General features: G+C 38.1%; 1 protein-coding gene across 1 annotated transcript; it reads left to right on the top strand.

The window, feature by feature from the left end:
• The first annotated feature begins 20612 nt into the window (after positions 1 to 20612).
• PLCL2 (phospholipase C like 2) lies at positions 20613 to 121471 on the top strand. Its single transcript, XM_059818628.1, has 6 exons — positions 20613 to 20694; positions 75351 to 77837; positions 80721 to 80924; positions 98077 to 98152; positions 112066 to 112175; positions 120975 to 121471. The coding sequence occupies exons 2-6, from the start codon at positions 75402 to 75404 to the stop codon at positions 121152 to 121154; spliced, it is 3006 nt and encodes a 1001-aa protein (XP_059674611.1). The 5' UTR covers positions 20613 to 20694; positions 75351 to 75401; the 3' UTR covers positions 121155 to 121471.
• The last annotated feature ends 425 nt before the right edge of the window (positions 121472 to 121896 follow it).

Below are 121896 nucleotides of genomic sequence, written 5' to 3' on the forward strand. Positions count from 1 at the left end.
TTTTCCCCAATATAGAAATCTAGATTATAACCAGTAGCTGAAAAATTGCCAATCTGTTCATGTGACTGCAGTGTTCAAACCAACTCCTCTATCAATCCGCTAGGAAAAGACATTAATCTATAAGGAAAGTTCTCAATGTTTTTAAGCTTTCTCTGTGCCCCAGTGCCTGCTCAAATACCCTGTTTCTCCTTCTCCCTGGTGTTCAGTGCTATGGACAGGAGTGAACGATATCCGAAGTTTCCTCTCTGGACCTGAAAAAGGAGTAGAGAACCTGTGTAAGTGCAGGAGGAGTAGAGATGGACAGTGGACAAGATAGGATGATGAAGCTGATGATAATTATATTACAGGCTACAGGTACTAAAGCTGGGAGAAACGAGTATGAACTGTAGAAGGACTGGTATGTATGGTTGGAGCTGTCACCATAAGAGACAGTTTGAGTCCAAGATAAAGTGTGTCAGTGTGAATTGTGAGGCACGGTAATTAATGTCAGGCTGAAAGGGCCAGAGTAATTTATGGGACTGAGAAGATACAGGGTTGAGAAGTGTACAATTAATTAATGTTGAGATGGTAGGCATGCGGAAACCTCTGATTGAGAATGAGGGATCCAGAATTAGCCATTTGGAATTTAGGGAAAAAATGAGCCTTTTGTGCGACCAGACAGAAGTCTGTGCAAATATATGTAATTTATGTGAGTTGTAGGATATTTGTGATTGCTGCAAAATGTTGCCTGTTTTGAAATGCTAATGGCATCTTGCATCACTGGGCCAAATTCTGCTTCAGTTACACTAGTGTACTGACAAATTCACCAGGGCTGCTGAGACAAGAGAGGAAAATGTAAGCAATTGACATGTTAATTTCTGAAGTCATGTTGAATAGCAGTCATTGACAGCATGTTAAAAACATCCACACTGTAGTTATTAAATCAGTGTTTATTCTAAGCTACAGAAAACTTGTGAAAAATCCTGATGTTTGACTCTGAAATTGCATACACTCATTTCTTACTGATACAGAACTAAAGATGCCCATAAAGTTACTGCAGACTTATATTGATAAAGGGGAACTATTGTCTACAGAACCATATTATGCAAAATCAAATGCAAAGGAAATTTTGACTCTATTTAATAACCTGCAGGTAAATCAGAAGGATATTTGAATCCCTACTACATGAATGTAAATGGAAAGAGGAACTATTTACAGTTGAAAAGAGATGCATCCATACTTTCCCATGTCAAAACTAGCACTGCCCACTATCTCTAGGACCTTGTGTGGCAGCATATCTAGCAAACCTGTGGTGGGTTGACCTTGGCTGGATGCCAGGTGCCCACCAAGCTGCTCTATCACTCCCCTCCTCAGCAGGACAAGGAGGGAGAAAATAAGATGGAAAAAAACTCGTGAGTCAAGATGACGGCAGTTTAATACAGCAAAAGCAAAGACCGTGTGTGGAAGCAAAGGAAAACAAAAGATTTATTCTCTATTTGCCTTCAGGAGGTGATGGCCAGCCACTTCCCAGGAAGCAGGGCTTCAGTACGTGTAGCGGTTGCTTTGGAAGGCAAATGTTGTAATAACGAATGCCTCCCCCCCGCCTTTCTCTTAGCTTTTATTGCTGAGCAGATGTCATATGGTATGGAATATCCCTTAGGTCAGTTTGGGTCAGCTGTCCTGGCTATGTCCCCTCCCAAGATCTTGCCCACCTCCAGCCCACTGGTGAGGGGGGACTGTTGGAGAGGCAGCCTTGATGCTGTGTGAGCACTGCTCAACAGTAGCCAAAACACTGGTGTGTTACCAACACCTTTCTAGGTACCAATGCAAAGCACAGCACTATAAGGGCTGCTATGGGGAAAATGAGCTCCATCTCAGCCAGACCCAATACAAAACCCTACTGCAGAAAACAGAAAGCACAGTGGTGCTGGATGGGGCAATGGCAGCAGCGCTCCAAGGCCTGCTTGCTGCTGCTCTCAAACCTATCAGGGAGGATCTGTCTAGGACCTGTCTTCTAGGGCAGCATATGGTTTGCTAAACGTTTTTGCAACTGTAGGATGGCACACATCCAGGTGGCTTTCATTCCCTGCCAGAATTTTAAAAAATGTTAACAATGTTTACACTTTTCAGTTTTGACAGTCTCTAAAAATTGCCTATTTAAACCTTCTCTCCCTCTCTGACAACACAAGATCCAGCTCCTCCTTCAGATGCAAAGTGCCACAGGGCTTACTCAGTTCTCACCGCAGGGCTCGGAGGAGAGAAATCCTGTCGACAGTGCTGCTCCTCCTCTGCCACACCAGTGGAGCCTTGGTCAGTGCTGCAGCTCCTTGGGCTTGGGGCATGCGAGTGCCTGTGCCCGTGTCACCTACAACCGAGAAATGGGAACATTTCTGCACTCAACAAATCCAGCGCCTCAAATCTGTTTGTGGGTGTGGCAGCTTGCACAACAGAGAGATTGGGATTTTAACAGCTGGGGAGCTTTTGTATGGGACAGCCTTCCATTTTTTAAAAAAGGGGTGATTGTTTTTAGAAGGAGATCTATCAATAATATAGGTGTGCAAGAGACACATGCTTGCTTGACCAGGGTGTGAGTTTTGATAGTCAACTCTCTTTAAAGATAAGGAACTGCCCCTCATTACTATGTCAGGCACTTTCCTCTCATCTCCTCTGAATAAACACATCTCTACTGTCAGAATGATGAAGTCTGCTTTGTACGATGTGGGGCGGACTAATGAAAGCCATGGAAAGTACCTCCCTCACTACGTTTAGAAAAGGAAGATAATGAGACTTCTGGGAGATGCTGCTAGCGGAATACTACAGCACACCAGGGGATGTTTAAATGAAATGTAAAGACCTGTATTTTTTGCAAGGTTAAGGACGGAGACCATAGCCAGAATGTTTTGTTTCCAAATGGACATCTGGCAAATATTGATCTACAATTGTTTTTAGCGTGGTATGGAAAGTACAGGTTGTGACATGAGCAGTCAATAGTTTTTTAGACGATTGATCCTTACAGTGGCTATTGATTGGTTTTTACGCACTAGCACAATCTATTTTTTCATTTAGCTTAGCTTAAAATAATTGGATTGCAAGTTGTGTGACTGTGTATGTGGAAAGGGACTCAATATGCAAATACTGTTTCTCATCATTGGCAATGTATAAAAAATAAATACTAATTTTTAAGTCTTTTTTTCTTCCCTGTTATTTAGTAAGACTACTCAAATATTATAACTTGGATATGATAAAAAGTGAAGTTGGCTTCAGGGGTGTCCAGATGCCACCATCTCCCCTCTGCTGCCTGACTTGAACTTTTTCCTCAAAAAAATTTTACTTCTATGAATAAAGCCAACTGTTAGAATGAACACATAAGGGATCTAGCTGATTTCTGTAGACACATCGTTTTTGCACTCCCTCTCATCCCATCTGATTTAATTGTTTGCTTTCTTCTGCAGAGAAAATATGGTGTTGCCTACCACTTGCGGATTTTATATAAGGTTCAGTAAGTAGTCTTGAGCGTACTGGATTTTATGAATTGTAAAATAAGCTGATGATATTTTTCATTCAGTTAAAAGAAGCTGTACATGGGGAAGTACTGTCATACAAGAAATGGCAGTAAACTACAAGCCAGGCCATGCCTTGAGGTGTTAGTTCTTGTGATTGCTATTTATATTTCAGTGTAGACTGGAGTCTTTCTTTTGACCAAGGCATAATATTCCCGCTACAGGCAATAGCCAGCTAATGCTCCAGCCATTCTGTAAACAAGTTGATCCAGCGTTTGCATTTGGTCCCTCCTGCAAGAGCTAGAAACAGAACTGACGTGTTTATTTTACATACTTAATGCTCATCTATGCTGACTTTTGGAGTAAATAAAGTGTCAAATGTATGCATTGAGCAATGCTATTATTTATGTTATCTAGACAAACTGAGAATGCATCATTATGCTGTACTGCACTTCCCAGATCCAAGAAAGCGAACCACTAATCTTTCAGCTATTATCTAGCAAGTAGTTGTATACCACTTCTACATCAACAGGAGTAGGGAATGGAACTATTTTTTTCAGGTGTCATATATATCCTGATGCACTGTCTGTCCTGAAGGTCATGATTCAAATTGTTCTGGGAACTGTATTTTATCTAGGCTGAAAACATTAATCACTTACAGTTTTACATCTAAAATAAAGCAAACAAAAAAAGTCTAAGAGAAGCGTAACAAAAATGAAAGCTACCCTTATAATTTAAATAAAAATGTCTTATAAAATGATGCAATTTGACCACTGCAGAGTTCTGAGATTTCACCCTTGACATTGTTTTAAGATAAATTAGTGTAACACACCTGTGAGGACTATTCGCTGATATTGTGGGTTTTTTTGAGACTGAGCTTGCATACCTTTTCAGTAATTAAGAATTAGGGATTAAGAATTCAGTACACTGCATATTTTGGTGGGATTGCATGGGATATTTGTTTATAATTAAAGATTTCTCTTTTGGTTTGGGAGTGACAAAACTGCAAAAGCCTGCAGTTTCTTATCTGTGTTACATAAAGGTGAATTTGACTTACAGTATGAAATCTGAAACTGCATCACAACTACATAAAAGGATCTGGGGTTACTTTGGTCAAGACCTAGAATCAGACCTTTCTTGAATGCAGCTCAATTCCAGATGAAGGCCTGCAAACCATTGCTCCCTCCCAATGATAATTTGGGTTAAGAGAAGGTGTGTAGTTAGATTAGATTGGATTTGGGCCCATTAATAACTGGTACCAAAAGCAAAGATTTTCTGGCAAACTGCTGAACTTTCTTGACTGTTTTACTGACATCAAACAAAACAGGAAAAAAGAGCTTTGTCATACAGATAGCATTTTAGTCTTTAGGACACTGAAAAGTACTTTAACTTGCTGTCTGTAGCTGCTTCATTAGTTTTGCCTTGATTGTAAGATAAGGGCTTATGCAAGTGGCTGTAGAACCTAAAAGGCTGTTAATTGTCTGAAACAACAACTGAAGCAGCTTTCTTCTGCAGTGTGGTCTCTTTTAGCGTTATAAATTCACTTTGGATGGGAGTTCCTCTATTAGAGAAGAGGTTTTTTTTCCAATCTCTGCATTTCTATGAAGAAAGAAATCAGCACTTTAAGCATTTAAATGTCTTCTGGGCAGTAGCTATTTATCACACAAGACAGTATTTCAGGACATCTTTATTTTCTTTGAGAAGCTCTGCAAAAATACAGTATAATGTCAGTTATTGCTGGATATGCATGCAGAGCAATATTGTTCTGTTGCCTGGTAACCACTGAGAGGGAGGCACTTTGGAAACACTGATAGAAAAAGAGAAAGAGAAAGCTTAACCGCACACACTTGAGTAGAAGACTTATAAAACTGGTATTTGTTCCAGGTGGGTTTGAAGAGGAGTTTGGGTCAAGGTTCTCATAGGATTTTGTGAGGTTTTTTCTCATTAAAAAACCCAGCAGGTTTTTTTTCTTGTGTTCGAATTTAATGACTAGGCTTATTTTTTCAAGCCATGTTTAAAATTTGCATACTTTGGAATGAGGAATGTTCCTTTTTCTTAATAGACGTTCTTGAATACTTTCCGAAGGTGTGTTCTCCTTAGAATAGTGCACTGATAGTGTTGTAACAAAATAAATATGCAGAAGTGTTTTGAACTGATATTCTCTTCACAACTCTGAACGATCACGAGTGTATTTTCAAAGCCAAAATGCTCTGACAGTTCCAGGATTACTGAAGTGCTAGGTATTGTCAAAAAAAAATGATTAACAAACAATAGATTTGCTGAGTCAAACAAACAAACACGAAAGTAAAACAGAAAATATTTTCGCTGGAACTCCATCTGGCCATAGCTTCCTGTTTTACATGCAACAGAAAGCGTAAAATTAAGGGAGAAGAGATTAGTTCATAAGAACCAGTTTAACCTTTGGTCAAGCTCAGACAAAGTGCTTGTGAGGATTTTAACTGTCTGGGTTAACGTGGTGTTCTCAGACACCTCCCTGACTTCCTCCTTCTGACCAGTGTCAGAGGCAGACGGTCATTTTTGCGTGGTCTTTCTTACCGTAGAGCGAGCAGGAAGTGCTGAACACCTCCGAGGGAGTTTACTGCTGCAAAAGTTACAACATTGTTTTGAGAAGTTAAAAAGGTTGTGGAGCCCAAGTGCGATTTGAGATGGTCTTTGAATTTCAGGGTGTTAATTTGAATGGAACTGAATGCAACTTTTATTTTTTCAGGCAGTTAGTTAAACTCAGAAGCTTTGTAAACCTTGTTGGTTTTACCTGTGGAGTAATATTTTACTTCATGCCGAACCTTGGTACACTATGAAGAAGGAGTGACGCATCTTTAGGTGTTGATCACTCCACTGATTATTGTGTCCTGGAAAAATTAAGGTCAGAGATCAACTCCTCTGTAGTAACGTTCTGTGGCATTCAGCTAGTAGCAGAGAGTTCATGTGCAGGATGGAGAATGCATGAAGAAGATGATACCCTTTAAATCAGTGCGTTAGCTTTTCACTTTTCCTCTTCCAGAACAACTTGACTATCATAAAAATATATAAGTACACAAGCACTGGAAAATTCTTAATTAGGATCTCCTTGATTAATATTTCCTGTTTACTTATATAGGTAAGTATTTCCTTCTAAGAGAAGGAATTTTGCTCTGATGGAAAGCCTTGGAATTTTTGCTAAAATCATTCATCTAAGTTATTTGATGAAAGTCTGAAGGAAGCTGAAAGATGCGCACTGTTGTTCTGACTCCATGATCGTGTTACTTGTTAACAAATTAATTCCTCCTAGTACAGTGGTTCACTGAGCTCTTAAAGCCTTGCACCCGGTACGTCACAGCAGAAACAAGCAGTGTCAGAGAGGTCTGTAAGGGCCAGACATGGCTGGACTTTCCTATCAGGCCTCATAAAAGCTGTATCCTCTTTCCCTTGTGTGCTTGGTACCTCAAAGAAAGAACTGGTAAGTGACCACAAAACCTCATTCGTTGTGAATTTCTGTTAATGATGCTACACAGGAAAAATACATCAGCAATGAGGGCAGAGCGCCATTCAGTTACTGTAGAGGAAGAATAAAAACTAAACCTGAGCTATGTCTCACATCACTGAATAATAGAGTTGCTGGATTACAGCATTCAGCTACCACACTGCAATACTAGCTTATGATTAGACAGGGAACATAGTGCTGAGGTAACGTGATGTTCATTTTCCATCAAAAATGCTAGCAAGTTTGGGATCTGGTCATTTGCCTTGTTTTAAAAAAAGCTCTCTCACAAAGATACAGGAACTAGCACTGCTGCAAATGTTTGCCAGAGAGCAAACTAGGGGTGACAGAGACTTAGCCATGCTCAGTGGGGCAGGTTTGAGGTCAAACTCAGACCCTAGTATGCCCTATCCTTTCAATCTCAACACCCCACAACACTGCAGAAATACACAATGACAATTAGAAATACCTTGTACTTATTGGAAGTAATTACATATCTTTTTCATGGGGTTGGACTGAAATTTGATACAGTAATTGTTCACTGAGTATAAACTCGCATATTTCAAATAATTTGGAAGGCAATTATTGCATAAAGCATGTGTGCTTTATGTATGTGTATCATCTCATGAAGGGTTCAATCATTCAAAGTGCTGAATAATCTGTGTCCATCAAACAAAATATTTAAGGACAGGTTTAGCTTTACACAAATAAGTAGTCCAATTGACCTCACTAAGGCCACTCATCTACTTAAATGTCAACATGTATCTAAGTGCTTTCTTGGACTAGGGCCAGAACATTATGTCTTTTGCAAGACAAGGCCCTAAGAAGACCTGTTGTGAATGGCTGTAGCCTGCAGAGTCCCGGAAAGGTGAAGCAAAATAAAAAAGGACAGTATCAAATTATAACACAGTTGTTTCTTTATTTAAGGAATGTAGTTTACCATTAATGATTGGCATTAATGCAGAGAAGACTATTACTGTATAAAGCCAGCAATACTAGGGAATGGAAGGGAAACATCATTAGGTATTTGAAACATGGAATAGGCCAGGAAAGCAGAGGGACTTTGAGATCATTATTATCTTGTTAGTGACTCAGAGTTACGGGTTTCTTTGGCATTCGTTTTGCAGTGGGGGACTATTTTGTGCATCACTGCTTCTGGAGTCCCAGCTCCGTTGCTGGAGGGGTCATATAAAAATGAATATAGCTTAAAAATTGACTTGCCTGAAGGATGCAGTACACCCTTTCCCTCCTGACCCTTAGCTCTCTGAAGGGTCCTAAGTCCATGAATTGCAGTCCACGAAGGTTCAGTGTAACTGATTGCTCTTGGCCACATTAAAAAATGGAAAAATCTAAATACAAGTGATCCTCTCTCTATATTGATCAAAGTGAATATAACGTGAGCCCAAGCATGTCACTATGAATCAAATAGAATTCCCTTCAGGGTAGCAAATGTAGCTGAGGTGTGGTGGGTTAACCCTGGCTGGACACCAGGTACCCACCAAAGTTCTATCACTCCCCCTCCTCAGCTGGACGGGGAAGAGTGATAGTCTTGTAACACATGGGATCACAAGTCCTGCCAGCAAACCTGCTCCAGCGTGGGCTCCTCTCTCCATGGGGCCACAGGTCCTGCCAGGGCACACCCACCTGCTCCGGCGTGGGGTCCTCTGAGGGCTGCAGGTGGATATCTGCTCCACCGTGGACCTCCATGGGCTGGCGGGGGACAGCCTGCCTCACCATGGTCTTCACCACGGGCTGCAGGGGAATCTCTGCTCCGGCGCCTGGAGCACCTCCTCCCCCTCCTTCTTCACTGACCTTGGTGTCAGCAGAGTTATTTCTCTCACATATTCTCACTCCTCTCTTCTCCGGCTGCTGTTGTGCAGTTGTTTTTCCTCCTTCTTAAATATGTTATCCCAGAGGCGCTACCACTATCGCTGACTGGCTCGGCCTTGGCCAGCGGTGGGTCCGTCTTGGAGCCGGCTGGCATTGGCTCTGTCAGACATAGGGGAAGCTTCTAGCAGCTTCTCGCAGAAGCCAGTTTTGTAGCCCCCCTGCTACCAAAACCTTGCCACACAAGCCCAATACATGCAGCCTTGCAGGTCATACCTTAAGTTGGTGCAGCCAACCTAACTTCGTGCTCATGTATGTAGATAAAGAGTCTTTAATTTATGTGTTGAATTTCTCAACTGCTGTCTTTTGACAAGAAAAAAAAATCCTGTATGTAGTTCTTTTTAGTTGACAACATGATAAAGACTACCCTGAGAGCCCTAGGTTACAGAACAAAAATACAGATATTCGGATAGTTTTGGTAAGTTTTCATTAAGTCATAGCTCACAAGATGTAAAATATGTAATGTCAAGCTGCTGCCCAGCACTTTTTGCTTCTCTGGGAATAACTGTCCTGATTGTATTATACCAACTTTTTGCCAGTCTGACAACCAAGGAACCCATATATCAACTTATTTAGCACTACTCCTTTAGGCTAAGGTAAGGCAGAAAGGAGGCTAAGGCTCATTATAGTCTGCATTTGAAAGAAAAGCAGCTCCATATGTAGAATAGTATGTTTTAATACTTGGTGGATTTGTAATGTTCCAACTGTTGTATTAAAGTGTAAAATCAAGATGGAAGCTTTGCTTTGCCTGGCAGATATGTCAGAGAAATTTGTGCTAGTGAACTGAAAGGTCAGTCTTTAACTACAAAGAAAAGAAAGAATTACTATGCAGTTTGTCTATCGTACATTACTCCTGTTTAAATTTAAAAATATACTAGACAATTTCAGGAAAACTAGTTCACATATAATGAAAGCATCTTAATGCCTTAGGGTAAATAATTTTTTGCTGAATTAAATTTTAATTCCCACTGGATTTGTAAGTAATTCACGTGTTAAAATCTTAAGTTGATTCCAAAACCCAGAAATACAAATAAAGTACCCATTTATGGAACATACTGTTTTTCTGGCCAATTTGCTCTTTTCCTTGGGCAAATCATGGTTACATTTATAAACAGTATTTGTGAGGTGTTTCCCATGCTTGGTACTGGGGAACAGTGCTGTATATTGTTCTTTAGCTTTATTTGATCCTTCCACATAGTTCATCTTGCTGGGGGAATCTATTTCATTTGCTTCATGTAACTTCATCTATTTTTTTCCAGAGCACAGCTTTGTATTTTATTGAGAAAAACAAAGGATACTCACCACAGAATGTGGAAACAAAGAAAATAGTTGTGAACGTGTGTGTGTGTGTGTGCATAATCGGAATCCAGAGACCATGCTGATAAACAACATGAAACAAAGCATTATTAATAATTCAACAAGCTAAATTAAAAAAAAAAAGATAAAGAAATGGTGTTTTTCCAGCTGAACGATATTTAAACATTTTAAGTGGTACCTCCTCAGTCAGAAGTAATGACTGAAATCAGCAGAATTGAAAGTTCTGAGATAATTGGTCAGAAAAAGAGCTGAACTTAGTTCTAAAGAGTTGGGATAAACACACCTGCATTTCTAAATGCCCAGGGAGCCTTTGTGAGGCTTTAAAAGATATGAAGTTAAGTAAGTAAATCAGTCCCTGAATTTAGTTGCCTATCTTATGTTAAAATGCTGCTCTTAATGAAGATTAATCAAGATAATTTTCCTTTCATTGACACCATCACCCTTTGCACCTGTACAGAATCATTTATGTAAAATGGCTGGTATTATACTGCTCTTACTTGAGACTTCAAATAAGATTAAAGTGTATGAGGTGCCTTAAAATAATTAAAACAAATGAAAATACAAAAATGTAGACTGGTAGAAATCAGTGAAGCCCATTGATACACACTGGCAGATCCTTTGGGCGCATGCAGTGCTTCAGTTCTTCATTGCTCTTTGTCGTAAGTTCCTTCTAGCTACACACATATGCACCAGAAGACATTTTTCCAAAGAAGAAAGATGAACAAGTCCTTAGAAAGAGGGTCAGGAATTTTGGAGGTCCTGGATCCATTTTCAACTGTTAGACATTTTCTAAATTACCCAGAGAATGTCTATGTGGTCTTTTGCAAGCAGATGCAAGATCATACTGTTTGCGTTCCAAGCTGGATGGCTATGTGACAGCTCTGGACTGGATGATGCCATATATTTATACAATGTTAGCAGCAGTGAGCTTTGATCTTGACTGGGGGTTTTAGTCTTTTCTGTGATGCAGATACAAATAACACTAATTAAAAAAATATTAAGATCAGTAATCTGATCTTATTCACCATAGATATGCAAACTCATGTTCTGTTTCTTGCTTAGGAAGAACTTAGGAAGAGGGGGGAAAGGAATTTTGAATGGAGCAAACCCCCAACATCCCCTTTCCCCAGAGTGTGACTTTATTAAGTACTGAAATGACTAATGTCAAATAGTCCAGAAGCATGCATTTAGGCCTCAGCTGCTTCTGCGGGACAAAATGCATATGGAACATATCAATGTTAGAATGTAGACTGAAAGAGAAAATCCTTTCTTCAGCCTGTGTCTGTTACTTCCTCATTGTATCTGAACGTAAGGAGCTCTTACATTTGTAATCATTTCACGAGATTGATCTAGTTTTCTTCTTCCCCTGTACAGTCATAACCCTTGACAGCTAAGTTAAGTGCTTTGAGTTTTTATTATAATATTATATCTCAAGACATTCCTTGCCATAATATATTTTTCTTCTGTCTGATCAACCTTTTTTATTTCCTTCTGTCCTCCCCTGTCTTCAACTCTGTTTTCCAATTCCAGTGGCTAACAATTCTTACTCCCTTTCTCCTACCATAGCTTTCCATTTACAATTCCTTGACTTTATCTCCCCCTCCAATTTTGACTCGCCCTTTACCTCACAGTTTACTCTTTTCTTTTTCCCTGTCACTACATTAGTGCTATGGAATATGATGACAGTAATCCTGAAACTTGTTATAAGCAAATGTTAATAGTTTTTACCATTATGTCCTTTTGTCTTTCTCTGCTGTCCCTTTTCATTAATTTTCTTCATTCATTCTCTTCTCCTATATACTATTTTCCTAACTTTTCTGGGGTTTCTTCCTTTTGTCCTTGGGTGGTGACTTAGGAATGCTCAGAGAATTGAACTTGGTTGTAGATTCTTATCTTGGATGGAGGAGGAAGCAATTTGTACAATGAGTTCAAGAAGAGTGAAATGTATAGATCCCTAACAGAAAGGAGGAGCTGAATGGGAGAATGAAGGATGGAAGGATTTTTTCTGTACAAAAAGGATTTAGAGGAGTGCCAGCTGGAACAACTTTGTTTTCCCAGCCTCCTGATACATGCAGGCAAAAAGGTGAGAGAACTAGAAATACTTCAAGTACTGTTTAGACTTACCACTGTCCCACTAGAGATTACCCCTCCTGGTGACTCTTCTTCCAGAAGTACATTGCCATAGCAAAGAACAGAAGTGGGGATTTTCCCTTCTGTTTTTTGGCAGAAGAAAAGTGGTGCTTTCCCCTTACTTAAGCTGCTGTTTACTCAGAAAATGAAGTTGCCATATTTTAACAGTGATGTTTTGTGTATATATATATGTTTATCTGAAAATAAAGAGAATATAGGATAAGCTGCATTAACAGTCAGGACCTTGGTTTTCATTGATGGTTTATGCAAAATAGAAATGTTTCAGAGAAATTAAGAAGAGTATTTTCTGCCGACTGCACTCCTATCAGTTTGTGGTAATGGTACAATAGATGCTTAGTTAAGGTCTTCTGACCAGATGTTTCAACCATAAAGCTATTTCTAGTGAAGAAATTTTGAATATACATGTGAAAGCATCTATAAATACTGTAACTTATTAGCATTTTTAGAGCTAAAAATAAAGAAAACAAATATGACTGTTGATTTGTTCTTCAGAAGTTGAAAGATTAGGTAATAAATTAAATGGTGGAATTGACTTCTGTTAAGACTTGTGCTGGTTAGTGCAACATACCCAAGCCTACCATCCCTATGGGACAGGAGCCAATGTTAATTTTACATATGTGAACAATATGAAAGAAATTAATGGCATTAAGGAACTGCATTACAAGCTTTAGTACAGGATACAATCTCACTGGCTGCTGTGATGCAGTCTACCAGTCTCCATGTCAAACAGCATGAAAAACTATGTTCCACCATGTGTTAGTAACCTTTTTAAAAATGGTTTCAAATAACTTGTGCTGTGTGATTTTTCTCAAATGACTAAAAGGAAATGTATTTGTGTCTTGGGGTATGACGAGTTTAATGAACTCCTGTTCTCCCTCCACCTCTTCTGTGGGCATATACTGAGAATACCATATGATTTCTTCTAATTCAGAAAAGTTACTAGGCTAAAGTGAATAATGTGGATTTTGACTGCCATTCATTAAAAAGAACTTAACTGCTCTTTTATATGTACCTTTTCCTCTTTCTGTCCTGTGTCCTAAGCTTTCTAACAAGAGAAACTGACACAAGCATTTAGTTAACTGTTTATCAGCAGAAGTGTGTATGTGTTAACTTTCTTATTATGTCTTCAAAGTGAAGACATAACACACTGCAATTCCTACTAAGCATGTGTAGACCCAGTGTTTACCCTCATGGACATGATAAAATGAAGACAATTTTAGAAGGAACTCGGCTGACAAAACTCAACCTATTTTATTTACTTACTCTCCTATAATGGAAGAGATGAAATTTTCCTGAAAGCAGTGAAAGTGTTTAATATTCCGCTATGAAGAGAATTGGCAAAGCATATCATCCTGAAATTACAAACTAAAAGCTTTATGTTTTTTCTGTATGAGAATTTAATGAAAGATGTTGATCGGTATTAATACTTCGGTTAGTTTGCAAGAGGAAAGTTCAGGTTTGAAGAAGTTATAAAAGCTCATTATGGGCTATTTTATTTGCATGCTCCTGTAATAATAGAGTTAGATGCTTCAGATTACAAAAATAGATGACTTTTGAAATGCCTTATGTCCCAGAAGTCAAATGCCTCTGTATCTATCCAATAGTTACTAAAAAATGTAAGGAGGGACAAAATGAAATCCAATCCTTTGCAGAATTCTGGCCCTCAGCCCATTTTGTAACTCTGTAACTTTTCCTCAGAGAGCAGAGTACAACACCAGGAGATGGCAAACACTGTTCATGTGCTCTTTTTCATGATGCATCAGAAACACTTCAAGAGCAGGTTTGTTGTTGCAGTCTCTCTGGTAAAACATTATGTGCCTCAGCTGAAATGCGCATGATGCAAGTCTTACCCACTGTCTCTGCCCTTCCTAGTAGAAGAAAATACAAATTTTGCTCCATAGAAACCTTACCCAATCTAACCTCAAATATTATTGGTACAAAATAAGTTTTTCCAAACTGTGATACTAAAATCAAACAAAAAAGATTGGATTTTCTGCCTTTTCAAGAGTGGCAAACAAACAACATGCTATTAGAATATGATAAAATCTCATTTCCAGTTAAGATAACTTCAGGAACCTCCACAGAGTTACTCAGAATTAGTGCCTAGGTCAAGACTTTCAAAAGAGACTTAACTTCTAGTTTGCAAACTGAAGCCTTAAGGGAGCCTGATTTCCAGAAAGTCCTTCATGTCTGCTCTTTTAACTCTCCATTAAAGTGTCTAGTCCACTATTTTAAAAGGCAGGGAATACTGTTGTTTGGTTTTGAAAAATCTTGACCTTTTTTTAAACATATAAACAAAGAAAGAGTCTCATTTTCAAAGCAATGTGATTTAAAGCTACATTACAACCAACTAATCCCACAGCGTGATAGTCTTAGACAGGTTAGAGTAGAACTTTTGAATGATCTTGATTTGGAAAAACACTCCTTCCGGATTCAATAGACTGTAGGGGAAGAGTTGACTTACCGTTAATCCTCAACCATCAAATTTAGTAGGCTGATAGCAAAACTAATTGGCATGATAGGTAGGATAGAGAGTAAACATTCCTTAGGCTGCAATTAATAGGCTAAAATGGTTGATCTGCTTGATAAAAAAAATCCTCATAGTTACTGCTAGTATAATGAACTTTCCAAAATTATAAGCATAATTAATTTCAGGCACACAATGTTAACAAATGCTTTCCAGTAAACAAATCTGTCAATTTAGCCTATGCTTGCCTACCTACAATTTTGCTGTCTTTAGTGCACACCCGTTCATATTCCCCCACTTGTACTGTCTGCTCTTTTTATGTGCCTACGACACACCTGCACTTTACAGATGTTGTATACAATAATGCATTATTTATAGATAAACTTTGCTTTGGATTAATTATGAATTAGATTCCAACTGTAATGGGACTGCTTAAACATGGATACTTAATTATAAACAAGTATAATAAACAAGTATGTGCAAGACTGTGACCTCAACAATCAAGTCAGGCAATTTAAAAAATTATCACTGGAATTGTAGAGATACTTATAAAAAGGAAAAAAAAAATATTCCAAGCAGAGATGTCAGAAAAGCAACATTTAAACAAGATAATTGCTAATTAAAGTTTTTCATGTTTGGAATAAAAAAGTATTTAGGATATTACTAATAATCTGGTATTTGGCTTATTTAAATACTGCTCATTTAGTCACTGGTTAGGGGTTTAAACATAGCCTGTTTCTTGGCAGGTTTCTACTGTCACACTGTTTGAGTTAGAAAAGTTCAATGGGTAATACTAGCTTAACTGTGGAACTCTGATATTTAATAGGATTTTATGAAAATAGCTAATATGTGCACATGACAGCAAGTTCTCACAGTTAAATATTGTCACAGAGGTGTCTTTTGATTCCATTATAATCCTTATTTCATTTAACAATTAAACAAATAGACCCTGCTGAGGCCACTATTGAATAATGATAACGAGAAAGTTTCTTCACCTCATGATCTTCAAAAAGAGGTAAAGAAAGTATATGGTTTATGTTAGTGTAACATGAACTACTTCGGAAACCTGAGCTCACTGGGATAAACAAGGTCTCTATAGAGTAGCCCAATCTTGGTGGCTATTTCTGGGACTTTGGTTCATCAGAAATGCTTCATTTTGTATATGGAGTATTTTTCAACTTAATGCATTCAAAATGCATCTGAATAAACACTTTGGTAATGTAAGGAAATTCTGTAAAACAGAATGTGGCAATAATAAAAATCAGTGAATGGTCATCAGAAGAAATCTCAGATTCAGAGAAACAATTATTTGCTACCCCCATATTTCTAGCACAACCCTTCTAGTTTAGTGACTGGTACCATGTTTTTATCAGTAATTAAATTTCAGTAATTAGAATAAGCATAATGTTGGTACTATTACTTGACTTGTAGGCATGTGTCCTCAAGATGAGGTTCAGAAATTTTACCAGTTCCTTTGTATTAAATCATCACTTTTATAGCCAAAAGTCTGGCAATGTCTGCAGGTCTTGATATCACTCATTACAGAACCACCAAGGCTGAAGTTAAATGATTTCTTTTTCAGGGGTGTTATCTTGTTTCTATACAGGTTGGACAGATAGGCAGAGTTGAAAATGGAGGGTTTTTTTCTTCTTTTTTCTCTGAGACAGGACTGATCAAATTTTGCTAAAGGCCTTAAAACTGGTGTTTTAGTATGTGCATCTTAAGTAGCAACATGACAGAAAGCACACATCATCTTCCTCTCCAGTTCACTGGCAATGCTCTGTGACAAATGCTTCTAATAACATTTAGTACCTGTTCCATGTAAATCCCATCCTCTAGAAGAAACAGTGATGATCCTAACAACAAAGCATCTCCTGTAGGGATAGTTTGTGATGTGCATATCTGCAGATACAATACTGAACGTTCCTTTAACATTGAAATCTGCCTTTTCCTACTCAGATCGCACAGCAAGATGTTCAGGCAAGAGATATTCAGGTAAGGGAAAATGGTAAAATCACTGTATCTCCCGTTAATGAAAAACACAAACTTTGGCTATTTCAAATCTTAAGTTTAATATTAGTGTCCCTCAGTGTTTACAACCTAAATCCTGCAAATGTCCAGGTTTTCATTTAAACTTAAGCATTGTTAACAGTTTGATTAAAATTAGGACCATATATATGAGTGATGTAGCAGTGTCATCTTCTGAACTTCCCTGACCCACTAGAAATGATACTGAATAAGTAATATCCTCCAAATAGGTTCATACTTTCCTCCAAGCCAGATCATACTTCATGGTCCCTTTTTCCTACGGCGATGAACACCATTGTCCAGACTTGCAGGCAGAATATTACCTGCAAGTCATGGACCAGAGATTAATGATTTATTACATGTAATCACCATGCACCTGAAGCAGATTTATTCCATGGGAGTGGCGTGCCACTTCCATGACCCAAAAACAAGTGGGTTCCTGTATCTTAGTTACTAGACCTCTGACCTCAGGGGTGAGTTGTTTGGTCCTTTCCTTGCTACCAAGACAATTATTCAATAACATCCATGAGCAGATTACTGCTAAACTCAGTCACATTCCCACTTGTGCTCCATCTTCTTTCTGGCCCAGTGTCTCTTGGTTTCCCTTCTATAGTGTGGCACAGCTTCCTGAGGAAAACGCTCTCACCAGAAGCAGTCTGTAAGTTGGCGGCTGTCTAATGGTGGTGAGGACACAGATGTGAATCCCTTCAGGAAAAGAGGGGATTGAAATAAGGGCTCTCACACTCCAGGTGGTCTAACCACTAAACACGAACAGAAGGCGGCATCACCCCTGCGGCTCTCAGTGTTTCGGAGGAGTAAGCTGCCCCTTGGTGTTCCGAAGGAGAAGATGGAGGTGCCTTCCCTTTGGAGGCAGCTCAAGGCTCTGAGCCACCAACAGATGAAGGCACTCCTCTGCAGTCTGTGGCAAGGCCCTGGAGCCGAGGGACGGGATTGAAAATGTGCTCTTCACGCCAGTGTTTCCACCGTGTGACTCTGCACATGCACACCGATGGAGGGGTATTTATGCTGCCGTATTCTAGGTATCTACGATAGGTGTCTGATCTCTGGTGCCAAAGCTCCAGACACAGCCAGCGATCTCCAGAGGGCAACTGGGGGAACCTAAATTAAAAGCGTAGCGCTTTTGTTCGGCTATGATCCAAGTCTAGCTCCTGCATTAAGCACTTCAGCCAAATGCCAAAGGTCAGATGGTGTGGGCCGTCTTAGGTGTCTCTTCCCTCAGTGTGACTCTTTGCACTCCTATTTCTCCGATTCCTAATCTTGCCCGTGCTCTCAGTGTAGCACCTCCCCGTCTGACTCAACTTCTGAATTTCAAGCACAGGGCCAAGTGCCTCAACTGCAGCGTCTCCCTTTGTTCAACTTAATCGTGAAATATCAAGCTCTTGCAATACGCAGGCGTGTCAAGAGGTAAAAATAAACGTGCGGCTCTTTGAATTATTCCTCAAGCCACTCGTTTACCTCATAGCAAACGTAAACAAGTATGTATGGGGTCGGTGAGGGCACACGGGCCGCGCTTGCTTTGCTGTGGAAACACATCTTAGGGTAACCATCAGGTTGCAGTTTTCATTAAGCTTTTAATATTCCAGCACTCCGTCACTTTCTGTCCTTTATTAATTAATGAATCTAATTGGACCCGTCAGCTCCCGCCCGCCGTGAGCTCCGTAGAAGCCCCGGCGCAGGGCGAGGCCATCTCCCCGGCGGCGGCCGGCAGCCGCGGTCACCTCACGGCGCGCGGGAACGACCGTTGGGCCGCCGCCCCCCCGCCCTTCCTGCGTGCCCTGGCGACCGTCGCCCCGCGCCCCGGCCGGCGCAGCCCGCCTGATAGGCACGGGAGCGGCGGCCGGGCAGGGCGGGTGAAGGGCGCGGGGCCCCGACGGGAGGGGTGGGAAGGGCTCACGGCGCGTCGGGAGCCGCCGTCCGGCGCAAGCAGCGCTGCGCCGACCCCGGGGGGGAGAGAGGAGCAGACAGCGGAGGATGCGACCGGGCGCGGGAGCGGGGCGGCGAGGAGGGGGCTTTTCTGCGTCAGGCTGGGGCGTCCGCGCCGGGAGGGAGCGCGTGGAGGAATCCGCCGAGATAGCCCCGGGGCGAGGGAAGAGGCGGCCGCCGCCGGGGCGGGCGGGCGGGCGGGCGCGGGTCCTGCCCTCCGGCGGAGCGCCGCCGAGCTGCCGGAGGGGGGTGCTGGCGGCGGGGCCGCCCAATCGGCGCGCGGCCGGCCCCTGTGATTGGCAGTGGCGGGCGGCGCGGGGAGCGAGCCCGGCGCGCTCGCTCTGCCTTCCCCGGAGAGTTTCCTAGCGGGGGCAGCCGGGGCGGCCTCTCCCCTCGGCGCTGCCGGCATTTCCCCCCTCGGGGCTGTTGCCGAGCATTGAGCCGGGGGAAGCGGCGGCAGCAGCAGAGAGCGAGGGAAGCAACCACATGAATCAGTTTCTCTCTGTATCCGGCTCCGGGCAGAGGCGGCGACCATAGCGGGGAGGAGGGGAGAGGGGGAAAAAGCGGCTACTGCAGCAGCAGCGGCGGCAGCAGGCGGGCTCCCCGTGCCACCTGGCCGCCGAGGTGGGTAGCGGGGGCGCAGCGTGCGGGAGGAGGGCGGCTACGGGGTGGAGGCACCGCGGGTGCCGGCTCGGGAGGGTGGGCGGGCTGGGGGAGCTGCCGCCCGGGCCGCGGCCGTAGCCGCTCTGAGGCGGCTGGATGTCGGCAGGCAGCGGGGAGAGGAGAAAAGTTGCCGATGGCGCCTGGGAGGGTGCCCCGCGGGGCGGCGGCGGCGTTGCTCGTGTTCCGCCGCTTCTCGCCGTCGCGCGTGGCCGGAGAGGGGCCGCGGCGGGTCGTCCCCGCGGTGCGTGGGACGGGCTTTCCCCCGGGCTGGGGCCGGAGGGTTTGGGGTGTGTTGTTCTTCAAGTTCTCTTTTCGCTCCCGCTTCGTTGCGCTGCGATTGTGGGTTTCACCCTAAGGGTGAAAATACCGCCATCAACGTCTCTCTTCTTTTCCTGGTTGAGCAGCCCGAACAGCGCAGTTCCTCCAGTCCCCTCAAACCTCTCCCCCCCACCCCCGTCGCGGGCAGCGGTCGGGGCGGGCCGGCCCCTCTCCCCTGCGGCGGGGCTGCGCTCCGGCTGCGCTCGGTTCCCGCGCGGCGCTGCCGCCGCCCTGCGCGGCCCCCCGCGGCGCTGCGCGGCCCCAGACCCGCCGGGTCGCGCGTGTGCCTTGCCTGGCGCCGCGCGGAGACCCTCCCCTCCCGCGCGCGTGTGTGTAGGGGAGCGCGCTGTGGTGTAACGCTCCCCCGCCCGCCGCCGCCTCGTGTGAGGGCAGGCTGTCACGTTTCGTTTCTTTTCCTTCCCCAGGTGCTGAAGGACCGGTGCTCGCCGAGACGCAACGGAGACGTTTGTCCTCCCTCCTGGAGCTACGCGGCCTCAGCTGCCAAATGTGTGGAGGGGAGAGACTTTCGCTCAAAATCCCCCGATCGTAAATATACAGAAAGCGGAAGAAGAGCCACCGCCGAGCAGCTGCAGGAGGAGGGGAGGGGGACAGCAATATTGTTTCTGCCGTAGTCAGGGAGGCTGATGGCGGAGTTTGGCAGCGGCGGCGGCACCGGCGGCGGGGGGCTCCCTTCCTCCCCGGGGCCGGTCCAGGGGAAGGTGGCCTTCAAGGCAGGAGATGGGGAAGGAGGAGGCGGCGGAGGTGGCGGCGGCGGGAGATCCCGCTTTGACAGTGCAGGCAGCCGGGTCTCCAACGGGGACTGTGCCCTCGCGGGAGCCGGCGAGGAGCCGGGATCAGCTCCTCCTGCAAGCCCGGAGAGCAGCAACAGAGAGAAAGGATTTTCCAGCAGCCAACAACGAGAAGGCAAGACCGGCATCCCCCGGAGGAGCAGCATAATTAAGGTAAGAGCACTTGCTCCTCCCCATCGGGGGTCTTGGCTCTTTCTCTGTGACAGAGAGAGGGAGATGTGGGCAGTAGATTGGCTCACAGAGCCTTGCCTCTAGATGGAAGGATAGACGGCTTTTTTCTGTTCCCCCCCCACCCCCCTGTAGTGAGGGGACTTGATTTTTCCCTTGTCAGAAGTGGACAACAATGAGAGGATGGCTTAATACACATCCATGCTTGGGGGTTGGGGGAGGTGTCATGTTTTGCGGTTTATTAAAACAGAAGGCTCTAACTCCTTTTGGAGAAGGTGGGAGAAAGTAGCTGGCTTGTCAAAAGACAACATGGGCACCCACCTGGCAGGGAAGGACATGGATTACACAGGATCCTTGTTATTTGGGATGCACTTGTGCAGAGCAATTTTGTGGCTCCATTGGCTTGTGTGTGTGACAGGCACAGAGCAGGTGATGAGAGGTTCGGGATCTCATTGGGCTGGGGGTGGGAGAAGGTAGAATAGGGAGCATTCTTCTTTGTAAAAGTGACAGCTCGTTTAATGGTAGGCTGTGTTGTACTTAACCTGTAGAAACATCTTTATTTATACTTAGCTTTGCATATTCTCAATGCTAATGTTTCAGCTTGAAAAGTAGGGGAAGCATCAATGGTAGAATGTAGATCAGTGGAAAAAGGAATGGGACTGTTTTTTTAATACAATTATTTATATAAATGCAGTAGTTCTTTTTTCTTAAATCCACGGTTCCTGGGAGATGACACTTTGTCTTGAATTAGCTTTCCCAATTCCAGTGAAAAGCCTGAGAGAACATAGAGAAATTACTCCATTGGTATAATGGCTGTACTAGCTGTAAAATAAAGTGCAACTTCAAGTACTTAAGAACTGAGTTTAATCAAGACCAGCTAGATCAAAATCAAGCTGGATTTGTTGTCTTGTTAGGTATTTATATGCCTCCAAAATCAGCATATGAAGTTCTGTTGGCTGGATGATAGAAGAACGTGTGTGGAAATTCGAGACTAGGAGCATATCTCAAGTTGTGTTACCGTCTCCTGGACCTTGCTATAAAAAACAAGGGGAGAGCAAGGGCAGTCAGCAGTGGAACACATTTGACAGCCTGCACCCACCCTTCCTGTTCAAGCAGTGGTGCTGGGCGTGTACGTTTTTCGTGTGTGCGTATGTGTGTGTGTATTAACGAAATGACAACAATAGACAAGGGGCAACTGAGCTTGGTGTTGGAGTAACTTAATACTTACTGGATTTGCCAGTGATTTTTTTACAGGTCTGATGTTTCCTAACACTGTTTTGTTTCTTCTGTGGTAGCCCAGGAAAGGTACTAGTGTTGTTTGCAGTGTGTATCATGCCATCGTACTATACTACTTTGTAGTGTATGATTTGATTATACAGCAACCTTCTGCCTCTCTGGGGACCAAACAAGGATACAATACCTAGGGATTCGTGATATATTAAGACCAAGAAGCATGAGATAAGGAAATATGTTTGGATTACATTTCATGAATGCTTAAGTCAAGGTTCTTGGTTTCTACAGAAATGATAGCACTTTGTAATATAAAATTATTCAGCTTTCTGGTATTATTACTGATGAATACCATTTTGCAAATGTGAACAGTAATCTGTTTAGCTGCCAAGAACTGATTACTACAACTTTGTGCTACCATTTGAATAATTATGACATGAGTGGAAAAATCTGATGACACTACATTTTTAAAATTATGTGGTCCATATTTATTTTAGATATGACTGTTTTAATACTTCTGGGAAAAATCACTTGTCTTCATATATACTGAATATTCTTCTGCGTGCTTAGTTCAGCAGTTCACGGGTAGTTTCAATCTGGTTGCGTAGGTGCCTAGTTTTCACTATGAAACCTTTTGGAAAATCTGGCATGAGTAATAAACCTTAAGATGCTCCTTGTTGTCTGCTCTTGCACAGCAAAAGTCTGTAAAACAGTGGAAAAAGTAAAATGAAATCTATTTTTGGAAAATGTTCCTGAAGTAACTTATATCAATGATGTGTAACTGCTCTTAAAGAATATATGGAGTAACCTCAGGAAACAGGTCTGTCCCATGCAGATTTGGATATCATACCTTCATGCAAAACACAACATTGTTAATTGATCTGTAAAATTCACATTTATGGAATATCTAATACTTTGAATGTTTTGCCTGCCGATGACTATGTAGGCTTTTGAGTCACAAACAGAAAATTGACATTTGAATAATAGTCCTAGCTGGGATTAAATTCTTTAGAACTGCATGTTTGTGCGTGAAAATCAGGAGCACAGAATTGTATTTTATTTTGGTTTTAGTCTGTGCTTCCATTGGTTGTCTATTTTCATAACTCTTCTCAGAGCAGTTGTTGCCTTTTTTTCCTTTCCTTTCTTACTTGTAGTCTCTGTTCTTTCTCTTTTTTCACTGGTTCCATATCTTTTTCTTTCTATTTTTATTTTGTGCACCTGCATAATTTTGACTTTTTCTTTCTTGGTTGGTACAAGAGGATATGCTCTTGGAAGCTGAAGTGTCATTTAGGATGATGACAGGTGGTAGGGCCACTGCTACTGGGAAAACTAATGCAATCTTCATACCATGGTAGTTTACTTGGCCTTTCACTCTCGTATATAAGCTGCATTTATGCTGAAAGTGTTAAAGATTGTACCCTTCATTTGTAGCAATTTTTATGGAATACCCTATTTCATTGCTTACCTTTACTGAACCGCACTTGAGGGCTAGGGACCGCATGCCTGTGTTTGTAGAGACTTTTCCACTTTCTATTTCTTACTTTCCATATTTGTGAGATTCTGATTTTTCAGAGGTGATAGTGATGACACACTGTGCATTCATGGGATTTAGGCTCTTCAGATGCCTGATTTCTGAACTAATTTATGTACCACTTATTTGTATGTAGTGGGTTTTTTTGGTCACTGTTTTGTTTTTCCGTAATATTTTCCTTGGTGCACCTAGCTATGATTTCTTAGAACGTAATTTCCTACAGTTCCTGTAATATTCTGTAAAATGAATTTACAGTGAGTCCATCTTGCAGTTCAAAGTGGATTTAAGCATCCTGTGAACTTCTTCTCTTAGTTACTCTGACAACTGACAGTGGGGTTTCTTTATTTTTGTGTGAGGTTCCTCTGTGTCTTTCTTAAAGAGTCTTTGAGGTGGTAGGAGTTTGAAAATCTTTAAGATGGCAAATGACTTGAGGTGTGTATGTTTCCTCAGAGCGGCTTGCTTCCAGGGGTCTCCAGTAAACACTTACGGAACCTCACAGTTTGTCAAAACTATAGACCTAGACAGAAAGAGATCCAGCGGGATAAATATGTCTTTATTAGGAGAGATGTTACACTAATAAAATGAGAAGAGATACACTTGGGAGAGGCTGCAGTTGTTTAGGAAGACAACAAAGAGAAATAAATGGAGAAAGGTGGCTTGGCAATCTGTGAGCAGGAGTGTTCCTATCAATATGTGTCTGGAAGCGAAGTCAAGGTGTTTTTTTTTTTTTAATATAGTAATACTGATCTCAGTGTCAATAAATTTCTTGGCTTAAACAAAATTGTATCTCCCTTTTTTATTCTGGGTGTAAACTCAAGTTTTCGTTTTGTAAAGTCATGCACTTGCTGAGCATTGGCAACTCCTAAGTTCCAAAGTCTGTGAGAAGACAGGAACCAAATTTAGCAGGTAGATATTCTAGGGTATCATTTTCAGCAGAGCTTTGCTTTTGAAACTAAACATTCTTATATCTGTGTCTTTCTGTGACTGCAGAGTTCTACAGCATATGTATCAAGATCTTCTTTTTTCTTACTAAAATGCCAGCACAAGTTACGATCTCGTTCAATCTGCTGTGATCTCTAGTTCGCACTGTACACCTGTTTGTATCAGGTGTACAAAATATGAAATGTGGAGAATGTTACGCAGTATTTTCTGCCACTGTGATTGTTTTAAAGGCTTTAATAAAGCCTTTTGCTTTCATGGTAAATTCTAAAGTAATATTTTCAGCAGATCTAGGTTCTGTGCAGTCGTAAATTAACCTTAGTTACAATGGCATGTTAGCAAGTCTTCATGGAGACCCAGGAGTAGATCATACACATTCAGCTTCCATCTAAAAGGATATAGAGGAGTCAGGTTGCTGGAATCAGTTTGAAGTATATGAAATTACCTGATTTTCAGTCATGTTTAATATTTCGAAAGAAACCTGTGTAATGACGTTGTTGAGATCCCTTTTATATATATATATATATACACACACACACACACACACACACACACACACGCATTTATGCCCAAGTAGCTTTGCAATGTGCTAGACATTTTCAAGTAAACTTGATTGAGCAGTCACAGGCTCAAAGGTGCTAAGGCTCTTAAGTTCAAAGAAAACACCGTATAGAGGAAAGAAGGAAAATACTATCATGTGCCTTCTTTCTCCACGCCCTTTCCCCTTGGAAACAAAACGCTACAGTATGAGCTGAATTCGTCCTAGTTACAGAAGATCCATGTGGAAGAAAGATGTGAATGTCCCAAGAATAGAAGATATTTTGCTCAGACCACACGTGCTAATTGACACCGTAATTGCCACCACATAAAAAGCATGTATTTAGGAAACAGGTCTGTGGTAGTTAAGCTACTCCTACATCTTACCTTGGGCAGGCTTTCAACTAGACAGCCAAAACATAGGTTTTTCTGAGGAGCTGTTTCTGGATTTGTTTTTGTTTCATAGTTTCTTCTTGTTGATTTATTGTAGATCTTTCGCATCTCTTTGGTTTGTCAGATAGTATGAGAGATCTGAATGGGTAACTGCAGCTCCATAAATCCTGGAGCTTTCTTTTAGAGGATACTTTCTGTTTGATTTGCTGGGCTCTCAGCTAGACTATGGAAGGTTACCAGCACCTGCCAGTATTTGTATTCCTTCTTCATCCTCTACTACTTATTGTGTACTGTCTTCCTAATTTTTAAAAATACAATCTATATTTTAAAACAATACTTAACACCATATGGTAGCTTTTCCTAAATCATATTTTCTGTCATACAAAAGTTGTATACCTTAGGTATTTGCATATAGTATCGTATATATACATTATACGTATATATCAGGCAGTTTACTACTTGTTAACAGTGACACTGGACTGAGATATGTCACAGCCACTGAGTGGGTATGTTGTACATGACATTTGGTGTATATTTTTATTTGCATTAGTACTTTCTATAGACCGCAGTAATCAAAACTTTTTTGGTTATATGTAATACAATAAAAAAAAAAAAGGCGTTTGTGAAAATGTATACATGAGGATACTCACTTTACCCATGTTCAGCATGTAATTTAGTTAGCTTATGTAGTACAGCCTATGAAGAGAACTTTTTTTTTCCAAAAGATGACTTTGAGCGGGAGCTTAATTTCGATGAATTTAGCTTGTCTGACTTCTCTTCTGGAAGAGCTTATCTGTCTATTTCTGTTGACTGAGTACAGAGCTTGGCTAGTGTGAATAACAGCAACTCCTTCACCCCCTCCACGCCCAAATCCTTAGAATATCCACAAAACATGTTCAGTCTGTTCAGTGGTGAAAAATCAATTAATGGAATTTAAAAATCATTATGAATACCTGATGAGATTTTTTTATGTCTATTACCAGGCCTGACCAAAGATATGACTGTTAGTTTAGACTTTTTTTAAACTAGGAATTAAAGCAGTCGTCTCCTACCCATGGCTCACAGATAATAATACATTGCTCCCATGATTTGATTACATTAATGGAAGATTAAAAAATTTAAACTGAGACTGACAGGGCAAGTTAATTGCATAGTTGCCCAGCCTTTGCTGGTCCATGGGTGATATTGATGCCAATCTTTGTATTATTCCCACTGACTCTATTAAAAAAACCCCTTAAATAAAATTTGCTGATTGTCTATCTTTAAGGGCCAAAATAAGTTAAAACATGTATTATGATACTAGTACATTGATTCTAAAATATTTATCTTTGCACACAAATTTGGGATTTTGTTCAAAATTCAGAAATCCAAATATAAATAGACTAGCAGATAGATTTTGGGGGAAGAAAAGTGTGTAATAATTCATGTTTAACATACATGGAGAAGCGGAAAACATGATAAAAAGCCGCAGCAGCATGTGTGTATTGAAGAATGTTTAAAAATAGGGCTGGAAGAGACCTCAAGAGGTCAGTCTACTCTGCTCCACTGCTCTGCTACAGGATCAACTGTTAATAAATGTCAGTATGATGCTCTTTGTCTTTTAATCACCTTTTGTTTGTGATCCTTCTATGCAGAACTGCTGGCTGATTATTCCTCTTTGTATATGGGCAGAAACAATCATCTGCACAGAGTTTAAAAGCTTGTACTTGTCCTATTGACTGCATTCTAATTATTTCAGATCATATCTTCAATTTGTCAGGTTCTTTCTGATTTTAACTTAACTGCTAATGTGCATGCAGCTCTTCTATCTTCAGGTGAACAGCTGGTTTTAACTATGCTCTCATTTCCATCATACAATGATACATGGTTTTTTTGCTAAATGATTGTAGTTTATGGGTTTTAAATATAAGTTCAAATTCTATACTCCATGGTTAAAGAAAAAATCAGTTATTTTTACTCTTTACCGCTTGCAAACTGGGCAATAAATATAATGGTGCAGAATCTAGTTCAGAAATATAATTTATGAGAAAATATCTTTCCTTCTAAATATATTAAAATTAAGTAAGTACAAATTTAGAATATACTTACTAGATTGTAGCGCTGGCATAAAAAAAGCTGTTTTGAAAGGGGCTGGTTTGTTTGTCTTTAAGGAGAGTAAGTAGCAAGTGTCATCTTTCCCTGTTCTGCTGTTGTGTTTCTAAAGACTATCATTACTGTTGTACAGTCGATTTTCATATCTGGCATGCCTTTTAAACATGGGGTAGTGCCATCACTGTACTTACTTTTCCCTGTTGTAGATTATGTATGGAGCGACCCTTTGGAAGGATATGTTGCCCATCCTCTTGACTGTAGTACATCTCTTAATTTCTACTTAACTAGTTACTTTTCAAGAAGTGTCAGTATAGACTCATCTGTCCCTTGCTTCTGAAGAGTGCCTGAGTTCACCCACCTCTTGCCTTCTAGTCCTTGACCTCGCAAAACAACAATGTTCAAGAGATTGAAGAGTGCAATATAGCATGTGACTGGAAATCAGCAGTACTGAGGCTCACAGTGTTAACTGGAGCAGCCTTGGGAAAGTTAAATAGATGTAATTAATTTCTGCCTCTCCTGGTATTTCTTTTAATGTCATTTGACCCTTTGGGATAAGTAATAAAATATCCCTGAGTACTTCAGATTGGATACTGTGTTCAGGGATCTTTTCGGACACCGACCTTTTATGTTCTGGAAGTTGTAGTACATAGTTCATAAGCGCAGGGAGGCAGGAAGTGCCTTTAAGCAAACAAACAAAGAAACCCTTTTCCAGAAGAGGGGCTGAAAGTTTTATAAAATGAAAAAGATAAAATACAGGATATAAAGCTGGATTTCCAACTTTACTGTAAAAATATTTACTTTTATTAAAGAAACTTATTTGTGAGTTTTATTTTGGTATAAGAAATAGGTACCTTACAGATATGTAGCGGATAATTGATATTATGCATAGTAGTGTCATGACTGTCCTAATACCTTTGCTAAAATTGCTGAAAATGGTTTGCTATTTCCTCTAAATTATGAGATAATCAGTATTGCAGAAGAAAAATATTTGCCGCTGTTTCGTTAGAAAGCACTTCCACAGAATTTTCGAGTTATGTTTATGGTTGAGCTTCTGTGATTATAACTTCTCTTTCTTTCCCTATTTTCTTTTCTTTTCTTTTTTTTTGTCCTTTTTTCTTATCAGCTTTATTTTGCCTTCACTAAAAAAGGCAGAGCATTATAAGGTTCTGTGTGTGCTTTGATGTGTTGACATCCATGTATGTGAACATATCCCCATCCTTTACCGCCCTTTTTTGTGCAGGATAGGAGAGGAAGAATAATTGTGAAATTCTGCAGCAGCAAACCAGCCTATGTGGTTTTTGTTTCATGAAGCACCTCTTATGATGGAAAATCCCAGATGCTTTATGTATTTCATTAGCTAGTTCCTGATGACAAAAGTGTTTGACATTGACTGTCAACAGTTTACTCTAACCACATTCCTTAAAATAAAGTGTAAATGACTGTTTATCTAAATAAAAAAAAATACTTAATTTCATTGCTTAATTCTTTATATTATCGAAGTGTAATTTGGACTAAAAGGACAGGAATTCAGCTCACTTTCAAAACTTTTGTTTAGATTGTTTTCTTCCTACAAGTTATTTTTGGTGTTTTTAGGATAGGCATTTGTTTATTGAGTTTAGGTAACTCCTGTAAACGGTACAGGAACAATTTAAAAAAAAGGCAAGAGAGCAACTTTCATTTTTTATACTCTGCCATGCTTTTTCCTTTAGTAAATTAGCAGAATGAATATCTTTCATGTATATATTGTAGAAAAAGTTAGTTTCTGAGTTGCTGAAGTGATACTTACATTCATTGCCATATTTATATATTTACAAATACATATATTTTCCCTACATAGGCAGGAAATAGTAATAGTTGGAAATAAATCACTTCAGGAAATAGCTTGAATCAACTGAAACGTATTTTGCCATTTACAGAGAATGGTGAATAAATAAATTTTTTTTAGATACGCTGATCGCAGATCGTTGCAAAAGTCTGAATCCGAGTGTTAAAGACTAATATTTATGTGAAATGAGAACGTATTTAGTCATGGCACGTTACTACCACATAGTGGAGAAAGCTAGAGCAGACATAAGTAGTTTGAGTTTGGATAATGTGTATTTCTTGCTTTCGAAGAACCCCCAAGAGCATTTCATGGCTTACTGGATGTACTTTATTTGTTAAACTCCAACTTTCCTTTATTTTGTCTTTGTTCCCAGTTGTAGTAGTTGCAGTGGTGCTCCTCACAAGCATTGTTTGAGGTTGACACTTTTCAGCTTTATTTGTTCCACATCTTAAGTAACGTGTACCACATGCCTCACGCTTTGTCCTTCTTCAGCGAATGGCCAGCCTGATTGGGAATCTGCTCTGAGGGTGGTGTTATAGTGTGAAGGCAGTGAGTGCTTTTAGTTGTGAGTGTCACCTTTTGATATTTTGTAGATTTAGATGTAAGGCTGTGGAAGAAGTCGTAACGTTGGTCTTCTACTATCCTGCTTGGCGTGGTTCCGGTTTGTGTCACCTTGTCTATTGTGTCACCCTATTTGTTCGTCCCTCCCCTTTGGTCTCTCCCCATCCTTCCCACAGCTTGGCTTTTCTGCTTCAGCAGCAGAGAGACCACAGGCTGGCCACACTCTGCTTTTCTTCTTTAACAGCTAGTTGAGATCCTTCTATTCCCAGCAAAGTGCTAGAGCAGAGCAGAGCTCTCTGTGTGGTGCGCGCAATACTGCGATAGTTCATGTCTGCTTGTGAATCCCCAAAAAGGAGTGACAGAAGGAGACTACAGGTTCCAGTGCAAGGCTGTTGACCTTCACAGTGGGTTTAAGTCCCACAGGGTTTGAGGCCTGAAGCTACGATCAAGGCTGACTGCACAGCCTACATCTACAGACAGTGGATGCATCTGTTTCCCCCAGTCTTTGAAAGTTGCCAGCCCTTGTGAATTTAAGAAGGGCTGCCCTGAGTCAGACCGAAAGTCCATTTGGCTCATTAGCTTGCCTCCAACAGCAACCGCTATGAGACTGAAGAACAGAAAAAGCCTCCTTTCCTGACATCTGCTCCCAGCCTTAAGTGATTTGGAGCTAAGACATTTTTGTGTTTAATAATCCTTATGGTCTTTTTTCCCCATTAATTGTCAAAGGCCAGTTTGACTTTTGTAAGCTTTTCACCACTGTAACGTCTTGTGGCAGTTTCTTAACTACATGTTGTGTGAAGCAGTCCTTTTCTGCACGGTTTTGCCTGGCAGCTACTTACTTCTTTACCTGATAACCCCCGGTTCTGATGTTAGAATGAATAACAAACAATTGTTTTGTACTCACTTTCTGTCTTCCACAAATGAGTTGAAAGGTGTTAATCACATTTGCTTTATGTAATCTTTTTTTTCCAGTCTAAAGAATCTTAATGTATTTAGTTGTTCCACCTGTTGAAGCTTTTCTGTGCTTTTTTCATTCTGGTGCCCTTTCATGTATTTTTTTCCTTCCATTTTATTAATTTTTTGCAGTGCGTGACTAAAATGGTATTCCAAATGTGTGCCAGACAAATGTGTAAATCCACTATGGCATACTGACGGTTTAGCAATATTGTGATACTAAGTTGGACTGTAATTTATTTATTTTTAGTGTTGTCATCATCAAAGATTTAAATGGTATCACTGTCACTAATTGGCAATGGGAAAGTGCTGTTAAAACCTTTTAATAAATATTTAAAACCTCTTTGAAGAACTGTGTAAGGATGTCTGTGCTGGTGATGATGCTTGTGCTGGAAGTGGCTGGCATTAACATCTTTGCAGGATCCTGAAGTTTTGTTAGAAATCTTTTAAAACATTATAAAGTCTTTTTACGGTACTGGTGACACAAAACATTGCTAGAAGCCAGATGTGTTAATCAGCAATGTTTTGTGTCACCAGATGCAAATGTTACGTTGTTTGCCCAGTAACAGAAGAATGGATGTCCTAGATTTTTGGATATTGAGGTTCTTGCTCAGCGCTCATGTTAATGGATTATTTTAGCCAATCTTTTATTTCTTTTGCTCTTATAATGTGTGAGGCTCTTCGGGACACCTCTGTCAGAGTTCAGAAGAGCCAAGAAGGCATTTCTAGTCTTTAGGAAACTCACACAGTAAGACAATGAGATCAGATAGCTTCCTGAAAACAGAAGAACATCTAATGTTTCACTTCAGAGAAGAATTTGTCTGAGGATTAAAAAGGCTATTAAATGGTTACAGTAAGCAATGAAGGATAAAAATAACTAGAAGTTTTTAGGTCCCACGAGATTGATACAACAGCATTATCTTGGAAGGAAATCCCAACACTTCGTCACTTGAGCTGTTGAAAATAGAAATGGTGTGAGGTGTCTGTTAGGATGCACTCCTGAGTTTTTCTTAGGGTTATCTCCTTTTTTTTTTTCCCTCCATCATTTTATTTATTTATTTTTTTCTTTCTCCTTTGAGGAGGGAAATTGCTTTGTTTTCTTTTTCCCTTCTTCAGAACTTCCTTGCTACTGAAAAGGGGAGTAATCCCTATTGGTCTGTTCCTTCTCAGTTGGGCTTCTGTGTTGAGGCAGGAGAAGACAGATTTGTTATTCCTGAATTCCCGAGGATTCCTGAATCCTTATGCTTTTTTGTATCCACTTTGTGACAAAGTCCAGTGCCTGACTCATAATTTCTGAGCATCACTGTCAGCAACATTATGTAATTTTTAAGTTTCAAAACTTCAGATAATTCTACTGCTTGTTTTAAAATGTCTGATTATGTGTTATTTTTCTTCCGTTTGAAAGTGACACATACTCAGTGGGAGTAACAGGAATAGAACATGACATGGATTTACATTGGTTTACATGTGGAAATTAATATTTCTGTCCATAAATATTGAACTTAACTTCCCATAGTAGTAGTTTAGGAGTTCCTGCCTCGCCAGGAGAAAATTTACCTTTTTTGTCCTGGCAATTGCTGATGAATTTTTATATTAACCAGAAATCATAACTCAAATACATATTTTCAGTGTGGTCAGCTGCAGCAAATGTATTTTTTTTTCTTCCACATCTAATCCCAGATTCAACTCTGTCTTTAGTGGGTGTATAAAATGTACTATATTCATTTGGCGGGGGCGGGGGAGGTAAGGCGGATAAAAAAGAGCCTTGTGATTAAGGCTTTGGCCTCTAAAAAATGATTTGCAAGATTAACCACTTGCTACAGAAACTTGAATTAATTTTATTTTTAAAAAAATTAGATTTTAATGTTTAGATGTATAGTACAGTCTGCAAACAATCCCTGCATGTATTGTAAATATTCTGAAGTGAATAATTAATTACTGAATTTATTTCAGGTCTTTCTCACTTTTTCTGGTGAATTTAGTAAAATTACACTATGGAATACCATCAACTAAATGCATATTTTGCCAAGAAAACATACCACCTTGTGATTTAATGTGGTGCCTAATTGTCTACCATGAAATATGTTTTATAGTGATTCGGTAGATGCTCAGAGTACTTTACTAAATGGTACTTGTGACGGAGGTGATAGAGAAATAAGAATTTTCTGATGTGTTCTGTTAAAATACAGCATGGCTGTTAAATGTTTAAAAAGTTTTTGTATAAAACAAATACAAGTGAAATTATTTAGTATATAAAGCAGAAACGCAGAGAAACATTTTTTTTTTTTCTGTTTGGTTCAGAACCTTACTCCTATTTGCCATGTCACTATATTTTGCGAGAGTCAAAATTAGTCATAGTGAAAGCTACTCCTTACTTTTTTTTTGCTTACTATTTAAAATATTTAGAATACAGTTCTGTATTCTAGAAATGCACACCTCATAACCCTTCCTTATTTTAAATGTCTGATCTGCACCACTTACAATGGTTGACGGGAATAAGTCGTGGGTTTCTACTGCAAGCTTCTGTTTGCTGCTTTGACCATAAGTCAGGTGGGCTCTTGTGTTTGTATACTTCTCTATTCCAGGATTTTTCAAAAACATAATGCAGAGTGAACTCTTGGACCATTGATTTAAAAATCTTACATAGTTGTTAACAATGCATTTGTATGAACCTTCCTCTTTTTACTTGCCTAGAAGACATTACTAACAAACCTCTGGACGTCCTTGCAGGACAATGTAAACAGTATTGGCCTTGCATTGATCAGCTTATTATGCAGTTTAAAGCCCTTTGTAACCTTCCCTATCCTTGAATTCTGATTTTATTCAGGATAAAAACCCTATTATTGAATATTCCTGTCCATGAAGTTGACTTACAGTAAGTCCTCCTGATAAGCAGGCTTATAAGCATAGGAGTAATTTCTTCAGCCTTATCCTTGAACTTTTTGGGGCTCCCCAGCTGAATTTTCTTCCTTTGTTGATTCCCCAGTTGCTTTAGACAGTGCATACTCTTTTGCTTACTTCAGTTGTCCTTTTCTTTGGTTTAACTAATGAAACCCTTTGAGATAAAGTGTATGAAGTACGTGTTTTGCATTCCTGTTATGTTTACCTACAGTGCTGTCTAGCCTTGACATTCAAAAATCACAAGTCAAGTCCTCAAACTGATTTTCTTTAAAAATCTTAAGACATGAAAATTAATATATTGGTTTCCTTTTAGTGGTCCTTTGACTTAATCCATTCTGCATGTGCACTATATTTTCCAATTTTTGGCATAGGAATGTGTGAATACATATAAAATTTAAGTTAATTTGGAGATTCTGAGGTATAAGTATCCATAAGGACTTTAAGAAAACTCCAAGTATCATGAAATGTGCCATACCATTTGGAAGACCATTTGATTATTATACAGACAGCTATTATGTCAGACAGATGACAGTAGATAGCAGAATGTAATAGTGATTAACCATTTTACTTTTTATCAATTTACATACTTGGTCCTACTATTTTGTTTCTTTGTTTAATTTTTTTTTTATTAGCAAGATGCAAATACGTATTTTAAGTAGTTTGAAACTCTTTTTTGTAGCAAAGATTTCATGAGTTTTGTAGTCAATTGTCTAATGTTTAATTATGTTTAGGAAGAATGTTAACTGTTCTTTAAATTGATCCTATATTTAAACTATCTGTTTCAGCAATTTGAGAGCAATTACCATGTATTTCTGAATTGTGTTAGAATAGAGGCCCTGCAAGCTTTATCCGCATACTGTGGTGATAACAGGAACCAGATGCTCACAAACTTCTGTTTAGCTGACTATTTATGAAAATTTCTCTAGAGGAAAAGAAATTAGGATAAACAGTGCTACAAAATTCTCAAAACTTACAACCAGTTACAGAAATCTGAGGAGGTGAAGTATACCAGTTAACAAAAGAAGTTCTGATAGTTAAAAATTCTTAAAATGCTGTTCTTGACAGGCCAAACTTTGGAAAAAAGGGTGAGGCCTCAATTCAAAGCTGTTAATTTGTTACACTAGAAAGAGAAAAAAAATAGTTCTGTATTAGTTCAGGCCAACAACTTGGCAGGAATTTAAATCTGAGTCCAAGGTTTCTGAAACCAGAGGCTTGAGAATGTTAGCAGGTTTTAGGGCTGGTAATGAAGGGGAAATAGAGTGATTTCACAGATAGCTAAGATATAAATCATAGTCACAATGTTTAAAGGAGTTACTTTAAAAATGTAGAATTACATACGGTAGCAAACAGAAAGAGGTGTGTTAAGCGTTGGTGTTGTATATGTTCCTTGTTGCTAAGTACTAGGGTAGTTTTTGAGAGCTGGTAAAAAAAATAATGGCTTTTTGGTCGTGGGTCAGGATGAGTTTTATGCCAAGAACAATGTGACTGAATGAGGCAAAATATTTTTGAGTCCTTTACCTACAACTTTGGTAGCTCATAAATGATTTCAGCACGGTATAGCATTGAGGAAAGCTACACTTACTAGTACTTTGTGGTGGTTTTTTTTTTTTTTTTTTGTCTTTCTGGGATGCCAGTTAATTTCTTGCTGGAAAGTGTCTTGGGAGATCTTATTGTGAGAGGCAGTTGTTGAGCAGCAGCAGAAGCCCTCAGTGACTTGTCAAATCATCTTCTCTCAGCATTACAGTGTATGAAATTAATGCAACATTTCTTAAACCTCCTTCTGGAAATACAGTTCTTTTTACGATGGTTCTTACAAGAAATCTTGTAAGATTTCTTTCTTAATATATACGGAATAAAATTTTGTGTGTAATAAATTTTTCTTTTGTGTCTACCCTGCTTTTAATGAAAGTCATGGTCATTCCAGGGAGGAAGCTGCGTTTTCTCCCCAGTGTTCCAGTGGGAAAACAAACAGGACTGCCATTCTTGCACCTGCTGCATTGAGGAAAGGGAGAGAGGCAACACTTTAGAGAAAATAAAACATGTTTGGACTTCTGTCTTACGTTGCACTACTGCTCAGGAGTAAGAAACGTTCTCATCCAACTATGTTTATGTAAATGATAGAGGAGAATTCTCTTCATTATGTCTCTGGTCATTCTGTGTATACGCTAGCTGCAGTTCTGTGAGGCAGAAACTACGGTGCTTGAAACTTCCTCATTTCCACCCCTGTTGTTTTTGTAGCTTGCCAAACTCGTTATTTGTTTTAAATCGGCATTGAAAAGCCATTTCTCCTTGCCTCCAGGAAATCTTTGTTTTAATGTAATTTGTTACTGTAAAACATGATAAGAAATGTACTAAAACTGTAGGAGACTTCGAATCAAAAACTGTTTCTGAAAAATGTACTTATCTCACATTTTACATTTTCTTTCAGTATTCACAATAACTCATTGGGAGAAGGTGACACCTGCTTGAATTTTATAGTCCTGTTTTGTTTACATGTAAGAATTTAAAAAAAAAAAAGTCTGGTCTTAAGCTGTAACTTCAACCATGTCATGCTAGGGCCAGTGCAGCCATCACCGCTGCCTTTGCCTCCTAGGCTGCTTTGCCCATGAGCTGTTGACTGCAGTCAAGGCTGCCAGCCTGGGGAAGCTGGGTGAAAGCTGCAGCAAAGCAGCTTTGTGAAGCCAAGCATCCAGCTGTGCGGCCTCATCACCTCTGCGGAGTTTGAGAGGCCTCAGGGAGATGCCCAGGTGCTGTAACAGCCCCTCAAGCTCTGCAGAGCTTGGGAGCAAGGGCAGCATCCCCCATTGTCTCAGAAACCTCAGCATGGAGGAAGGAGGAGACAGGCAGTGAAGCCCTGGTCTGTGCTTTGACTTTAATAATAAAAAAGTCCGCTGCGTTTGCCTCCGCCCCCTCCCTTTTTTGCAGAGAGAACTGCAAGGATGAGAGAAATATGTATCACTATCCCTGAATATTGACCTGGTATTTCTCAGTGACCTATTTATTGCTCAAGGGTTTTCTGAGTCGGAGGTGGTATTCTCATGTTTAGTATCTACATTTAAAGAACAGGTTTTGCTCCCATTATTTTTCAAAGTTTCTTTTTGAACCCTATACACTTCAGCATTTGTAGCACATGCTGCGACTCAGAGTTCTATATCTTGAATGTGTTTGTAAGGAAGAGGTACTGTCTCTGCTTTATTTTGAATCTGCCACCTGCTAGTTTAATTTGATGTCTCCTTAATTCTTTTTATAGGGTGAGATGGTGAGCAATCATTCCTTATTCATGTTCTTTATTTCATTGTTTAATTTATATTCTGGTGTCAGATTTGCTCTCATATAAAGTAGTCATGTATAACTTAAAAGATTTCTTCAGATCTCGCAGTCGTATTTTGAACATAACAGCTGTCCAGTCTACTCGGGAAGAATTGAAGTCTTTTATTAATAACCAGCCTCTTTTTCCTCAGTATGTGAAAGTATCTTGGCCACACCTGGACTCTCAATGCATAGGGATCTTGTGATATGTGTTGACAGTTTATCTGATTTAACTGTAAGCCACCTTTCACCTATAGCAGAACTCTTCCACGCTAACAGCTTATTCTGACTTCATGAACTTGTGTGCTGGTAGTAATTTCCCACTGATAGTCTTTGTTACACTGAGTTTCTGAGACATCTGTCACATCAACATCCTCATTTAAAGTTCAGCATTCCTGTTTCTCCATCTTGTTTGTCTGCATTGTTTAAATGTCTCTGTTTTATCCTCATTCACTATTGAAGTGTAGTCACTTTCTATCTTCTCTCTTATTTGAGTATACAGTGTTACTGTGATTTCACAAAGGATTCATCATCTTAAACTGTCTGCTATTCAATCCTCAATGGCTTTTCTCAGCTATTAAAATTTAAAAGGTCACAGAAAAGTATTGAATTAAGTTGCTGACACTGTTCCCTTTCGGTTTAGATGAAGCCTTCTTCCAGTACATGCCCACTCATGTTTTGGCAAATCTGCTTGGAATTATTTTTCCCAGAATTAGCCTCTCTAGGGAGATACAAGCTTTATAGTCTTTCATTTATTCTCCTTCCCTTCCATTCACCTCTTTTACCCATATAAAAAACAAAAGCCTTCTTAGTTCTGAAAATGATTGGAATGATTTGATGACTTCTGCGTGTAGGAGAGAGGGGGATTATTTTCTTCATTCTTGATGCCTTTTTCTCTTTTCAAGGAGTTCAAGCTGGCCTTTTGTTAACAGAAATTGCTTGCTGCTTGAATCCATTAACAAAGTTCTTGCATTGAACTTAAGATACCTGTGGCTATCTCATGGTGGGTGCTGGAATTACTTCTTCATGCTCAGCAGGAGGGGGAAAATGTGGTGTGTATGAGAGATGAAAATGAGCAAAAAACCTGTTTCATGATTGTCCATAGTGTTTAGTAATATACTGATGGGAATTGATAAAATCCAGTTGATCTGGAAGGTCCTTAGCAGGTCAATTGGAATTATTTGTAACTGGAGAATATTCTGCAGACGTGAAAATGACATTTCTCAGTGTTCTTCCCTAAAAGCTGAGGCTGCAAGAGAGGATTTCTTCTGCAGCTCCTTATTAGTATTCAAGCCTAATTGCTGCCATGTTTTTATTACTGATTGAAAGAAAGTAAGATAAAAGCTATTTGTATTATTTCCATGCTTTTTTTAAAATTTTTTTTTTAAATTGTAGATCCAAGTTAGAACATAGAATTAAATGCAAACCCCAAAAACTTAAGAAAGATGACCTTGTAAATCTGGTTGCTTAGAATGGCAGGATCTCTGCCTGGAGGATACACAGGAATTGTAGTTTTGCTTACAAGTGAGAATTTTTTGGTTACTTTTGGTACTAGTTGGAGGCTTTGAACTCCCATCTCTGTCAAGACCTTTGGGAGAAATCTGGACTGGTTAGACTAAACAAATGGCAGTTTCTGGGGTACTGAGAAAAAGTTTGGAAACACTTTGGCAACACAGCTGTTGAACAACGTGGTGAAATGACTCTTTCTAACTTAATCTAAAATTATTTCTGTGACTTAGAGAAGTGTATACAGGTTTAGTATCAAAGTAATGAGACTACAATGCCAGAAGAAATTGAATTGGTAAGTTTTCTTAGCCAGAAATTTACCCATTTTATTGCTTGCTCTGCAGCACTTTTCTTGGCTATTTTTTCTCTGTATTTATGGGGTTTTTTTTCCCCTCCATATATTGGTCTTTTAAATACAACAAGGATGGTGTTATTAATCCCAAGAAGGTGCTACTTGAGATGCTACTTCTGATTATCCTTTTATCAGAAAATAGGGCTGGTAAGGATCTTGAAGTTACCATGTGTAGTGAGTTGACCTTGGCCAGCAGCCAAGCACCCACACAGCCGCTCACTCACCCTCCCCTCCCACAGCCAGAGGAGAGAGTAGGAACAGCAAAAGCAAGAAAACTCATGGTTCAAGATAAAGACAGTTTAATAAGTGAAAGAAAGGAAAGAAAAACAAGTGATGCAAAGGAAATCACTCACTACAAGCAGACCAATGACCAGCAAGTCTCCGAGCAACAGCAGCCTTGGAAGACAAACCCTCCCCTTCTGCTGCCTGAGTTTTATTGCTGAGCACAATGATATACAGTATAGAATATCCCTTTGACCAGTTTCGGTCATTTGTCCTGGCTGTATCCCCTGCTAGCTTCTTGTCCACTCCTAGCCTATTTGCTGGAGTGGGGCCAGAGTGAGGCAAAATAAGAGCCTTAACACTGTGCAAAGATTATCCAGCAGCAGCCAAAACATTGGTGTGTTATCCACACCGTTTTAGTCACAAATCCAGACCACAGCTCCATACAGGCTGTTAGGAAGAAAGGTAAGTCCATCCCAGCCAGACAGTGGTTTTTCCATGTCCCAGAGTGGAACCATCAGAGTAATACACTTCTCCCAAATAAACTCGTATGTGTATGGTTTGGAGTTTCTCTGTGTATGTATTTTGGTTTGGTACACTGATGTCTTTTAAATAAGCCACTTGTGGTTTGGTGTTGATGAATGTAGGGAATAGGATAGATTTCTGATCAGAAAACTTGCATACAGCTAGTATGGCTTTGAAAAGTGATTGCCTTTAAATGCTTAACAGCTTTTTAGAGTACTTAATTTTGTAAGTATTACATACATTAATTAAAAATTTTGGCTCAATCTGGGATAGAGATTGAATCATTGCAAAGCTGGTGCAGCATGCAGGCCATCAAGGCTGGCTTTACAACTACTCTGTCTTCAGATTTCCCTGGCTGCCACTAATACCAGTTTCTCTCTCTTCTGCAATCACACATGCCTCTTCCCGTCATTTTGCCAGTTGAGAATAGAGTGGTGTTAATAAAAGATCTTAAGGCTATCGTGTATTTTCAGGCTTAACAAGAAAAAAAGACAGACTCTGGTCATTTAGAAAAGGGTGACAATTCAGTCTTCTCAGTGCCAGAGAGCCAAAATCTTCATGAGTTTTTCAAAGTACAAAGTTTAATTTTAGTAACAGGGAGAGACTTTGATCAATTCTAATTTTCATCTCACAATCTACCCAGTGCATCAAACTTCCTTATAATTTCAGTAATTGTATGTCAGTTTTTAGGAATGATCTAGTACATGTAGGTCAAAAAGTCTGATAAGATAATAATATTTTAATAATATTTTAAAACAATTGCTCCTGAAGTGTCAAAAAATTGTCTCAAATTCAAAGAGAAAGTGCTGTGGCTTGCAATCTACAGTACTCACATATTTGGGAAAAGGAAGTTTGTCTTTGACATAAAAACTGTTACACAGAAACTGTAGAGAAGTTACTATAGTTATTGTTCCATTGTTCAGACTGCTTTATTGCCTCTATTATACAGGTGAGTAGCTTAGCAGGAGTTATTTTGAGAAATAGATCCTAGATTTTGTATCACCTGTTCTTCTTCTTTTTCCGTGTGTAGGTATTTAGAACAGGACCTTAAATTAACTGCCCTTGAAAACCCTTGTGTTTTTTTATTTGTCTAAAATTTTGGTTTAGATGGTTGACTTAATGTAACTTACAGGTAAAACTTAAAGTTATTATCTTTGTATAAACAAAATCAAAGATTCTGGTTCTTCTAGTTCCTCAGTGTATGTGGGGTTTTTAAAAAGTAATGTTTTAAATGCTTACAGAAAATGCAAAGCTTGACTTGAAGTGTTTTCCTGTAACTAACTACATTGGTACAAGTAGTTGCAATTTTGTATGTGAATGGTTTTGAATTAAATGAGAGATACACCAAGTGCTAAATTAGCATTAATTAAATTGGCATACATCTATTACTACTTTCTGTAGCCATCAGAATATTGCCAGCTAAAGTGCTCTTTGGTTGATATGTGAACATATATTGTACATTCTCAGACTAATGTTTCTTTGAATATTTTACAAAACAAGGCAGTGTTAATTTTGCTTCTGTATTGTTACAGAGCTCAGTATGTGAGTGCCCTTAATATGTTAGGCTGTTCTTGTGGTTTTATGCAACACAAATGGAGGAATTCGAAAGAAAGCCCTTTTGTGATAGAAGAACTTGCACATTGGTTTACCATGGAGTGTACTAGCCTTGCATACAGCAGAACAGGCTAGCAAACTGGTCATCAGAAGGCTTGAGAAACAGACAGCCGGGAAGGCAGCTGTAGACGGAACTGTTACTGCTGGAAAAATACATTCCTGAGCTTGGCATCTGGGACTGCCACTGCCAAAAATATCTGTGGATGGCCTGTACTGAAACACATTAGGGAGAAAAGGTTAAAAAGAAGCACAGTATTAATACCATAAGCAGGAGGAAGCAGTGCCAAGATAGTGTTGGGTTTATTCTCTGGCCAGTTTTATTTCTCGCTGCAGTATGGTAGAAGGCCAAAGTGTAAGTTGCAGACCATGTTTCATTCACACCGTATAGAAGTTGCAGAGAAGGGATTGCTGTGCAAACATCCACTATCAAACAAGTTTTGGTCAACTGTTACTGAAATGCCAAATAGTTGGGTTTTTTGTTTGTGCATTGTTAGGGAAAGTTTATTAGCCGTATTAAAGCCATTAATCCTACTAAACCTGATATGTTCAAACAGGAGTGAGAAACTGCTCATTTTAAGATTTAGGAATAGAAGAGTACTAGAATTGTTAATGCTGGAACAAGGATGTTATGCTATTAAAAACAATTGTTTGAAGTGGGTATTTTTATCTGGTTTTTTTGTTGGCAGTCTTACACTCCTTAGTCGTAATTCAACATATAAAACTTGCCAAAGTTAAATAGAATGTGGGAAGAACACACTTGTTCTTAATTAGCATCCATTTAGAAGTTGAGGAATAGTGGTGGGGAAAAAAGACACTGCAGAACTTAGTATTTTTGCTAGATTCTAGTATGTATATCTGTTACTGTGTTCTTAGTCTTTGAAATATAAAATAGTTTAGTTTTTTAAAAATGTTTTAAAGCTTAAGAAGAAGATAATGTTTAATAGATAAAGATAGAAAGGAAATGTGAGATGTCATAGAATGTTAAAGAGCCAACTGGAATTTTTTTGGTGCAGTGCTGAAACAAAGAAGCCAAACCGTACCAATATCGCACTTTGCACCCACTAAAGTAGAAGTAAGCAGCTGTTACATAGCTCAGTGTTAAACACAATAGTGCAAGGGTCATACCAGTAAAAGCAAAAAATTAACTTCCCGTGTTGTGTTGGAGAATTTTTGCACATGCTGTTCTCAAATTAAGACCTGACCTGAAAGGTAATGTCTGCTGATTCTAAGTAATGAGATAATTGTCATGCTTTTCTGCATTGCCTCCACAGATGTGACTCTGAGTAGCTGGCTTCCCCCTCCACCTCCTTTATTAAACTTACCTATGGAAGGAAACTTTTATCTAGATTTTGTGGTCAACTGAACAGCATTGCTTTCTTGACTTGAAGTCAGAAACAATAAGAAAATTGCAGATGAGTTTCAGTACTTTGATTTCAAAGAAAATGGCATGAGCAAAACCATCTCTCTGACTTGCAGGAGTATATTGTTATTGCAGGAGTATATAGTTTGAAGACATTTGAAATTAAAAATGTAAATTTTCCTTTTCATTTGAACTTTTATCAGACTGCTTGTAATATTAAGGCAGGACCAGTATGTTAATGAAACACAGTAAAATAATAGAAAAATCACTCAATCTTGAAGATTAATAGGTGATTCTTGAGTTGCTAGGATATAATTAATAAAAATAAAATACCAGAAATACACAAATGGAATGACCACTTTCGGAATATTTTTGTAAAAAGATTTGTACTCTTATAGCGATAGTAGCAGGCCATGGTAGCCATGTGAGTGCCCTAATACTGCCTGTTCTTCGTCACAGTATAAAAAAACCTTTGAAAGGAGTAAAATAAAAAATGCAGTTTTCTTTAGTTGCAGAATTACTCCGCTAACATGCACATGTTCAGGACTACTGATTATTAATGAAGACTTATTCCAAGGAGTAAGCATGAAAGTAGTTCTATATTGCCATTTATAAACGTGCCTGCGCAGCACCATTCTAAGGCTCATGCATTTGCCTTGTAAGGGACTTGTGTGCTGGGGAGGGGGTATTGTATTATCTCTGCTCTATGAACATAGTTTCTAGAGATTGAGTTTCATTCCACTGTTGTGGTTTTTTCAGTGAAAAGTGGCCCAAAGGTTAGGTTAGTTACTATGTGATGCATTGCTGAGAAGTCACTGCTTCTTCCCTTTCTTCCCCTCTTTTCCTTGTGAAGACTTCTTCAGGCTGCCTTTGCCTTTTCTTCCAGTTCCATGATCACCCAGGTCAAGCAGAACTGCTTTTCCCATCTTCATCAACTTGCACAAAAGCCAGTCTTAATTTCTTAAAAAAAATGAACATACAAAATGAATATGGCTTTTGTCGTCTTCTTCACCAGTGCTGTTTGTTTTCCTCTGCTTGCCCTCATCATGCTACTTGCTGTAGTGATACAATACCTTCTTGCTTCCCTCGCTTCTCCATGCATAATTTTCCTTTTATTTTATTTATGACTTCCCTAGGTTCTACCACTCCAAGTGGGGTACCCTTAAGCACTCTTTCCTCTCTGATGATAAATGCTATCTTTATTCTCTCTGGGAAGTTCATTCTGTGTGCCCTGTCAGCAATGAAAGGGAGTATACCTCTACATGATTTGATACTGGACGATCTGGTAGCTCAATGTATGATAAAATTCCTGATCTTGAATGACACCTTCAACCTTATTGTTAGCAGTTTATAGAGTGCAGAACAAAACCTGTGGAATTTTGATACATTTTTTGTAAACTCTGGGACTGACAGTTTCTAATAACTGTATTTAGGTGCCTCCCCTAACTGTGCATCTAGGCCCTATCACAGCATACTACAGTAATTGTTTAACTGACATAGTTTTGCAGCCACTTCTGTTTAAACTTTGGAGGACAGTGTAGAGGTTATGTCTCTTCCTACTGCTGGCCTTCAGGAATTAGCCAAATGTGTGCAAACATTTGTAATCTCTCGCCAAGAGCAGAATAAATTTGCTGAGATAATTCTGTAGTCGGTATGCTTGCAGTAGCTGTTAGTATTTGCTTAGATTTTATAGCATGGCAGCTAGAAATGTGAGTATGTAACTAACAGAAATTAGTTATTTACAAAGCAGCAGCTTGTACCAGTTGTAAATAATGATAGGCACAGAATGCAGCACTAACATTAGCAGCTTGTTTTTGTAATATGTTTATGTAAGTATACTATCTAGATTTTATAATTTAGTGAAGCTTAAAAAATATTTATATTGGCCCTACTGACATCCCAGTTTTCTTGTGTTTATTTCAGTGTATATATGGTTAAAACAAAACTGCAAATACAATTTGAAAATACTCTTGCTGAATTAAACTCTATAATGGATAAGGCAGTGTTTTGAAAGCTACTCCTGCTATTCATATAGAATATCCTCCTTCACTGGGGACCTTGTAAGTGGAGAATTCTAGTGTTATATATTACAAGCTATTAGTAATAAGGACATGAATTTGACAAGGTAATATACCGTGTAATGATGGAAAAATGGGTAGGAAATTGACTTTCAAGTTCCCAAGTATGAAAGAATGAATGTAAATCAGTGTTGCCCATTGTTATTAAGGTCTGTAATAGAAAACTTTCAAATCAATACAGATACTTAAATAGTTTAATTAAAAATCAGAACTTGAAAATTATTTTTGAACTGGTGTTAACGTTTTAAGGTATATCAGGATATGTCTAACCATATACACCATATTGCGACAGATTCTCAGTAAAATGTGAGGTTCAGGCACATTCCTCATTGCTTTACTAAGAAGCAGCAGGATTTTTTCCGTTTGTTCGATTGTCAGTAGTCTCAGGAAATAATTTCTTCCTCTCCTGACCAAAGCAATTCCACGTTTGGCATGGAAAATCATCTGTATTGTCCCAATATCTCAAAGTCTTGCACACCCTTTGATACATAGTACTTTTTTGTCTATCAGATCATTAGGATCTATATCACTAAAGCATGTAATTGTTTTCACGCATTGATTGTGGGTGCTGCCCTTATATCAGTATAGATAGGTAGTGTAATACTGAAAGTGGAATCTGTGAACTACTGATTACGTAATAAGCATTATGACTTCAACTACTTCTATTTATTTGAGTACTTGCCTGTATTTGCTGCTGATGCAATCAGAAGTTTCAGAATAGCTAAATCTGTTGACATTATATGTAGTCAAGTATGGGTTGGGAGAAGAGATCTCTGAAAAAGTTATAGGAATTAATTACTATTGCAGATGTTATAAAAATTACTATAAAATACATGGAAGTTAAAAGTGTGAAATTAGGGTTCACGGTTTCTAAAGTATTTTGGAAGTATTCTGAAGTATTTAAGGTGATTCTGAAGTATGGATAGATATTGCATTCTGCTGCAGCCATCAAATCCTGTCTGAGTGAATTTTTTGCAAATGTAAACATATACCAAAAGATGAGGCTGCATTTTTTTATGTTTCAAGAAATACAATTCCTGGTCAACAAGAAATCTTGATGCCAATGTTGTTCTGAGTTGGTAAAGTTTTATGACCTCATATAAGAGAAGTTGAAAATAAAGTTCCTTTTTGGCCTTACAGCCGAGGAAATCCCAGAACTTGGAACTTGTTGCCAGCAGAAGTAATGACAACTGTTGACTTTGCCACATTCAGGAAGTAATTAAAAATAACTTTTTTCCTAGACTTTCAAAACATTTGCAAATTCATTTTAAAGGGAAGAAATAAGTATTAATTTTTTATATTTGGAAAGTAAAGTTGAGAGAGCATTTCATAGTGTTGTGATGCAAGTATTGGTTTAAGGTTTTATTTTTTGCAAGCATTGGACACTTACAAAGATTCTATACATTCGTATGTGCACAGGAATAGATAGAAATTAATAGAAAACACGTAAAAGCTGTAGTCAATATAATGACTGTTATTAGCTGACAAGAATCCAGTGTTTGGAGTCAGCTTCCCTCCACCCCCAACAAAGATTAAAGCCGGGAGTAATAATGCTTCATTATTTGTTAAGGGACTCATGCTGAATTGTTACTGAAGATGTCTGGAAACAAACCAGAACATGTAATTGCTTTTAATATATCTCATTACCTATCAACAGTGATCAAACCTCAGATGTACCATTTTCTGCCTTGAATAAGTAGCACTAGCTCTTAAATGCATTGAGCTAATTTATCCTACAAACCAAATCAGGTCATTAGTTTTCAATATTTTTATTCTTAGCTGACTACAATTCTGTAAAACTCAAAATATACCCATAATAGCAGTAGTAAGACAAAACATGCTTTTAAAACTGCATTTGTGAATTAGAAAGTCTAGTGTAAAATTGCAATTGCACAAGCTTTTAAATGAGTCCGACATTTTTCAAAACTGCATTAACTTCATCATAAAAATACACCACTCCAAAAATATGAGATGTAAGCCATCGCAGCATAATATCTTTCTGAGTATCTTTCTTTTCCAGAGAAACTTCTGATATTCCATGATCAGTTCTACAGCCCAAGGGGATTGGGATATGCTTTATTTATAGGAAGATACACCCTGAGGATATTCTGGGGTTGATGAGAGATTTCTGATTACCATCTGCTGCAACTACTCAAGTTTCAGAGTGGATTAACTATGTATACTGAGACCGTAAGATCCTAAATCCAGCTGTAGGCTGTTTATCAGTAGTAGTAGACTATGTAAAATCTCCCTGGGTAGAATGTCTGGGCTCTTGTCTGCAGCAAAAGAAACCTGGCACTTGGAAGTCACAGTGTTAATGAAACAGTTTCTCAGTCAAACCACAGATTTTTGCTTCTTAAATGCAACTTGGAGAAGATGAAATTGGAAACTTAATCTCTTGGGTCTAAAGGTGAGACAGTGGCCAAAACTGCTTTGTAGGAGTTTGGCAAATCTGTCTAAAAAAGCTGAAGATGAAGGTAGAACATACTTTTGTTTGAAATTCTAAATCTGAGACATGATTCAATGCAGATCTTAAGATTCTTGAACACTTCTGTGCATCTTTCTGGTTAGGACCACAAGGTGTTACATGGGTAGCAGAAAAAAATAGGTTTTATGATAACAGCTGTAAAGTTTGATACATATCTTTAAAAGTCTGAGAACTTCTGCTAAGCCCCATTCTTGAAGAGGCAGCTCTATAGGTAGCTATAGATATTCCAATTGGTTGATGAGTTATGCTGAGCAGCTTAATTTTGCCCACTTTTTCTAATGAGAAATACTAATTTGAGTCTCCCTTCATCTCACACCAATTTTTAGGAGAACTGCTGGAATAAAATTACGTTAACAGGTGTCTGTCTCCTTTCTCAAATTTCATTAAGATAGGCTAATACATTTAAAAGCTATGGGTAGGGGACTGTAAGAGGGAAAGACCGACAACTAGGTGAACATTGAAAGTATTTACATAATCTATGTGTTCTTAGAGAAAGTTAGTTTAAAAATATAGACGTACCTGTTTCTGAAGGAAGAAACTTAATTACATCAGTAAGGATAAACCCCCTCTTTTTTTAGAAGAATGCCAAGACCCTACGTAACTTTTGTTGCGCTTCAGTTATCAGTCTGTCATAATTTTCCTGCTTGGCAACCGTCATACACTCTTCTGTGGGTATTTGGGTTTTTTTTAGGGAGGCTTTTTGCTATTGATGTTTGATAGCAACGTAACCCTGGTATTAGTGAAGCCCTACAGTCTTTTCCTGAACTGTAGTACAGAATTGTAGCCTAACTAAAGTAGTTTCTTACTTGAACAGATTTTGTCTTCCTGCAATCTGCTGTGTCCTTACTAACTCCTGATGCCTGGTTACTGTGTTAGTTGAACCCTACAGCCTGAAAAAGGAGCAGGGAAGCTTCTTAATCTGTTCTTAAAACAGCTGCAACAGGAAAGGGAATAAACTGTGCTTAAACTCTTTTTGGCCCAGTGTTTTTCCAAGCTAATTTTAGTAAACATGTTTTGTAAAGGCTGTAAAATTAAAATACATGTTCTGAGAGCTGTCTCTTTTTTTTTTTTACTTTTTATTTCAGTGGTTGATTAATTAACGTTTGTGGTATGATCAATGGCCTTGTGAGTGGTAGTTAGAGGCTCGTGTGGTTGAGGACTTGGCAAATACTTTAAATGAAAAATGCTAGTTTTTGCAAAATGAGTGGTAATCTTTCTGGCAAGCTAAAGTAGCATTAGCAGAGGAAGAAACACATTTTTTCTGTTGACTAAAAAACTTGCTTTCTAACTTCATGTTATCACTGAATTAATAAAAAATTTTTTTCACTCTTTCTTGTCCTCTTAGTTGCCTAGGAGCGATTGGCTTACAATATTGGAAAGTACAGAATGGTAGAATTTCACAAATCAGACAGTACTGTGTTCAGGAAATGATGGATAATTTTGGCTTCTTCTGTCATGATTATTGTTGTTGGGATGCATACTTCTTTACTATGAAGATTTTTATAGTCCTTGCAAGGAAAAAAGCCACCCATGAAATAACTTGTACATATTAAGGTAAATTTCCTACAAATCTATATGAGGAAGACCATGGATACTGTGAACAATAGGATCACCAGTTAAATTCTAAAAATGGCCAGAACAAGCTAGTTCTAGTGTAATTGTAATGCTATTGAGTCAAATTTTGCTTAGTTGCACTGCACTGAAAATCCAGAATGCTTGATTTTAGTGTTTGATTTGAAAGCAGATCAACAAGGAGAATCTGGATGCTATTCTGCAGCTAGTAGAGAATGGTTAAGCAAGGAAATGGTTTCTGTATAAATGTCATCAATTTCAGAACAAAAAGTTCTTATTCAAAAATTGTTACAGATTTTTAAAAATAATTTTTTAACTCCAGTTTTTGCCTGGAATTTTTTTATAATGTTGTTTCATGTGCTTTGCAGTAACTCCTAGAAGACCTCAGGCAGGGTTTCATTTTGCAAATTGCTAGCACTTAGCTAAGAAATGTAGTTGAAGACAAATAATATATGCGATAAGAAGAGAGGAGTAGATCATTAAGTCTGATTCATATCTAAAAATGTGGTAATATATTTGATTATAAGTGCAACCTCTATTATTTGCCTTGTAGCTGGTATTTTTTTTCACATGTAATCATTCTTATGAAAGGAACCCTTTCTTACTCCACTGTAGTTTCTGCTTGTTTGTGGATGTTGACTTTACAGGATTAGAGTCAGTTGCAAAGATGGGTTGCAGAGCAGAGATGATCTTGAAATCAAGTAATTTTGTCATTGTCTGTTTTGTGTGAACTGGATAAGCTTACTTTTAATCATCACTAATTTTCCTTTTTTGCCTGTTTTTACAGACAAAGTTCTTTCAGGCTAAACCTATAGAGTCATGTGGTAAGCAAGTTGACATACAGAATTCAAAAACTATCTGTATCACAGAAGTTCCAGATCAGTCACTTACATACGAGTCTGTGTATATGCTATGGCTGTCTAAATGCAAACACTTCTAGAAGATGTCAGAAAACAATTGTGATTCTGAAGTAGATGGATCAAAATATCTCTCCCTCTTCCCAGTCAGAATATGTAGCTAATACCCTTCAAAATGTTTGTTCCAAAAGTACAGGACAATCCTTTGGGAATAATCTGCTACTCACTTTATAGTAATTGAATATATCTACAGATATTTACCTTGAAATGTGAGGAGCTAGCAGTTTTGGGGGGGACTTTCAAAACTTAGAGAATGTTGGGAATGTCATTTTATGCAACAACAAAGGAGTTTCTGCATCCAGTCTGTAGCTATTATCACTTGACTGTATATTTGGAAGTGAGGAAATGCCTGGAAAAGTTTTCTGACTCTTAACTCCCATGTATTAGTAAGAACAATATTGTGTATCTTCATTATTATAAAATGTAGAGGATGTATTGTGCAGATGTAAAGATGTAGAGAATATATTGGGGAATACTTTGAGACCAATCTAAATAAACATTTACAATTCCATTTTCTTTTTCATTCCTTTTCAGTATATTTTACTGAGCCTTCAGAATGAATACCAACTATTCTTTTTTCTTTCCCATTTGTCTGGTGCTCCTATATTATATGCATCATTTGGGTCTCAGATGTTGTAGGCGAACCTTGTAATTCAAATAACATTTTTCATTGGAAGGAAAATGACTATGTTTCTAGAAATTCTTGTAAACTGTTTTTCACAGAGCTTATATCTATAAATTTTTGAATGCACTCAATCTGCCCATAATCTACAGATCAGGGTAATTCTTGCTAATTGTAAAGCACTGAAAAATCAGCTTGAAGTGTGTTTTGATTAAGTTTTGAAAGCCTGTTGCTCTAAAATCAGGACACTACTACACATGACAAATTTTATGCAAACACTCTATAAAATTCTGATGCAATCATATTTGTATCATTAATGCTAATGAGAAGAAAGCACATAGTACAGGAGACACGTAATACAGGTAGCAATATTTGGCAGCATGCAGTGCCTTGTTCTTCTTTTCAAAGTAGAAACTATGTGAGACTGGGAGATGGCTATTCCCCATCCCCTTTTATTTTTTTTGTGTTTGTGTGTTTACATGTACACACCCAGAACCCCCTAAATTTCTCTCCTCTCCCAGGTAGAAGCATTGCTGTTTCATTACACTCTTTCATTAATTTAGCATAGAGCATGGTGTGCTATGCTTGAGACTCATGGCTTGGTCCCACTGTAAAAACATGTCCTTTTCTCTTTCAGAAATTTGAACCTGTACTGTGAAGTGGTTTTAACTCTAATAAATATGATGTGAATAAGAGATTATTTTAATATTGAAAATAAAAAGTATAAGAAAGCCAGAGGAGTTTGTCCTTTTTTTTTTTTTAACTTTTAAAAGGCATATTACTTTTTTTTTGGATGAATGGAAAAACTTCAAGAGAGTCTTCACTCTATTTTATATCAGTTTTTAATTTTTTTTTTTACTATGAGTTATTGGAGAATGTAACGATCATTCTTTCCCCTGCTACCACTGTGCTGAAGAGAAGTAGGGTCAGCTATTTTGAAAGTGGTTCCAGAGCTGTGCTTTCTTCTGTCTGAAGTCCTGAGCTCAGAGAATGGTGCCAAAACTCTTATTGATCATCTCAATGTGTTTTGTTGAAAGTTTTTATAAATAAAAGAACTCCACTGGATTTTTCTAGTGGACTGATGGCATCTGCTACAAATGATCATTTTTTTTTGTACTACAGGCTTGCTCAGCTAGTCTCCTTCTAAAAACCAGACATGATAAGGAGGAGATACTGTTCTATATTGCTGATATAAAATCTTAGCAAAAGGCTTATAAACTAAACTAAGTATAAAGCTGTGATTCTTTCAGAGACTAGTGCAAATTAGTTTGAAATGTAAGAGTGGCTATAGAGAAGTAAACAAATCAGAAAGTTCTGTGTGGCTGTGTGACTTACTGTATAAGCACTAAAATATTTTTGATAAATGAGAAAACACCCTGGGTTTTACTGTGTTTTCTCCAAGTCTGTAGTCTTTTCTCTCCTATAAAAGCTATTACTTGTTTTTTATACAGCCAGTAAGAGACTGATATTTTGTATGTGCTTCCTGTCTGGAGTGCTCAGACAATGGAAAAATAATTTGATTTTAAGGTTCTAGGATGATTTTTTTTTTTAAGAGGCAAATAGATAGTTGGAATGTGTTTCTCATATAATGTGTTTTCCCTTTAATGATTGGGAGATCCACACAGATGTCACCTCCTTCCTTACTTGGGGGAAAAAAAAAAAAGCTGAAAGATAATAATGTGTGCAATAAACTAGTTGCCTTGATACCAGAGTTTAATCCAAAGATTCCCAGTTGTATTTATAAAAGTTAGATTATAATTACATGAGAAGATAATTTTTCCAGCCAAGTTTCCTGAGGAAGTGAGTTACTGCATCTGCCTACCACTAGCTAATTTCTACTAAATAAGATTAAAGGATAGAGGTTTCGGACATAATTTAGTTTTTCTAAATTTCATGAACATTTACAGCTGGGTGGAGGAAAGAGACACTGTTTATTCTTCATTACAGTAACTCAGGGAAAGTGCAGTCACTATCTGTTCACTTAGTGTAGTGACTTCCTGAGCAGGCAACAGGTCTGTATTGCCCAGCTTTTCAGCACAGGTGTCCTTTCAAATGAGCTACAACACATGCTGTCTCTTAGCTGTCCTGCAATGTAAGTGGAGTGCAAGAGGAAAGGATGATGATTCACACAAAGTAAGTAGGAGCTTGCTGGGGTTGGGAGGGAACCATAAAAGATGGGAAGAGGTAGGGTAGAGGAGTGTGTGTGACTGGGAAGTTCAGGGATGCGATCAAAAACGAGACTTATAGCAGTTGTGGAATCTGGCAATGTGAGAGGATGTGGCTTCAGGCTGTGTTCAGATGTGTTGAGGTTGAGAATGATTTGCTCCCCGTGTTCCTCTCTGTCAGTTTTGTTAAGAGGAATTCTCTCTGAAGCACCCTTCTGAACTTGGGCTGTCTTCTAGTGCTGCAACAGCTGTATTGGCTCGATGCAGTGCAGTGGGCTGCATTCATGCATAGCACATGCTATTTTAACATAAATTGGAGTCTCTTGAAACATCTGTAATTTACAGTAGCTGACGGTGACCTCAGAGGTTGCCCCGATAACTGGTGTCCCAGGAGCTTCTGTAAATATTCCCGAAAAGTGGCCCAAAGTCTACATGCCAATGCAAGAAGTCTAAAAATGTGGAATAATTATGTCTATATTTAAACGTGGTTATATCAAGGTGGTTTTAGTAGCAGTCTCACCCGAACATAAAAACAAGAAAAATCTTTAAGATAGCATGCATTTTGAAATTTTTATGTGGGTCGAAAATTCGTAAAAAGACATCAGTGAGCACTCTCCCAAATTATGAGCCATTATTTGATGACACCTTCTACTTTTACCATAATGACATAATGAACAAATAAAGTTCATTTAGTAAGAATTATTTTTAAGTCATTAGAAGAATTGCTTCTGACTCTCCATGACATGAAGGAAAGAAGTGTGGATCAAGGTCCTTTCACACTGTTGGCCTCTAGACAAAAAAGCCAGGAGGATACAATATTTTAACTAGGAGACGAAAATGATACTGCTGTAGGTGTTTTTTTTTTTAACAGCTTCAGTAGAAAACAGTTACGTGATGGTGGGATGTTCAACTGAACAAGTGTCTCCATGTCTTAATTCTCCAGAATTCAAGTACATTCTATAGTGGTCAAATTAATAAAATTAATGAATTCATTTATTAATTTTAATTCATTAATAAAATTGGGGTTTTCTCCTGTGGAAAATCCATATGAATTAGTATTGCTGGTTGAATGTTTGATAGTTTAGCAGAGTTTTGGTAAATATAACTCCTAATAAAGGAATAATGAAGTCACTTTTTATTGTAAGTATTAATTTCCTTTTTTTCCCCTCCCTCTTAGTCATAAACCCTGAGCAGGAAGTAGCTTAGTAGTGTTGGCACCTTGCCTTTGTTTTATGCCGTTCAGAGGAAGAACGAGTTTTATTACCACTAGCTTTTAGTTGGAAGATGCATAGTATTGCCTAAGTCATAGAATGCCTATTCTCTCATAGTTACCTTAGCTTCTGAAATGCTTTTTCTTTTGTTTTGTGGATTTCCATGACCAGCTATAAATAGAAATTGTAGAAAGCAATCCAGTTTATTCCATTTAAGTGGGACTTGTGAATCCAATCCTTATTTAAATCTTGACATGTGGTGCATATTTAAATTTAGTAGCTGTACAGCTTGGTTTCAAAACATACCTCAATGGAATTTTCATAGTAAAACAAGAATTTAGACCAGTGTCATGAAGACTTCCTGATTCTGCTGTAATTTCACTAAAAGAAGAAAATCAGAAATGTATACACCAGTGACATTGGATGGTGAATACTATCATTGAACAAGAATATATTAAAATCTCAAAAGGTGTAACAGCATATGCAATTGCTGTGGTTGTGTATTTTGTAGTAAAGTGAGAGTGGTCCATTCCTGAAGGAAATGCTGATTTATTCTTCAAAGGGAATCAAAGTGATATTCCTTAAACTAGTTTGTGGTTACAGAAGCAGTTTATCTAAATACTATCTTTAAAGAAAAAAAGATTACCAGGTGAATGTTATGACCACATGAAGCAAGCTTCAGAAGGTCATAGATTCTATAAATACTGGCCTGCTGTGGCAACATACAAATAAACCAAAGAAAAACATATGTAGAAGTACTACTCATCTCTGTTGCTATGTATTAGGGAGGTGACTGAGAGGTAAAGAATACATGATCGAGCCCCTTGTCTTTTATGCTCCTGAATCTTAGTTTTATCTTTATATTCTTCATGTTCTTTATCACTCTTTATCTGATGATGGCAAATGAGCCTTTCCATTTTCCTCAGACTTTGGACCACATCTGTAACATTTAAAGTCAGTTAAAACAAATCAGTGTCACACAGTGAGTCAGAGTTGCAGTCTGAATTTGAAACATTTTCCTGAAACTTGTTAGAGTCTTTGGATGAAAAGCATCCAAAAGATTTGCTGTTGTTTACCCTTCAGGTTCAGCTGTTCAGTTTGTTTGTGGAACCAGCCAAGGGCAGATGTTTGTGTAGTCTCATCAGTAGCACTCGTTGCCATCCAGTTATTAATTTTTTGTGACTTCTCCACATGCTGCAGGATTCAGAGCTGTGAGAAGTCTGTCAGTTTTTCTTGAGGAGTCTTGTATTGCTAATGTGTATGTTGTTCAGTTGTGTCCATGACAAAAGGATGTGTATGGCAGACTTGCTGTTCATAAAGTTATGTATATACCTAGAGTCTGGTTTTGGATATAGTAATTTACTTTTAATCTCAAGCAGAATTTCAGTCCTATTACCATACAGCATGGAATTTTATGAAAGTTGCCTGTGTAAACATTTCTTTTTAGCTGCCAATGTCTTATAAATCAGTGAATAATATACTTGCATGCATCCATAAAACATACCTATTTTCTCTGCATAACATTTTTTCAATCTGGCATATGGGAACAAAACTAGAATCATAATTTTGTAGCTGTGATACATTCACAGAAAAGTGCAGTGAACAGCTAAATGGAGTAGAAAATTTTGGATATGTTTTCATGCATCTTGAAATATAATACTGGTGTTATGATGTTGCTTCAACAATTATTAATTCATTAGGAACTGAACAAGGATTACAGTCCTGTAAGATTTCCCTGAGGTTGAAGATGCTCTCATTAACATAGGAAATGATGATGATGTTGGCCTGTTCATTTTGGGGTGCCTGACTACTAGCATCTCCTTAAAGGAGTGACTGATTTTTGCTACAGGTCAGGAAATTAGATCACTTAAAAAGGTTTGGTGGAAATAGCTGAAAGTTGAGCTCCAAAAAGCTGCTCCAGAAAGTTTGGGGCTATGTACTAATGACCCCCAGAGTTACCTAGTAGTGTTGTAGGAGGTAAAGCGTCTAACTGTGCTGTTGCTTTGAGTTACCTTTCATGTATTAGAAATGATACAGAAACTCCGAGAAAACCATACACTGTAAGTCATAAATCTTGAAAAGCACAGAAGTTATTATCTTGAGGTTTTTCAGAATGTTTATAATTACCATTAACAAGCTAAACAGTAAACTCTGGTGCGTGTAATACTGTTTTGAAGGATTTTCAGCACTGCTTCTATCAGTGCTTTCTCATTAAACAGTGGGTAGGCTATGTGCTCAAATGGTATCTTTTCTCTCTAGTTTACAGAACATAGAAAGATGTGTGAATCAACTGATCATTGGCCGGGCCCAAAGAGTTGTGGTGAATGGAGTTAAATCCAGTTGGTGGCCAGTCACAAGTGGTGATCCCCAGGGCTCGGTACTGGGGCCAGATCTGTTTAATATCTTTATCAATGATCTGGACGAAGGGATCAAGTGCACCCTCAGCAAGTTTACAGACAACACTAAGTTGGGTGGGAGTGTTGATCTGCTCGAGGGTAGGAAGGCTCTGTAGAGGGATCTGGACAGGCTGGATCGATGGGCCCAGGCCAATTGTGTGAGGTTCAACAAGGCCGAGTGCCGGGTCCTGCACTTTAGCCACAACAACCCCATGCAACGCCACAGGCTTGGGGAAGAGCATCTGGAAAGCTGCCTCGTGGAAAAGGACCTGGGGGTGTTGGTTGACAGCCGGCTGAGTATAAGCCAGCAGTGTGCCCAGGTGGCCAAGAAGGCCAATGGCATCCTGGCCTGTATCAGAAACAGTGTGGCCAGCAGGAGCAGGGAGGTGATCATGCCTCTGTACTCGGCGCTGGTGAGGCCGCACCTCGAATCTTGTGTTCAGTTTTGGGCCCCTTACTACAAGAAAGACATTGAGGTGCTGGAGCGTGTCCAGAGAAGAGCAACAAAGCTGGTGAGGGGTCTAGAGCACAAGTCCTATGAGGAGCAGCTGAGGGAACTGGGGTTGTTTAGTTTGGAGAAGAGGAGGCTGAGGGGAGACCTTATCGCTCTCTACAATTCCCTGAAAGGGGGTTGCAGAGAGGTGTGTGTTGGTCTCTTCTCCCAAGTGACTAGTGACAGGACTAGAGGAAATGGCCTCAAGTTGCGCCAGGGGAGGTTCAGGCTGGATATTAGGAAAAATTTCTTGGCAGAAAGGGTTGTCAGGCATTGGAACAGGCTGCCTGTGGTTGAGTCAGCATCGCTGGAGGTATTTAAAGGACATGTAGATGTGGCACTTACGGATATAGTTTAGTGGCAGACTTAGCAGTGTTAGGTTTATGGTTGGACTCGAGGATCTTATACATCTTTTCCAACCTAAATGATTCCGTGATTCTATGATACTATGATTTTAGGATTAATGTATATAATTGTGTATGCAGTTTTGTTAGAACAAAATGCATTATAAATCTTGGTGTCCTGTAAAGATATGCTATAAAACAAAACTCTGTGTTAGCTGCATAAATATTGTGAAGATAAAGAAATTTCTAACACTGTTTATTAGTCAAACTAATAGAGCCATAGCCAGTTGCTTTCTCAACATTCTTTCCTAAAAGCACGGCAGTAATTGATACGCTAGAGAGAGAAGCAGTTTTCCCTATAAGAATTAATGTAATGGAAGGGGGGCTGTCTTTCCATCCCCCACGCTCTATATACTGTCCTTGAAATTGTGAAGATTTTTTTAAGCCTTACTGAGTTTGATATATTCAGCTGCTTCATCTCTGAGGCTGATAATGGTTAGTGGAACAGGCTATTAAATACTAAGCAAAGGAGTTCCTAACAATGGACAAAGAAGCCATGGACAGCATTGTCACTTTGTTCGTTGAGAACACCAGTCACTGCTAAATTATACTGAAATTATCATAGGTTGCAGCCAATATGAACCCTCTGCATAATGAATTTTCATTCCATTTACTTCACTGAGCACACTACCTTTAGGAGCAAAGCTCCTGAAATGGATTGCGTTTAAAACAAGCAAATGCATAGAAATAGTTCTAACTTGTGATAAAAATCATCAATAGTATATGTATCACTACTCTGTTAACTTTTCCTTTTCCTCTTGACAGTCCTTTAGTTATTTTTGTCCTTTAAGGCATCTATCAGTGAAACAGGAAGATGTTCATACTTTGCCGAGAAGGACCTTGGGGTCCTGGTGGATGAGAAGCTGACCATGAGCACCTTTGCAGCAAGAAAGGCCAACAGTTTCCTGGGCTGCATTAGGAAGAGTGTTGCCAGCAGGTCAAGGGAGGTGATTCTTCCCCTTTACTCAGTACTGGTGAGGCCACATCTGGAGCAGTTAGTCTAATTTGGGTCTCTCCAGTACAAGAAAGATACGGACTACCTGAAGCAAGCCCACCGCAGGGCCACAAAGAGGGTTAAGGGACTGGACCATCTTTCATATGAGGAGAGGCTGAGAGAGGTGGGACTGTTCAGCCTGGAGCAGAGAAGGCTCAGGGGAATCTTATCAATGTGTATGAATACCTGGTAGGAGGGAATGAAGAAGAGGGAGTCAGACTCTTCTCAGTAGAGCTCACTGACAGGGCAAGAGGCAGTAAGCACGTATTAAAAACCCAGGAAGTTCTATTTGAACACAAGAAGATGTTTTTACTGTGTGGGTGGTCAAACAATGGAAGAGGTTGCCCAGAAAGGTTGTGGAATCTCCATCTTTGGAGATATTCAGCATCCAACTGGACATGGTCCTGGGCAATCTGCTCTATCTGACCCTGTTGAGCAGGGGGGCTGGACTACATGATCTTAAGAGATCCCTTCTAACCTAAACATTTCTGTGCATCTGTGTCAGGATTGGGCTTTAGTAATACGGAAGTTAAAGTTTGTTATGAGTCAGTACACAAAAGGCTTTTCTGAACCTTGTGTGGATGCTATTGTCATAAATATGCTAACATTGACTACAGTTTGGGTTTTTTCTGCATTTGCCACATGTACGTAGTTCTATCCAGCCAATTTGGTGTGATTTTATCTAACCAGTGGTCACTGTTTCTTCATTTTTCTGAGTCAGAGACAGTCAGTAGATTTTCTCATCTGTGTGCTTTACAGTGTTATCATTCCTTAGTTTACAGGTGTAATATCTGCACTGAAGACTGGATAGAAAAGGTCTGCAAATACAGAACAGGTGTTGCTGAAGTTGTCCTCTTAATTTATCAATTACTAAGTGTTCTTGGTATATTTGAGGCAAAAATTATGAAGGGTTATTTATGCATATGTAATGAGTTCTCCAATCACTATTAACCTTTTAACAGGTGTGCACTATTAAGTTATATTAGCTAGCAGCTAAGAGTAAATATGATTCTACATATCATGAGGTTATTTACTTGGGTGTGGGAAGATAAGCAACCTATGTGATTGTTAATGGGAAAGTAAGTGTTACCAATTGGTTTGTCCAGGTTACAGAATTCTGACCAATTTATTACACTCAAACTCTCCTTATGAGTGAAAGGAGATACACCTTAAGGGAAAGGCAACAATTTATTGCCAGTCTACCTAAAATATTAGCAGTCTAATGAAAGAATTCTTATTAGTCCACTTATGATAGTAACACAGTTCAAATTATGTATGGTTAGAGTCCTTACACGCACAGTTTCTAGTATATACCCCTTTCTTTAACGTTATGGTCAGACTTCCATTGCCCCTATAGATGGATGCTACAGTCAATGGTTTCATTTGGAGACGAGGCCAAGTGTCAAAGCAAGTTTTCATTGTCAGCCTTGAGTTGTCCTGTCAGCAAGCTGTCCTTTTTCAGGAACAGTATGATGTTGGTGTTTTGGTTTTGGTTTTTTTTTCTTCCCTTTTCACCCTGGGGTCTTCTTGGGATCATTTTAATGTGTTTTTTAACATGTTCAACATCTTGCTCTTACCTAATCGTTTCAGGTTTTCTACATATGTTCACATTTGTTCTTTTTTGCCTTAGAAGTGTTCTTACCCACTTTTCAAGGTTGCATTCCTTTGGCTAACAGTAATGGATGGACTGTTAAATCCTTTGGTGTCCGGTATCATCCTGTGTGTGTACTTTCAAGGCCCCTGCTGTCTTCCCAGCTCTGTGCTCTATGCTGTGGTTTTATTCTGGGGTCACGGACTGTTTATTCTACACAGGACATCTACTCCTTATCACTGTCTGTGAACTACAGAAATATATAGTGTTACATTGTGCAATTGACCAAAATCTAAAACAAAGCAGGTAATAACCACCTGGTCATTAGATCATTGATATTACAACTAGACAAGCTAAAACAAAGCTCCAGGCAGGCCAAGACAAATCCAGACAAAACCCAACATGCCTCAGGCTTTTGGTGTTATTTTCGCACAAAGCCCATAGCCCTTCAGTAGCAGTGTCTACAGAAGAATACTTCAGTTAACCTCTTATGAAGCTCTGATCTCCCCTGAGAAAGTAAGTCAGTTGAGATGAGGGTAATCTGTACTGCGTTAACACAAAGAACTCATTTCTGAAATCTTACAGTTTAATTCAGATGGTCTAATACAGACAAAAGACTGTCTTCATAAAAGGAAGTTTCGTGACTCTCTTGTGTGCATCCACCCCTTGTTAGTACCTGCTAAGGCCAGTGGGATGGGTGGTTTTGTTCAGATGCAATTTACAGCTGTCATGGTAGAAAAAGAAGGTGAATAGTACAGGGCTGATTTTAAGCACTTCAGGCAATACATGAATTTCCTACGTTGAAAGAAACACCTGTTTACCACAGTAGGGATTTTGACACAGGTTAAGATCTGTTCTGAAACCTTTCCTGTTCTCTCTCAAAATTGCCGGTAACTTCTGTGGGAAGACAGCAGGCCATGCTCAGATGAGATAAGCCTCTCTGTGGTTTCTTGCCTAGAGGAGATAAGGAATATTAGTCTGTGTAGTAGCAGGCAGGGAGTGTTGTCTTTGAAGAGGCAGGTACTCTACACCTGCCCTTTTTGAAGCAGGGTTTGATTGGTAATGTTACACAACAAGCTTTTGTTTTTCTTATCGAGCCCATGGGAGTTCTTGGCAATGCCATAATGTCTGCTGAGGAAATCTGAGTGAGAGGCAGTCAAGAGAGGTAGTTCAGATGTTTAGATCTGAGCATTGTATATCCATTTCATTTATGTGAAGCCAGAATGAAAAAAATGAAGGGGAAAAATTGTTCTTTGGGCTAAAATTTTACTCATCTCTGGGAGACAGGACATTGTGGAAAGTGGCAGGATCTTTTCTCTGCTTTGGACCCAGTTGTGTCTGCCACCAGGTTAATGACATGTGATCTCCAGTAGGATTGTGTCTTCTTGGTTGACTTGGGGGTCCAAGGAGGTCTGAAGTCTTCATCTATGCTTTCTTTCTAATCTGAATTTTATTGATTCTTTTTTTCTTCCTGGCTTCCTGATTTTAGAAACCTTGTGGAACCTAGTCGTCTTTAGATCTCCTCTTTTGTCAGATTTAGTTGAAATCAAGAAATAAATTCTAAAGTTAGGAGGAGGGGTACGTAGAGGCACACATAGACGATGTGATCCCTAGGATTATTTTCCTAGGAAACCATCTAAGACATAATATATGGTTCATTGGTAGCCCTGGAAACAGCCTCCTTCTATCTCAATCACTTTTATCATCATGAAGCTTACTCTGCCATGATTTCCTTATAAATCTGTAGCTTGCTTTTAAGAAACAGTTTTTATTGTAACTAAATGCCATTGTGAAAAGTGTGCAAATACTGTGGTAGGGAAAAGAGTAAAAGGTTCTATGTTAACTGGGATATTTCTGCTGTATTTGAGTGCAGACCATTTAACAGGTTTCTGAAGTTTGAGCTCTTTATTGTTCTGGAAATAATATTGTGCTGGATGGGACCTGCAGGAGATGAAGGGTATTTAAGTGAAGGGTATTTATTATAAATTACTGAGCCCAAAATGAATCCTTTACAAAGTAATGCGTACAACTGCAACCGTTCTTAAAAATGCTTCAGTAAATAATCGGCTGCAGTAGGCTGGGATCAAGTTGTTGTTGATTTTCCAAATTTGTAAAATTTGTGCACTTTTCTATTATAAAGTTAGTTTGTTTCCTATTACTACAAGTTCAGATAGGTAACTTATTATACTTTGTTAAATGATTGAAATAGAGTTGCAGCATAGAGCAAGTTACTGAAATAAAGTTTCAACATGTATTGAACGAGAAGTTACCATCAACAGTGAAATAGTTATACCACTTATTGTTTGTTCTTTCCTTCTAAACTATACTGACAGTTAAAATCCAGTGATACAGAAAAATTGGCCAGCAACAAGTTACTACAGATATGAATAGACAGTTCAGTTAATATTGCCAGAATGCTTTTGCTGTATTCAGTTAACTTCGTACCTCAGAGAATTGGTTGATTTATAGCATTTTCAATTACAGTGTGACTATTTTTAGTTCAGAATTCAAAGTAGATAATAGATGATGAATTCTATATTCAAATATATAAATATGCAAGATGCAGTATTAAAATAATTCAATTTTGTTAACTTTTCAATTAACCATTGCATCAAATTAATTCAGCAGATTATTTTCCCTTACATGTATTCTTTCTAGTCTGTTTTAGTACAGAAATCTAAACCTTCTAAAGCAGCATGCTACTAATGGTGCATCTGCTTCCTCTCAGTTTTTACACTTCCCTTTGGCTCTTCTGTCATTTCAGACGTAAGTTCTGTTGAGTCTAACAGGGCAAGTCATGTTGCAGCATGAATTTACCAAAATGTGCCGAAATCCAGGTAAAGTTGGTTAAAGATGTGCTTTTAAAATGTTTTACATACAATTTATTTTTAAAGCAAAAAAAAAAAAAAGGCAAAAGTTTTTAATATTAATGTCAGTCCTTTTCATTGTTTTTTTATCTAATAATATCTTTGGCTGTGTAAGAAGTTAGATTTTCTATTTTAGTCTGTGTATTAGTTAAACTATTCTGAGAGTTGTTTAATATATGCAATGTAGTTCCTTCAGGTTTTTATTATAGCACTTGAATGCTTGCCTTTATTCTCGGGGTTCAAATGTAAGTATTAATACTGAAGGCTTGTCTGCTTTTGATTAGATTTATTGGTATAGGTGACATGAGGGGCAGCTCTATTTTTAGGGACTACACAGATTCTAACAGCAGGCTTCTTTTGCCGGTGTAATTTAACTACTGAGAGGAGTAAGCTAGGGAACCAAAAGATGCATTTGCAGATATAACTGTGTCCATTCTAGTACTTTTCTGGTACACTGGTGTCATTTACAGCTGGGATTTTCTTTACGTTCCTGTCCACTGTATAGGCAAACTTTCAAATATAATCTAAATATACTCTCTACCACATACTGATTACACTGTCTGCATACACTTTATGTACAAAAGTGGTTACTGTGATTTATTTTCAGTTCTGATTAACAGTGTTAGGAAAAGAAAACATTTTTTACACAAACATTTCCATATTGAAGATGAATGTTTAAATAATTCTGAAATAGTGAAATATGAAATATTGAAATATTAAAATGTGTTAAATCAGTAATTATAACAAAATAGAAAATAAACAGTTGAATGTAGGAAGCTGGGAGAGTGAGGAGGATGACTGTAATGGAACAGTTCTAGTTTCTCTCTCTCTCTGCTATATCGAACAAGAACAAAACTTCTCCTCCTCGTGAACTCATTTAATCACTGTGAGGTTACATTGTGGGTGGTTATAAGGTTGAGATAAGGAAAATGAATATAGTTTCTAAGTATTATCTAAACATTTCTTCAGTCTTTTCTTGACCACCCAAGGCATGATCGTTTTTTCCCATTGGTTTAGGCAGATGGGCCTTTGTGGTGAGACACTGACCTGATTTCAAAGGACAGGGATATCACTCTGTGCTGTGAGCAGAATCAGTGGACGCCTTTGGTTTCAGAGTGAGCAGACAGTAATTCAATTTGAAGTAAACGGATGAGAAAATTGTGTTGCTTCCATGATTGGTTTTAGTTTTTAGATGTCGTTTGAGTTAATTTTTGTGCTCTACAATGGGACTTCTCGAGTATTTGTGATGTATAAGATATTCAGAAAGCTGCGACAGTGCATTGAGCTATGGTACATGAATATTTTAATCAAACAGTGATGATGTTTCCCTAGTATGTCTTAGTGACTTAAAAAAAATTAGTCCTATTTTCCTAGTTATTATCTTATCCTCCACAGAACACAATTACAGTGTTACCATATTTTCATTATTGCCCATACCAAGTGTTAAATACAATAAGCTCTGAAAATTAAAAGTAGGATTCTTTTTACCTGTCATATTATACTGAAGTTTGAGTGCATACTGGATCCGTAGCTCTCCTCCACATCTAGAAGAATTGTAAACTTTATCTTAAGATATTTGAAATTCTTGCATACTTTCTTACCACCGCAAGTGCTAGAATTCTAATCTATATTGAGAATTTGTGTTAAGATCATCAGCTGCTTTCTAAGATGCTGCTTTTGTAGATGGGATTTCAGAAATTGTCTTCAGTGTATTTGCTCTTGACTCTTGCATCCTTTTAAGTGCTTGAAACTGTAATGTCCTCTAGGGATGCTTATTCAGTATTCCTTACAAGGTTAACTTGTAGCAAACAATCAAAATAGACACCTTTAAAAAAGTAAAAGCCTGGAGAAAACTGCTATACCTGGTAATTTTTATTTGTTTAATTGTAATTGCTTGGTAAAACATACAGAAGATTTACTAGGTTTGATTTGTCAAAGCTATGAAGATTTATATAAATCTAAAATCTAAAGCGCGTATGCCTTGCTTATTGGCTTAGGATAAACAAATACTTTACACTATTTGATTTTTGTAGTCTCTCTTCATGTCTTTCTGTTACAGGCATCTTGTATTAAATATTTATAGTTCACTGCTCTTTTCTAAGTGCTTGTAACTGTTATGAATAATTAAAGAACAGAGTTAAGGGGGAAGAAGGGCATTGATGTACCAGCATTCAGAATGAGAATTTCCTATAATTGTTAGACAACTGTAAATTACATACATCTGAAAATCAACAAGGAAAACATATCAGAAGCAGCAGTATGTGGTTAGCAAAGTTTCTTGGGTTCACGACTTCTCTGCCTGTGTGATCGCTGAGTGATGATAACCTAATAAATATTTTTTGTCTAATTCATAAGAATTGTCCTCCTTAAAAATAAACAATTAATTATAACTGTTTAATTATCATTGCCGTATAAGTAATGAAGCTGAAGTAGCAACTCAAAAGAAGAATTTGCAAGATAATCTTTGTTTAGCAAGTAGTATATTTTAAAAAGTTCCAACTTTTGTACTTAATACTGAATTATGTACATGAACTCTTCATGGCATTGAGGAGTTAATATTGGTAATGGTCACTCTCCTACTTGACAAAAAGTAACTTACCTCAAACCACAAATGCAGAACAATTCAGCTTGTGAAGTTCCATCTCTTTCTTTAGAGTTACCTTATGAAGTTTGCTAGTCCAATTGCTATTAGTCAAGAAGCAGATCTGAAGACATCATTTATCAGTGACTAGAATGAAGGAAATCAGTTGATGAATAGAGAGCTGCAAGGCAGAGGTAATGGCAGTTGTTAGAATAAAAAAAAAAATCTACATTTTATTCCTCTTAAGCCTGAACGTTTTACTTGGATAAAATAACCTTTAGGTAATAATTTTACTTCTGTGTTGTTCCTGGAAAACACTTAGTGACAGGAAAGGACACAAAAAGACGCCAGGAACTTGCCAAGAAAGCAGATGACATTTGGATTGAAATTTGGACAAAATACATGAATTGGCAGGTGGAAATGAACATTTTGCTACATCAGAGAAAGTGAAATTGTGTGATTTAGTCATAACCTCATGCTGAGAGGTTGGGTGGGATGACCTGTATGGATGTGTGAAAAAGTCAGTCCTTTAAATTGTGTAACACATCCATGGTCAATCTGCTGCTCATTTTTTGTGAGCAAGAGTTGTTTGACAGTTAAGGGACTATTATGTAGACTACTTACCACAGTAGAGGAGAGACAATGTACTTTTCTGAGTAAATTAGTCATTTATAACAAGCACAATTATTTTCATTTGTTGGCTGCATTTGCAGCATTGAAAAATATGAATCTTGCCTGCATGGAGTAAGGTGTCCTTTTTCATATTGTTGGTTTTTTAGTATTTAAATTTCTCTAACTTCACTTGCATCATGGAGTACGTACCTGTGATGGCACCCTAAGATGCACGCTCTACAAGCTTGTTTTTGTCAGGTGGCTTGTCCTTTTGTCTCACTTAGCTCTGGGTGGCATGCAGAACATAGGAATGTAGATATTCATAAAATGAAACTTAATACAGTTAATTGCAGAAGGGCTTATGCACCCCCACTCTCACTGAAAGTAACTTCCCTCTTGGCATTGAAAATGTGCTTCAGCATGATCCCTCAGAATGATTCCTTACTAGTCTTCTGCAATTCTACCATTTTAAATTATACAAAAGTGAGAAGTATACCATGTACATACAAATACATACGGTTACGTTACTGTTAATAATTAGAACTTAAGTTCTTCAGAAGTAGTTTAATTTGCTAGGAGAGCTGTAGAGTTAGGTTCGTGAACTGATTCTCAAAGGTAACAATTGAGAGGCTGGCACATCAGCAGTTTCCCTGTTTTGTGAACAGAGGACTGCCGCCTCCATCTTCATCTTTCAAAACACCTTCAGTGAGTCTTGCTTTTTTTTGCAACATTGTCAAATATTTGAAAGCCTCATTTAATTCTACTTTGCTTGTTTGGAAGTAATGTAGAAACAGCAGTCTTTGACTTACGATCAACACGTTGTGTTTGTACAAATCTGCACAGAAATTGCCTGGTGGGTTGTGAATCAGATAGGACAGTGTCTGGGCCTGCTAGGTAGGAAAGTTGGTAAAAAAACAAAGAAACCTCAAACAAAACAAAACCAGTCCTTATGTCTGTGGGACACTGGCAAAGCTGCTGGGAAGGCTTTACCAACAGGAGTGGGAAAGGGTAGGGAGGCTTGAGCCAGTGCTCACACTCACCTCTTGCTGGTCCTGCTGTTGGCTTCTCTTTCCTCTCTGATGCTGAAGAGGAGCAGCACAGGGAGAGGTGAAGCAGCTTTCTGCAGAGCCTGTGCTGCATCTGAAATGACAAAAATTTTAAACATGGTTATTGTGTTATCTTTAGAAGTCACCCACATGCAGTATTTCTGCTTTAAACTGTGAAGCCTGACAGCTGTGTTACGGAAGTTACTTATTTTGCCAATTCAGTCAAATTGTTGTTTATGCCTGAAATGAGAAAAGGAAAAATGCTGTGCTTTCTACCAGTGGAACTGACTTGCAGCTATGAATACTTGAAAAAATACGAGATTCATCTTCAAAATGATTGCTGTAGTAGTCTGCATATTAAATCTTGTTGATAGGTCTTGATTAAAATGTTCGTAAAAGTGTATCTTAGCTATAATATTTGGGCATTTAAAACATTATCAAAGAACTGAAAATGAAAATGCTCAGAGTTTCAGTAGTTGCACAAGAAAGAGCATCTTGCTGGTTTTAAGGATGACAGCGAAGACTCAGGGGCTTCTTCACTCCTGAGCCGTACTGAAACCTGTTGAGCCAACTTGCTCATTAGAATCCTCCAGTGTCATCTCCTGCAGTGTCAGCTTTGTCATCTTCAGTTATTCTTCAAGCTGAAAGCATATATAACTATTATTCCTTTTTCTGGTCATTGATGTCTGAAAAAATAAATGCTTATAATAAACATGTGTTTCTCTATAGTAGTTAAAAAGGTCTGTTTGTCATAGTTCAGATACAACGTCTTAGTACATGATAAATTAGGAGTCTAAAATACTTTCTACTTACTTATCTAGGTTTAGTAGCCTTTTCACACCATTAAGTAATTTTTAACAACTTTCTGTCAATGCAGTTTCCTCAGTTTAAGACCCAACAGTACATAGTAGCTGCTGGTTTTCATAAATAATTATTGTAGTTTATATGAATTTGGTTAAAATATTGCTTGTTTGGATCTGAAATATACTTGTTTTGCTTTTATTGAGTTTGTGAAAACCGGATACCTCTTTTGCTCTATTGGAAATGCAGCCCAGAAGCCTGAGTTGTAACTGACTCAATAAAATTAAAAAGTTAGATGTTCATGCCAAGCATAACTCAGGCTTTGGCTCTCTCAGTGCTCACAGCAGTCTGGGCAGTTTCCTTAGATGCTTCTTACTTATTTCCTTTTGAGATTAATCTTTTCTTTTCCCCTTTCCCCCTCTCATCTGCACTGTAAATTAACCCCTGAAACCAGATGCTCCCTTATTTTAATATCATAAATATGGAGATGTACTTACATATGAAAGAATGCTTCAGTGGTGTTTGAATGTAGTTTTTAGTACTGTATTTTAATATTCAGATACAACATTATCAAGTTCTGTCATTATGTGTAATGTTTTATAAACATAACCGCATTTCCCTGAGAGACAGTAGTTGCTGCTACAAGGCAAACATACCTGGCAGCATGAAACTGCAGAATGCAGAAGTCTTATTTACTATAGCTGATTTTTTTCAATTTAGGTCAAAATCAAACAGAATGTAAGTAGTTAACAATTCCTTTATTTTCAGCAGACTAAGCTATGTCAGATTGCTTGCTTTCTTTTGAAAAACACATGGATTTGTGTGCTGAATTAATATAGTGAAATACCACTTGGATTTAATACTTTGTTTTAAAAAACCTGGTTAATTGATCCTCAAGAGATCAGACATACATTTTGCCACTAGATACAAGAAGAGATGGCTGAACTATTTTGGTATGTAGCCTCTTAGGTTAAAATTCTGAGGCTCAGAATTTAAACTTCACAGCACCAGTTGAGGAAAACCAGGAGTGCTCAGTGTAATCGCTGTTCTGTCATTTAACTGAAGAACATTTTCTAAGCAAGCTGTCTTTTTTAGTTCTCGTAGTAGAACTTAACTAACATGACTTGCAAACACTAACGGAATGTAATACAGCATTTTGAGACACAAACTGTGTTTGTGCTGCTTTAGCAAGTTTTAGCATTGGAGTTAGGACATTCTCTTACCTTGCTCAGTTTGCATCAGCTTTAAGAATCGAGCGAGAGGGAGCAAGTGGCAGAATGCCTGTGGATGTCTTGGTCTTGGGCGTCTTGGTGGAAGAAGCGTCTGCCTCGTAGCAGAAGTTCATGGAAAGCTCTCTTGTGACATACTGTGAGAGCATTTGAACTTTGAAGAACCTAAGAATAGTTTAGACAGCAACACAAAAAATATATTAAAAAAACATGTTTCTTTACTCCTGGTAAACTGATCAAATGACTAAATAAGCTCTTCTATAAGAAGTTTTACAAAGAAAGCCTTAGTCTAGACTTCATTTGCAAAACCATATCCTGTTATTTCTCTGCTCCTCGCAGTTACAGTCTTTCACTGAGTTAAATTGTCTGCTCTAAAAGCAACAAGGACAATACAGGCTACCATTTTTCTCTGCTCTTTCTAATAGGTACTGTAGTAGTGATCTCTCTCATGTAATATAAATTTCTGGTGTCCTGTTTTCTTGAAGTGAGGCAGAACAAAAGGAGCCAAAGGAGCCCTGAGAACCTCGCTTCTGTTATTTCATGGTGTTGGTAGTTCTTTTTTACACCTTGCCTTTATGTTGAGTGTGTTTATGAAATTGTTGACGTACATTCTGTGAGGTGTGGACCAAGATGAGAGATTTTGTGTTCCATAATGATAAAGTTCTCTTGTTAGGTCATCTAGGATCTCATTTCAATAGAACAGTTTCAAGTTCTTTGATTTTAACTGAATTAATTTCTTGATAAAAGTGAGTGATTCTGTTCTTTCCTCCCATTTTTAATCAATTCCCTGTTTCTAGTGGTTATTTTGAGCCAGGTCTGATACTTCTGATCACATAGCAAATTGTTTCAGCTCACTAAAATTGGAGAAAACTAATTCAGCAAAAAAGGAATTTTTTGTTTCCTGAGGTGGTGAGGTGAATTCACTTACTGTGTGTCAGACAGGTGCTCATGTGGACCTGGGGAGCTGGGGTGGGGAGAAGGGTGATGCAGCTGGGGCAGGAGGAGGAAGAGACAGAACAGAAAATTAATGTTTTGAAGAGGGAATTGTTTTAGCTGTATCATGAAATCACACAATTAGCTGATCTGAAATAAAATAACATAATTTTTGTTTTAATATTGAGCTAAGACTTACCCTCGTGTCCATATTCCTTTAATAATAGAATTCCCTTAGTAAAAAAAGATTTAAAAAAAATATTACTTGTTACTTGTACAGCTAATCTTCATATTTTTCTTTCCCCCTCACTATTATTTAGAACATTGTGTAACTGGGTCTGGCTGGGGTCAACCCACCACACACTGAAAAAATACGTTTCTCTTAAAAGATTTCTGCAAACAGCAGATAGGCCATGAATACTAGTTTGGAAAAATATTTAAATGCTGAACTCAAATATAGTGATTCACTACGAGTAGGAGGCCCTGTGTTTTCCAAATAGCTGATGTTTTGTCTACCCCCCAGATGCCTATTATTTCAGTTGAAGACTCTACTTTGTCTTAAATACAACTGCTCAGTGCTGTGTACCGTTAAACAGTGGCTACAGTTCCATTCAGAAACTATTGTACATGATGTGATTTTAATATGTGCTGTTTCTGAAGTGTTTGGGATTCTATTAGCTGAACTGCTGATTACTTGGAGAGTTTTTTCTTGTTTTGATTCTCACATGCTCTGCAAGCTTTGGACAGCTGTGTTAAAGCATTATAAAGTACATGCTTTTTAGTGAATTTGGGTCACTGTGTTAGTAAGAATCTCCTAGTAATGGCAACTTAAAAGGTACTGACTAGAAAGAACACAGATACTTGGCTGGAGGAGGGAGGCTGAGTGGCGGCTATCAGCAGATTCTTCTGCTGAGTTGTTGATTCCAGGAGAATTAGGCTGAGAGAGGGTGCAGCAAGGATGTAGACATCCTGCCTTTGAGGACATGGCTCCTAATGGTGAGGTGCCTTTCCTGCCCTTCCTTCTCTCTTCTTTCCCTGCCCATTTCTCCATTTTTCACACCCGCTTCCAAAGAAGACTCTCACTCTGCTTTTAACTGCATGTAACTTTTAAAATCAATGCTAAATTTTGTGTAACAAAGATGAAATGTTGCTGATTTTAGTTACCTGTTATTTTCCTTCCTTTTTTCTACTGACTCCTTCACACAAAAACTTGCTTAGCTTCTTTCATAATGCTGCGTATTATGTTCTGGAATGAGCTGGCAGCTGTATGTAGGCAACCTATACAAAATAATTAATTTTTTTCTTTGTGTTTGCAAAAATAAGTGGTCCTGTTTATTATTGCCGTATCAGTTAAAGATATTTTTTCGAAGAAATCCCAGAATATTTTTTCAATGAAAATATTTATAAAGAGAAGGGTAATATGATACTGATGTTGTGTTTGTAACTCATTTGCTGATCTATGTCTGCCTTTATGTCTCTAAAACCACAGGTGAAACTTACAATATTTTTATTAAAATTTGTTTAGAAATTGAATGTTTTAAAATATTGCCTTAAATATCTGTGTATTTTTCCTTTGATTGGATCTAACTATATATATACATACTTGAATGCTTTCTTAAGTATAAAGAAAATCTATAAAATTCAGGGTTTTTTGTTTTGCAGGGTTCTGAAGAAAAATGCTTAGGAATCTTCATTAAATAAACAAAGCTTCAATTTATTTTTTTTTTTAAACTAACCACTTCCTGAAATAGGCTTATGTAACACATCATGTTGTTAAGCTAGGTGATTTTGCAGTTGCTGCTGAATTGCATTTGATGAAGACAGGCAGTTTTCATACTCAAATTGGCTACTTAAGTATCCCATGCGCTATAAAAGCAAGTCATCACTGAGTTGTATAGTGTCAGAAGAGGAGTTCACTCTACGCTTGACATGAAGATCATTAGACTGTCTGTTGTTGTCATAAAGTAGTGAATTGTATTGCAACTGTTGGCTACAGGAGTACATTAAAATACTTCTAAAACAGCTTTTATGCTAGATGACATTAAATAATAGTGTGATTTAAAAAAAATAAAATTAACCAAACTTAGGCATGGCCTGTGTTCTCACCTACTCACCAGTAATTATTCAGAGTATTGCCACAACACTGACCCTCAGATTCACAAACATGTCACAATTCAGAACTTACATGCAAAACAAAGTTGATTTATTTAAAAGCTCTTGAGACACTGTATGTGATTATGTGATTGCAGTCTTGTTACTACACATAAGTACGAACATTGCCATCTTTGCTAGGCTGAGTGGCTCAGCATCCATCTTCTTTCTAAGGCTGTTTGGAATTAATTAAGTAGGTATTCTTGGGACTGTGGATCCTGCAGATTGTGTGCCATCATTGCTACAAGGTGTGGGAGTTTCTTCACAGGTTGTCAAAGCTCAGCCATATACAATCAAAAAGCCTGCAGTGAGGTGCTGGGGTTGAGGGGAGGTGTCTTGTGCTCTATTGTCTGCTCTGTTGGCAGAGCACTCACTGACTCGTGGAGTGATTGGGCTCTAGTCCTTCTGCCTGGGGATCTTCAAACGTGCAGCTCTTCGTGTGCTAGCCGCGTGCTCTCAAGACTAGGGTAGAGCTGCCTTCCACACTTCTGACGAACCCCTGGTATATGAACACGAATGGAAATTTTGTGTGGTTAGAGCATAAACAAGAAGTAGCAGGATCTGTCACCTGGGGAGGTGGGTACCTCTCAGAGGGCAAAATTCAGTGTTCAGGTCCCTGCTGCATGGACTGTTTGTATGTTTTGCATTCAGGGGCACCAAGTGAAATGTTTACGGAGTAATGACATAAGGGACTTTGATTTCCCAGACGAGTACTCTAAAAATGTGTCATTCTGCCACTTCCTCTTGTTACCATTATCTTTTCTTTGTAAAGTTTTCTGTCCCAAAAGGAGTACCTTAGCGGGCTAAATGCAGGTAGGGGCCTTAATCTTCAAATCCCATTTAGCATTAACTACTGCCTGAAAGCTGCAGGTAGCTGCTTTAGTCGTGGAGAGAGGCAGGGTCACGGACACCTGTCTCCAAAGTTTGCATTGGTGAGTGTAAGGACCATTCTGTATTGGCAGATGGAAGGACTGTCCTGCACAGCGCTCCAGTTGCGGCCCCTCACTTCCCACCTTGGGGGAGTGGCAGGCCCTTGCCTTGGGCTGTAAGCTTCTTTCCAAAGTGTTCTAGATTCCAGTGCACCGAGCAGTACCTAAACTTCTTGGTAACTCCGGGATTGAATGTTTTTTGAAGTACTGCTTTCCCTAGGGTGTCTTCTGGGGCATGATTCATTTGGGCATTTACAGGTCATAAAGTTCACTCTCTGCATCCTTTGCTTTAGTAGATGTTTGCAAACCTCTCACTATTCATTGTTTCCTCTATCATCTTGATCTAGTATGTTATCAAATCTCTGTTTGAAGTCCACCACTGTCTCTATCAGTACCCCTGTTTATTGGAACTGCTCTTTCAGTAATTTTGTCATAAAGTTGGATGTATTAAAAGCTTTGCTGTTCACAAATGATGTGCATATCTCTCAGCATCTGATTCAAGATTCTGTCGTCGCCAGCATTCTGTTTTGTAGATAGTGCTGTCTTAGTCACACAACCATTTCTTCCTCCTTGAGAGGATTAAAAAAAAAGTTATCATGGAAATACTCTTCCCTGTTTGCTCTTCTAAGCCATTTTCTCCAACCGCCTCTGTCTCTTAAGTGCCGTAGATGTCACCTGGGATTATTTATGTTTTTTAAACAGCTAGATACTTTACTTTCTGTTGCTAGGAACTTCTGGATAAACTAAACTCTTTGTGTTGTCACTTGTAGTGGATATTAGCAAAGTTTCACAACAGTTTTATGTCTTTGCTTTTTGTAAACAAAAGTCACATTTGTAATTTATTATTTTTTTAAATTAAAGAAATTTGCTTTTGTTTGAAAGCAATCCTCATGCCCAGACTACTCATAATGAGATTCCAAGAGTCTACCATGTGCGGTATCCATTGCAGGTGTTTGATCTGGAGTTAGAAATACGAGAGTCCTCTGTGGGGTTATTCACTTTTACTGGTCTCTTGAGAACTTGCGTAAAGAAAGTTCTCCTGTCATTAAAGGTGAAAGAATTGTATGGTCAATTAATTTTCTAAAACACAGAACAGCAAATATTTAGTCTGCTTACTTTACTAATCATTGTTTTCAATGAAAGGCTTTTCAGATGCTTATAAATTAAATAATGGAAACAGAATTCTGCATTTTTAATTTAATGAAATTAAACATACAGCACATATGCCCTGAACTGGAAATGCATTCTGTAATGGATGGTTTTTATTTGAACATCTGTTCAGCATAGCAATCATTAAAAGGTTTCTTTCCCTCTCCTTTCTGCCATATAAGCAATGCTGATTTGCACTGGAACATACTTCAGATGGAAAACTATTAGAGGGAAAATCGGCATTCTTTTTGTATAAAGCTGGAAAAGTAATTTTTGAGCTGTGCTGGAATATAAGAAGAACACTTCTAAATACAGTATCTAACATAACATAAAAAGATTATTTGATGAAAGTATTATTTCGGACTAAAAGTTAGCTTATCAAGACACATGACGCTTTTAAAAAAAACAAAACAGCATTTTTTCAGTCTCAGGAAATGTAGATAATGAAAGCACACAGTTTTCTTGAATGCAGTTCTTTCTCATGAAATTGATTATACTTAAGTCATCTGTTACCAATTTATTTGCACTTGTTTGAATTAATGCAAACAGCAAATAGAGGTAGCTAAATGATGTGGGGTTTTTTTCTCTTTTTTTTTTTTTTTTTTAATGGCTTATATGTCCGTTTTTTTACCCAAGCTTTCTCTAGTAAACTAAGACCTCTGGATTATTTAATTGTTTTAAGAGCAAACGTGAATCACTTTTGCTTCCTTTCCTGACCAGATCTTACATTTTCCATTTAAGTTCTTTCTAATGATAGGCAGCTTCTTTGGAAACAGTTAAACTTTAATGCTCTTGAGTCAGTGTCCTATTTCCTGAAACTCAGGACTTGCAGTGAGTTGTATCTTCTCCAGTCCAGTCACTTGTGTTTCAGTGTAGCTTCTTAAGACTAATGTGGATGTTTTCCTAGCATAGGGGTGGGATGCATGTGTCAATGCTCTGGGCAGTCTGAGGGAAGAACATAGGTAGGTGCAGTAGAGAAGGGAGTTATGTGTCGTAAGTGCTGTTAATGTCTTGTATACTTAGATTAGGACCATGTCCTATGGATTTTATGTAGTTAATTGTGTATTAATGTTTCTCTGGTGTTCATGAGGACCTTGTTGGCATGGTATTAAAGCCTTACATTCTGTACTGACAAAGTTCAGCAAGTATCTGTAGGACTGTGTAAGGACTCAGAGGAAAACTTAACTTCCTACTGCCTTGGCTGTAGAACCCATTATCTCTGTAAGTAGGTTATTACTGATAAAATAAAACACGTTTATACAGCATTATCATTTCATTAGCATTCAAAACTTGCCTTTTTAATTTTCTGTTCATACAAAATACTAAAAAAAAAACCCCAAACCCTGGAAGATTACTCATATAGGCAAGAACGAATATTAAGCCTTTATTAGTATTTTCATTTGTGATGATTGCAGTAAGAATTTCCATCTCACTGGTCATCGCACAGATGCTAGACCTTTTTGAACTACTTTATGAACTTTCAGCTGTAAGTTGAAACCTATTTCAATGTTGAGCAAAATCATACTGATACATGTTTCCTTCTTTTCCCCCTTGTTTACCAGGATGGTACGAAACAAAAGCGAGAACGGAAAAAGACTGTGTCATTTAGCAGTATGCCAACTGAGAAAAAGATCAGCAGTGCAAGTGACTGTATAAATGCGATGGTTGAAGGCTCTGAGCTCAAAAAGATTCGATCCAACTCTAGGGTGTATCACCGATATTTTCTTTTAGATGCAGATATGCAGTCTCTACGCTGGGAACCTTCAAAAAAGGATTCTGAAAAAGCAAAGATTGATATTAAATCAATCAAAGAAGTAAGAACAGGAAAAAATACAGATATTTTTCGCAGCAATGGAATATATGACCAGATATCAGAAGACTCTGCATTTTCAATTATATATGGAGAAAACTATGAGTCACTAGATCTTGTTGCTAACTCAGCAGACATTGCAAATATTTGGGTTACTGGCTTAAGATACCTGATTTCTTACGGAAAACATACTCTAGATATGATAGAAAGTACTCAAGATAATATGCGGACTTCATGGCTTTCACAAATGTTCAGTGAATCAGATGTAGATAATTTGGGACATATACCCCTGTGTAATGCTGTACAGTTTATAAAAGACTTAAATCCTGGTTTAAAAACTAATAAAATTGAACTAAAATTCAAGGAGTTACATAGATCCAAGGAAAAAACTGGTACTGAAGTAACAAAAGAAGAGTTTATTGAAGTTTTTCATGAGCTATGTACCAGACCTGAAATCTATTTCCTGTTGGTTCAGTTTTCAAGCAATAAAGAATTCCTAGATACCAAGGACCTCATGATGTTTTTAGAAGCAGAACAAGGTATGGCACACGTCACAGAAGAAATAAGCCTTGAAATTATTCAGAAATATGAGCCAGCCAAAGAGGGCCAGGAAAAGGGTTGTCTTTCTATAGATGGGTTTACAAATTACCTTACTTCACCAGACTGCCACATATTTGATCCAGAACATAAAAAAGTTTGTCAAGATATGAAACAACCTTTGTCTCATTACTTTATAAATTCATCTCATAATACATACTTGATAGAGGATCAGTTTCGAGGGCCTTCTGACATCACGGGTTACATTCGCGCTCTTAAAATGGGTTGTCGAAGTGTTGAATTGGATGTATGGGACGGTCCGGATAATGAGCCTGTGATTTACACAGGGCATACAATGACATCGCAGATTGTCTTCCGTAGTGTGATTGACATTATTAACAAGTATGCATTTTTTGCTTCAGAATACCCTCTTATTTTGTGTTTAGAAAATCATTGTTCTATTAAGCAGCAGAAAGTTATGGTACAACACATGAAGAAAATTTTGGGGGACAAACTACATACACAGTCTCCAAACATTGAAGAGTCTTATCTTCCATCACCAGAATCACTTAAAGGGAAAATACTAATTAAAGCAAAGAAGCTTTCCTCTAATTGTTCTGGACTAGAGGGAGATGTTACAGATGAAGATGAAGGAGCAGAAATGTCACAGAGAGTGGGGAAAGAGGGGGCAGAACAGCAAAACTCGATGACGGGGAAGCGATTTCAGCTCTGCAAAGAACTCTCAGAGTTGGTAAGCATATGTAAATCAGTTCAGTTCAAAGAGTTTCAAGTTTCATTTCAGCTCCAGAAGTACTGGGAAGTGTGCTCGTTTAATGAAGTGCTTGCTAGCAAATATGCCAATGAAAACCCAGGAGACTTTGTAAACTATAACAAACGTTTTCTTGCCAGAGTTTTCCCCAGTCCTATGAGGATTGACTCTAGTAATATGAATCCCCAGGACTTTTGGAAATGTGGTTGTCAGATAGTAGCAATGAACTTTCAAACACCTGGCTTAATGATGGATCTTAACATTGGTTGGTTTCGACAAAATGGAAACTGTGGCTATGTCCTTCGTCCTGCTATCATGAGAGAAGAAGTATCCTTCTTTAGCGCAAATACGAAAGACACCGTGCCTGGAGTTTCACCTCAGCTGCTTCATATTAAAATCATTAGTGGGCAAAACTTTCCTAAACCCAAAGGATCAGGTGCCAAAGGTGATGTTGTGGATCCTTACGTCTATGTTGAAATACATGGAATCCCTGCCGACTGTGCAGAGCAAAGGACGAAAACTATGCATCAGAATGGGGATAATCCAATTTTTGATGAAAGCTTTGAATTTCAAATAAATTTACCAGAACTAGCGATGGTGCGTTTTGTAGTACTGGATGATGATTACATTGGGGATGAGTTTATCGGGCAATACACTATTCCCTTTGAGTGTCTACAGACTGGTTATCGGCACGTTCCTCTGCAGTCTTTAACTGGTGAAATTTTAGCACATGCTTCCTTGTTTGTGCATGTGGCCATTACTAATCGAAGGGGCGGTGGGAAACCTCATAAGCGGGGCCTCTCTGTGAGGAAGGGCAAGAAATCAAGGGAATATGCTTCTATGAGAACGTTATGGATTAAAACAATAGATGAAGTCTTCAAGAATGCTCTCCAACCTATTCGGGATGCCACGGATTTGAGAGAAAATATGCAGGTACAGATTTTACAATGAATTTATTGGTTCTTATGTGTATTTTTGTATTATGATGCATGTGGAATATATGTTTTTAAGAGTTGTGCTGCATTTTTTAAGTTCCATTATTTGAGTCTAATGCTGAACAGCTTTAAAAAGGGATTATGTCAGAGCAGCCTTTTAGGTGGTACTGTCTACTGAGGTAACCTTGGATGCATATGCATATTTTATTGAATGTGAACTGGAAATATGACTCCAGTGTTAGAACTCAAGCCTGTTGACCATCCTATGTCTCTGAAGGAATGTTAGATATACACTAGAGGAAAGTATGGCAATATTTTAGTTTTAGAAAATAAAGTTATATAGAAATTCAGGAGGAAAATACAGCTGATAGGAAAAGGAGTCTTTACTTCTTGTTAGAAAACTTCTTGTTCGTGGAAAGTACGTTTAGCATAGTTTCACTGAGGTTTTGTTTTTTCTTCATTCCCAAATAGAAGGCAGTACTTTCAGAAAGACCATTTGCTTTCCATGATTCTTCTAGCAACAGTATGTTAGAAATAGATGGAATTAGCGCTTATGTGTTAGAAGGCATCCTCTAGAAGAAATTGGCTTATCGTAAAGGTGACATACAGCAAACACATTGAAATTCAGGAACAAGTACAGGTTGAGATGCTTGTTCTTGTGGAAGCCAAGACATCCCACTTAAAAAATGCATTGTTTGGAGATTCCAATAAAGATTCCAGGTAAATAAACCCTTTTAGACATAGATTAAAGTGAGTTGTAAAGTTGTGTTTTATTTAATAAAACAGGCTCTACAGTGTGGTTTCTTTGAACATGAGATATTAAAAGGTATTTCATGTATTTTATTCTGTCAGTTTGAAAGTTGTGCTATCAACTAAATTCATCATTATCATCTCTTAAAATGCTATCAAGAAGGTATTTTAGGTACATGAGGGAATATTAGTTTCACATAGCTTTACTGACAGATTATATAATGTGCACACTTTAAACTCCATGTAACTAAGTTTTACAGATAATGAAAGTAAATAAACCACTCAATTAAAATAAATATCAACTCAATTAAAGTATCATTAAATATCAGGAAATGTGAGATTTTTTTCATCTCTATATTATTGAAATTTTGCATTATAAATTGTTATGATTTTTATAATACAAAATTACGTCCCCACAAGCCAGATTATAAAGAGCAAAGTTGGGTTTTTTTAATATAAGATGGAAGAAGTGAAAAAAACAAAGCGTGCAGCAGTGAGTTTAATGGTTTCTTGAAATCTGTATACAAATAACTAGCCTTTTTTCTTCCTTCTTAGCTACTACATTACCGTGGCAAAACCTAATGTCATAACTTGTTGTTACCTATTAATCACTGATAAAAGTCTAACATGAGTGATTAAACTGGATATGATGTTGCACGTTTAAATTCCTTGACAGTATGAGGGGTAGTCTCTGGATGTAGGGTTGGAAGTCCAAAGGCAAGAATTTTAACCATAGTTCTGTCCTGCCTGCCATTAGTTAATATATGTTCCCTGGGTCCTCGTTAACCTCTCTGTAAAGTTGTTGTTCATAATGGCTTACCCATGATGTTTATCTCAGACAAAATCTGTTTGAATGGACTTCCCAATGTCTTCTTTTTCAGCTGTGTAATTGTTGTGTCATTAAGGTGTAGTCCAGTTAATAAAAGCAGTTTCTGTTTCCTGGACGCTTACTAGATGCTACTAAACATTTTCTTGAAGTACACTGTGACTGTAGTAGAGGTAATTTACTATTCACATAATTTTGTATGAATACGCTATATATACGTATTTTGAAGTCTACTTCAGGTATTTTGTCTCATAAAGGGACAGCAAAATATTTCACGTTTGATTCCTGTTTGCATTAATATTGGCATTATCTCTCTCTAAGAAATTTGGCCACAAATGAATCTACCATGCCAGTAAGATAGAAAGTGGTTTTGATTAGTATGAAAATCTGTGTCAGACACCCTGCTTGGGTAAGACATCAGAGAAAGGAACACTGAGCACATTTGTAACTTAAATATACCATGTTTTTGTTTTTGTTTCCTACAGGAACACAAACTCCAGACCTGCCATAGATCACCAGCTCCCACTTGGTACAAAAATCCTAAATTCATTACAGTGCTGAGAATGTTCCCATCATGGAATTTCAGTGGCTACTTGGAGTCACATTGTATTTCTAATACTGGAAATTTTCTGCAAGTTTAAACATATGGTTTTATATTCTAACGTATTGGATATAAAATACAACTATAATAAATTTTAGGAAAAGGTACAAGATTGGTATTATTTTGAAGTACCTTAAAAATTCACTTAAGTGTGATTCTGTGATAGGAATGACATCATAGTGGAGTGCTGGGTTTGTGAATCACACCAAATGGGAGCCAGCAGATCCACAGCACGTCTGGACTATAGTTCAGGTATGTTTAAAGTTACAAATGGGCTGAATTTGTCCTTCCAGTTCTCTTTGCTTACTTGGGACATTCAGCACCTAATATTTTGTTTCTCTTGGTGGCATTTTAAAAATTACTTTGAAATGTCTTTTAGAATTTTTCAAAATATATAACTACTATGTTTTAGAATTAGTTTATTTGCATGGTTAATTTTAGTAGTGATAGAGACCAGACATACTTGTTCTAAATAGATTTTTTTTTTCCTGTGGCAAGTATTGAATCCTGTTTGAATTTTAACATTTTTGGTAAAATATGTGTGTAATATTGGTTGCCTTGGAAAACTGCGAGTTCTTCAGGGAAAAGCTGTGGTAATTCCACATTGTAGCTCAACTTTAACAGTGAAGTATTTTATCCTGAAAGAATGAGACATTAAAATTCATATTTAACTGTAAAGGAAACTCTTTCTTTCCTTTTTGCAGAATGCAGTAGTTTCATTCAAAGAATTATGTGGCCTCTCTCCTGTAGCAAATCTTATGCAGTGCATTTTGGCAGTGTCTACGCGCTTGGTTGGGCCTGATAATACACCCTTGGTAGTACTGAATCTCAATGATCAGTATCCGACGATGGAGCTCCAAGGGATTGTTCCAGAGGTCTTGAAAAAGATTGTGACAGCATATGACATGGTGAGTAGTCCCTTGTGGTTATTTTTTATGCTATTTGAAAGACTTTCTTTTTATAATATACAGTACCGTGCCTGTTTTGAAAGGTCATTTTAACCTGTGACTTCTTATTTCATGCTTCATTACCTGTGCTTGAAAGTCATTCCTATCAATGTACAGCAACTGATAGTGTTTTCATATTGAGTAAAACATAGAGGTTAATATACTGCATGCAAACACGTAAGTGGTAAGTGTTTGTACACTTCAGAAGGCAAAGTGGTTATAATCAAGAGGATTTAACATGAAGAGGTTGTATTAATTTACCTGTTTTGCTGTAACTTCAAAATTTTACAAATCTATAAACCTCTTACATTAATTTGCTACTTTACATTTTCCAGTTTGTGGGCCTTGATTTCTTTTGGCTTTGACTGAACACAGAATAGAAAAATGTCAGGAACTGCTTTTAGGAATTGTAGTTTTATAAGCACCTTGAAGTGTTGAATTCTACACGTGCTTTTTCATTTTCCTTTGCTGTATCTTTCTTATAGATGTCATTTGATTAGGCATTTTTACATCTGTAAATAGCTGTAATGTTAATTTCAGCCCTTATACTCCAGTAAATATGCAAATTATGTCTTTAGAGATTGGAAATTAAAATTTTGCAAGAAGGAAGGAAGAACTAATACACTAAGAAATACTGATTTACATCTGTCTTGCATTAATTTGAAGTATGGAAAAAAGATCCAGATGAGTGTGATTTGAAATGTCCTCCTTACTTCCACTGAAGTAATGTGGCACAAAGTAATTGAGCCTTTATTTATTTATTTAAAGATTTCTTTAATTTGATATATCATCTGACAATAAGTAAACGTTTCTAGGATAATTTGCATTAATTTTGTGCACTAAAATGAGAAACCTCACCTGGCAGGATCAAGTCACTGTTTTAAAAACAGTCCTTGCTATTTAAAGAAGGAAAATGAAGGGAAAGAAACCAGTAGCCCAGTTTCATATATATCTTTTAACTGCATTCTAAAGAAAAAGTAGCTTTAGAATGCTATATCAGGGTCCAAAAAGCTCTCATTAGTAATTAGCAATTTAGGTGGAGTTTTTGTAGTTCAGTGGTGATGTAAATACAACAGAATTTGATTGGAATTATAGCACAGTTACAAGAAGATAGTGGTGTATCCTCTTAGACGTAGTTTATAGGATATCACTATAATTAGGATGCAAACAAGCTTGCTTGTTGGGATTACACCTGTAACACTTACCTAATGAAGTTCTGTCTTGTTGATGGAGATATGTCTGCCTGCAGTTTGTTCTGATGTGGTGATGCTGCTTGTTAGTTATTAAGCTAGTCAAGATACTTAAAATATTTTTGTAAGTCTGGATTAAATTTTTTGTTTGAATCTCACTTAGATAGAGGTGACTCATGACTCCAGAAATCTTTACAATCCAAGTTTGGTTTGCTCTTTGTCTCTCACATCCTTTTTTGCCCCTGCATCCTGTAGTCTACACACGATTTAAATATTTGTGCACTTTAGAAATCTATACTCTATTTTCATATGTAAGAATAATAGAATATTTATTTGGTGGCATGTTCAAAGCATTTTTCCATCTCCTCTTCCCTTAAGACTCAATTTTATACAAAGACAAAGTGCTTCTAGCTCTAAGTGACAGTGAAGATAACTAGAAATTAAGATTATTTTCGTCAAATAAAACTTATAAATTAAAATAATGATAGGCATTTCTAGTTGTGAAACTTTGGTTTTGCCAATACTTTGTCAGTTTGACAAAAGGTTTTAAGCAGTTAAAATCTGTAGGGTATACTGGGAAATTAAGTCAGCCATGGGAGCCATACTAATAGCTCTAGTTTCTGAAAGCAGATTGTGAAACAGTGGGAGACATCCATATCATCCTTTCCTCAAGGAGAGAAGAGGTGTGAAGCTATTTAGCTCATATATTGATATTTGCTATAGTGGCAGATGTTTGGAGTCTGATGCTATCATAGATAGTGTTCTTTTTGTGTGTTTTTGGTGTACATTAATACAGTGAGTCCTCAAAATGATACCTTTTATCTCAATGGTTGGCTTTGGCTTGGTTTTTTTTTTTTGACATGATTAATTAATAGGTGGGTGTAAAATTCAGCTTAATAATGAGATTTCTTACCCAGAATTAAGAAAGGGTAAATGTACTGTTGAAGTAATGATTACCTACTTGTCTTATTTTCTGCTAGCTTAGGCCTCAATATAGGTCAAAATTATATAACCACGTTCTTCCAGTGTGTCAAGTACTGTAAGTATGAAATCATGTTGATAACAGAGATTTTGTTAAATGTGTATTAAATAAACCTTGATTAGTACCATAAATGCATAGGCTGTCATTACCTTGTGTGTGTTCTCAATGTGGCACATGTAATGACACTCTCAAAGTACTGCTGTTTCAGGATCACAGTATCTTTGGCTAATGAAGGGATTCTTATTTGTCAGCAATGCTCTCCCTTTTATAAAATGATAATAAACATAGAAAGCGATACTCAGCCAAGATTTTTAATTATTCAGAATTTGTTTACGTAGGGAGTGCTTAAAGGGCTCATCGTTGCTCTGTAAAGTGAGAAAGGATGTAAGACCTTTACAGTGGGACAGTCAGTCCACATTGAAATAATTACAAAAGAGTGCAATACTTCAGGGGCCCATGAAAATGTGAGAATATCTTCAATGTGGCATAGGTATATATATATTTTTAAAGAAACGAGGCAAATTCTAATAAGCTAATTAGCATATCACTAGATACTTGGGGTTTTTACATGTAAACAAATAGCACATAGTGCTTTCTCAAATTGTCAGCATTCACGTTAATGGAGGACCTATAAGTGATAAAGGCTAGTACTATTCATGGGTTGAAATACTGTATTTTTGAATTTAATGAGTAATTTATCACCAGCATTATTGGAACGAGAAGTTTACCCAGGAAATAAAAGGATCTTTTGCCTTTATCCATGTTATAGGAGCTGGGGTGTCTTTTCAGAATAATGAAAAACAAATATAACTAGGGACTTTTGAGAAAGACAGAAGTTTAAGTTGTGTATTTTTCTCTAGCTTCTCCACGCTCCTGAGTATTTTTCACCCTAACATCTTTTCACTGTTTAACAATGTTTTATTTTTCCCTCTTGTTCATGAACTTCAGCTTCCTTTATGTGATACTTCAGCATGCACTCTGTTGGTGTCATCACACCCATCACTGATCAGTGCTGCAGACTGAAGCTTGGAGTTAAGGCAAGTGCCTCTTCCACACCATTGCATGTTTTTTTTTAAATGTTGTATAACTTTTAAGAGATACAGTAAGTAAACGTTAAAAAGTTACGCTATTGCAAGAGAAAAAAAAAATCTATCTCATGCTAAGTCTGCAGCATTATTCAGTGATGAGTATAATAGCACTGCAAAGATATGCTAAAGGATCATACAAATGAAGCCAGATGTTGTTGAGAACTTGACTGTCTCTGTCTGCCCTTAGTGGAGGATGATGTGTCCCATCTGATGAAGATAAGGTTTTTTGAACTTTGCAAGCAGGCATTTACTTCTAAGAGGATAGCTAGCACAGAAAAGGCAGAGAACTGTACCTGTGTGAAAGAAGATAAAGTAATGCTGCTACAATAATTAGTATTAAATGTTATTAAATCCTAATTAGATAATGCTGCTAGACACATTTTTTCACAGTTTCTGGTGGTGGGTTTTTTTAATGTTGAGCTTATGTTGTAATTCAGAATGTCTGCAGACTGAGGTATAGGAGGTCTGTATTTGATTCAAATGAAATCAAATAAGATGAATAGACTTTGTATACACACCCTAGGGATAGGCTCGAGAACAGGGTAGTGTTTATTGGTGGTGGGAGGTTGTGAGATGATGAAAATGAAAGGTATTAAAATACAGCACAGCTAGTAATTTGGAAAACACCGTATGATTGGTGATTAGTAGCTCTATAGTAAGCTGAAATCTGGTTACCTTATTGTTGGCTTATTTCAATTACTGACTCAACACAGCAGATTGCATACGCAATCACATGGAAGTTAACTTCATGTTATGGAGTTGCAAATTTGGCCGATGACATAAACTAAATACAATAGCCTATATTTTGAACTTGAACGTGTCCATCCCACTGGGAAGTAGATAGTTCGACGCTATACCTTGAAGAGTTATAGACTGGACTGGTGCTAGTAGGGCTTATTAAAAGACTGTCTAAAAAGGACTGATGATCAAGGTTTTGGTAAAGTGTTGATAGTCCTCTCATACTTCAGCTACTGCTCAAAACCATAAATATTCTTTACCTTTAAAACTCATCTTGATATGAATATAGATTAATTGGTGGGGCATTTCTGTATCGGGAATGTTGTATTGAAGCTCATAATTCTGAAGGAAGCAAAGAAGCCTCTTTCACAGGGCCTAAAAAAGAATGATTAGCAGATCTGTTTTGAGTAATGCTTAGCTCATAAAATCTGTATTAGTTACCTTGTTGTTGATGTAGGTCCTTGGATATCGTTACTTTGCAAATACAGTAAGAGGGGTTTCAGTCATTCTGCTGTGGTTATAGAATTGTATCTTGAGGGAATAAGTAGATGAAGACTTTTCTACTTTGTCTCAGCTTACTAATGTGCCGGAGTTATTCAGTTGAGAAGCCTTTGTTCCACAAATTACCCTCTGAGGTTGAGAAATTCTAGGGTAACCAAAAAATACTAGATCCAGTGTTGGTAATTACCAGTTTATCTCCTAAAACAGAGTGAGTGAATAGGTTACTTTAACTCTTGCGTAACTTTCTTTTGATCTAAATACTCAATTTCTGACTGTGGCAAAGAAGGCTGAGTTCAGGATGGTCACCAATCTCCTGTAATCAAACTCAATCTTTGGATCTCATGTGGTTTTAGATCACGTGATCGCATCTGACTACTGTCTGCTTTGTGCACCTGAAGAAAGTCCAGATATTTCCATCTGGTACCTTTTCTGAGGAATACGTGACTGGCATAGACTGTGATAGCTGTGTTCTGTTTCCTGGTTGGTTCAGAATGTTGTTCTTGAGCTCTGTGGGAAGGGACCTGGGAGTCCTGGTGCACAACAGAATGTCAAGAAGGCCAATGGCATCCTGGGGTGCATCAAGAAGAGTGTGGCAAGCAGGTCGAGGGAGGTTATCCTCCCCCTCCACTCTGCCCTGATGAGGCCACATCTGGAGTAGTGTGTCCAGTTCTGGGCTCCCCCGTTCAAGAAGGACAGGGAACTGCTGGAGAGAGTAGAGCAAAGGCCTACGAAGATGATTAGGGGACTGGAACACCTTTCTTATGAGGAAAGGCTGAGGGACTTGTGTCTTTTTAGTCTGGAGAAGAGAAGACTGAGGGGGGATCTTATTAATGCTTCTAAATTCTTAAGGGGTGGGTGCCAGGAGGATGGGGCCAGTCTTTTTTCAGTGGTGCCCAGTGACAGGACGAGAGGCAACGGGCACAAACTTGATCATAGGAAGTTCCATCTAAGCATGAGGAGGAACTTCTTTACTTTGAGGGTGGCAGAGCACTGGAACAAGCTGCCCAGAGAGGTTGTGGAGTCTCCTTCTCTGGAGATATTCAAAACTTGCTTGGACACATTCCTGTGCAATCTGCTCTAGGTGACCCTGCTCTGGTTGGGGGGGGTTGAACTAGATGATCTCCAGAGGTCCCTTCCAACCTCTGTCATTCTGTGATTCTGTGATGTCTTCTGGAGTCCAGCTCCATGGGTGTTCCATGTTACAATTTAACTCCTGGTATCATCTGGCTTATAAAGCAAAGAACTTAGGCTTTGCACAGAAGATTGAAAAGTTACTAGTCCTTGCTTTTATACTTAAGAGCATAACTACATAAAAATAAGGAACCTTGTTAAAACAAAAAGGTAAGAGAAGTAGTCAAAAGAACAGATGTCATAGACACTCTAAAGGTACCACACAGGGGGCTTGAAGTAAATATGTACCACCTATCAAAAAACAGTTGAGAAGGACAAAAAGGAGTAGGTGCTGTTCAAAAGAAGAAGGCATCTTCCAAAAAGCTGAAGTCACGTGCAAATGAGGAAGATAGGATAGATATTTAACCCTGCCATGGTTAAATAAAAAATAGAAGAAAGCCGACAGTGAAGAATTTCAGCAATGACCTGCACAGACTTAAAAATAACAGTAACTTCTTTTTTGAAAATACCAGAAACAGGTAGCCTGTCAAAGAGTGTGTATGACCGCTAGTTGATCAAAGTATAAAAGAAAGCCCCAAGAAAAGAAATAAAGTCACAACACTAAATTCGTTTGTGCATCTATTTACCTGTGGAGATTAAGGTTTCAGATGAAACGCTTCTTTATGAAGGACTCATTGGAGAAATCATCTCTAACTGAAATGCTGATAGAAGTTATTACACAGGAAAGGCAAAATGACTGAGAAAAAAATTACCAGGAAGAGGTGATACTCGTTCAAGGGTTCTGAAAGATCTCAAGAGTTAATATATCAAAACTGCTAATTCTTGTGTGTATCCTCTCACTTAAAACTGACTATGGAAGTTGTTAGTGTGGTGCCAGTGTTTTAAGAGGTTTCCAGGGAAGATCATGAAATTACAGATCAGACAGGCTGATACCTGTACTGTGAAAATGAGTAGAAACTGTTTTGAAGAAGAAAATTAGAGGAAGCATGGAGAAACATGTATTGAGGAAAAGTCAATACAGCTTTTATAAAGTGAAGGGCTCATTAACCTCTTGGAGTTCTTTGAAGTCAAGAACCATGTAGACACGGAAGATTAGTCTCATTGGATTCTCCAAAAGCATTTGACAAAGTTCCTTTTCAAATGCTCATATTGAAATGAATTTTCTATTAAATTTTTAGTCTTTTTAAATTCTTAGCTCTTCTCTGATAGCTGGAGTAAATGCTGAACTTAACCTGATGTTTCAACAGGAAAAGAACTGTTAAAGACAGTTGCTTGTGTTGATTTTTGCATTAGGTTATGTTTTTCCAGTCAGTGGATTAGAGATAGTAGGTATAGCTACAATAACTTTGATCTAGCTAAGTACTCTTGAAGAGGTATGACTTAATGATGCCCCAAGATTTGCAAAGATCATCAAGGTGTGAGGTATGTGGGTTTAGAATTTAAACAACTTTCTCAGTCTTAGTGGTGGATTGTTGCAATGTGTGTTTGCAATATTTAAATACCAATAACACACACAGTCTCACTATTTTCGTTACTGTCTCTGGCTTTGTACAGTATGTTTACTTTCATTATCAAGTCTCTGCAGAGTTACAACTGTCTTTATTTAGGTAATAAATGGATGCAGATCAGTGGTGAAGAGATCTAAGGGAAAACATACATCATTCGTTGCAATTTAATATTGCAAATAGCCCAGGTAATGGTTTTTGCCATGTTTAATAAATTATAATAATTATAGATCCTGGGTTTTGAGATTAATTTAAATAGTTACTGATTGTGTAGTTGTTAGTCTGTATGCTGGTTTTAGCTGGGGTAGAGTTAATTTTCTTCATAGTAGCTAGTATGAGGCTATGTTTTGGATTTGTGCTGGAAACAGTGTTGATAATACAGGGATGTTTCCGTTATTGCTGAGCATTGCTCACACAGAGTCAAGGCCTTTTTTGCTTCTCACTATCCCACCAGCGAGTAGGCTGGGGGTGCAGAAGAAGTTGGGAGGGGACACAGCCATACCATATGACGTCCTGCTCAGATGGGGAAAGAAGGAAGGGGGGGTCATTTGGAGTGATGGCGTTTGTCTTCCCAAGTAACCATTATGTGTGATGGAGCCCTGCTTTCCTGGAGATGGCTGAACACCTGCCTGCCCATGGGAAGTAGTGAATGAATTCCTTGTGTTGCTTTGCTTGTGTGCGCGGCTTTTGCTTTACCTATTAAACTGTCTTTATCTCAATCCGCGAGTTTTCTCACTTTTATCCTTCTGATTCTCTCTCCCATCCCACCGGGGGGGAGTGAGCGAGCAGCTGTGTGGTGCTTAGTTGCTGGCTGGGGTTAAACTACAACAGTCTGTCACAAAAACTGATGGAAAAGAAAGTATTGATGGAAAATATAGTGAATAACTTGGGCAGTTTCTTCAAAAAGAGTTATGTCGCTTATTATCAGTTTTTATTTTCCTGTTTCATAACACGACAGTCATTCTAAATGGAAGGTTGCAATTACGCTTCCAAAAACAGAGCTGCAGATGATAACCTCGGCTTATGTTGGGCTTTTCAGTCCACAAGGGCAGAAACAAACGTCTAATTTTGGATATTCAGACTCCAGCACCAAATGTTGTAAAGTATAAGCTATTTTACATTGAAAAGCTCTGGTAATGACAACTTGATGCTTCTGGGAAGTCAAGATTTCTTCATGTTTTGTTCAGAGCATGAATGGTGAAGCTTTTTGTATCCTCTCAACTAATCCCGTTATGGCTAATGGCTGACTCACATATTCATAAGATCATAAAATAATACGACTACTTAGGAAGACGAGTTCATCTAGCTTACTGTCCTATTTCTAATATAGTCTAATGGAATGTTTATGGAAGAGCATAAAAATAGGTCAGATGCATAGCAACTTCTCCTAAATGTACTCCGTATTTCCAATAGTAGTTCTGGACTGGAGCATCTCTCCTATGAGGAAAGGCTGAGAGAGCTGGGACTGTTCAGCTTGGAGAAGAGAAGGCTTGGGAGGATCTCATCAATAAATGCCTGAAGGGAGGGTGCAAAGAAGACAGAGACAGGCTCTTTTCAGTGTTGCCCAGTGACAGAAAAGGCATGAAATGAAACACAGGAGGCTCTGTCTGAACATCAGGAAATGCTTTTTGACTGTGAGGGTGACTGAGCATGGGAACAGGTTGCCCAGAGAGGTTGTGGAGTCTCCACCCTTGGCGATATTCAAAAGCCATTTGGACATGGTCCTGGGCAGCCTGCTTTGCGTGACTCTGCTTGAGCAGGGGGAGTTGGCCCAGGTGACCTCCTGAGGTCCCTTTCAACCTCAGTGACTCTGTGTTTCTGTGCTAAATTTATTTTTCTTGCATAGTTGGAGAAATACTTTCTAATTTAGACAATATGTTTGCTGAAATACTTACTGCTTGGAAGCAAATTTAGTTTGATGTGAGGAGTCCTCTATGTGTACAGAAGTAGCAGGTAGCAGCTTTGTTTTCTTACCTTGGCACTTTGGACTATACTTGGAAGAGTAGAAAGATCAGTTGCTCTTCATTATAGAGCAGCATTGGACTGTCTGGGCAAAACCACACCTGATTTTTATCTATAATGCAGTTATTATTGATTGTTGTTGGAGACAGAAAGCTCAGTTCTAAAAATTTCTTTTGATTACAGATGTCAACATTCCTAAAATCCTTATTTACGTAGTATCATTGAGGTTGGAAGGCATCTCTGGAGATCGTCTAGTCCAACCGCCTTGCTCAAAGCAGGGTCAGGTAAAGCAGATTGCCCAGGACTGTGTCCAGTTGGCTGCTGAATACCACCGAGGACGGAGACTCCACAACCTCTCTGGGCAACCTCTTCCAGTGTTTGACCACCTGAGACTCTCACTGAGCCTTCTCTGCTCCAGGCCGGACAGTCCCACCTCTCTCAGCCTCTCCTCATATGAAAGATGCTCCAGTCCCTTAACTCTCTTTGTGGCCCGGTGCTGGACTGTGCTGGCTTTCTTGTACTGGAAAGCCCCAAACTGGACTGAACACTGCAGATGTGACCTCACCAATGCTGAGTAGAGGGGAAGGACCAACTCCCTCAGTCTGCTGGCGGTGCACTTCCGTAGGTATGTTCAACTTGCTGTCCACCAGGACACCCAGGTCCTTTTCTCTGAAGCTGCTTTCCAGCCAGTCAGCCTCTAGCCTGTAGTGGTGCGTGCATGGGGTCATTCCTCTCCAGGTGCAGGATGTGGCACTTCCCTTTGCTGAGCTTCGTGAGGTTCCTGTCAGCCCACTTACCCAGCCTGCCAACCGCCTTCTGAGTAGCAGCACAACCATCTGCTCTATCAAACCTCCTCCAAGTTTTGCATCTTCTGTCAACTTGCTGAGGATGCGCTTTGCCCCATCATCCAGGTGATAAATGAAGATGTTTAAACAGTAGGAGCTCCAATATCAACCCCTGGGGCACACCACTAGTGACTGTCTTCCAGATGGACTTCATGCTGCTGATCACAACGCTTTGAGCCTGGCTGGTCAGCTAGTTTTCAGTTCACCTCACTGCCCATTTATCTGCCCTCTACTGACTTAGTTTGTCTATGAGGATGTTACAAGAGAGAGTGCTGAAAGCCTCAGTAAAGTCAAACTAAAAAACATCCACTGCTCTCCCCTCCTCCACCAAGGCAGTCACCTCATTGTAGAAGGCTGTCAGCTTGGTTAAGTCTGATTTTGCCTTTGTAAACCCCTACTGATGTGCCCCAATCACCTTCTTGTCCTTCATGTCTTTGGAAATGGTTTCCAAGAGGATTTACTCCACCACCTTCCCCAGGGACTGAAGTGAGGCTGACTGTCCTGTAGTTCTTTTGTCGTCCTTCTTACTCTTCTTGTAGGAGTGAAAATAGCTTTCTTCCAGTTCTCAGGAGAGTCCTCTGATTGCCATGACTTTTCAAAGATAAATGAGAGTTGCCTTGCAATGACATCGATCTGCCCACTCGGGACTCATGGGTACATCCCACATATGTGTTTGATGAAATTGTCGTTAAACAAGACTCTACGTATCTTTTGCCAATCAATACCTGCTTTACATAACATGAATTACTTAATTCATGGACTGGCTGTGGTCTTTCTGTGTTAATTTCTAACATTTCTCTGGGATTTGAAGAAAAGCTTTAGAAGAAAAATAATAAAAATCTGTTCTGCTGGGGCCTTTGCAGGCTTTTTCCTGCCTCATCACTTGTCAGTATTAGTTGTCAGAAAGTTGTAATCTCTGGAAACTGTTCAGCTATCTTTTTTCAGTTATCTTTTCATGCAACTTAGCAAGGTGTTGTCAGATATTTTAAGCTCTGCTAAGAGGTCTTCTGGAAGACTGTAACTTGAATTTGGGACAGAGAAAAGTGTATTGTCTCTTCCATTAACATGCTACTTTGCAGTCACTTGAACATACTTCTTTGCTGTATATCACTCCTGTTTTAAATTGAGGACCCTTTACTCTTGAAAACTGAGTAGCACTGATCTAGTGGTGGCAGGTGTAGGTTTTTATCACTGCTTATTAAGTTTTGAACTGAGCTTAGTAACATGAACATTAGTCACCTGCTTATTAGAATTCCACTTCTGTTGTTTATGGTGTTGCTGGTTAAAAGTTGTACGTTTCAGAATGCTTTCAGTGTGGTGTCCATACCGTTAGAACAATTCATTTGAGTTCTGAGGTTTAATATGAGTTTACAGTCTATTTTTCCAGTCATTTCCTTCCTTATTGCTATAACACCATTCTTCTCCAGTGGAAAATCAAAGGCAGTATATGTAGTTCAAAACAACTCTTTGTGCAACTTCAGAGCAAGCTGACCATGGCAGTTGTCACTGAAAGGACTAAGAACAATTCTTCTGCTTGTTCCAGTGCCACAACAAAAATGGCTTCTGGTGCATTGACATTGAATACTGGACTGCTTGGATACAGTTTATACATATATTTAATTAGAACTGACCATATTTTGTTTGAGTTCCTGGTACGTATAACGGTTCTTGAGAATAAAAGTGTTTATATGCTGTCCATATCAGAGTTACTTTTCTTGCCGTTATTGCCTGGGGCGGTGGGAGCAACTTGTGATCCTCTCTGGGTCACACACATCTTCAGAAATGGTGCAGATACTATTAGCAGTTTATGTATTGTAGTTTGGGATGCCCTGTTTTTGGTTTCCTTTTTTATGAAGTGGTATTTGCTGTTGGTGCTATTTGTACTATTCTGAACTTAATAAAATGGCTGGAAAAAGCAAATTACGTTTTTATTACTACTATTAAGAGCACCAGTTTGGCCACTGAATACTAAACTGTTTGCAGAAATGGTGTAGTTTGTGGTTTCAGAAGTATATTTAATATGCTGAGATTTGAGACGAAAGGAGAATGTGAGTAGCATTTTGTGGAGAGCCCTTTTAATAAAGATTTGGTTTATACCTACTGTGAGTATGGTTTCAATTTTAGTGTTGGAATGTAGGTCTAACAGTATTTGCAACACATATTCACAGATTGCGAAATGTAAATGTGTAGTGTGCTTTACTTGCTAAAAATAAAGTTCGTCCTTGGTGTTGCAGCTCTGTCAGAGAAGGTATTTTCTTTCACTGACTTTCATCATCCAGACACAGTTTATCATTGGCTGCTTTTCCATTTTAAAATGCAGCTGATGTCCCTCTTGGTGTGCTACCAACCAGTTACACATGCAGAGGAATTAATAAATCCTGGGGTTTTTTTAAGATTTCTTTCTCAAGGTTTGTATTCTTTGTTAAACATGATGTTTAAACTATTTAGGGTTGAGTTCAATCTACATTTTTTCCCTAGTTGGGGGCATAAACAGGATGTATTGTCTTCTACCAGAAGACCTGCCTTCATGAGCCGAGGAGAAACAGATCTTCACTTGTTCAAATTCAGCTGAAATTGAATGAATGGTCTCAAATACATGCATGTGTACGTACATACATGCGAGCACTTATATACATGCATAGTCATACACGGTGTTAGTTCATAGCACTTAGTCTCTTTCATAAAATGACAAAACAGACCTAACAAAGCTCTGCAACATAAAAAATAAGCCTAAAGGGCAGTCTAGACCTGTGTATTCTTTTTTTTTTTTGTTTCTGTAACTGTCTCTCTTAATGATCTATTTGATTCTGCTGAGAAAGAGGATAGATATATTTTTTAAGTATATGACTTTTCCGTTTGGTTTGTGAAGACAGTCACATAAGTGGTGAATGGTACAAATATTGGCAACACAGTTCCATCAGTTTGAAGCAAGAATTGTTTTGATTTCTAACCATTGTCATCATGCTTTTTAAGGCAGGGACAATATACAATAATACAGGACTCTAATCCTCACTGAGAACTCTGGACTAATCATTTAGTGTTTATTTCTAAAAGCCCTTAAGAATAATTTAATTTTTTTTTTACATCTTTCTTGACATTTATCCTTTTGTTAGAATTACTGACAGTTTTTCTGATAATTAGGTAAAATGGTTGTGTGATTTAACAAATAGAGTTTGATGAATAGATCAAACTGTCAGCCTGGCCTCTGCAAAAATGTGATGACTTCAAGGCTCATAAAGCATACCATTCTGCATTTCCCATTTTCCATTGACCAAAAAACCCCAAGGAAGATAGTCCAGTATGTAGTGAGTACCAGCACTCTGGTCCTACTAAGATTGGAGTGGGGGGCTGGGGGATGGGAACTGAAGGAAGAGTTGAAGCAATTCCAGCAAGTGTTACATATTCTGTGTTTAAAATGTATTTGTTGGATATTTTGAATCTTTACTTCCAGAAAAAAGCAACATTGATTAGAGATGGGAATTAATACTGTAAGACTTGCTAGAAGGTATAGCTACTGTACTTTATAGAATATCTGTTATTTTCTTAGAATAGGCATGGGTAATTTGCATTACATTTTTAATGATGAGCTGGTAACTGGTTGTTCCCTACTAAGTTTGTTTGCGTTTCTCTTTGCAGTTTTGTCACTGGTAATATTCTTACAGTTAGCTGTGGTTAGCAAATACCTGCTGATTGATTGGCTTGTTCAGTATAGGCTAGTCTAATATATACTAGACTCTAGTTGGACTTTCTACTCAATTTCCACAACTCATTTACCTGCTCAATTTCCACAACTCATTTACCTTGAGAATCTAATTTCTCATTATGGTACAGACATACTGTTTTTCACACTGAAGCTCCTGATTACTTACCATTTTCTACTTCACTTTTATACCAAGCACACACATACATACAAGTATCATTTGGATCAGGCTAATTTTCTGTTTAAATATAACCATTTATACACAGTTTTTCCGTATGCTGTGTCTACCAAAAGTCTTTCAGTCTCTGTTAATATCTACATGAATGTTTTCATGATGTTATAATTTTGGCTTGAACACCAGAAAGAATGTATATGTTTAAACGCTCTATAAGAGTCATTTAACAAATAGCTGAATGCATACTAAAGGGTGACTGTACAGTGAAGAGCAATATAAGAATAAAATTATGATGAACTAATACTATTACTTTATTAATCAAACACAACTAAAAGGTGGCATCTACTAATGCACACAGCATACTGCTCCGTTACTTTCTTAGTGAATGACATCAACAAAATTGGGATGTAGCATAATATTGATTGAATGGTAGGGGAAATTAACCCCTGAATTATTGCTAGCTCAGCCAATTTTGCTTAGTGGTGCTGTTAGTCTTAAATAAAGCTTTCTATGTATTTTAGAGACCAAAGATAAAGTAACTGTTACTGGCCTCGGTAATACAAAAATTGATGTTAGAATAATTTCTGTCACATGAAATGCATTGAAGCTTTTCTTCAAAAGTTGCCAAAAGGGCGTTGCTTTTGATCTGAGAATATTTAGGCAAAGCAACTTTCCTTACCAAAACTGTGAAATATTAAATCTGCACATTGTTATAAATTCTTCTTCAATGTTAGCCTTGCTGTGATGAAAGAGCACTAACACAGCGATTAGTTTAATTTCCTTTCATCTGCAGAACTAGTACAACTTTCTTGCTTTGTCAATACAGAAAGTAAACAAAGATGCAGTGATTCGTCTTTGAATTCTCTTACTTCTGAAAATCAGTGCAGTGTCTCAGAGTAAGTTTTCTAACCTGCTGAGACTTGTTCCTCACGATTTCTAAATTATCTGATGTGCATGTAGAATGTACTGTATGAAGGAAACAAAGCAGATAGATAGAGATATTCTGTTTCTTGAATAGGACCTAGCTGACATTACTTAGAAAATACATTATTATACACATGGGGTCAGGATCACAGAATAGACTAACATAGGGCAGTTGCAGTATTTCTTACAGTTCCTCCAGAACAAATACGTTGAATAGACAGCACAATTGGTCTCTCTCTTTTATGAACTCATCAAAAGGGTTCTCAGGTGAAAGGATTCTTATTAACAGAGAATCCCACTGTAGTCCTTATTATTGTGTATGAGCATCCTGACAAAACAAGAGCTGTACATGCTCAGCATTTCATTTTTCAAGGTGATTTTCAATGCAGAAAAAGCTCAGTGGATGCTTTACAATATCCTTTCAACTAGTTCGCAAAATAACATCAATTATTGGAAGGATATTTGCGATTGAAGTCAGCTGTTTTGGTTCTCTTCATTTTAAGTGCATTATAGAAGCAAATGTGCTACATGACATATATATTGAAACAGGTAAAATCCTTGCCTTTCAAGCAAATTTATAGTGGCTTCATGTCAGTTTCTGACTACTGTTTTAAAGACCGAATAGTAGTGAAACAGTGAAAATGCAGCTTTCTCCTTGACAAATCAGGAGTAGTCAGTTTGCAGTGCTCCCTATAGAAGCCTACCTGGGTGAAATATAGTATTCTCTTATGTAAGTATGCTTCTGCTTAAAATAGTTGTCTTCAATTTTTTACACCTAATTAGTAATAGGCATAATTCTATTTATAGGCACTTTTTGCTTGAGTGAACGTTGATATTTATATTCAAAGAACAATCCAGTTAAAAATGGGTAAGCTAAAGTATTTCACTTGCAGCTTAGCAATCTGATCAAGTTATTATTTTTTCCTCATTGATTATAATTTGCGTTTCTTTTTTTTTAAAACTGATGTAATATAAATCAGGATAAATAGATACTTTGAAATTCAATATAGATTAATCAGGATGTGAAGATTAAATTAAATTATCCAGTATGTTGACCTCCACATACTCTAAACTTGCTTGTTCACATGTTGTTTGTATGTAGCATAAACTAAAAATTTTGGGGTTTGATTAATTTTCTTTATCATTTTAAATTGAAATAATAGAAACAGAACTAGAATTATTTTTAAATGCTTTGTCATTTACTTAAACCAGATTTTTATGTAGCTGAAAATAACAGAAGTCTGTAGAGTAGTTTACATCTATGCAGGTGTTCTTCCTCCTCACTTGCTTGCACACTTGCCATGATCAAAAATCTGAGGCTTACTTGCCGCCTTCTCCAAGTTGATTTATGCCTCACTTAAAGCAATGTTCAGAAAAACAGCCTCAATGTCACTCAATTCAGTGAGTTGAGAATGAGAAGGCTCATTCTAATACGTGTGAGGAAGGACTACTGTAGTCATGCCTCTTAAATTAATATTTCTCTGAGGAAGAGCGTTAGAGAGGTTTGGGTTTTTTTCCCTGTAACATGGAACGTTCCTGCTCATAATAGCAATTGTGGTCTCGTAAGGAAAAGAAAGTTCCACATGAACACCCACATAAGTAACATGTCAAACTTTAGTCGTCGTTTTAGTGGCGAGAAATCTGTCTGCTGGAGTGGGTACCAGAGACATCAGTGGGTAAGGTGTGAAGCAAAGTTGTTACTTCTCAATACATACCCTAGGCTGAAAAATCTGTATGGTTCCATCTTAATTGGTGTGCTTTCAGCTGAGCTTCCATGAAAGGCTTTTTGTTTAGAAAGATCAGGTAAAGGAATAATTTATTTTCCTTATCCTCCAATACCAGCCTTGAGTGATTTTTTTTTCTCCATAGAGTGTTGTCTCATACATATATACAGGTCAAGCCACAAAAAGGGAAAATGTAGAGGAACAAATCTGGAAAACCAATGGGATGATCCTTAGGAAAAAGGAAGCACTGGGTGGTGAGTGGTCATCATTCTGAATGTTGGAGTGAGTGAGGAGGAGGAAATCTGCATCCAGGTTATCTCACCCAAGCTAACAAAAGTGAATTACCTGGTAAATAGCTGTATAATTTCCACTTGCTTTGGTAGGTAGTGAATTATGGAGTAGACATTTTACTTTGATGTTTACACATCCCAGCCAAAAATTACCGTCTTTTTTTATGTCTTTATGCTACATTTAGAGCACTTCTCTGCCTGGTCATGACCAGGAAAATGAATGTATTAATTATGTTAACAACAAATATTAGATTATCCATTTGAGTTCAAATTTAAGCATCTTTTACAGATTAAAGATTTTCAGTAAAAATTGGATTTTACTGATATTTCTGTTTATTTTAATTTATTTTCTCTACAGATGATTCAGACCATCAGGACTCTAGTTGAAAATACAGATAGCTTATATGAGAAGATAGTACAGTGTCAGAAAGCAGGTAAGTACAAGCTGTTTTTTAAAAATATTACAAAGAACTTACTGCATTTTTCTTTATTTCCCGAAGTGTTTAATCAAGTTTATTTATTCAACCTTATACAAAAAAAACCCCTCAACCAACCAACAACAAAAAAACCCAAACAAAAAAAGAGATTATTGTAATTTAGGCACATACAGTAACAGTGCAATGGACATTTCAAATCATAGAAACCAAAGATCCATAGAATTACAGCTTGACTTTGGAAATCATGAACATATTATCTATGGACAGTAGCTTGTCAATATAGTCATTTCCACAAATGCAAACATAGGATTACAGGAAAGAGATAGAATGATCTTCCTTCACAATGAAATTTTTTAACCATTTACTCTTATCTCCTCTTTTACTATGTGAGAACTTTTCCTCTTTTGTCATGGTAGCCTAATGTCTTCAAGAGCTTTGGTGAAGTAAGTGCCTTGCCTTTTGATAATTACATGACAGTAGTTCAGATATTTCGTCCCTGTGTTTCTCTAGATCTATTGGGTGGATGACCTCTGGTTCTGCTGATTTGTTACTATTTTATCTATTCAGAGTAAAACTGGTTTTGCAGACAATTAGATCTTCTGTGTCAGGCTTTTCAAACCACATGGATGCAGAAAGTCTTTTTTTTTTAAACTTTGTTATGACCTGTTGGTCCCACAGATTCTCTGAAAGTTTTCCTGTTTCTGATACATATTTGAAACAGATTGCTTAGTTAGTTCTTAATCCCTTCACAAATTGCCCCTTTTTGACCTGATATATTGTAATGGTTTTCTCATTTGGACATGACTGAGTTTTGAAGGTTTTCTTCTTATTTTGAATAGCATGTCTGACCTTGCTGTTTAATGATGCTTATTTTCTTTTGGTCTTTCTTAAGTATGTTTTAAACAACGTTATAAATTCGCTTAGAGTAATGATGCATTGCACTTTGCATCAGAAACAGTCTGCTGGAGAGTCAGTCAAAGTGTCTACAGCCGTGTCTTGCATGACTCAATCAGGACAAAAGCTTTTTATATACAAATACATTTTTATCTATCTGATATTCAGCATCCTGCAACTCCCATCATCTTCCATGATTTTCTTCCATTCTTTGATCTGTTTCTCTGCTCTCCTATAAATTTCAGTCTCTTTTCTTCATTCTCTTTTCCTGAAAAGAAAAAAATAATGCTCTTCCACCCTCACCCTTCCTTTACAAACTCTTTTCTGTTAGCAGTGTCTTCCAACTCAGATCATCAGCAGGAAGGCTTACCCACTCTGAATTTCTAGATGTCCCCTTTATTCACAGCACACATTCCTCAGACTCTGTGAACTTTAGTCAAACCACAGAACTGCAAAATACTTGAGAATTTTAACTTGTCCTATTTACTTCACGCTGTCAAACATAAATAATCATGAATACCATGAGTGACAAAATGTTATTTCACATATCTTGGTAGTAGATGCAGAGATTTATCTAAAATACCAAACTCAAAATATATCTTGCTGCCATAAGGACATTGTCTTGCAAACTTGTACGCTTACTTCTTGAATCATCTCCCATTTTTGTGGTGATAGTGTGCCATATTTTTTTAGCTTCATCAGTGTCTCAAGCAGTTTAGATCTTCGGTTAGAGGTAAGGCAAAAGCTAATTGCCTATTTTACCTCATATTTTAGAATTGTTGCCCTTCAGAAAAGATTGCTTTCTACTAGCCCATATGGATTCCAGTAAACTTGCATATGTCTGATTTTCTTGAGTCTTACAACCTTATTTTACATGAAGTGCGGCTGGGTCCAAGAATCCTTTGTTTAAGAATGCTAAAGACTTAAAGCCCATGCTAAATAGCGAAGAGATTTTGATCTCATTTAAATGAGAAACCTCCAGCATGATGACATAAGCCTAAGTATGGATTATGTAATAGATCCTGCTATTTAGGGCAGCTTTAGTCATGCAGGGTCAAGGTACTTTTTAAGATGAATGAGCTGAATTGAATTACCTTTTAGTATCAATGGTTTCTGAAGATTTTCTTATGACTAATTGATCCCATGTTCTCAGTAGATGTTACTCTATTTAGTTCTGAGTAAGAGATAATACTGTTTCCTATGTAGTTTCTTGATAAGGAAAAAGCAAAATTATGCCCTTGTCTGGGCTTTTTTGTTCTGTGGCTCAAAGAGTGAAAAAGCTGCTAAAACAAGAAGAAATACTTAAGCTGCTGATAAGCAGTAAATTTTTGTTATCTTGAATGGGTTTATAAAAGAAATCTGTTAAATAGGCAAAGTGGACTCACTCTATTAAACTGTTTTCTTACTTAAGTTTGATAATAAGACTTTTGGCCTCCTTTAAAATTCAGAACTAATTTTAAAATATATGCACCATTATTTCTTACTTAGGTTGATGGCCTATTAAATAAGCAAAGATGTGATTCTTGAGGTGGCTTTTTTCAGAATTCAGGTTCTTTGCTGTTAATATTCTCTAAGAACATTTAACTGTAAACTTCTCTCCTCATTTTGTTTTTTTAAAATTAAACCATATGAAAAAACTTCTCTGTTTTCTTTATATCAGCATATTGATTTCAGCTCAACGCGTTCTGTTCATAATTAAAATAGTTACTGAAAGCATTTTAGATACCTTAACTAATGAAAAGATATGGGAACATAATATTGATTTGGTTCCCACTGTACTTTTATTCTTTAACAGAATTAAGAAAAAAATCTGCATAACTTAAAAATGATTGCAGTGCCTTTTATTTTGTTGCTATTAACCAGCTAAAGATTCTGCAAGAAAATAGAATGTAGCTGCTAAAGGGAATTTAAAGATAATCCAGTCCATCCCCTTAATCTGTTAAAGACCTAAAGTGCTCCTGTATCTTCTCTAGAGTAAAGAATTTGAATGTCAGGTCACCTTACCCCATACCTAGCCTCCTTTGTTCCCAACCCACATCATTCTTGTATTTCTCTTTTGAATCTTCCATTGCATTCTTTTGCTTTATAATTTAAATACTGCCTGAGCTCATCACTGGTTAAAAGAGAAAACCAGAGTTTAGGAATTCCTTTTGGTGTTCAGCAGGGGGAGCTCAGAAGGACATATGGTATTCCAAGTATTCATTAAATGATCAGGGGGGCAAACAATGAACGAACACAGTTTGCTGGTGACAAAGAATTATTGAACGTAATCAGTTGTAGATATGACTGTGAAATAGTACAGGAGGATGTTGTGACACTGAGAATTATAAAACAATGTGTGAAAGGTGACATCAGTAAGGGTAAATTAGTGTGCGTAGGCGAAAAAGTAGCCTTGACAATACCTACAAGAAATCGTCTCTGTTTTAATTCAGGAAATGAACTTATTGTGTACAGTTCTAACAGTGTCAATTTACTTCTAATATTATACATAAATATGCATTCCAGCACTGTGTGCTGATAGTTCAGATGGCTTTTTTTGCAGTATGATTTTAGAGGTATAACCTTCCCTAGTCATCGGTGCAGCCAGAGCTCTTGTTCAGGTTCTTATTTTCTGGGATCTCAGCTACTCTATCCTTTTCTCTGAGTGTGACCATTGTAGTTTTGCTTAATGTACGTCATTTTCCTGGCTGTTGTTTTGATGATGTCTGTCATTGTATTAATTTCTCTACTTTTTCCTCTTTGTACATCAGGACTGAGCTGCTTTCACTTTTCTTGTGTTTGCTCATTTGGTAGCAAGAGTTTCCCGGCCTGATAGATTGTCAGCCATCGTCATGCATTCTATCATGTTGTCCCACAGGCTCACTGTAAACATCCACCAGACTACTTCCTTTGAATTGTTTTTTAAAATTATCCCACAATTATAGCTAGATTGACACATGCCCTCCTACCAATTTAACCAAATAGTTTTCATTGCTTCCTTGTACTCCCCACTCTTTCTTTATCCATCTGTTCTCTTTTTTCCTCATACTTTGATTCTAAGTTGTTGTAGCAGGGACTGTCTTATTTATTCCATCTGTACAGTGACTAAAACAGCAGGGACTTAGTTTATTAAATAATGCAAGTAGTAAAAGACATAAAGTGAGTCCATTTTCTTACATGTACTCCAAAGCAGTCCTTCAGGAGTGTCAGAAACAGGATACAGTTTCAAGAAAGGGAATATCCAGCCATTCTGGATGCTGTCAAAGGTAAACACAGCGCACAATAATATCCATTGGGAAAAAGTTATGTCTGAGCTGCATGCAGAGAAAGATTAGGATGATGGCCATACAAGCACTGCGAATACTTCTTGTAGTTGAAAAGTAACGTAATAAAATAAATTTTGTTCAAATAGCTATAACTTTCAGTTTCCCACTGTTACTGCTTGAACTTTTCAACAAAACATGTTTACTGAGCTGTTTCTTCTACTACTTTTTCCTGTGTTATTTGCATATGAGATGCAGAAAAAGTAATATTCTATGTTATATGTTATGCACAGATTAGATAATCCATTAATAGAGGAAAAGAAATTGATACAATTAAATCTTGAGGAGCACTTTTGACTGGGTATATAGGCATGCAATTGAGTTTTTATTTAAACAGTGAAAGGGAATGACTAGATCAGTTGTTTTCAACATTTTTGTAGTTATTCCTGACTCGAGAGAGAATTTGCAGTGTTCATGGTCTAGGTACTGTGAAGTTTACAGAAGTCCAGCAGAACTTGTTAATCCAGGTCTTCTGAAATATTGCTTCTCATCAGCAAGTCTTGATTTTTGATTAGAAGCCACTGCATTTAAACTATGGCTTCATATGTAGGGAGTGAAGAAATTCTGCTTTATTCATTACTGTTGGACTTCATAACTGAGCAATATTTAATGTGTTTGACTGCATCAGCAGTTCATGCTAATCTTCAAGTTAAATCTTAGAACTGGATCTGTTACTATATTTTTCATGAGGTTCACTGTTAAAAGTAAACAATCTACAGTATTTACCACCATCACATAAATGCCAACATCACCTGCTATGACTAAAACAGCACTTTGAGGCCCCTGTCAGCCAGTCTCCATTCTTCTGAAATACGTGCTTTTCCTGTTTTCATCTTGTTCCCATTTTTTGTAAGCCAGCTATCAAATTGTTTTAACTCCTTTCTCCACACTTGTCACAACATCATTTTGAGGGTCTGTTAGCACAATAGGCTGTCTCTGACAATTAAGGAAAGGTGTCAATAAAGGGCATATTCAGGGCAATCCTTTTCTGGATATGTCTCTTAACTTTCTTTCTGTATTCAGTCCATCATTTTTACCTGTTTTTTTCTCTCCTCTTTTACTCTGTCTGCTCCATTTTTTTTCTACATTTTTTCTTCCTGTTTGTCCTTCTTCCTCAAGTGACTCCACTAAGTGTCTCCAGGTGCAGCTCCACAGCAGCTCAGGTTATACTGTCGTTGCATATACTCCCTGGCTCTGTAATCCTGTTCCTGTCCTGTGCCTTGCATGTTCTTGAAGCCACATTCTACTGCGGAGAGGGAGTGAAGACTTGCACTTAGACACTTAGATCAACTTAGGTAGCATAGGTGAATAGATGATCGGTCTTTTTTCTTTGTGTTCAAATCTCTCTCCATTGTTATTCACACCAGTGATACACTGTATTTTTCATATATTGCTCCTCGTACGTAGCTCACCGTAATACCTTGCATGGTGATGTTTCTTTGGGGAATCCGATATATTTTGCACAAGGGTGGATGACTCCTAGGGTACATCTCCCATACTTCTAGATGTTCTTAATGATCTCACTTGTTGCTCCCAGGGCAAACAGTTAAACTAACACAGACTTTTGTATTGTTCTCCCGAGTTTGCCCCTTCACATGAAGCCTTTTTTTCCCTACTCTTAATGCAATTCTAGCCCTGTAAAAGATCAGATAGTATTAATGACGATTGTCTAGAGCTGCATGTTCAACTTTCAGCAACCTCAGTGAACAGCAATTATTGGAAAATTTGGTGATGTACTGGAAATTGGAATAAAGTTGTAAGAAGCTAAAATAGAACTCTTGATTTTAAAAAGTCTTCCCCAGTACAGAAATATTTACAAAATTAATCTGTTATATTAGCTTGTAGTTCATATTTTTAGCAGTTGCCTTCTACCTGCTAAAATGATTAAAGAGGCAAGATTAATTATATCTCTTAAGATATAGAGAAGTATACTAGAGTGCACAAATACAGCAGACATTTTATGTACTAAGATGGGCTCAAAGGCTGCACTGTTATCCTAACTACAATCTAATCCAAAAGAGTAGGAAAGGATGAGGAGTCCGTTTATTCTCGTGTGGACATCTATCTACCTGTGACAACACAACTAGTACAACAGCTGCTGACTGAGCTAACCAGCAGTTCCAACCTATTCATAGATGGGGGTTAAAAAAAAGCGGAGTTAGTAAAGTGTTATAATCAGTATGGTCAAAAGACAAATGTTGAAATACGCATTATTAGCTGAAGCGCTGAAAAGTTGAACAGGCTTTCAATACACAGTCCCCTTCTTCATATTTTAAACAATACCAACAAACGTAACAATTACATGTTGGGGAAATGGCTCTGGCTTTAACTAATTGTGTTAATCAGGCAATTTGAAACAAAAAGGTACTCAACTTCCATGGAGCAGAAAGTGATATTAAAGAAAGGAGAAGTTACATTCCTGTGGAAGCGAAAGAGATAGTAATTACTATTGCCAGTGAAACAACATGGACTTAGCAGGATCTGAAGACTGCGAGAAGTTATAATGTGCCATAAATCAATGTCTTTATTAAGTCTGCTTTCTAGCATTCAATAAAATCAGGATCTTTTTTCCTTTGACTTTTGTTGGTCTCTCTTGAGGATCAAGGCTGATAAATAAAAGATGAAAACAGCAGTCTGTGGAAAGAATCCTCGCTCTTGTAGCTCTGTGTTTCTGCCCTTTATTGATAGCATTAATTCATTCTCGTACATGGTAGTGGCTTAACTTCACCCACATTCAGAAATGTTCTCCGTCTTCATGGAGGACCGTCCTTGTGGATGAAAGTTTTCCCTACACTGGGGGTGAAATACCAAGAGTCTTCTTTTCAGAGCAGATGTTTTAACATGAGAAGGCCTGGTTTCCTGTGCATTTTGTAGGACTGCTGTTTTGGAGGTACACAGAAAGTGTTGGGGTGTGGGTTTTATGTGTTTTGTAGCTTGTTGATAACCAACATGTTTGGTTGGCTTTGGTGTCTAGAAGGTTAGTGTTACATAGGAGTGTTCTTGAAAGTGTTTAAGGAAGGTGGAGCTGGTTACTCAACCCCTGCAAGTAACCGAGTTTTAATTAAATCAAGGCCAGATGTCACAGATGTCCTCTTTATAACTTCATAAAAGTGTAAGCTTGGTGCTGCAGCTACTTTGAATCTCTTCTGACAGTGGTTCATAAAGAAGTTGGTGACCATATTATGCCGTAAGTGGTTCCCCAGCATTAAAGAGTCTTATGTTGAAAACTGAATTATTGTGACTGTGTATGGGACTGGATGAGTGTGTATTATCAGTGTGTATTTTATATAGGTATAGGCAAACATTGTTTGCCACTCATTTCATATTAGGCCTACTCAGTATATATATTTATTGCCAAAGTTTTACCATTGTGCTATTTCATTGATAAAAGTTCTTTGTTAAGAGAAAAAACCTATACCAGGAGGAGCCCACCTGCTGTGTAGTCATGTCTCAGCTAGGTTGTAAATCACGCTCTTGGCAAGAAAACTTTCATCAAGGAAAACAAACGAGTATGTCAAGTAGAAATTTGGCTTTAGAAATACAGTATAGCAAGTGTTGTGCTCACTGTTTTGCTAAGGATTCCTTGAAAATTAGTATCTCAACTCTCAGTAAAGAAAAGGTATGAATTTTTTTCCTATAAACTAAGGTTGTATGCCAGGCTTTCTGATAGTAACTCTTAAAAAAGCAAACAAGTTGCAGAGTTCCAAACAGTCTGAACTCCTGCCTTACACACACGCACTCCGATTCTCCATGTTTCAGTCTCTCTTCACATCTTGATTTTAATAAACATGTAGTTATCTCCAAGTAAATATAGTTGGAGATTAGTAACTTTTAATAATATCTACAATGTTGTTTCTGAAATACATCCCCAAATAAAACTTTTTTTCCTGAAGATACAATGTTGGCACTACAAAGCCAACGTATCCAATATGCAGGGCAGCAACAGAAATGCATTTACCTTGTTCCAGCATTTCAAGCATCAGCGAAAGAATAACTTAAATATTATAAGCTCACATGCTTGTAAGTTATGAAAGATTTTGTATGTTCTGAACAGATTTGTGACAATTAAAATACTGATTAAAAATCCAGGACTATAAAATAAAGCTAAGGTTCTAATCTGGAAGTTATTCTGACAAGTGATAGCTCAGAATTCTTATCAGCCCATCAAGACTGTTGTATTGCCTTGTATGTTTTATTTAGGAAAGAGATTTTTGTTACTGAAGTATGTCATAGCAATAAGACACCCAAGTTTCTATACTGTCATATCAGTTCTTGTTTAGTTTATGGACATAAACATTCCATCAGAATATGCTGAGCATAAATTAATGCAGGTTTGAGGTCTGCCATGTAATATTATTTAGAGGATTCATCGTGCAGCTGCTTGAGGAAACACAGGACCAGAAGGTCCTGAAGTATACTCCCAGGTACAATTTTTGGAAACTGATCATGTCAAACTATATTTTAAAATTAATATTAGTTTTTTATTTGAGTAATTTTCTCCTTTTCAAGGCTGCTTACAGAACCACATCTACAATGGTTACAAACTTTATATAAATTCCGGTTTTACTGATGGACATTCATCCTAATATTGTCCTTTAGCTGAAATGATGATTCTTTCATGTCCAAGTTCTTTGCCGACTGATGTGTGTCTAGAGAGCAGTTACTCCTCTTTTGGTTTTCTTTTTGCTAGACTAACCAAGCAAACTTTTATTAGTATCCTCATGTGATACAGGGTTCCTGTGGCATTGATCAACTTTACAGCACTTCTCCTCATGCTATTTGAAGTTATTGAAAATGGGTGAAAAGAATTGTGCATAAGATTTCAGAAGAGCATCTTGAATGGGAAGGTATTTGCAGGAGGGATGAAGAAGTGTTAAAGCCATTTAATACATTCCAGGGGTGGGAGAGAGGGTCTGAGAGAGAAGAAAAAGCTGAGACAATAATGAAATTCAAACTAAACTGATCAGCATTCACTGGGAAACCAGAAAGTGATTCTGCACTGAGGGGGAAAACTAATTATTAGGAAATACTGAAAAATTGCTTATCAGAATGCTTTAAAAAATAAATGTACTGCAGTGGAGAAAGATATGCTATGAAATCTTTGATTATGTTTGGGAAAATTTGTTGGGAGCATTTTGTTCACTTTTAAAACCTGCTGTTGAATCATGCTATTGCTATTTTGTTACATACGTAATGGTGTACTTACATGACTTAAATAGTTGGGATGAATGTTTCACTGAACAGCTGTCCCTTAACATGGAAGACTTGAATCAGATTATGAAAGAGGGAAGTGTTTTTATTTTGCAAGCACTTAGGAAATTGTATGGCTTCTGTCAGCTAGCCCTTACTTACAGTGCAATAGGGGTGACCAGACTTCTTAATGCAGCTTACGCAAACTAAGTGCCCTAATATTCCACAAGCAGAAACTCAGAAGGGAATCAAGTAGTGAATGACATTTGAAACCTCATCACACTGTCATAAGCGACGGAGTTACCACAGCTTAACAAGTTCAGGAAGGGTCAAAATTAGAACCAAGCCAGTCAGCCTCACTTCAGTCCCTGGGGAAGGTGGTGGAGTAAATCCTCTTGGAAACCATTTCCAAAGACATGAAGGACAAGAAGGTGATTGGGGCACATCAGTAGGGGTTTACAATGGAAAAATCAGACTTAACCAAGCTGAAAGCCTTCTACAATGAGGTGACTGCCTTGGTGGAGGAGGGGAGAGCAGTGGATGTTTTTTAGTTTGACTTTACTGAGGCTTTCAGCACTCTCTCTTGTAACATCCTCATAGACAAACTAAGTCAGTAGAGGGCAGATAAATGGGCAGTGAGGTGAACTGAAAACTAGCTGACCAGCCAGGCTCAAAGCGTTGTGATCAGCAGCATGAAGTCCATCTGGAAGACAGTCACTAGTGGTGTGCCCCAGGGGTTGATATTGGAGCTCCTACTGTTTAAACATCTTCATTTATCACCTGGATGATGGGGCAAAGCGCATCCTCAGCAAGTTGACAGAAGATGCAAAACTTGGAGGAGGTTTGATAGAGCAGATGGTTGTGCTGCTACTCAGAAGGGGGTTGACAGGCTGGGTAAGTGGGCTGACAGGAACCTCACGAAGCTCAGCAAAGGGAAGTGCCACGTCCTGCACCTGGAGAGGAATGACCCCATGCACGCACCAGTACAGGCTAGAGGTCCTTCCCCTCTGCTCAGCATTGGTGAGGTCACATCTGCAGTGTTCAGTCCAGTTTGGGGCTTTCCAGTACAAGAAAGCCAGCACAGTCCAGCACCGGGCCACAAAGAGAGTTAAGGGACTGGAGCATCTTTCATATGAGGAGAGGCTGAGAGAGGTGGGACTGTCCGGCCTGGAGCAGAGAAGGCTCAGTGAGAGTCTCGGGTGGTCAAACACTGGAAGAGGTTGCCCAGAGAGGTTGTGGAGTCTCCGTCCTCGGTGGTATTCAGCAGCCAACTGGACACAGTCCTGGGCAATCTGCTTTACCTGACCCTGCTTTGAGCAAGGCGGTTGGACTAGACGATCTCCAGAGATGCCTTCCAACCTCAATGATACTACGTAAATAAGGATTTTAGGAATGTTGACATCTGTAATCAAAAGAATTTTTTAGAACTGAGCTTTCTGTCTCCAACAACAATGAATAATAACTGCATTATAGATAAAATCATCTGTGCAATGGGCACAGATTGAAACCCAGGAAATTCCATCTGAACAAAGCAAGAACACATGTCCTACATAATCTTCATGGTCACTCAAAACTTGTGGATGATATCCTTTTTAATATCTGCCAGTAGAAATGGAAAACATGAGTAGCTTGTGCATTTTGGAGTAAGCAAGTGGTATATGCAGAAATGTATTAAGAGTGATAAATCAGATTAGTGTTATGTCTGTTATCATCCAAGAACTCTCAGGCAGTTCAAAATGACTAATGGACTACATTCTAGAAGTAATTAAGCCTTGTAAAAGTAATTTTCTTACTATATCTTAATTTTTACTTGCAAGGAGATAGAAAATTACATGTATTTATTAAAAAAAAAAGACAGTTAACATCCAGTTAGCTTTCATTAATATCTTTAAGGCACTTTTACAGGAGTTTATATGAACATATAATTTAGCTATAAATTAAAAGCTCTTTCCTCTTTTTTCTTTTTTTCTTTTATCTTCTAAGGAGTCAGTTTTGTTTTGGAATTTACCAGTTTTGTTACAACCTCGCCACTATTAATGCATTAAATAATGAGTTCCAAGACAAAATGAAAGAAAAACAAGCAGGAACATAGAAGGGGAGTACCAAAAGAGATGTAGTCAACAGTTAAATGCTGTGCTGCATTCATACTTTAAGTTGTCCATATATTGCATAGTGCATATAATTCCTTCCATTCAACAGATGGAAAAACTGAGACTTAGAGGTTAAATAATCCATTTCAATTTATCAGGCAAGCTAGTAATAGAAACAGAACTAAAATTCAAATCTACTTGTCCCTGGTTGTATGTTTAGGCTTAAAGTAGGACAGCTTTAGTTTAGCATGATAACGGGGAGTTGCCCTATCCAGTCCATAAGAGATGTTGAGGAGAGGGGTGCGATGAGTGCTGTTTAAGCAGAAGGCACTTGTTTGCTGAGGGTGTACATGTGTGTGCCCTTGTAGGATGATCTGACTTGGTTTCGTTTTCTGAAAAAGGGCACTGAGATGTTGCTGCTAACTGCCAGGAATATTTAGCTGGAGTGGAGTGGCTTTGGCAGAACAGAAATGTAACATGGCATAAGCGTAAAGAAGGAAGAGAGTCACCATGGAAGGTAGTCAGTGAACCAGAAAAGAGCTCTTCTGGCTAGCAGAATATGTGGTCACCACTGTCTCTGCATTTGAGATACTAGTGACTGTGTATACATAAGAATTATCTGAAATCTGCAAAGCACCAATTTCACATCGATCATGCAGGCCCTCAGCAGTATTCTTTATCTGTCTCTGAGCGGCTTTGGTTCAAGTTTATTATCAATCACTAGTGCCTGTGGATTTGAAGGGCAATATTTATAAAGATGGAAATGAGGAACAGAACTGCAAAAGTTTTGCAGTATAGTCTTAGAATTCATGGTACAGATCAGAAAAATCCGTATTTTCCTGGTGTCTCTAGAAATGTAATGTTGTAAATATGGATCTGTGCATAATCTTTCCATGATACTATTGGGAGTTTATTTTTTTTGGATAATGTGAACAGGAAATGAATGCTTGGCAACAGTGATGGATGAATGAACTTTAATTTCTCACCTGGTTAGAAAACTGTTTTGGGGAAATATAGTATGAATGGTTTACTTGAGGCTGTACTCCAGAGGCAGATTCTGAGCTATAGAGAAGTGTTTGAAATAAAAACGATACAGTAGCTTAATTCAGGGAAAATATTTACAATTTCTTTTCCTTGTGGTAAAATTTAAAATATTAAGAAAAGCTGAAAAGAACAATCTTATCTTTGAAATGTATTTATGAATAATTTTTAAAACATGTATGTGTGTGTGTGTGTGTATATATATATGGGAGTAAGGTAAGGGAATGTACAATGAAAACATTCAGCCATATCTCTTTCTTGTAAGGTAGAGGTAGAGAGATTACAAAGAATAGATACTATAATGTCCTTAAACGTCAGTCTAGTCTACTCTAGGATTGACAGCCAATGCAAGTTTATATGCTTATTCCATTATAATTAATGTAAATTTTGAAGCACATAGACTCACCTGAGCAAACAGATCTCAATCAACATAGTTATAATTTGTAATTAAACTATAACTTGGTTTTACGTTCATAAGTGTGAGTCACAACCACTTGCCAACTTTTGCCCTCAAAATACCCTTTATGTTATTACTGAGACCACAATTTAATGCGTGACTTCCATAGGAGAGTTGCTGTAATCCATGTTGGGTTGATGTGTGTACCCATGGAAGGATGTTTTACTTTTCCTGTATGAAGGAAACGATTGCAAATTTATTTTTATATGACTTGTAACAGTAGCACGGAAAGCAAATTATTTTTCCTATATCTGTGCAGTGTGCTGGGTTAAAACTAAAGCTCTGGTCACTCTACTCAATGTTTAGATCAAGCTAATCTGAATTCTGCCAAAAATTTTTGGTTTGGAGTTTGTCAGATATAGGTTTTGTGGACACAGAAGTTTACATGGGTGTGCTAAAATGTCCTTGGCAGTTCGCTTTGCACTCTTCCTTCACAGTTAATCCTTTTTGCCTCAGGGGTAAGGTGAGAAAGTTATTTTCTGGCCTGGCCCCAGCATATAAGCTGTTAGCTGGACAACTGTATGTAAATTTAGTGCATAAAAGAGCAAGGCACAAATAAATTTGCTGGGATAGAGTATTTCATGAAATGACTGTTTCCATTCTTTAGCAACTCACTAGAAGTTTTTTACATATAGTGCAACAAATTCGGTTGTGTTTAAAAGAATTATTTTTGTATAGTAAATATTTGCTTGGCTCCATCTTTGTATCACAGTGACTGAACAGGTACTTCAGTGTGGATTTTGGCTTAGAGAGATTTGTGTATATGGGCATGTTGTATAACGTGGCACGCTACTAGATCAGATGTATTTGTGCTTGAAAAATAAAATTTCTGAAGCCTTTTCACTGTCCTTTTGTCTTACTAGTTTCAAATCACCGTCTCTGTGATCATAAAAATGCATTAAAATAGATGCTTTATTCCTCTTTTATTCTCCACAGCAATGGAGTTTCATGAAAACCTGCACAATATAGGAGCAAGAGAAGGCTTAAAAGAAAGAAAACTGCAAAAATCAGTAGAAAGTTTTACGTGGAACATTACAATTTTAAAGGTAATGTGTCTTCTTTTGGTTAGTTCCTGTATTTTTCCATTCACAAGTGATGTTCTAATATTGTTATTGGTCATTATTCTGTGTCACAGTTCAACTGGATCTATTCAGTTCTATAACCATATTCAGTTTAGTTTGTATAACTTGAAAACACATCAGACTCTCAAAGTGAATTTTTCTTCTTTTCTGCTGTTGGGGGGGTTCATTTACTGTGTCTGACATTTTCTTCTTACAACCTTTTTAACGTTACCAGGATCCACTGTAATTTTGAATACATGGGTGAAATGACGAGTATTGATTTCTGTGAAGTGACTTGGGCTGGGAGGAAGCTATGTCACTGTTTAAACCCTGCTTTGTGATTTGAAAGGGAGTAAGAGTGTTAGGGTTAATGCAGTTATTGAAAAACAAAAGGGAAGCTCTTGCTACTGCAGTCAGTGATGAATGGTGATTAACAATACATACGAATTATATTAGTAATCCAGACTGGAGTAAGTTGAGCGTATATGAGCTGGAGATTCTCTTTGCATTTTGTTGAGTGCGTTTGCGTATGTTTTGACACAACAGTAAGTGATGAAGTATAAAAAAAATGTTCATCCAGAGACCCTCAGGAAACTAGGATGTGGAACAGTTCAGGTTTCTTATCGCTGGTCTTTCATCTCAGCAGAGTATACCAAAATTTATAGAGATAGCAAAACTGCCTCCCTTAATTTACTCCCTTGACACTATTCTTCTAGCCCAAATTATTAAAATTTTGTGTTTACATCCACTAATGAGTTCTTCTATCCCACTCAATCAAATATTTCACCACTACATTAAACGATAAAGTCTGTTTTAATTGTAAAGAAAATTATTTTCTCCCACATATTTTTTTATATTTAGTTCTTATTGAAAATCGCCTCTTCCTACAGTGAACTACTACAGAAAAGCAGTAATACACATATATTTCTCCAGCTTTCCATGTTGGTTTCAACTGTTAAGCTTTTCCTGGTGTTGCTTGGTGCTCCAGTCCGCCTTGTGTTACACTGCACAAGTCCAATATAGAGGAGAATCAAGAAGAGGTTAGATTTGCTACAATGTGTACAGTTAATACATTCTAAAAATATGCATGCAGGTTCTGCTTACAGAAAAAAGGACGAGACTATCACTTTGCCTTTATTAGAGCCGAGTTTCCTGAAGACAGCATATGGGATGTGTCAAGTACCATTCCTGTGCTACCTAGGGGATAGAGAGGAGGGGGGTCGGTTCAGTGGGTTTGGGCAAATGTCAAGGAAATAAATTCTTATCCCTTCTTTACTTTTCTGGCAAAGGTATCAGATATCAGCTTGGACAGGCAAATCTATTTTAATGCTGCCTGAAACAGCAGTACCTTTGCTTTTTCCCTGCTTTCCATTCAGAACATAAAGGCTGGTGGGGGGGAGATTTGCAGTTGATGAGCGACTGAAATGTGAAGTCGTGATTTCTGTGTAAGCCAGGAATTGGAGAACCTGCATGGTAGATCTGGCTCTTCAGAGCACTGAAGGGCTTTTGTGCGTATCCTTAGGATTAACGTAATTATGAAGTTAGAAGGCCTTCCTTTTGAAGGGATTATTGAGAAAATCTCTTCAACATTGACTTGGTTTTTTTCTACTTGCAGGTGAAGGTCCTTTCTGTAGGAAGGTACAATTTGTCACATAATTAATACTTTATCAAAAAAATTGGTGAGGTGTTTAATCAGCCTGTTGTCGAAACTTTAACAGGAGGTGTTACAGAAAGTTCTTGTATGTTGTTGCATCCTAAAAGTTATTTACAAATATGACAGTTCACATAGGCATCTATTAACTGCTGTTACTCACATTTAGATGTACAGAAAGTTAGAGGTTGTGATTCGTTTGAAGTAACACATTGGGGTTTTTCACTCCAAACTCGTAACTATAGGCTGTAATCATAAGTTGTCATGGGTTACATAATTTAATAGAAAAGGTTTATCAGTTTCTATGACACTACTCTTACTGTCTGGAGAAAAAGACCTGCAATCATGATATTGATCTAATAGTGTTTTTCCATTTCCATTTTTCCAGTTCTCTGAAAAATATGTGAGGACAGGGATGGAAAGTGAACGCCCACATTTTTAGAGTAAAAATTGATCAGGAGAGTGACAATCTGAGCCACTTTAAGAAGAATTTATTTTTTCTGATGAATTCCCTGCTTATGTCAAATTAACTTCCCTCTTGAATAGCACAAAATAAAATGCTGTCTATTCAATGGCTCCAAATTTTGCTGTTCCAACAAGCGAGGCAGTTGAGCAACCAACACACGGAAGGCAGTGCCATGCTTACATGGATTTGACTTTTTATTCTTCTTGTAATTAGGAACAATATTTTACATGGTCGCTTGGCTATGATTTAGGAATACCTATGTGGCTTTAAACAGCATTACTAAATAATTCTGCATGAGAACCACCCTCACAGAGGACTTGCAGAATGCTCACATGGTGTGGCTGATACATTTTCCAAACCGATTAAGCTGCATTTTATCCTCAAGGTACATATTGATCTTTTTTTCGGACATTTTGACTACAGTTGATGCAATGGAAATTTTGATAAAATAGCAAAATTGACAGCTTAATTCTAGGGGAACTCTTTGTTTAGAACATCTGATGTAGCTATTAAATATCTAGGGGTGTGTGTGCGTGCATGCACACACATTACAATTACTATTTTAAAGGATTTTATTTTTCCTAATGTGAAGCCATGTGGCCAAATTTATTATTGGTATAGTAAGTTTGAATTTAACTGAAATATCTCTATTCAATTTGTGTATGTGTATATGCACGCATTCCTATTCTTATGCACACCATATATGTACATACAGATACTTGTTTAACTTCAGAACATCACTTAGAGTAAATTTAGTTTGCTTTAGTGAACTTTGTTGCATATCTGAGAGATTTAGAGATTGTACAGTATTAGAATGTGCCTTTCTTTCAAATAGGCAGTTTGCAAGATCATTTGCTTGTAATTTATTTATTATTATTACTACTCAGACTGATAGCACTCATATTTTCTAAACATAGATAATCGCATTTCCTGCCAGAAAGAGTACACAGTCGAAGAAAGAAAGTCACTCTAAGTACTGTTGCAGCAGGCTCCTACAAACAACATAATGTAACATTTTACATTTTTTATTATGTTGTTTTACAGGAAAGTCCCTGGCATAGCAAAACTTTGAAAAAAACCTATGTAGGCTCAGAATTTGAGATGCCCATAGGAAGAGCATAACACCATCTTTAAGTTAGTCTTTGCAACAAAGAGCTGTTCTAAACACATAGGGAGAGTTCAATGTAAGTACTCGGAATGAAGGTGGGACTCCTAACTCCAGCATTTGTTAGATGCTTCTTGTTGTCTATGAATTTATACACATGTCACATTAGACAACATGAATTACTTTCTCTTGAAAGAAATCCCAAGGCATGCAGTTCATGACATCTATTATCTCTGTAATGACATTGGTTCTGCACCTACATTATTTTTATAAATGGAACGCTCAAGGCACTTACAGGGTGCAACTTCTTGAATATGTATTTTTTAAAAAATCATATGAATTTTATGGGCCAAATCTACAAGTGGATTCAGGCAGCACTGTTATCGCCACGGGGCATTCGTAAGGCCTCTGATAGCTACTGCCTAGTCCTGTAGGTGCTCAGAAAACCTCCCACATCCCAGTTCCATTTAAATATCTAAAACTATTAGTTTAGATATTGATGTTGCTGGACTGATGGAATTTTGGCTCCTGGTTAAACCCCTTTTTAGAAGTTAAGAGGTTAAGTCCTTTATGTCCTGATTCTGTAAATGCAGTCAGAGCACGTCAGCTGGGCATGCAGCACTGCAGTATGTCCCATTGTACTTAGCAGCTGCTGCTCAGAGAAGCACTTTGAGAAAGGGATACTGGCTTCTTTCTTTTCCTGATAGGAGCTTCATGTCCCAGAAGCTGAGCTAAAGCCCAGCATTACTGATACAGTTTCTTGGGATTTTTTTGGGGAAAGGGTGCTCATACAGTTATTTCAAATGTCATCTCTACAGTTTTACTTCCATGTTCACACACTCACTGAAGAACCTGTTAACCAAAAATCATGAGTGAATACATACCAAATTATAAAGGTAACTGTGCTGAGACATTCTAGTTGATGATATATCCGATTGACTCTGAAATGATACTTCATTTCATAGGTATGAGAACTGATAGGAACCGTTTTGGTTTTTTTTTTAATGACTTTTCAGGAGCTATGATATAAAAACACTGCCGCTTAGCTGAAAGCATCAAAACTAACAGAAGATTTTTAATGTTGATTTTAAAAAAAACGGAACAGAGTAGTTGACGCAGGTATATTGGGACAGAGAGGAATGAAGGATATTGAATTGGGCTTCCACATTAATTCACATCCTTTATCGTTGCTGTTTGTTAAAAGCTTATGAATGAATATCAGTTTTGTTATTTGATGTTCTTTAAGGTCTTTTTCATGTCTGCCTACAAAACAGCTTGATTAATTTTCTGAAGCTTATAAACATCAATATGTGAAATAGGTATTAAAGTTACATGGTGCTCAGTTCTGTTAGTGAATTTTAACCACGGTGAAGGAAAGGGAACAGCGATTGCCCTCTGCTGCTGTGAGGACAGCGCTCTCGCAGTGCTCTGCACTTGTGGTGTGCAAGGCCTGTATTGGTCCTGTTCCTAGATAGGAATTACCACAAAATGCCTGTTAACCACAGTCCTGGGAGTAAATTTGAGTTTTGTGGCGTGTTTGCCAGGCAACACTAAAGGACTGAATTCATTTACACTTCCCTGAGGTGAAAGGCTGACAGAGCCAGCCCTACCATACAGTGAGAAACATTATATGGGTTTGGTTCTGCAAGTGCTCCAGATTCCAGCATTGAGTTGTCTCTGTGGACCAGCTTTGTCTCTTTGAATGTAGGTTTTTTTGTACTTTCTCGTGATAAATCTGCTTGACTAGGGTTTGAGCCATTGATAGGTTTCTTGTATTGGCTTTACAATATGCATTTTAAGAGCAAGTAGTGTATGGCCATTTGGGGCTGGTAGGAAGGTGAAAGGCCTCTGAGTAGCCCACAGATGTGAGAGAGTCCTGTGTTCCAGCTTGTAGTCAACTGACTGTACTATTGATTTACTTATTAAATCAATGGCACAGGACCTTACGCAGCTACAGAATGCATAGCATATAAAGAATTGAAACTGAATCTTGAGAACCCTTGAACAAGAGACATTTGATATAAAACTAGAAGGAAGGTCTTTTGAGTTCTTTTAATTGAGTGTGTGGGGGCAATTTTTTCAGATCTGGATGAGTTTTTTTATTTTCCTGCCTTTCAAATGCATTGTATTACTGTTCAACAGCGTTCACTGTGACTACAACTTGAACTTTCAAGATGCATACTGCTTTTTTTCCCCCAGCATATGGCTTCATGATGGTATATGAACAGAGCTAGGCACTTTATATCAATTATGCAGAACTCTCTCACTTGAGCTTGTGCCATATTTGGCAGCAGTGGTTGGCTCTTGTTTTGTCTTTGAATCAAGACTTGCCAGGAGATAATGGCAACACAGTTGGTTTCACAAACATTTTTCTGACTTCAGTGGCATTCAGAAATCAATTTCTTCATTCTAAGTGTTGGAGAAGAAAGTATCTAATGTACACAGATTGATTTTTCTATTTCACCATGGTCTAAACTTCATCCCACTTGGCCGAACGTATTTAGTCTGAACTCCTGTTGTCTGCAATAATCCAGCCCCTTATCCCAGATCCTCTCTTGTCTACAAAGTTCATCTTTCCTGATCAGTCTTGTCCAGACACTCCAAGTTCCCTGCTGAAAATCCAGCCATTCTGCTAACCCCTGGCTTCCTCCTTCCCCTCTCTCCTCCATCCAGTATCCTGTTGCCACTTAGTGCCTAATTTTCTCTTCTGGCAGTTTTTCCCCATTGCTTTCCAGCTCAAGTTGCGCTCTCTTCACCTCCTCTAGAGGTCCTTCCCAGTGAGTCTTAATTTTAGTTTTCTCATCACCTTACCTGATTTCATTGTATTCTGTAGTCTTCTCCCTGCTCTGCATTTTTGTTTTCTCTCTCACCAGCTTTTAGTCTCATTACCAAGCTCTCTCACTCTTTTTGAGTTGTTAGTCCTTCTACTTGTCTATCATTTTTAGGCTTCTTTCAACATGGTTGAGCACGGATTTTGTCAATTCATTTTCTTTCTGTATTCCAAGGCTAAATGTTGCCTCAGTCTTTCCCTTTCTCCACTCACCTGTCTGGTCCAAATTCAGTGTTGCCTCACTGTGTTCATTTTTCATTATTTCACAATCTCCTCTTTCAGAAGGATGTAGTCTCTGCTTTGTATAGTACAGTCCAACTTCCCTTTCTGCAGTCCTAGACTTACTTGCCAGGTCAGTCTCAGAGATCGCTCTTGCCCCTTCCTTTTCCCCATCCACCTCCTTGCCAGAGTTCCCGTCCCAGGCTTTTTCTTCCCCTCCTCCAGTCTGGCTTTTGGACTGCCTGCATTGGCAACCAAATGTTGGTCGTAAGACAACTTGGAGCAGCCATACAGGAAAACCCTAACTTTTTCTTCTAACACATACTCATTATGGTGTGGGAATGGAATATGCATTGTCTTGCCACATTGCTGGGGCTGTCAAGAGATGAAGAATGATCGAGAATGAAATCCTGAGTGATTGTACTAACCACGTTCAAAATCTGATTTTTGTTTATTAAAAGCTTATAACTTGGATCCACTACGCTGGGTCCCTGAAGTCATTTGAATTGCAAGTCCCTACCCCAAGTGGGAGTGGGGAGGGAAGGATGGAGGATTGTTAAAAAAATTCTGACAGCATTTTCCTGTCTTTATTCTCAGAACTGAATGAACCATATGGATGAGGTTAAAGAATACTATTAAATAGTAATAATAATAAAGTCTGCCAGTGGCAAAAAACCTGCATAGAGAGTGTCAGCTGAAGTAATTACAGTTTGGCAAGCATATAAGCAACTGAAACGTTTTTGTTTAAATGAGAAGTTTTGGGCAACCTTATTAATAGACTGTTGCTAGCAGCTCTGCCTATAATAAACAACTTGATCAAAGTTCCAGAACTATATTCTACTAATCCATGTAAAATGGAACTTGGGCTAGAAACAGATGCACTCCAGATATGACTCATTTAGTCTGCTGGAGTGTTTTAAATTAGCTTGTAGTTGTTTGTCAGTTTGGAAAAAAGTATGTGATTTAAAAAAAAAAAAAAAAAAAAAGTAGCCCTGGTTTTCTGTAGAAGAAAATACTACTGAAGCTTGTGCTGTGATTGGTGAACTTCTAGATTTTTTTCCTGTCTGGTAATCAGAAAAAACCGCTTTGGCTGTTATAGACTTGGATAGGGGCGGGGGGCATTGTTTCTTTGAAAAAAGCAATATTTGTTTTCAATTTGTTTGCCTCAAATGCATAATTCTGCTTGCTTCATAGGATAGTATTTATGTTCTGAGTTGCTAAAGAAGAAAGGCTGAAGTACCACGCCATGAGTGCACACATGTTTTTGACTGCTGTTCTACCTCTCCTCCTTTATTTTTTAAATCAAAAAGTGAAGTTGGCCTCTGCCTTTTGTGGCAGAGGAGGAGAGGCAACATAGCTGTTAAGTCTCCAGAAGAGACATTAGCATTTCTTCAAGAGAAGTGTCTGTCAGGAGCCAGAATTCACACAGGACAGGCATGAGTACCCCAATTACAGGAAAAGGTGCAGTCAGTGTTCATACCTTATTAGACATTATAGGAACTGACAGTTTCAAGCAACTACAGTACTTGGGTTTGTTTGTGTGTGTGTGTTTTTCTCTCCTTCAGTTGGAAATGACACTGTTTAAGATACGGTATTTTTGAAGCATCATTTGCTTTTCTGTAAGCTGTGGGGCAGTTGTTCGGGAGTGCAGACACAGTGCAGTCACTTGGGCCCTTGCAGATTTCTGCACGTGTTTGTGAACTTCCCTGTGTCCACCAGCAAGACACGCATGCTTACCACGTGCTACAGGCTTGTTTGTTCCCTGCATTTGGGCAGGGTAGGCAGGTAATGGCTGCAGAAAAGGCAGTCCATAGCCTGCTAATGAGAGCTACTGCTGTTAGAGGGCTTTAATCAATACAAAGAGATGGAGTAGCTAATACTGCAGGACAGAGCCAAATCACCTAACTCTGGGGCAGTTTCTCCTACAGCTTTACTTAAAACTTAATTACTATGAAGAGAAAGAGTGCAAGTAAAGAGGGATAGTGATAGCGCTGAACTGCAAACAATCCTGTGAAGTCTTTGTCATCACAATCCTTCTTACATGTTGCTTGCCAACCTGTATTTTCATATTTCATGCTTTGACAAACATTGATCCTTTACCATGCTACTATTGAATGAATCACATTGCTAGGAAAAAAAAATCTCAAAGAACCAAAAACCAAACCAGTTTAACTGCTCCCTGAAGTAGTAAAATAAGCCTTCACCTTTTTCTTTATGCAGAAACATTTATAGTCCCCATGGATTAAAAATACTGCACAGATTACTTTCCTGAAAGCTGTTAGGTAGAAATGATGCCTATCACTTTGTTTATGCAACTGGTTGGCTCCAGAGAAATCAAAGAGCTTGGTTCTTACTAACTTCAAGGAATCCAATTCTGAGTTTTATTTTGGGGCTTTTTTGGGTTTTTTTTTGAGCAGGGCAACTGTACCATTAATCTGAAACAAACAAAAGGGGGGAAAAAAAGAGAATCCTGTTATCAATTGTGTATTCTAACTGCTTTTTTTTTCTTACAGGGACAAGCTGATCTTCTCAAATATGCTAAAAATGAAGCACTGGAGAATCTGAAACAAATCCATTATGCAACCCTTTCATGTGGACTCAATAAGCCAGGAACTGAAAATGCAGAAATCTCAAAGCCCCGGCGAAGTCTGGAGGTCATACCTGAAAAAGCAGGTGATGAAAACGGAGAATGAGAGGATGCTCTTCTCGTAATTATGGAGTTTATAACTCTGTGACCAATTGTAGCTGCATAGGACATTTGCTTTGCACTTACTGTTGGAAAATATTTGGAATTTTTAAAGCACAACTGGAGAAGCTAATTACAACCTATTGAAACTGTGAATGTATGTAGCAACTCTGCTTGTGAAGGCAATGATATTATGTAACGTGGAAATTACATTATTGGCCAAAATACAGTGTATATGTAAAAGATACTGTAATTCAGTAATAGCGTGCTGAAAAGTTCATTATAGTGCCATAGGGAAATGAACATTTTTTAAATAAGCTGTAACTAGAGGGAAATCAGTTGAGAGAATTTAACAAGATGCCTTGATTTTCAAATGAATAAGATGCACAGGTCCTTTATTTCTTTGCACAATTCATTAATTGTGCTAGTGAGATGAATTATTCTTTTGAAAATCAGGTCCAAATAAGTGGAATCCACATGTTTCACACTATATATAATTCAGCCGCTCAGATATTTGGGTTTGAGGTGGTATTGATTTTATTGTTGAGCCATAAATTAAAATGAGAATGTAATTAGACAGTGATCACTGACTTCAGTGCACTATAGGAGAGCCATTATATAAAAGGAAAATGTGCAATCAATCTGATAGCCTATGTCAGAAGAAGATACATACCTGTTTTGCCTAAGATCTTCTGCAAATGTGTGTAGATAATGTGACCAAACTGAAAGCAAAATGTTGTAAATACTTT

This window comes from Gavia stellata, chromosome 6 (assembly GCF_030936135.1).
Source record: "Gavia stellata isolate bGavSte3 chromosome 6, bGavSte3.hap2, whole genome shotgun sequence".
NCBI classification, from domain to species: Eukaryota; Metazoa; Chordata; class Aves; order Gaviiformes; family Gaviidae; genus Gavia; species Gavia stellata.

Excerpts from the sequence above, each read along its gene's own strand:
- PLCL2 (XM_059818628.1), top strand. The coding sequence starts at position 75,402 with ATGCCAACTGAGAAAAAGATCAGCAGTGCAAGTGACTGTATAAATGCG. Across the intron at positions 77,838-80,720 it reads ATTTGAGAGAAAATATGCAG|AATGCAGTAGTTTCATTCAA; the intron begins GTACAGATTTTA and ends TCCTTTTTGCAG. Across the intron at positions 112,176-120,974 it reads GGAACATTACAATTTTAAAG|GGACAAGCTGATCTTCTCAA; the intron begins GTAATGTGTCTT and ends TTTTTCTTACAG.